Source organism: Ovis aries, chromosome 20, assembly GCF_016772045.2.
Source record: "Ovis aries strain OAR_USU_Benz2616 breed Rambouillet chromosome 20, ARS-UI_Ramb_v3.0, whole genome shotgun sequence".
Lineage (NCBI taxonomy): Eukaryota > Metazoa > Chordata > Mammalia > Artiodactyla > Bovidae > Ovis > Ovis aries.
The window spans coordinates 17,710,543-17,846,863 of NC_056073.1; the positions used below are offsets into that span (position 1 = coordinate 17,710,543).

The following is a 136,321-nucleotide window of genomic DNA, read 5'->3' on the forward strand; positions in this document are numbered from 1 at the left end:
GGTACAGGGTAGGTGGGGTGTAATCTGAGGAATTCACCTCTTCATTTCTCCTCTCCAGTGGGAGGCCCCTCGGGGATCTCAAACAAGAGTTGTCAGAGGCATTTTGCAAACCTGCCTCCAGATAATTTGCTTACTATTTTCCTGCAACACTCCCCCCTCCTACCCGCCTCCACCCAGCCCTGGGCTCCCAGTTCAAGGCGGTAAAGTGAGGACAAGCGCCTTTCAGGAACTTCACCCTGTCTGCACACCCCGTTAGAAGACTGGCCTAGGGGGAAGCCTCCAGATCAGAGCTGTGGGCCCCCAAGCCGGCCCCGCGGGGCTTTCTGCCAGACCCCGCCTCCGCACACCCGGACACCATCTGCTTCCTCCAGGGGTCATCAAAGCCAGTGCACGTGCTCGCAACCCTTCCCCTCCCCCCAGCCGCCCACTCAGAAAGGTGGCCTAGGGGAGGGCCGGGATGAAGGGGATTCGAACCCCTGGTCCCTTCCAAGGCCCCGGGCGCCTTATTTATTCAGCCCGCTCCAGGCTTCTCCTCCCGCTGGCCTCCCGGAGAGTTCCTCTCTTGGGAGTCTGCAACCATGCGCGGGGCGGACGCCTGGGTAGTACGCTGCAGCCCCTTCCCCGCCTGGTGGCACAGACGGGTCAGACCGGAGCGGTCTGCAGTTTTCGTCCACGGCGACACCAGTCCCGCAGGGAGGAGGCCAAACGGGAACCAGGGGCCAACTGGCCCCGGAACTTCCGTCCCCGCTCCCCAAAAGTGGAGGCCCCCTGGGAAGTCCCAGCAGGTGCGCGGGGCAGCAGAGGCTGGCAGCGGAGAGGGGGCGGGGCAGCGGTGAGGAGCGGGGCCTGCTGTTTCCCCGGCGGGCGGGGCGGGGCGGGGCGGAGAACAGAGTGGGCAGGGCTATCGTGGGGTGGTGGAAATCAACGGAGTTTGCATCTGCGGTTTCTGGCGGAGGTCAGTTCCCCGGACTTTGGAGGCCGTGGTGAGATGACTGCCCTCCCCTAATCACTTGCAGATGTATCCAGGGTCAGAGACCTCGGAGCAAAGGATGAGGCAGATGTCTGAGACATGAAGCTGGAAAACCAAGTCCAGTCTTCTTGAACCCTGACCCCCTTACACACCCAATAAGGAAGGTGAGGGACTTGAGGTTTCTGACTGAGAGGGCTGGATTCTGTCTTCATCTTAGCTGATATTTTGTTCGTCGTGGATTTTTGTTTCTTGCATTCACTTTGATTTTTTTAAAATATTGTATTAAAACATTATTTATCCGGATTCTGGAATATTTGGGCTCCCCCTTAAATACTGCACCTCAGGCAAGTTGCCTCTTTGGCCTCTGTCTGGCCCCAGCCCTGCCACGAGGCCATGGAGATAGAGTCACAAACACAACCGAGAACACACAGTCATGAGACACATTGGTGACAAACTGCAGAGCCAAGCAAACACACAGCAAACCCAGATGGAGGCAGGGCTAGGAAAAGATAGGACTGTGTGTGTGAGGTGATGAGGCACCCTTGGGGCCTGGAAGGGGGAGGAGGGAGTCACAGGTCACAGCCTCACGGAGGTGGTGGATCAGGTGGTGGTGGGTGTGCAGCTAGATCAGTGCTTCACACCCTACTCCTGTACCTGGGACCTGAGGGAGCCAAAAGATTGGGCAGCGAATGACAAGCACTGGCCTGGTGGGCACAGGCCACTGTGAGTTGGGCTCCGAGGCTGGCCAGCAGAGGGCCCTGGCCCTCAGCAACCATCCCTGCGTAGAGAGGCGGTGCTGGAGGGGTGTGGGTGCTGGCTGGGGGCCCAGGCAAGGAGAATGCCAGACAGGCTTCTGTCCAGCAATAACAGCCCTGCCTGTTGCCATCTACTAGCAGGCTAGACTTCAGCGGGGGTGGGGAGGGGAACCAGCCTTCCCCTGTCTGGTCTGGGACCCTCACCACTTCCTCCCAATCTCTTTCCATTTACAGCCCCCTTTGCACACAACTGCAGCCACTGGCCGCCAGCCTGGCCATGCATGCCGGATCCATTTGGCCACTAAAGCCTGCCACCCCCACAGGCTCAGAGACGGGAAATGAGGATGCGGAGAGAGACAGGGGCCAAGAAAAAGGGGAGAGAAGGGCCTGGAGAGGTAGAGAGAGGCTGGACAAACACAGGGTAGGAATGGGGTGGGGGTGACCCAGACATGAAGCTGCCCTCAAGCTGTGAGGCAGTGCCTAGAAAAACACTACTCATACCCCTCTTCCTGCCCTCTGCTGGTTAAGGCCAGGGGATGATCGTGTGTCATGTCTCTGTGGGTCCCTGAGCCAGCAGGCTGGCAACAGCTCTTCTGAGTATTTTGGGGTGAAGCCACTGATCAGTCCTAAGAAGAAAAATTACCCTTTGCCCAGTCTGTGCACTGGAGAGAGGGTGTGACTCTCCCTTATCCCTATGATGGTAGTGCTGCTAATTGTTAATTAGTGTCTATGACTTTCTCCAGGGTAAAGGCCTCTTGGGTGATTGGGTTAAGGGAGTGGGACTGGACTGAATTTTCTGTCCTCAGTGTGTCTCTGGCCTTTCGATTGTCCTTCTGTACTGAGGGCTGCTGCAGGGGCAGTGATTCCCCTGTTCCCCCAAATTTACTGACCAACCAAAAAGGAGGGAATCCTTCCTCCTTCCTTGCAGGTACAAGAAGGACCAATCATCCCTCAGCATGCCCATCCCCTTCTTCTCAGATTGGGAGGATGTGGGGCTCAGCAAGGCTTCCCTCCTGGAGTATCTGGATTACGGGATTCACTCAGGATGTAAGACTTTTCCTGTTGCCAGCAGTGCCTTAGCTTTTCCAAAGTTCTGGATTTAGAAAGGGTGAATCATGAGAGGGCTACAGTAGAGCTGCCACCCTCCACCCTCCCCCCCCCAACATTCTCCTCCACCCCCTACACACATTATCTCTCTAAATCACAGTTGTGGGTGAGCGGATCTGTAAGTGTTAGAGGTGGGAAAACCCTGGTCACACATCATACTGATTCGGTCAGAGGGATGCCCCGGCATGGGGACTGAGAGGATAATTCCAAACGAAGAAAGTGGCACTGAAAAGGGAAGGGGGCGCTGGGAAGGAAAAAGGTGCGGTGTGAGAGTGGTGTATGTAGGAGGCAGCCTCGCGAGCCATAACGGAACATCTGAGACTGTGTTTGGACCGGGCGGTGGTGGGGGTGGGGGGCTCCGGATCTGCCTCAGCAGGTTTGTCGCTGGGAGAGTCCCGAGACGGCTGAGTAGGAGTTTGTGTAACCCCAGCGAGGAGACCAGGGATACATTCAGCCCTACGTGCTCCGTGATGGGGCAGCGTTTGGCGGGGCAGGGGCCCCAGAGGTCCAGTCTACAGAAATAGTACAAAGTTTGGGCCAGGCAGGTACTGGGTCTCGGGTCCGGGGGTCCCTCGTAGCTCCGGGCGGGCGTGCGTGGGGCGGGCGGGGGCGGGGCCGCGGCGAGCGCCGGGGAGCGGACGTGGGCGGGGGCGCGCCGGGGCGGGGCGAGCGGAGGGCGGGTTTGAATGTGCTCGGGCGGGCGCGGGAAGCTGCCCGGGTGAGCGCGCGGACCTCCACGCGGGAGGACTCCTTCCCAGCAGGTGCTGCCCGGGAGGTGGGAGGGGATCGGGAAACGGGCGGGGGGCGGGGGTCGCCGGGGCGGAATGCGCGCCGCTTTTGCCTGCTGCCACGCGGGCAGGGGGGCTGGGCCTGGCAGCTGCGCCGCCGGGACTGGGGGATGCCGGGTGCGGCCCCCGTGCGGAGCCGCGCGGCACGTGGCGCGCCGGGGCCCGGGCGTAGGGTTACTGTGCGGGGACCTGGACCCCAGCAGGCGGGGACGACCTGGCTACCGGGCCTGAAACTGCCTGTCGCCGAGCTGACCTCCCCAAGGGGCGGGCGAGTTGAAGGTTAATCTCGATCAATCTCGTTGTTGGTACCGGGGAGGGGCCGCACCGTTAACTGCGCCGGGTGCGGGGAATGGCCAGGAGAGCACGCGGAATAGGGTGGAGGCGCTGCCTCTTTAACACCCGGCCTCCTATTGGCCGAGCCGGTGTACCTGGCCTCCCTCCCTTCCTGGGCGCGTCCTCGTTTATTCCCAGAGAGAACACCTTTGCTTCACTTAAAAGGACATCCCAGATTTGCTTCCCAGGGGGAGAGCTGTGGCGGATGAAGGCTGCTCCCACCCCCGCCCCTCACCCCTGTTGGGGCCACTCCTTTGCCCGTTCCTCTCGGTCATGGTCACCTCCAGATCCTCTTGCCTTGTCTTCCTGTCTGTGTGAGCTCTCTTTGCCAGGATGTGTGTGTAATAGGGTGGGGGAGCGCCTTACACCCGACACAAGTCAGACCGGAGATGACCTGACCCCCACCTTACTTTTTAACCCCTTAGTTGGAGTAGAGTTACTCCACCTCCCAGTATATGAGGCTGGCTGGGAAGCTGCCTTTAAACCTCTCTCCCCTCTCCGGAAGGAGCCTAGAGTAAACTTCACATGAGTTTTGAATTCCAGCTCACTCGTTCACTAGCTCTGTTGCCTTAGGCAAATGATTCAACCATTCTGAGCTTGAGCTGTCCTCCTCTGTTCAATGGAGACAATCTATATGAGTTTATGGTTGTCGTGAAGGCAGGCAAGGGCCAGAGAGGTATCTGCAGGTGGTGGCTGCCCCATATGGGATCCATGGAAGTGGTGAATTTGATGCTACCACAGAGATGTCTCTAGAAGCTGGCGCGGGTGAGAGGTGTTGGGGGCCAGGGGGCTGGGGAGGTGCCCAGTTTGGTGGCTGCTATCAGGGCCCCATCTGGGCAGGCCAGGGCATGGCTGGAGAGAAACCAGATGTTCTGAACTGGTATCAAATCCCTGATTGGACCGAGGCAAACAAAAGCCAAAGGGGTGACTGATCTTCAGGATGTGGGCAGGAGGAGTGGGCTGCCCCTGGAGTTGAGTTGTGCTCAGGGCTAGGGTTGGGGACAGCAGAGAGCAGGGGTGTAGCTGATGAGGGGTGAGGGTGGGGCTGGGGGCAGTGAAGAGGAGGGCCAGAGGGCAGAAAGGAGTACTCCTCAGCCTAAAAAAGATTTTCCTGAGAAAGAGGAAATACTCTGTCTGCCACCCCAGCCTTCACCTGTGTTGAAACTCAACCTGCTCTTTACTGCCTGGAATCTTGCCTGTGGGTAGGGAACAGGGTTGGCTGAAGTAAGAAGCTGGGGGTTTCCCTCCTTCTACCTAATAGAAAACATGAGTCTCTCACCTCCTCTGCCCACCTCCCAGAGTAGAGCCCTCTCACCGACACCCCCCCCCCTCCATCCTTCTAGAAAATGTGAAAACTGTTGTTCACCACTCTCCCAAGTGCCTAGAACATTGCCTGGCTGGCATGCAGGGGTCCTAGGGAAACATTTGTGGAAAGGAAGGGAGAGAGAAAGAAGCCCTCTGCCTCCTTCTGGGGTGTCTGGGTCTGCCTCTCCCTTCCCTGTGCCATCATCGGCCAGGTGTCGTGGGGGGAGGAGGGGAGGAAGGCCTTCGCAGAGGCTGGAGTTGACGCAGGGAGGGGTGGAGAGGAATTTTGGGAGGAGCAGAAAGGCCTGTCCAGGTCCTTTCTCAGAGTCCCGAGGGCTGTCCATCTCAGGCTGAGGCCTGGAGTGCTGGCTGCACCTGGGGGTTGACCCACCCCCTCAGCTCCCCTGCTGAGACTGCTGGTGGGAGATAAGGGCTGGGTTTTATCTCCCTGGCTGTATTAGTTCAGAAGGCTTCTCAGAATGGAGGTGTTTCGTCCCCCGGCAGGACCTGAGGGGTTCTCTCCCGATACGCCCGCTGCCGCAATTTTCACTCTGGACCCTTATTCAGGAGGAGCCCATGGACAAGACCTGCCGCCTGCCTCTGAGCTAGGACCACCTCCCACAGACCGCCTGGGCCCCCTCTGCCCTGACCCTTCTGCTGGCAAGTCTGGGCATCCGGTGAGTGCTGGCCCAGGTGGGTGAGGGTGCTGATCCAGTTGGGCGAGGAAGCTGGTCCTCACCCAGAACGGCAGAGCTGGCTCCAGAGTTCACACCAGAGCTGGCACGTGGGGGACAGGCCCGCCCACCCCTGCCTGGCTTTCCATGCCATCCAAGGGAAAGCTGGTTCTTCTCCTAGTGCCAGGGAGCCATACTCCCCCCGCCCCCCGCCCCCCACCCCTCCTGAGCAGGGAGCAGGGAAGGGGTACGAAGTGGGGAGGCTGGGGACTGGACAGGCCTGCGCTCCTATCCCTCCATCTTGCCTCCAACTTTGCTCTCAGAAAGGGGAAGAAGCCAGGGGCCTGGGAATGAGTCAGAGAGGAACCCAGCGGCAGGGAGGGAGGGGGGAGATGGGATGTCCCCAGGGGTCAAGGAAGCGGCTGTGTCCCCATGCACATCCTAAAGTGTTTTTCTGGAAAATGGGCCAGGAACCAGGAAACCTCTGGGCATTGGCTGGAAAGGATGGTTAAGGTGCCACCCACAGAGAGGCTGGCATCTGGGGTGCCTGCAGAGGGGGACAGGCTCTCCAGAGCCCGCCCTAGCCATGAGCCCAAGGGCTCCTCGGGAGAGCAGAGAGATCAGAGAGCCCCAGGGAGGGAGGCTGCCCTGGGTGGGAGGCAGGGCGGCCTCTCTGGCTGGCCTGGTCATCACGCCTGAGGCTGCTGCTGCTGCAGATCTGTTTGTTTTACGTCCTCCCGCCCTCCCTCTTCCCCCTTATCTCTTTTCTGTTTCCCTCCTCTTTCCCCACTTCTATCCTTGTCACTGTCCCTGACCCCTCTCATCCTCTCATGACCCCCCTCATGCCTTTGCCTGTTTTTTTCCCTCCCTTTCTGCCATACTTCCTCCTCCTCCTTGCCTGCTCTCCACCCGCCCCTGTTTCCCTGCTCACAGACAGCCTCGGCTGCTGGATAAAAATAGCGGAGGCAGTGGCCAGGCCAGGCCGGGAGCCAGGTAGCGTCTGAGCAGGCAGTGGGGCTCAGCAGGACCGGCCCAAGGGGGTCAAAAGGAGCAGCCTTGAGAGGCAGGGCCAGGAGCGGGGCCTTCGGGACCCTACAGCCTGCCTGCTGTGTCTGCCTGGCCCTCTTCACCCACCCACCAAGTGTCTGAAGAGGCCTGTAGGGAAGCAAGGCCACGACAGGACCTCACACTGCTTCTGCCCCCAGCAAGCACCGGAGGGAGGAAGCTGTCAGCCAGGCATAACCAAGAACGCCATCACCATGACAACCAGTCACCAGCCTCAGGACAGGTACCAGGGAGGGAGACCTGGGCTGCGGATCTAGGGGAGTGGGAGCGGGTCTCCAGGGGGGCTGGGTGCTGTATCCTTTGAAATTTGGGATTGCTACTGATGATGAGCCTTCCAACCAGGTAGCTACGAGTCACGTTTGCATCAGAGGGCCCTGCTTGTCGTGGCTGGGTGCTGAGAGCGGTGTCTCCCGGGAGGCTCAGTGAGATGGTGGCGGCCCCTCCCTGGCCTGTTGGAGTTCCCAGTGTTGCTCTTCGGCAGCTTCCGGCTCCTCGGGCCAGCACCGTGGGGAGACATTTGGCAGCACCCCTCATTCCCAGGCTGGCCAGCCGACAGAGTTGGCCTCAGCCTCAGATGACTTTGGCCTGCCCTGGTCCTCGCTCTGACCTCCCTCTCACTTCCCCACCTCCGGAGCCTAGGACTTCCCTCCAGTTAGACCCATAGCTATGGCAATGCGTGTGTGTTCTGGGTGAAGAGACCGTAGCTGGTTTCAAGTTCTTCCAGGAGTCTAGACCCCAAGAAAGTTGATGAAGCCGTGCCTGGTGCCCAAAATATCTTTCCATCGCAGTCCCACAGCCGCATCCCCTGCTCACCCCGGCCTTCTGTGCTGAAGGTCACTGCTGGCAGTGGGATCTTAGGCACTTAGCTTTATCTTTCTGGGACAGCCTCCCACTTGTGAAGCAGAGGTGAGGTTTACTTGGATGGGAGGGAATTTAAGGAGACAGTAAGTACAGGCCCTAGAGGTTGTTTGGTTGGATCCTTCCTGGTGTCCTTCGTTCCCAGGCTGCCTGCCCCCCAATCCTAGCACCCCCATTCTGGTGGCAGCCCTCTGTGAACTCCTCTGCCTTCTCCAGTGGCCCCACACTGGGTCTCTATTTTATGGGACCTTGGCTGGGAGTTGCTCCCTTCATTTGGGCCTCTGAATCCAGGCCTTACCTCTCTTCCTCAGGGTGGGGACTATAGGAGGGAGGTGGGAGGGGGCTGCAGTTGTCAGGACTCAGACCTGCCCACCTGGGATGCCCACCCAGGCCCCCGCCCTGTGGGGCCAGGCCCTGCTCAGTCTCCTCATTGCCCTGGGCTTGTCCCTGCCAGCTCTGTGAAGACCGCAGGTGTGGACAGTGGGGAAAGTATAGCAGACACATTTGGGGACCACAGGGCTGCCTGGGAGAAGCTGTCCCATCCCAGACAGGCCCCGAGGTGTAGGGCTTGGGGCAAGTGAGTGTCCTGACCCAGGCTGGGAGGCTGTTATTTACACTCTGGAGCCCAGATGACGTCTCGTGGCCCATCCTTCCCGGCCTCCTATGTGGTGTAGCCTACAAAGCTGGTTCTGTGTGAGCCAGGAAAAAACAGCTCCCTCGCTTCTCAGCTGTCCCAGGACACCCGCATCCCTGTCCTCCTAGATCCAGAATGGTCTGGGAGTTTCCTGACCTCAGATTCCTCTTTGGAAAGCCGCACGGCCCTGCCCAAACAGTGTAATCACTTCCAGCCTGCCCAGCGGGGGTAGAAGACTTGTGTTTTGTTTTCTCACTCACCCACCCACCCCCTCAGCCTTTAGCAAGATTTCCAAAACCACCTGCGGATGTGTGGATCACATCGGTTCCCAAGCCTGCAGGGTCCCCCGAGTCTTTGGGACTGAGAACCAAGGTCCTTCTGGCCATGCTCTTCGGTCCTATGTCCCTGGTCCCCCTCCCCCTCGGGACTCATCTGTGCCCTTTCCCGCATCCCAGGCCACCTCCTCTTCTGCATGTTCTGTGCCCTGGGACAGCTGGAGAGATGGAAGAGGGTGGGGCTGCCCCAGGTTTGATTTAGGAAGGAAAGTGGGATGGTGGGTCACCTGGCCTCACTTTCCTCTCCCATCCCCAGGTACAAAGCCGTCTGGCTTATCTTCTTCGTACTGGGTCTGGGGACGCTGCTGCCCTGGAATTTCTTCATGACGGCCACTAAGGTGAGATGTGGGAATGGGCTCCCAGGGGCTCATCCACTGGGCATTTAGGGCCTGGATACGTGCTTGCAGGCACAGCGCAAAAGGTGCCAACACTCCTCTCTGCAACCCTCACAGTATTTCACAAACCGCCTGGACATGTCCCAGAATATGTCCTTGGCCCCTGCTGAAGTAAGCAAGGACATCCAGGCCTCGGCCAGCCCCCTGGCACCCTCGCCAGAGCGGACCCATCTCAGCACCATCTTTAACAATGTCATGACCTTATGTGCCATGGTGCCCCTGCTGATCTTCACCTGCCTCAACTCCTTCCTGCATCAGAGGTGAGCCCCCAGACCCCCACCCTGACCCCCTCGCTGCCTCCTGCCCTCCCTGGGCTGGGCCCCTGGCTTCGCCACCCATCTCTGCCACCGCCTCCTCTTTGACAGGATCCCCCAGTCTGTGCGGATCCTGGGCAGCCTGGTGGCCATCCTGTTGGTGTTCCTGATCACTGCCATCCTGGTGAAGGTGCCCCTACATGAGCTGTCCTTCTTCGTCATCACCATGATCAAGATCATGCTCATTAACTGTAAGCGGGGCTGGGTGCGGACCTGGGCAGAAGTCCCATGGCTGGTCAGAGAGGAATCTTTTCCTCCTCCTGGGTGGTGAGGATTCCAGAGCCTAAGCAGGGCTAGGAGTGGGAAGGAAAGGGCTGCTCAGTGTCAGGACTTACTGGGAGTCAAGCAGGAATTGCCAAGGCCCCACGACCCACCCGGCTCCCCTCTCCCTTCTGCTGTCCACCCTGTTGCACAGCTTTCGGCGCCATCCTGCAGGGCAGCCTGTTTGGCCTGGCCGGCCTCCTGCCCGCCAGCTACACAGCCCCCATCATGAGTGGCCAGGGCCTGGCAGGCTTCTTCGCCTCCGTGGCCATGATCTGCGCCATTGCCAGTAAGTCCTGCCGTTTGTCTGCCTATCACCCTGGTGGTTGCGGGGAGGAGGGGACAGGGCTGGCCTCTGATTGCTGACACCCTCTGCCCCAGGTGGCTCCAAGCTGTCGGAAAGTGCCTTTGGCTATTTTATCACAGCCTGTGGAGTTATCATTTTGACCATCATCTGTTATCTGGGCCTGCCACGGCTGGTGAGCACTTGAACCCCAGGTTTGGAGTTCTTGGCCGGGGGGAGAAAGGGGTCCAGGGCTCCAGACCAAGGGGACGAAACCTGTGGGAGGGAGAAGCTCTGGAGATTCTGCTTCTGAATCCACCTTCCTTCCCTTGATAGGAATTCTACCGCTATTACCGGCAGCTCAAGCTCAAAGGGCCCGGGGAGCAGGAGACCAAGCTGGACCTCATTAGTAAAGGTCCGAAGAACCCGAGGAAGCTGGGGTGGAGGATGGCTGCTCAGCAGGGGGGCAGCATGAGCTGTGGGCAAGAATGAGCTTCCTGTAGTGAGGGATAACACCAGTAAACAGGGCTGGGCTAGAGAAGCTGGGTGGGGCTGTGCACTGGTTTAAGGGGGTATCCACCCCCAGCTGACCCCAGCCCTTTTGGGGATTGTGTCATTTCCCGTTGCTCTGTTCCTCCCACAACTTGAAGACCCTCTCACCACCTGTCACCCCCCAGGAGAGGAAGCAAAACCAGGCCAAGAGGAGACCCGATTCTCGGCCCCCAGCTCTCAGCCCACCAAGGAAAGCCACTCTGTCCGCACTATCCTCAAAAGTGTATGTAGGGCTGGGGCATCCTGCCTCCTACCCCTCCCATCCCTTTTTTTCTGATCCTTTCTCACCCCATGCCCATCCCCTCCCTTTCTGGCTGGAGACTGGCCCCTTTGCTGGATTTTCCTGCATGTATGCACGCCTGTGTGTGTATTGGGGAATCTTGGTTCTTTAATGATGCACAGCCACCACGAAGACACAGACCAGGGTCCCTTTCCTCCAGATCTTGGTCCCGGCTTTCTCCGTCTGCTTCGTCTTCACCATCACCATTGGGATATTTCCTGCCGTGACAGCTGAGGTCGAGTCCAGCATTGCGGGCACCAGCGCCTGGAGTGAGGAAACCACGGGTTCCCAGGATGGGGAAGGACAGGGGCTTGAGAGCAGGGCTAGGAGCCTGGGCGAGGGGAGCCTGGGCTGTTGCCTCCGCAGCCAGGCTCTGCTGGCCCACTCACCCTTCCCCGGCCTGGAAGCACCTTCTCCGTTTCACAGCTGGGAAACCCAAGTCCCAGGGAGAGTCAGGGTTGCTAGATCCTGCCTTTCTTGGACCCACTAACCCTCTCCTAATCTACTCTTTGTCCTCCAGAGGCCTACTTCATTCCTGTGTCCTGTTTCTTGACTTTCAATGTCTTTGACTGGCTGGGCCGGAGCCTCACAGCCATCACCATGTGGGTAAGTGAAGGAGGGTCACCAAGCCCCTGTGAGATGGGAGAGTCCAGACTGAGACACCCAGGGAGGGGACCAAGAAAGTATGGTGGAAAGCGGACCATGCTTTTTTTAAAAAACTGAGACATAATCTTTGTATAGTACGGTGTACAAGTTGTAGATGTACAGTTTAATGACTACACACACATAAACATACACACGCTCCTGGTGATCACCACCCAGGTCATGCTGCAGCACATGGCCAGAAGGTCTATCTACCATGGCCACTCCCGATCAGTACCCTACAAGGGTAACTAGGCTTGGAGGTTTCAATTCAGATCCTGAGGGCCTCCGAATGGAGCCCCGGGGCCTGGCCCAGCCTGACCGTGGCGTGGCCTGGTCCCCGCAGCCTGGGAAGGACAGCTACTGGCTCCCGAGCCTGGTGCTGGCCCGGCTGGCCTTCGTGCCCCTGCTGCTGCTGTGTAACGTCCAGCCCCGCCGCAACCTGCCTGTGATCTTTGAGCACGACGCCTGGTTCATCATCTTCATGGCTGCCTTCGCCTTCTCCAACGGCTACCTTGCCAGTCTCTGCATGTGCTTCGGGCCCAAGTGAGTGGGGAGTATGGTGGCCTCAGGCAGGGCCTAGTGCTCCAGCTGGGGACCCTCAGCAGAGGGAAAGTGGGAAGAGGGAGACTCCTGATCATGGAGCTCAGGGTTTCCAGGCTGAGAGAGGAGCCCACTGGCCCTCGGGGCCCAGGCAGTGGGAGGGGAGGAGGGGCTCCCAGGGAAAGGTAGAGACAGCCTCAGTACACACCCCCTCACCAAGATGGAGAGGAAGACAAGTGGGTCAGCAGAATGAGATGCTCTGGGTGGGGCAGGGGACTGGGGTCAGGGATGTCCTAAGGTCGGCTCGCCCTCCCTCCTTTAGGAAAGTGAAGCCGGCTGAGGCGGAGACAGCTGGAGCCATCATGGCCTTCTTTCTGTCTCTGGGCCTGGCCCTGGGGGCCGTCTTCTCCTTCCTGTTCCGGGCAATCGTGTGACCGCGGATGGACGGCAGGATGGCACCAGCTGCCTGCTCCTGCCTTCCCCTTTGGGGGTGGGCAGGGGTCCTCTGGAGGTTTTCCTGTCTAGCCATCTTCTGCTTGCTCATGGCCTGTGCTGGGCCCGGCATCCAGGCCCCGAGGAGAGAGCTCTGTGGATGAACATGGGGACACTGTGGGCTGGAGGGTCAGAGTCAAGGGAGGGGACACAGTCTCTGCTCACGCGGACCCCCCACTCTTGGCTCTGACCAATGCCTGCCCGGGCAGGGGTTCCTAGGCTCAGAGAGTTGTGTGTCTTGTCTGTCTGCCTGTACCAAGGGTGGCCGGGGGCCAGGACTGCTTGTTCTGAAGTCTGATCTGGGATTTCTGCAGTCCCCTTCTCCCCATGTGCCTCTTCCTCCCACCTCTCCATGTTCTACCCATCATGAACACTGTACATTTGCCATTATACTGCCTTTTTTTATACTCAAACCAGGGGCCTTCAAAGGCTGGTTAAATAAACTTTTTTTTTTTTCCTCCGTGGCTCCCTGTGTCCTCCAGCCATGGGTTCACACCCTGGAGAGGCTAGAGGGATGGCAGCCTGAGTCTGGGGGGATGAGCATGACCCAGATGGGCCTTGGCCAGCACTGGGCCTGGGTCCAAGGCATTAGGGATGGGGTGGGTCCTCTTTAGTCTCAGAGGCATTACAGTGCCTCCTGCTGGGGCCACAGAAGAGAGACAGGCCTGGATCCAGGACACCCAGACTGTTGGCTGAGATGGAGAAAGGCTATTTCCTTTTGCCATTTCATTCCTCCTTTTGGAGGCCTGGGGGTGGAGACAGTGCGCCATCTTTCTTTTGTTTTGAGTCGCCCCCTCCACTCTGTCCTCACCCCACAGCCTGGGGAGGGAGCTCTCTAAAAGCAGCCAGCTCCACCTCCCACCCCCACCCCACCAGCAGGAAGAGGCTGTAGCCGGAGGGTTCTGCCCTGCCTGGCACCAGGCCCTGACACTGAAGTCAAGGCAGACTTCTTGGCGAACAAGGGGCCTGTGTGTCCTCAATGAAGCTGGGCCCCTTTCTCCTCCCAGACTCTGGCCTAGAGAGGTGTGCAGTGGCTCAGGAACGTGAGAGGACTTGGTGGAGGGGCCCACACCACCGGAGTGCCCCTTCTCAGAAAGAGCTCTTCCTGATAGGAAGTGAAACCAGAGCTCTGGCCGCCGAGCTGACACTGACCACCCGCCCCCCACCACTGCTCCCCCGTGCCCATGGCACTTGCGTCAGGGCTTTATTTCTAACAGTTTAATTGAAGGCTTCAGGCTTAAAAATGTTGGCACATTTTTAAGGGTCTTTGATTAGCTCTGAAGTCCTAACAGGAGAGTTAAGTATTATCATATGGGGAACTGGAGTCCACAATATACCCCAGGGTACACGTCAAACCAGTACACATAATCTGAGGCTGATGGGAAATAAATTGTTCCTTTCATATCAGTTTCAAAAGCAAGGGGTGCCCTGAGTCTTCGCTCGTCCCTGCAGAGCCCTTTGGTCACAAGGCTGAGAGAAAACCGCACCCTTTCTCTGCTCCCTCTCGACAGACCCCTGGTACTCACACTGGACAGTCCTGCTGGGCTCCCTCCTCAGCACCACAGCCCTTCAGGGACCCTGTGCTTCTTCCCTGGGCCCCTTCCTGCCTCTTGCCTGGCCTTTCAGGACTCCAGCCAGGTCTACTGCAGCCCATCACACACGTGGCTGCAGCGTAATCTGAAAAGAACACTGAGTCACAGTCTGGTCTCTCCTGGAGCACGCCAGGCATTTCCTGATCCTCCACCACCAGCAGCCGCCACTTTGCACAGTTCCTTCCCCCTCTGTGCCTTTTGACACCGTGGCTTATGCTCTTATCTTACTCCAGCTACCAGTCATGCTTTTCAGGTTCAGGTTCACATCCTACGTTTTCCCTCTAAGCTCCCAGAGATACTCAGAAATGTTCGCTTCCTTGCCCCTGCTTGTTCCCCCTCAGTCTTTGCAGGCCAGACTCCAGCTGTGTGGTAGGACTCAGTTCAACTCCAGCAGTGACTTGAAGGACAAACGTTTTAGATTACAGTCACATCTTTCTTCACTTTGAAGGAAAATTTTATTTATTTATCTGGCTGTGCTTGATCATGTGGGATCTAGTTCCCTGACCAGGGATTGAACTCAGGCCCCCTGCATTGGGAATGTGGAGTCAGCCACTGGAAGTCCCCTGAGTGAAACTGATGTTTGAAGAAGATTACTAGAATATCTTTCCCAAAACTTTTTCTAATGCAATTATCAAAAAATGTGAATCTCACTCATTTTACTAAAGACCTCACTGTTCTCACCTGAGAGCAAGGTGGTTAGAAAGCTCTGGGGGCTAGAAAACAGCTCCTGCCGGCCCAACTGCAGTGGCGGTGTCTGACCACAAGAGGGCGCTCTGCAGGCAATGCTGCCTGCGAGAGGCAGGCCTCTGGGGCCTCACCTTTCCTCTCCGCACTTTGCTTCCTGTAAGGTGGCCAAAGGCTGGGCTTGTGCCGGTCATCTCCTTCCGTGTGACATTTCTGCCCCAAGCAGTGGTCTGTGCAGAGGCTGCTGTACTCCCTGAGGTGGCCGCCACAGCCCCACAGAAACTTCCCTCTTGTTTAATCTTATTTGGTGAATTGTTGGGGCTTCAAATCTTTGAAAAGTTAAAAAGCCCCAGCAAAATTAGCCATCATCCTTAAAAACAGAAGTGAACCATCAGGTATAACTGATGGATTGGAATATACCTGTTTGTAGTCTTTGGAGTGAAGAGGGCAAGAGTAGGGTGAGGGGTAGTATGATGGAGGCAGGTGCTTGACAGGCAACCCCCCATTACTGGGAAATTTATTCTCAGGATGTAAAACTCTTGATAGTGAATCAAAATGGATGTGAGCAGAGAAGTGCAGAGTCACCTTAAAGAGACAGCCGGGTTCTGGCCGGCAGGCCCTGCCTGAAACCCAAGTCTCGACACACACGGGAAGAGTGACACCAGGCTTGCAGGGAGGCCCGTCTGGTTTCTGGGGCAAGCCGGTAGAGAGGGTGAAGGCGAGCAGAATCCACGTTTCCCCACAACCCACCAGGAGCCTGTGTCCCACCTGGGTTCCTCTCGCTCAACTCCATCTGAACCGGCTTCCTGCGTGGGTGCCCTCGGAAGAGTCTGCTCATCAGAGCCCCACAGCCTTGGCGGTCCGGGTGGTCCCTGCCAGTGAGCCCGCCGGCGTTCTGGCTCCAGACAGCAGGGCAAATGCTAAATGAGTCAGCAGAACCACAAAAAAGCAGGGGCTTCTGCTCAGGACAGCTACCCCCTCCCTGGACCTTTGTACGGGTTGGGGACGTGGTTCAGATTCAGAGACGAGGACTCCATCTTGGGCCTGCCAAGTACTACCAGTCACCCATCCTCTGTGGCCCAGATTCTTGTTATTTAAACGGGGTGACGTGTACGAACTTGCTAAGGGAATTACGCGAGTCTGCGGGAGAGCCTGGGTGCGGGAGATGCGAGCACTAGAGACAGAGGTGCCAAGAGTCATTAGGACGACCTCTGCCTGGCGGGCTCCCTGCCCGCGTCTAAGCGACCCGCGCCTCATGCCACCACGCTGTTCGGGCACCTCCCCTGCATCTTCAGACCCGGAAAGCCTCGAGAACCAGACCTCATTTCCTTCCCCCCAGCCAAGTGCGAACGAGCACTCGAGTCCCTGCCTCGCGCGCAACCGCCGAGAACCGCCAGGGAGGGACGCGAACGAGGGCAGCCCGCGTCCTTCTCAGCCCCGCCCCGCGGCGGGGGCTGGGGGAGCGACGTCACCGTGCTGCGCGCGCCCCCTCGCGGGAGCGCGGCCTGCATCCGCGCAGCCCTTCTTCGCATCTGGCCCCTGCCAATTGTAGGGGGAGGCGGGGGCGGCAGACTTGACTACCCCTTAAGTCCAGGTGACCTTGAGCCAAGCGCTTTCCATCTCACAGTCGTTCATCTGTAAAGCAGGGGTAATAATATTTGCCTAGCCTACCTCTCCCGGTTGTGAAACTCCACGGAGTTAATGAATAACGCTCATCTGCGGCTGCTTTTACATATATTGACTCCTGTGAACGTCTAATAATCCTAAGGAGGGCTGACGATGGCCAATGCCTGTTTTCGTCCATAAAACCGAGGCTGGAAAGGTTAACGGATGGGAAAACATTTTGTAAACTTCAAAGCACCAGGTAAGTTTAAGTCTCTGTTTCTCTATCTCTGTGTCTGTCTCTCAGCCCTCATCACACACACACACACACACACACACACACACACACACACACACACACACACACACGTTTTTAGGTAGTGAAAGGCGTGGGAAAAGGTCCAGAGCCCAGAGCCTCACGTGACGGGGTGGTACCATCACCTGCCTCCCTGCCTCCAGAACATTGCAAAGAGGCATCTTCTGACATCCCAGGGATTCTAAGCCTCCTAGGACCCCGAATTCCCATGGCATCCTTCCTGCGAGAAACCAGCAAGGTCCTTCCTGATGTGTAGCCTCAGCCCCTCCTGTTGGTGAGTTCCTCACCCCCTACCACGGCCCTGCCCGTCTCTTGCCTGGTGCAGGTGGGCCAGGCAAGCCTTGAGTCCTGTGAATGACCCAGAAATCCAGGCAGTTGAGACCTGCGCATTAGGTGGTGCCTTGTGCCTGGGGCAGGACAAGTGTCAGGCAGCACGGTTAAGCAGGTCAGGGTTGTTTGCGGTGTCACCTGCCCCCTGCACCTTTCCCTGACTGTAACCTGCTCTGAGCTGAGCCGGTTTGGGGTTATGTTTTCCCTTCTTAGTCAGAGCGGACCCAGAACACTGACCAATGCCCAGGACAAAAAGGGCTGCCTGGTGGGTGTAATGGCAGGAGGAGGACAGACACTCTGGGGCCGAGCTGACCACAGCGGGTAGGCAGGACTCAGCCACACCCCCCAGGCCACACATAACTATGCCTTTACAGAGTCCAGACATTGATATTGAATATTAAAGAGAAAGTTACCAAAGATGTGCCCTATTTACAATTCCTGAATGGCTTAGACCACAGTTTCTGGCTTACGCACCCCACTCTCCTGAGATATTTCAGTCTTGCTCCTGACTTCAGCCATCGCCTCCTGAACGTCTCTCTTTGATGCCCCATAACCCTGAAATAGACTTCTAGACTCCTCCAGCCCAGAGTGGTTCTCCTCCCCTCAGCCCCCATTTCTTTTTCTTTTTAAAACTTATTTCAGTTGGAGGCTAATTACTTTACAATCTTGTGGCGGTTTTTGCCATACATTCACATGGATCAGCCGTGGGTGTACACGTGTTCCCCATCCTGACTCTCCCTCCCATCTCCCTCCCCATCCCCGTTTCTTTTTTTGACATGTTTTATTTTACGCATTCACTTAGCTGCGCCAGGTCTTCACTGCAGCATGTGGGGCTGTCTCGATGCAGCGAGCAGGATCTTTAGCTGCAGCGTGTAGGATCTTTCTAGTTGTGGCATGCAGGATCTAGTTCCCCAGCTAGGGATAGAACCTGGGCCCTGCACTGGAATCACAAAGTGCCTCAGCCCCCACGTCTCTCACCCTGTCTCAGAAAAGGCATGCACCCTGCCTCTGCCCCACCCCTGTGTGAGCTCCCCACCTTCAGCCTCTCCCTTCTCCAAGCTATGTCCCAAGGAGTCTCCAAGTGGGTGTTTTGTTTGTTTGGAACAACACAATTAACTGGCTTGATTTAGAAGGTTTAACGTATTTAGACTTATCCAACAGCTAGGTGATAGATACTTTTTCTTAAGCACACGTGGAGGGTTTATTAATATTAACCACATCCTAGATTACAAAGGAAGTCTCAAATACAAAAGTTCAGCACCATACACACCATTGTATATTGTTGACATAAATGAAAAGATAATATAAAACTGACCATTTTAAGCACTTTTAAATGGGTCAACAAAGGTACCATAAGGGTAATCAAAATCCTTTAAACTGAGTTAAAAATACTATATATTGAAATTTGTGGGATATAGCTAAAATAGTACTTGAGAAGAAACTTATAGTCTTAAATCCTTCTGTCTGAAAAGGGGAAAGGCTGAAATTTAATATGCTAAGTATTGAAATTAAGAAAATAGAAAAAGAACAACAGACTCATCCCCCCGAAAATAGAAGTCATGAGAAAAAGTTTAGCAGGAATTTAAAAAATAAAAGAATAAAGTAAAAAAAATTAAAGAATTAAACAGAAAAATTATGTAAATAAAATAGATAAGTCCCTGGTGAAACTATTACAAAAAGCAAAAAGACACAAAAAACAATTGTAGGTGTGAAAAAGGAGACATACTTGAGACAGACAGAGATTTAAAAATTAGTCAAGGAAATAGAATGCCATAATCTTTAAAGCTTTAAAGAAACATCCAGAAGAATTAAATAAAATTCACTCAAGGAGTAAGTAGTAGAAAACTTGAATGCATTTATACCAAGAAAAAAAAAAAAGAGTTTCTAATTAAAATGTTTTCTATAAAAAATTTTTAATCTTATTTTTTATTTCTTTATTTGGCTGCACCAGGTCTTAGTTGCGGCACAGCATGTGGGGATCTAGTTCCCTGAACAGTGATCCAACCCAGGGCCTCCTTCATTGGGAGCATAGAGTCTCAGCCACTGGACCATCAGGGAAGCCCCTAAAATGTTTTCATATACAAAACAACAGAAACAGCAGGCAGTTTTATAGATGGGTTCTACAAAACTTAAAATAGATAATCTCAGTGTAACATTAGTAAGTCTATTAATGAATTTAAAATATCGATAAAGGAAATTTTAAAAACAATATTTTCAATAGATGCCAAAAAAAATCTGATACTTATTCAGTTTAAGATGTATCACAAGTTCTGACACAGGATACAGCATGCTTGGGGCTGGTGCATGGGGATGACCCAGAGAGATGTTATGGGGAGGGAGGTGGGAGGGGGGTTCATGTTTGGGAACGCATGTAAGAATTAAAGATTTTAAAATTTAAAAAATAAAAAACTAAAAACAAACAAACAAACAAAAAAAGATGTATCACAAGTGGGGAGCAGAGACAGTAAATATGCTCAATGATGAAGGATTCCTTTTCTGATCAGAAAGGAGACAGGGATGCCCAGGACCACTCTTTTCACACATCATTTTTCTGCAGGTCCTAGCCGGTGCAGAGTAACAAGAAATAAGACACACAAGGGTTAGAAAGGCAAAAACCAAAATATCATTGTTTTCAGATAACAGCTAGGGTTGTACTAGAAAACAACAAAATACTGACGGACAAATTAAGAAATTAGTAACATAGCTTACCAAGTTGTGGGATCGATACGCAACAATCGCTTTTCAGACTCTCCAGGAACGGGAAATGAACACAAATTTCCGTTTGCCACTGCATCAAAAAATAACATAATAATCTATTGAGCAAATGCTGTGCAAGATATATCCCAGCAGAACATGGAAACTGAGGCAAAGAGATGGAACATTGGTTGGCCCTGCAGACCTGCTCAACTGTCCCAACATATCTTAATGTCAGATCCATTCAGATTCAAGGAGGATGTCAGCTCAGGAATTCAGAGATGTAAACTTGGTGAAACCAGGAAGACCAAAACTGATAGAGCATGCCTGGCAGGCTCTGAACTTGGGGGGCTGCCTGTTCTGGGGGTTAAGGATCCAGAGCTATGTGCATGCTGAGTCGCTTCAGTCGTGTGTGACTCCGTGTGACCCTATGGACTGCAGCCTGCCAGGCTCCTCCATCCATGGGATTCTCCAGGCAAGAATACTGGAGTGGGTTGTCTGTGTCCTTCTCCAGGGGATCTTCCTGACCCAGGGATCAAACTCACCTCTATTACATCTCCGTCCTTATACAGTCTCTGATGTCCTCAGTTGTTTGATTCATCCATTCCCCTGTATCTAAACTCCCCTCAGTGGTCCCCTGACCCCCATGAACGACCATTTGCATTTCCTAACTAGAAGTCCCAGAATGAGCAGCAGCAGGAAGCCTCTACCCAGGCTGAATCTGTGTGCCCTGCAAGACCCTACTTTGCTTTAGCTAGATAGGGGGTCTGCAGCACTTTTCTGCAAAAGGTGAGAGGGTAAATATTTAGACTCTGCAAGCTATATGGTTTCCGTCTCAACTATCAGCTCTCTCATTGCAGTGTGAAACAAACAGAAGCCAACATGTAAACAGAGAAGTAAAGCTGTGTTTCAGTAAAACTTTATGGACACAAATTCAAATTTCATCTACTTTAAAAAATATTTATTTTACTTGGTTGCACCAGGTCTTAGGTGCAGTATGCGGGATCTTTTAGCTGTGGCATGTGAGATCTAGTTCCCTGACCATCAGTGGAACCCAGGCCCCCTGCTTTGGGAGTGCAGAGTCTCAGCCACTGGACCACCAAGAAAGTCCTCACATACTTTTCACATGCCAAAATACTATCTTTCCTTTGATTTTTTTCAACCATTAAACAACATAAAAACCATTCTTATTCACAGGCCATACAAAAGCAAGTGATAAGACCACTGGCTGAGGGCCACAGTTTGTCAGTCCTTGCTTCATCTGGTGGCCCTCCAGGCAGCAGAAGGTGAGGCTGGGTCTTTGAGGCCTGGTTGGAAATAAAGGGTATCTTGGGAACATCAAGGATTGCAAATGCTGCTGAGAACAGACTTCTGGGGATCCGGGGTGGGGATGGGGTCAAGTCATCTTTAACAGCTTTCAGTGGCTTCCCAGACCCTAAGTTAAGGTCAGAACTACTTAGCATGGCATTGTGACCCTATGTGACCAGACTCCTGCCTGCCAGGCCACTTTCAGTGACCCCTGCCTCCCTGGGCTTCCTTGGTGGCTCAGATGGTAAAACGTCTGCCTGCAATGCTGGAGACCGGGTTCGATCCCTGGGTTGGGAAGATTTCCTGGAAAAGGAAATGGCAACCCACTCCAGTATTCTTGCCTAGAAAATTCCATGGACGGAGGAGCCTGGTGGGCTACAGTCCATGAAGTAGCAAAGAGTGGGACACGACTGAGCGACTTCACTTTCTTTCACTTTTACTTTGCCTCCCTTGAGGGTTCCTGGTCCCTCTGTCAGGCCTGTGCCTTCCCCATGCTTTCCCTTTGCTGGGGGTAGACCTGTGCCGGCCACCTTCCCCAGGATGAGCTGGGAGGTTTCTCCCCTGTTTCTAGCTGCTCTGATTCACAACTGGTCTGCTGCAGCGCCCCCCAGTGGGCTGAGGGCTTCTTGTCTTGTTTCCACATCGCGTGGTAAGGCAAGGCTTACAAGTGGGGCTTAGTGAGTGTCGGTGAGCTGGAGAGGTCATCCTGGGAGGCTTCCAGAAGAGAAATCAGAATTTCTGCGCTGGTGTTGAGACTTGAGATTTTCCCATTAGGAACACCCTAAGGAATTTTTGGCCCCGACACTGGTCCACAGGAGTGATTCTTGTTCTGCTTCCTCCTTGAGTCTGGAAAGGGAAACAGCATCCGCACTACTGGACTTCTGCAGCAGGGGGCACGGGAGTTAGTGGAGCAAAGGCTCTGAGCTGACCCACCCAGGGGTACTCACTAAAGCCTTCCTCTCCCACTTTCTAGGTGTGCAGACTCACTCCCACACCTTCACAGGACTGTGAAATACTGTGAATGCTCTTGTGAACCAGGGAGCAGATGTTTAATTAACCCCTTCTGTGCATAGGAAGGGCAGGTGCACTGGTGGGGGTGATGCTCCTGGTTTGAGGTTTCCATCACGAACAGAGCAGCCGGGAGCCCCTCCTAGCAGCAGCGCCCACGCCCCTTCCCACACTCACTGACTTCTCCCAGCCACAGGCTTCTCCCAGACCATAATGAAGAGAAGTAGAAGCCTATGGAGAGATGAAATTGAGGTAATGGGGGCGGAGCTGTTGAGGTCTGGAGTTCGGGCCAAGGAGAAGGGAAGGAAGGGTCCTTTGTTCCCTGGAACTCAACACATGAACAAAGAAAATGTGAAAGGAGGAGACTGGGCACCGAGGCTGCTGAGGGAGGTCCGCGGGTGGGTGGTGGGGGAACCTCTCCCCAGGATGCCAGGGACCGACAAAGCAGGCCACGAAGGGAGTTGCTGGACATCCACAAGGTCACAGCGTAGGGAGGGGCCATTCTCTCCTGGAGGGTATCTGCGTTAAAGGAGGCTTCAGAAATAAGGCCTTGGAAAAGTAAGGCCAGCTCACCAGCTGGAGAGCACGCAAACGTGGCAGAGACAGCAGAGAAGGGCGTCCCTCTGGCACTCCCTAGGCAGGTCCATGGCCTTGAGGCTCCTGGGCCACAGCCGAAGGGGAACGACTTGCTTCTGGCACCTGGATGGGGCCACACTCTGACCAGCGTCCTCATGCTGCCTCCAAGAACTCCTGCCACCCTGCAGGAGTCCTGGGAGACCGGACTCTTCCCAGATCTAGGCAGCTGCAGGAGGAGGGAAGAGGGTGGGGAAAAAAAAGAAAAAGGAAGCCAGACTGAGAAACAACTCGATATTCAAGTCTCTGCGCTCCCTCACCTGTGGGCGGCTGGGGGTTGGGGGTGGGAGCGGTCCGTCGGGTAAGCGACCGCATCCCCAGTGTCTGCTCTCGGAAGGCGGCACCCTCAGAGCCGCCCCACCGGCCGGTGTGCTGTGTGATCGATGGGGGGAGAAGTGGGGTCATCCCCGCTCCACCCCACCCGGACGCAGTGCCCGGCTAGCTGGGTCTGGCGGGTAGGGTAATGGATCCCCTCTGCAGTTTCCTGGAGGAAATGTAATGAAGGTATAGCCTACTTGGACACCAGGATCCCAGCAGTGCGGTTGAGGGGCGGAGCCACCGCGGAGGCACAGCCCAGGCCGCAGAGGGCGGGGCGGGGCCTCAAGGGAAGGGGCGGGGCAGGGCCGCCCCGGCCGGTCTGGAAGCTGCTGGAAGTGTCGCAGCGCCGCCGCCCTGGATCCTTCCGCCGCGTGTGCAGTCAAAGAGTCCCCTGGCCGGCTGGAGCCAGCGCCCGGCCCGCAGCCGGAGCCACGCCTCGCCGCGAAACGCCGGCCCGCCGCGGGAGGGCCTGTATTCCAGGCATGCCCACAAAGTGGGACCTTTAATTCCGCAACGCCCGCGGAAAAGAACCCTTTCCCGTATCAGGCAATTAGAGTATGTGTAGGGCAGCTTCTAATGAGGAGGTCGAGCCTCGGAGCGTAGGGGGGAGTGGGTGACCCCTGTTTAGGCTTGGACCTTAGTCCCGAGGCTGGGACTGTCAGGAGTGGAGATGCCTGCCCTGCAGGTTTTCACAGAGGTCAGTGGGGAATCCTCGCTTCTAGTTCCACCGTTTATGTTATATGATTACTCCCAACATATGTTTCTGATGGTGTCCTGTTTTAGGAACGCGGAGACGGGGCTGTGAACAGGAGTAAATAAGTGTACTTGATCTCAAGGCCGGCGGCTCCCGCCTTTCAAGGTCCCCTCCCCTATTTTGGACCGTGACGTCAAGGTGGGCGGGCGGGCGGCGGCAGGTGCGCGGCAGACAGGCATCCTCCTTTAAGGCGGAGGGATCCGGGGGCGGGCAGCTGGGCGGTGCTTCGCCTTATATAAAGTGATTGGGGGCACACAGCCGTTCTCTCGAGTCACCCCCGCGCAGCCTTCTTGTGGCGAGTGAGCCCGAGGAAGCCATTGCCTGCTCGGTGTTCTCTAATACCTGTGATTGTTATCCTTGAAGGTAAGGCTCCTGTCTCATCTGGGCTTTTCAGATTAGCTTGTTCTTTCGCGTTGCTTTCGGCCCACGCATCCTTTCCGAGACCTACATCTCGTGTTGGGACCGGTTCTGGCGTAACGCTCCCATTGCTTCTCTTGGGGGAGGGCTGGGAGCGAGCTTTTGAGTTTAGACTCTATGTGATTGGCGGCGGGGCTGCTTTCCCGCAGCTATAAAGCGTTGTTTCGTGGGGCCGCAGAATGGGGCGGGGGGGTAGGCACTGCACGTGGTGGCCGCGCCGGCCCGGGACGCTGCCATGTTTGCCTCTCCACTTCCGGACGCGGCTACGGGGCGCCGGAGGGTCCCCGAGCCGGGCGGGTGGGCGCGCCCTCTGTGACTCAGCAAGGCTGGTCATGACCAGGTTTTGCCACTTGTTCTATCGGACACAATTTTTTTAAAGTCCTTTCTTTCGGGGCTTTTCCGTGAGGCTCTGCGAAGAGCTCCGTTTTCGGTCGCCGGCGGCGTATGTCGTGCTTCCTCCATCCTTCCAGATCTTTCCTGCGTCTCGGTGGAGGAGGGGCTGGCGAGCGGAGGGGGCAGGCTTTGGGATTCGTGGGCACGTCCCTTCCCCCGCCCCTCTCCGAGAACTGAGATTGTTCTGGAAGCTTCTGGAGCCCGGCGCCCCGCCCTGGTGCCCGGATGTTGGGGCGAAGGGAGGCTGCGCGGTGGCGCCCCCTCCTCGCGTGGTCGACGCATGTCCAGCCGTGACGAGAGTCGGCCCCGCAGACTAAGGCCACCATCTTAGTGTTTGGTTTGGGCTTGAGCTTCAGTCACGTGTGCAGAGAGGTCACGATGGAGCCCTTTCTTTATCGGTTCTTTGTCTTGATAGCCCACCTGGATGGGCATTCCGCCAATCTCGAGTTAGCTGTCCCTACTACGGGAGGCAGCAGTACCACATTATCTCCTTGGAGTTACCTAATGGGAGGACAGTTTTAAATGATTGCCCTTTAATGTGAAACTAATTACTTTGAAGGTGGAACGATAGTAATTTGCGTATTTAAATATATGGGAATTTACCTCGCTTTCGAGATACCTGGGTTGGAGTGCCTAACTAGATTGTGCTGATCTATGATTCACTTAACAGGAGTTTGGGTTCACAATAACTTGCAAGAAACATTAGCGCAATTTGTTCAGTGTGTTAGGTGCGCCCCTCCCCCCGTTGTTTCTAAGGGTGCTGCCTGAAATTGATAGAGGGAAGGATTTTCCAGTCTTTGTACCCAGCTCAAAACAGTTTGAATAGAGTCTCCTTAAGTGTATTGTGGCTGAGGGTGAACTTGAGGAGTCTTAAATTCTTGCTTTTTATTTTAGATGCCTGAGGAAGTGCACCATGGAGAGGAGGAGGTGGAGACATTTGCCTTCCAGGCAGAAATTGCCCAACTCATGTCTCTTATTATCAACACCTTCTATTCCAACAAGGAAATTTTTCTTCGGGAGTTGATCAGTAATGCTTCTGATGTGAGTGCCCTGAATGTCTTCATTGACGTTGGTTTTTTGTTTCTCAAGTACTCCAAGAGAGGGAAAGTGGGGGTGGTTTGGCATTTTGTGGTGTTAACTGATAAAGGGGGGATATAAACTTAACTGCTGTTCCAAAAAGTATTGCCTTGCTCTCTGTGGATAGATGGGATACTGTAACCCACTGGATGTCGTTCTCAACCTACAAGCTAAAGGAGTAATCAGAATTAGCGTATTTGGGGAGTTTAAAAAACTTTTTGGGTGAGATGGGTTTTGAGGAAGCAGAATTGTAAAACTGCAATTTTGTACTTTCAGGCCTTGGACAAGATTCGCTATGAAAGCCTGACAGACCCTTCTAAATTGGACAGTGGTAAAGAGCTGAAAATTGACATCATCCCGAATCCCCAGGAGCGTACTCTGACTCTGGTAGACACGGGCATTGGCATGACCAAAGCTGATCTTGTAAATAATTTGGGAACCATTGCCAAGTCTGGCACTAAAGCATTTATGGAGGCTCTTCAGGTACGTGGTTGGTTAGGCACACTCCATTTATATTATTGGTGTTTGCTTTGCCATTTCTTTGAAACTTGAGTTTGACTTTTAAACTTTTTGGCAGGCTGGTGCAGACATCTCCATGATTGGGCAGTTTGGTGTGGGCTTCTACTCTGCCTACCTAGTGGCAGAGAAAGTGGTGGTGATCACAAAGCATAATGATGATGAACAGTATGCTTGGGAGTCTTCTGCCGGGGGTTCCTTCACTGTCCGGGCTGACCATGGTAAGTTGGCTTTCCTGTTAAGGTGTCTGGATTAGCATTCTGGGGAAACACTAATGAAGATCTTGAGTATTGTATGTGTAAAGCAGTTATAGTTCTGCGTTTGTTTATTTAGTTTCTTATATTCTGTTCTGATTAATTTTTTTCTAGGTGAGCCTATTGGCCGTGGTACCAAAGTGATTCTCCACCTGAAGGAAGACCAGACAGAATACTTGGAAGAGAGGCGGGTCAAAGAAGTGGTGAAGAAGCACTCTCAGTTCATAGGCTATCCCATCACACTTTATGTGAGTATGGACTGGTAACTCAAGTGCAGGTAACTGCTGCTTGAGAGAATTGCATGGACTTTGGGGTTTTTTTTTTGCTTTTTTGTACTCTGAAACTGTCATCTTTGATACTTCTAGCTGGAGAAAGAACGTGAGAAGGAAATCAGTGATGATGAGGCTGAAGAAGAGAAAGGTGAGAAAGAAGAGGAAGATAAAGATGATGAAGAGAAGCCTAAGATTGAAGATGTGGGCTCAGACGAGGAGGATGATAGTGGCAAGGATAAGAAAAAGAAGACAAAGAAGATAAAGGAGAAGTACATTGATCAGGAAGAACTGAACAAAACCAAGCCCATTTGGACCAGGAACCCTGATGACATCACCCAGGAGGAATATGGAGAGTTCTACAAGAGTCTTACCAATGACTGGGAAGATCACTTGGCAGTGAAGGTAAGAAGTCTTGCTTGTTGGCTCAGTAGGAGGAGCTGATATGGACAAATGGAACTTACCCAACTGGTTGGTAGCTGGGAACTGTGAATGCTATGAGTTGATTTGCTAATGGACCCTTCCAGGGTGGAGAAGTGACATCTTCCCCTGTGACCTGTCTCTGGTGGCTTTACCCACCTGGAGTCTTTGACCCAAAGATGATATAGTGCTTGCAGTTGGATTCATTTAGGGCATTAGGGCTTAAATTTTCTCTACAGGGATAGGAAGTTTTTGTTTCAAATAATTGGACATTTTGGTATTGGGACCAAAAGCCACTCTTGAGTACACAGTCAGCTTATCTTGGATTTCTTTCAGCACTTCTCTGTAGAAGGTCAGCTGGAATTCAGAGCACTGCTGTTCATCCCCCGTCGGGCTCCTTTTGACCTCTTCGAGAACAAAAAGAAAAAGAACAATATCAAACTGTATGTCCGCCGTGTGTTCATCATGGACAGCTGTGATGAGTTGATTCCGGAATATCTCAGTGAGTATCTTTTTGCCCTAATGTAGTTCGTTTCTGCGTTCTCGGGGGCTGGAGTCTTTATCTTAGATTAAGGATCCTCTGCAACCTAACAAGTGAAAGTTTGGTGAGAAAATCAGTCTTTCTGTTGAATCCAGATGACTTTATATACCTTTTATCTTTATCCCCGCCACTCCTGTATCTTTAAAACCCAGCTTCCATATTTTGATTTCAGACTTCATCCGTGGGGTGGTTGACTCTGAAGACCTTCCCCTGAACATCTCCCGAGAAATGCTCCAGCAGAGCAAAATCTTGAAGGTTATTCGTAAGAACATTGTTAAGAAGTGCCTTGAGCTCTTCTCTGAGCTAGCAGAAGACAAGGAGAACTATAAGAAATTCTATGAGGCATTCTCTAAAAACCTGAAGGTAAGCAGCAAGTACTTGCTTAATAATTAGAATGGATTTTTTTTCATTCACTGAGAGGATAAGTTATTTCCTAACAAAATTATTTTTTTCCCCTACCCATAAAGCTTGGAATCCATGAGGACTCCACTAACCGGCGACGCCTTTCTGAGCTGCTGCGCTATCACACGTCCCAGTCTGGAGATGAGATGACTTCTCTCTCAGAATATGTGTCTCGCATGAAGGAGACCCAGAAGTCCATCTATTACATCACTGGTACGTTGGAACCTAGGTCTGATAAAAGCCTTTTTTTAGAGGTGTGGGGCAGACACTCAAGGGTCCTGGGGAACTGGCAGGATGAGGCATTTTGGCCCTTGAGTCACACTGAGTAATCCTACAGGTGAGAGCAAAGAGCAGGTTGCCAACTCTGCATTTGTGGAGCGCGTGCGGAAGCGGGGCTTTGAGGTGGTGTACATGACGGAGCCCATCGACGAGTACTGTGTACAGCAGCTCAAGGAGTTTGATGGGAAGAGTCTGGTCTCTGTGACCAAGGAGGGCCTGGAGCTGCCTGAGGATGAGGAGGAGAAGAAGAAGATGGAGGAGAGCAAGGCAAAGTTTGAGAACCTCTGCAAACTCATGAAGGAGATCTTGGATAAGAAGGTGGAGAAGGTAAGCCGTTGTGAAGCAAAGTTATCTTGTTAGCGATGCCTTCAGAGTGGTTTCCTCCCATCTTTGGCTGCTACAGTTAGTGGTTTAGGCAGCTTAATTTGCTTAGTGCCACCCTACTTCTTGTTCTCTTAAGGTTGGTATTTCTATAGAACTTACCAAAGATGACACTTTTCCCCAAAGAGTAGAGATGAGCATCTTTGCCTTGAGGAGGTAATTCGATTCAGTACAATGAGCTTTTCTGCCTACCCTCAGGTGACGATCTCCAACAGGCTCGTGTCCTCACCCTGCTGCATTGTGACCAGCACCTACGGCTGGACCGCCAACATGGAGCGCATCATGAAAGCCCAGGCACTGCGGGACAACTCGACCATGGGCTACATGATGGCCAAAAAGCACCTGGAGATCAACCCTGACCACCCCATCGTGGAGACCCTGCGGCAGAAGGCAGAGGCGGACAAGAACGACAAGGCCGTCAAGGACCTGGTGGTGCTACTGTTCGAAACTGCACTGCTCTCCTCTGGCTTCTCGCTTGAGGATCCCCAGACCCACTCCAACCGTATCTACCGCATGATAAAGCTTGGCTTGGGTGAGTACCTTTGTCCTCTCAAGTAGCAAGGTGTGTCAGGCGCTTTTGAAGGCTTTTGGGGGCCTACCTGATGTGGTTTCTTTCCTCTTAGGCATTGATGAAGATGAGGTGACGGCAGAGGAGCCCAGTGCTGCTGTTCCTGATGAGATTCCCCCCCTTGAGGGTGACGAGGACGCCTCTCGCATGGAAGAAGTAGATTAGGAGTTTATACCTGCAGACTGCTCCCTCTGTATAGCGTCCCCATGGCTCCTGCAGCAGCAGCCGCCCTTGTGGCCCTGGCCCATGTGGTTCCCTCTGCTGACGTCTAGTGGTTTTATTTCTGTCCTTCTAAGGCAGGATACATGGGCCTCACGCCCGATTCCTCTCCACGTTTGACATGGGGTTTGAATGTTGTGTGTTGTGTTTTGTTTATTTTGTTCTGAAATTAAAGTATTGAAAATAAAGAAGATGCAGGTTTTTTACACAGTTCTGCTCTCGTAGATTTAAGTATATACAGTGCTGCCTTTGGAGTTATCCTGTATGTATCCCTTTACAAATCTTAGCCTGCCATCATTCTGAGTAGATAACATGGTACATAAAGTGAAAGTCAGTTCAGCCATGTCTGCTCAGTTTTGTCTTGAGTCTTAAGACACCTGTGGACTATACAGTCCATGGAATTCTCAAGGCCAGAATATTGGAGTGGGTAGCCATCCCCTTCTCCAGGGATCTTCCCAACCCAATCCAGGTCTCCTGCATTGCATGCAGATTCTTTTTATCAGCTGAGCCACCAGGGAAGCCCAATTGTGATACATAGGAAGATATTAAAACCATCACGGGTAAGTTTAGAAGCCATAGAAACAAAATGAGAGAGAGTCAAAGAGGGAGAAAATAATTGCACATGAGGCAACAGACGTAAGCTGAATTTCCAAAATAGCTCGTTCAACTCAATCCAATCAAAAAACAGGCAAAGAACTAAATAGACATTTCTCTTAAAACATAGGTGGCCAGTAGATAAAAGAGGTTCAAGATGCTAATTTGAGAAATGAAAAAATGACGTACTACCACACATGGGTCCAAATGGCCATCATTGTAAAGCTGCAGTACCATGCTGGAGAGGGTGCAGAGAAAAGGGAACCTTCCCATGCTGTGGGTGGGGCTGGAGTCTTGCTCCAAAGCTGGTGCAGCCACAGTAGAGAACGAGGTTCCTCAAAACTAAAAAAGGCAATCCCGCTCCTGGACATAACATCAGAGAAAACAAAACCTACACCCCTGTGTTCACAGCAGCACTACTGACAGTCGAGAGTGGACACGTGGTCACTGATAAGGAAGATGGACACATACACAGTGAGATGCTCAGCCATTAAAGAAGTGATGCCTTTTGCAGCCACATGGATGCCACTGGAGGTTATACTAACAGGGAAGACATACCACTTGATAACCACCTATGTGGGATGTCTGTGGAAAATATGAATCTGAATCAAATCATGGGACAACAGACTGGTGGTTGAGAGGGTGATGGAGTGGGGCATTAGGGTCAGCTGGCCCAAGTTTTCCTCTGTAGAAAAAAGCCCTACAGAGAACTATATTCAGTATCCCATTGTAAACCATAATGGAAAAAAATACCGTAAAACAACTGCTGCTGCACAGCAGAAATTAACATTGTGAATTAGCTACAATTTCTCAAAAATAACACTGAAGGTAAGTGGTATTGTGATAAAGAACCCACCTGCCAATGTAGCAGATGGTAAGAAACGTGAATCCAATCCCCGGGTCGGGAAGATCCCCTGTAGAAGGGAATGGCCACCCACTCCAGTATTGTTGCTTGGAGAATTACATGGACAGAGGAACCTGGCAGGCTAACGGTCCATAGGGTCACAAAGAACACAACTGAAGCAACTTAGCACATAACACTTTCAGAATTCCCTTTCCTAAGCTTAGCATATACAGACGATTTTCCACTCAAAATTTGAGTTTACTATGGTAGAACAAAAGCATACATTGAGTACTTTTCGAGTTTTGACCTTTTCCTGGGCTGACAGTAGGAGGTACCTTCACTGGTGTTGCTGGGCACTGAGCTGCAGTTTCCAGTCAGCCACCAGGCCACAAACAAGGACCAAGAAATGGCACATGTTAGAAACCACTTTTTTTTTCCACTTTCAGTATTTAAACAAGTTAAACATTTGACACTTGTAAAACAAATTGTAGGCAGTTCTGAGCTAATGGAAGTTTTAGGTATCTGAAGTTGAATGTTTGTACTTAGTCAACCAGAACACAGGACCAAACCCACTGCAGCAATTTAATTTAATAAAATAAAATCATAAGAGCAAAAGTTGTATTTCCAAAGTACCAAAACCTGCAACTGGTTCATAGGGCAGAGCCTAGGGATCCAGGAGCAGGGGGGCTGGTGGTGCTGGGCAGGATTCCCAAGCCCTCGCCCAGCACAGCACCATCGTTCACTTTCTCTCCTGGGAAAGCAGCATCGGGAGCCTACAACACGTGTGCTTCTCTCACCAGAGTAAGAAATGCATGTCTCGGAGTCTGAAAGGGTAGTAGTCAAGGTAGGGGACAAGCACAGGTGAGGCACTAGCAGAGCCTCCAGGGCAAGACTTCGGAGAACCGGAGAAGCAGGGGCTTCGGAAGGCGCCCCCACCTTCTCAGTCCCCCACTGTTCTCTCCACCCTGGGGAGAATCCTGCCCACTGGAGGCTGGGTGACTTAAGGCAACGGGGAAGGCCGCCTCCTGGGCTCCCTGCCCCCTGCCGCAGCGCTGGTCAAGAAACCTGCATTTTGCCCTGGAGCCAGCTGCCTCTGAGGAGTGACAGGAGAGAAACTGGTACAGCAAGCGGGTCCTAGTCATTCCTCGGGCCCTCAAACTTTCTGCACAGATGACTCGACTGGCACAGCCTTCTTTCCCCGCTGCTTTAGACGGCCCCGGGCGTAGACCCGGAGCAGGAGGGCAGCAAAGACCACAGCCACTCCCAGGCCCCCCACCACAGTGACAGTGTGGCCGTAGAGGAGGCAGGAAAGGAGGATGGCGAAGGCCTGGCGGAGGGTCATGATGATGGTGAAGATGGCAGCCCCAAACTGCCCGATGGTGTAGAAGATGAAGAGCTGGCCACACGCAGAGCAGATGGACAGCAGCAGGGTGTGTGCCGCAAACTCGCTGTGTCGTCCCATGAAGCGGATGCCCTCCAGGAGGGCCCCCTGCTCCAGCAGGGAGCCCACCGTGAAGAGGCAGGAGAAGAGGTTGACCCCAAACATCATCTGCACTGACGACATCTTATAGGCGAACAGGGCGTCCTGCCAGTTGGAGGTGAAGCTGTCGAAGGCAATGTAGCCTGCCAACAGGATGAGGCCTGAGAGCGTGGTGGCCGGGGAGCTGTGGGGCTCCGGTCCGCTGGACAGCAGGAACATGCTGACCCCGATGGAGATGAGGCCAGCTGTCAGATATTCCCAGTGCTCATAGCTGCGCCGAGACACCAATTTTCCCATCAGCATAACGGGGATGACCTTGGAGGCCTTGGCCAGCACCTGGGTGGGGAAGCTGACGAACTTGAGAGCTTCGTATTGGCACCAGCTGCTGAGCACATTGGACAGGCTGGCAAAGGAGTACCGGTACATGGGTGCCCCATGTCGGGGCTGCTTGCATAAGATGCAGTAGACGCCAGCCACCATCAGGGCCAGGATGCGGTTCATGAGCACCAGGAACTGAGAGTCCGAGAAGCGCTCGCCTGGCGATGTGGCTGTGGCCCCGTAGCTGCGGGTCATCACTCTTTCCTGCAGCACTCCCCACGTCAGATAAGACACCTTGATGCGGCAGGGCAGAGACAGGGGAGAAGATACGCAAGAGAAGGAAACAGCAGGCAGGCCCCAAAGCATCCTGACAACCTCCTCTCAGGATGATGTTGAAAATGATTAAGATGGACAGCATGACTCTCCATAGTAACTACAAGTTACTTGCCTCTTCTCTCCCCAACCTGGACTCACCTTGTCGAGAATCAAGCGTGTGTGAAACACAATGACTAATGCTTTAAGACTGACCAGACCCTGTTTGTCCCCACAGTAGCCTATGTCAGAGCTGACTCCAAGTATTTTCTATTTTCAACCAATTTTGGGGGTCGCAAAGAGTCGGATACGACTGAGCGACTGAACTGAACTGAGACTTCTTAACGAAGATTGGACACCCGTGAGTCCAACTTAGCATACAAGGTGGAAACAGAAGTGCCCACTCCAACATGCCGTGGGGTCAGCGTCCCTCTCACATGCAGTAGTGGGGGAAGGCTGAAAATTTTATCAGTCCATTTACGGTATATTTACAAGAGGAAGGGAGAAATCACGGAGGGTAGAGAGAGGAGGAAAGAAAAGACAGTGCTTCCTCCAACCACTCCTAAGATGATGGTATGCCTCTGGGAGAACACACAACACAGCCACCAGCAAACTGTTGGGACTGGTAGGGTGTGAGCGCTGGCTCCTCCAGGACCCTACCCAGGGAAAGCGGTAGAGCCCACCTACCTACCTGGAGCCCGGAGGCACAGAACAGCAGCTTCAGGGCCTGCCAAGTGGGACTGGTCTCTGCTGGCTCTGTCCGGGCAGCCAGCGGAACCTCATCCGGGGCCTTGGGCTCATTGCCAAACACACAAGTTTTCACCAGGGGGAAGCAGAGACCCCTACCTGGAGAAAGTTCACAAGCTGAAACCGAAGCTATTCCCTAGCACTTCACCTTCTGCCAGCCCGCCCTGACTCGCTTGCCAAAGCACATCCCCTTTGCACCGCCGGCCAACTCTCCTAATTTTTAATCTAGAGCAAGCACACTTCCCCCACCCTTTCCCCACACACCTGTTTCCAGGTAGTTCTTCCGCCTGAAGTACTGCACCAGCAGGTAGCCAGGCACCATAAAGCTTGCATAGCCAGCCGCATTCACCAAAAAGCGGAAGAACCAGAGCTGAGTCCAGGACTCCGGAGGGGCTTCGAGGTTCTTCTCCCCACCTGCCCCCAGGGAGGGGAGCGCAGCCAGCACCACCACTGCCCACCACCTGCGGGTACCGCGGGCAGAAAGATCAGAGTACAGCTCCTCACCCTCTGGGCCCTCCAGAGGGGATGACACTGGAGAAGGGCCCGGAGCCTCCTCCCCGCCCCCCTCAGCTGCAGCCCAGCACAGACAAAGAGCCTCTCTCTCTCCTGGGGGCGGGGGCTGTGCGGGCCAGGCTGGGCTCCCTCCGTCCCCAAGAGCGGACCCGCCCCTCCGGCCACACAGGTTCCCTCTGTTCCCTCCAGCGCCCGTCGGCCGCTCCGGTTAGAGGCGCGGCGCCCCCCGACCCCGCCCTCGGGGCTCCCGAAGCTCCAGGTCCCTCTCGCGACTTCTCTCCCGACCCTCCTGGAGCCCCTGGCGAGCACAAGGCCACGGCGCGTCCCCACCCGCTCCGGCTCCGGGCGGCTCTAGGCCGGCCACCCGCCCGGGAGCCGGGACCCCGCCCGGCCCCCCGCGCGCTCGGAGGAGCGGCGGTCACGTGTCGCGGGGCTCGGTCACGTGGGCTCGCCGCTCCCCCCACCCCTTAGTCCCCACCTGGGGTCCATGGTCCTGGCTGCGTGGGGCGGAGGGGGGGCCGGGGACTGCGGGGCCCCGGGCCGCGCGCTCCCTCCGCTCCCACTGTGGCCTTCAGGAGCCTCCGGCCAGCGGAAGTGCAACGCTCTTCCCGCCTCTCTCCCGCGGCACCCCCTCCGCCCCCGGCCGTGACCACGCAGCGCCCCGGGCCGCCGCTGGGCCACAGCGCCCCCTCGCGGTCCGGCGGGAGACGCGGCTCGGCGCGCGGGAGCCCGCCTGCTGTGTCGCTGGGGAAGCGGGAGCTCCAGCCCGGTGCCGCCTCCGCTTCGTCATCGCCCGAAGCCCTGTCCACCGGTCTGGAGGTGGCGGTGACCACTGCCGTCCCAGGGACGCGGATATGGACGTTCTGGATTCCAAGTATATCCCCGTTATGTTACCGCTTTAACATCCCCCTTATGTTACCGCTTCCCCGTTTTCTGGCAGGAACATGTTTACTTGGTTCCGGGCTTGGGCTGGCAGTCCTGTCCCCCCTATCCCCATGACCTTTGAGGATGTGTATGACCTGTCCCCCGTGTACCTCGCCCACTCATCCGTTCCCTGCAGATTCCTACTGGCCTGCTCCTGGTTCTACTAATTCACCAAAAAACCTTTCCCCAGGGAAGTTCTCTCCTGTCCCCTCCTGAAGCTTCCCAGGTGGCTCAGTGGTAAAGAACCCACCTGCCAATGCAAGTGGAGACACAGGAGATGCAGGTTCGGTCCCTGGCTCAGGAAGATCCCCTGGAGGAGGAAATGACCACCCACTCCAGCATTCTTGCCTGGAGAATCCCATGGAAAGGAGCCTGGTGGACTACAGTACATGGGGTCGCAAAGAGTTGGACATGACTGAGCAACAGAGGGCGTGTCCCCTACCCAGGCCTCCCGGGACCATCAAGTATGGCCCTCCTCCCAGTCCATCGTTCTCCCTCCCACGAGCTTTTCTTCCCATTGCAACTTGCAATTACATATTTATTTAGATGTTTATGATTTTAATATGTCTCACTCACTAGACTATAATCTCTAAATGGTCAGAAACTGTACTGCTTTATTCCCCAAATTCTATCACAACACAGACCTGACCTAATAGATGCCACAAACATATGTGGAATGAGAGAAAAAAACATACAAAGCCACGCTCCCTTGTGTACTCTTCACAGGCTAGCCCTTCTCCCCAGGCTCTTCCAGGGCCGTGATGAGGCCTCCCACTTGTGTCTTCTCACTCCTCTTTCTCTTCCTCCATCCTCTGCATTTCCACAGAGAGGGCAAGAGTCTGGTCTGGACAGAGAGGCCTGAGGACGATCAGTCTTCCTACCCTCCCTGGCAAGGCCCTACACTGCTCAAGTACCAATTCCCTTCTCTCTGCCTTCACCACAAAGTCACAGGACAGGTCTGTCTAGAAATCCCTAGTGCACACAGGCACACACGCACGCATGCACACTCAAAACAACTGGGGGTTAAAAGTCTACTGTTTTAGTGTCATGCTATTGAAACTTCCTCTTCCCCAGAAGTTTAGGGCCTTCTGTGTGAAGTCTTTAAGCAACAGTGTTTCAGAGTCCTCCTTGGCAGAGAGCTGGAACCCTTCCAGAGCCCTGCTCACTCACAGTTCAGTATCTCTCCTCATTTGGGAGAGTCCATGTTGTCTTAACTGGTTGGCAGCTTTAGGCTGACCCCATGTGGGAAGAGATGAGAGTCCCATCATCTTCAACAGAGGCCAACAGGCTTCGCCCACACTGCCTGGGGCTTTGAGGAATCTTATATCCACTCCGAAGCTCTTCCTTCCAGACTGGCTCTCTTACTTGGGATGGTTCCTCTCAGCTCAGGACTGTGCTGGCCCCAGGCTCTGGCCTTAGCAGTTCCCAGGACACACGGCCTGGGCCCAGACTGCAGCAGCTGTGGCTCCAGCTTCCAGATGGGAAGAGGGGAAGTATCTGGGGTCCAAGAGCTTGTCCCGGCTTCAGTCAGCACACAGCAGTGGCTTCCCAGAGATCTTCAGGTCGTCGAAGGGCAACAGGGCAAAGGGCTGAGGAAAGGAATGGAGAGAAGCAAGATTAGGGCCCATGGACAGAGGTGGCAGTGGGGGAAGGGAGCTGAGAGACCCATTAGGCCCTTTCCTCCCCACCAAGCGATCCCTGAAAGAAATCAGGGAGCAAATCTTCCTACTAATCCCCAAAACAGTGGTTCCTCAGGGCAACTGGGTCCTGTTTTTGCTTTCGTTTTGGGAGTGGAGGGTGGGAAAGGGCACTCACAAAATATGTTGATTTTCTTTTTACATCATATATTTAAAAATGGGAAAGACTCTACAGAAAATCTAGGTTTCATCTCTCTTAAAAAAAAAAAAATCCAAGATCTAGAAATACTGGGCCTGTCTTCCTCCTCTGCAAGAATCTGCTAAAGCTGAGTAGAGCGAGTGACCCTCAGACAAAAGACTATCTGGTTTCCGGCAGGCCCCAGCACCTGGCTGTCCATACCCAGCCCGCGTTAGCTGCATGGCTCCTGCAGGAGTCCCAGGTTCGGGCCCCGGGTCCTTAGGACACAGGCTGAGAGAGTGGCAGAGTCGTGGATCGCAACCCCAGGCTCCTAACTCCTTGGCCCCTTCAGCTGTGATAGCTCCTGTCTCCACTAGGGATGTGGGAGGCCCTGGACAGCAGAGCTGAGTGTCCGCCTCTTACATCCTCAGCCAGGTCCTGGGGAGTCTCATCCTCCACGTTTCGCAGCAGGGAGTCGGCACCTGCCTCGCACAGGGTGGACGAGATGCTGCTGAGGCCCCGGCCCGCAGCCAGGTGCAGAGGCGTGCATCCATTGAGCATGCGGGCATCCACCCGGGCCCCCGCCTGGAGGAGGAATTGCACCAGACCCCGCTCCTGGGTCTCCACAGCCAGGTGCAGCGCTGTCTTCCCACTCGTGCCCTCCTGGGGGGAAGAAAGATATCAGCCAAGGCCCTCAGAGGAGGCATGCCTCTAAGAAGAGGGGCCCCATGCCTAGGCCCTGGGCCCGGCAGCTCTCTGATGGGCTACCTCACCTGCACATCAATGTCAGCTCCGTTCTGAAGCAGCAGTTCCATGAGTGGCCGGTTCCTCTGCAGGGTGGCGATGTGGAGACAGGCCAGACCTGAGATGGGGTGAGGATGAGGGTTGCATCTACCAGCTCGCTCTCCCTTTCTTCAGGGACCTCCCTTACCCCTCAGCCCCAAGGGACTCCCCCGCCCCATCCCTGCCTACTCAGTGCCCCTGATCACAAGACTGTTAAAACACAAACCCAAAAAACCCCTCAAAAGTCTGGGGGGAAAGGAACTCAAAGTTTCCACCTTTTCAGTCATGTTATTGAAACTTTCACGCTTCGGGAGTCAGGTTGCTGAGTGACACCCCCCCATACACCACGCTTCGGGAGTCAGGTTGCTGAGTGACACCCCCCCATACACACACCCTCCCCCACCACATGCTGCCTCCCCTGTCCGCACACACACACAGTCTTTTTGTAAAACTCTACCTGCCTTCAGGCCCCTTCTAAAAGTTACCTTCCTCAGAGCTCTAGGGATCCTCAGGCCCCCAGCCCTTGAATTAATGAATGAACGAATTAATTCATTAGTTCATTTTTAAACAGAGTGGTCAGGGAGACCCTCATGGAGCAGGGACGTTTGAGCAGAAACTTGAAAGAGATGAAGGATGTGAATTTGCATTGAGTTGTTTAAGAAGAGGGGCACCCAGGCCAGCAAGGAGCTAGCACAAAGACTACAAATCCCATCAAGCCCCACGCCCCCACTTCAGTCCCCTCACCTAGCTCTCCCATCCCCACAGCAGTGACTGCCTGTTAACCTGCCAGAGAACTCACTTCTTATGGCTATTGTTTGCCTCAGACATTATCTTGTTTTGGTCACAGATGCAAGTCTGGCTCCTACAATAATGTCTGGTACAGAGAAAGTTCTCAGTACATTTTTGATGAATGAATTAACGAGTTCATCTAATCTCTGCCGAACTGAATGTCTTTGTTCTTTTTTTTAATCATTTTATGTATTGATTTGTTTTTGGCTGTGCTGGGGTCTTCGCTGCACGGGCTTTTCTCCAGCTGCGGTGAACGGGGTCACTTTGCTAGTTACAGTGCTACGGCTCCTTATGGCGGTGGCTGCTCTTGCTGTGGAGCACAGGCTCTAGGGCACACGGACTTCAGTAGTCGTGGCTCCCAGGCTCTAAAGCACAGTCTCAGCAGTTGTTGCGCTTGGGCTTAGTTGCTCCACGACATATGGGATCTTCCTGGATAAGGGATTGAACCCATGTCTCCTGCACTGGCAGGTGGATTCTTTACCACTGAGCCACTAGGGAAGCCCCCCAAACCGTACATCTTGAGGGCAAAGTTGAGCTCTCTGCTTAGCATATAATAGGTTCTCCATAAATTCTAACCAGAATCCATTCATTAATTCACTCCTTCATTCAACAAAGGTATTCTGAGTACCTATGTGCTTAGAACTGGAGATGCATCAATAGACAAGCTGTGGCCCTCCCTTCCCTGAGAGTGGGGTCCCTGTCTCCTATCCCCTCCTCCTCCCACAGGCCCTGCGGCCACCTGTACCTTGCCAGTTTTGCAGCTGGAGGTCCAAGGAGTGAGGTGTTCCTCTGCCCGGCTCTGGCTGCCCCTCGAGTAGGCAGCGGGCACAGGCCAGGTGTTGGCGCTGGCAGGCCACATGCAGGGCTGTGTCACCATGTCGGTCCTGCAGCACCCGGCTGGCCCCCTTCAGCACCAGGGCCCTCACTGCACCTGGCTGGTCCAGATGTACAGCCAGATGAAGTGCTGTCTGCAGGCACAGAGAGAGGGTCACAGGGTGGCTGCAACATGCTGCAACCTCTGGGAACCTGCTGGGGTGGGCACGGCAATTGCCAGCAGCATGGGAATTGTGGGCCCTGGTCTTCCTTCTGTTGTGCCCTATCAAACTCTTGGGGCCCCAATTCTGGAGGCAGGGTAAGGCAGGCGGCCCTCTGCTATTCTTAAGTCCCCTTAGTGCCGGCCCTGCCCCCCCACCCTGGAGAAAGGACAGAGCCGGGGCAGGGAGGGATAGGGTGTGATGGTGGGAGCAGAATCCAGCTTCTCATCCTCTGGGGAGCCCTGTTATCCTGGGTGAGGGGCTGAGGTCTCAGGGGGAGGCGACAGGGGCATCGAGCAGGCTCTGCTCGGCACACTCCTCCTTGAATGCTCCCTGCAGACATCATGTCCTGTACTAACACCTTCCCTGGCTGCTTCCCACAGACAGTGGTTCCCACAGCAGCTGGCATGTGTCTCTATCACGACTCTCGTCACCACGCTGTGCCATTAGGTGTTGACACGAGTCCTCCAGCCCTGGCTGGAGCACCTGGTGAGCAGAGTCTGATTCCTACTGTCTCTCTGTCCTCAGCTTCTTGCCCAGTGTCTGGTATATGGTTCCCTGAGGGAGCAGCCAAAGGATGCTGTCTGGTGGCTGGGGATGGCTGCTGGGGCAGACATAGGTATCTGGGCTCAGCCCATCATCTCCACCCACCTGGTAAAGGTTGTTCTGAATGTCCAAGACTTCCTGGGGCAGCAGAGCCAGGCAATACAGCAGCACGGCAGGGGCCTCGTGAATCACTGCCAGGTGGATCAGCCTGGGAGGCACAGGCAAGGTTTGGGGTCAGGGCTCAGGCCAGACAGAGTGGGCTGGGGTTCTGGGGTTAGAAGAACACATCAGTGTCTAAGTTGCCACCCAGAGGGTAGGTGCAGGAAGTGAGAGTTTGGGCCAGGAAGTGAGGGTTGCTGCGGGAAGCCAGGATCCTGAGGGTGGAAGCTCCAAGTTCCCATCTCTGGCCTTTGGGAGGGCCTTGGCTGAGTGAGAATGTGGGCAGGGTGCTGACGGGACAAGGTCCTTCCTGTCCACCCTGCCCACACCCCGCTCCCCTCTGGCCCCCTGGGGCCCCCACCAGGCAGCTGCAGCTCAAAGCCAAACTGAAAGCCGCTGGGGTAGCACAGAGGTGGTTTCCAGGGCTGGGCTCCCCACCTCTGCCCCCTTCATGGGGAGGGCAGAGAGGGCAGGGGTGGGGTCACCCTCTGTCCCCTCATGAACACCTCCCAAAAGAGAGGAGACAGAAGCTCTTGGAAAAGGAGCAAGGAGACAGGGCAGCGCTCTGTCCTGCTGCTCTCCACGGGACAGCCAGAGGCCATTCTGCAGGGCTGGGACGGAGCCTGAGCTGGGCCCCCGCTCCTGTGTGTGCCTCTGCGGGGAGGACTGTGCAGTGCAGAAAATGTGTGCCTGGGGTGGGGGATAAAGAGCCTTAACCTGGGGCGGACAGGAGGGGAAGTTCCAGCCCTGGGGTTTCCCCACGTCAGGTGGGGAAAATGAAAGCCAGAGCCAGAGGGTCTAGGCCGGGGCAGGCAGCTGCTGGGGCATTCGTCAGGGGGAAGCCTGGCTGAAAGGCCCGTCTGGGTTGGGGAGGGGGCTGCTTGGGGCAGGGGGGGCAGGCTTTGGTGGCTGGCGAGGCCCAGGAGAGAGTGACGGAGGGAGGGAGGGAGGAACCGCGCTGGAAATCCCCTCGGCCAGGGCCTGCTCTCTGGTCACATTCCTGCAGCCACCTCCCTCTCTCCCTCAGTCTCCCTCCTCCCACTTCCTCTTCCCATTTCCACATGTCCACAGCCCAGACACCTCCGGAGGGAAGAAAGCGCCCTCTCCTCTCAGGGAACCCTCTGGGGGGTCTTGACACCTCCCTCCCGCCCCCACCGGGTCTAGATTCCACACCTGTCTCTAACTAGAGGCGATTAAAGCTGGGGCTGAGAGGCTAAGCAAGGGGGGCAGGGCAGAAGCCTCCACTCCCTGGGTCAAAGGTCAACCACAGGTACTCTGCACAGGGCCTGCACAATCTTGGTTGTAGGCCTGAGGGCTGGTGATCTCTAGGTACAGAGGACAAAAAGGCCTAGGGTCACCCAGTGGGTCCAGAGTCTGTCTCTGTCAGAGGCCACCCAGGACCTTTGCATCTCCAAAAAAGCAGATCAAGACAGACAGCTCCTGCTTCCTCCTCCCCATTCATTCCAGCAGCCCAGATCCAGGACCCCAGCCCCCCTCCACTCTGTTTCCCATCCCCAAATCCCAGCCACCCCCTCTCTCATCCATCTTTTCTTCCTGAGGGGTGAATCCTCACCTGGCCAGCCCCTACCACACAACTGCCTCTCTGACCACCCCTCCCCCCGGCCCCGCCCCAGCCCAGTCTCCACCAAGCTCCACCTGGGCCTGGGGAGGAAGGATGAAGTGAAGGGGTCACATATGACAGTGAGGGGGATTTGCAGGGCTCAGGAGGTGGAGAGTGTCGGTAAGGCTGACTCTAGCCCTCACTTCCCCTTTCTCAACAGAGGAGGAAGTTAGCTGGGGTAGCCAGCCGCCTATCTGTCTGCTGGGGCAAGAGTGCCCCAGCCTGGCTCACTGACTCCACAGGCCAGCCTCAGCCATGCACCCCTGGCAGCACCTCAGACCCCAGCTTCCTGGGCCCACCGGCAGCCTGTCACTGGCCCCTCTTGTTCTTTGAGACAGGGCATTCTGAGGTCAGAGGCCGGGAATCCCAGATATTAAGCAAACAAGGATGCTCTGTCCTCCAGCGAGAAAAACAAAACAAAACAAAACTGGGCTGGTCAGGGGAATTTTCTCTTCCCCAGGATGGGTTACTGGTAGATTTCCAAGATGCTAGCTGGGGTTCCAGGTGCTGGTGAGGGCCCTGCCAAAAGGTGGGGCAGACAGACGATGCCAGGTCCTCTGGACTGGGTCTGGATACAGCTCAAAAGTGGGTTGAGAGTTCAGTTTGAAAGAGAGAGTGGGGACCGCCCCTTCCAGAGCTGGTGCCTTTAGGGATCCCCACATAGGGAATGCCCGGCCTGTTACGGCTCTTGGAGAAGGCCCCGAGTTAGCATCGGGGCGGAGGAAGGGGTCCTCTCTTAGCCTAGCCCCCATACTCACGTGTCTCCGTCCTCGGAAATGTACGTGAGTGCTTCCAGCTGCTGAGGGCTCAGCGCCCCGGCGGCGCGGAGCGGGGAGTCTGGAACTGCGCCCTCGGTCCTGGGGTCCCCCGACAAGGACAGGGGCTCGGTGAGCGATGAGGAGCCGTAGGTGGAGTCAGCCCGCTCCCCGTCCGTGTCTTCCTTGTCCTCTGGCTCCTTGGCGGTTCCCGGAGGATGAGTCCAGGGCTGGGGGCCCCCGCCCTCTGAGGGCCCCGAGGCTGGGCGCGGGGTGGACTCGGGCAGGGAGCGCAGGGAGCGCAGAGACTCGATGCCCGAGTCATACTGGCTCTCATCGGTGTCGTCCTGCCCCTTCCGCGCCTCCGACATCCCCGCGGCGCCGGCCCGCCGGGCCCGGTCCCAGGAGGATCCGACTCCTCGCCGCCTTTCCGGGTTGCAGGTCCGCCTCACAGAGCGGGTGCTGGACCCGAAATGGCCTCCTTTCCGGGCTGCGGGTTGGGCTGAGCGGCTCGGCGAGAAGCGTGGACGAGGTTCCGAGCGCCGGCGGGGTCCGCGGCAGCCGCTACTCGGGGCAACTGGGCAGCGCAGTCAGACGCGCTCGCTCGCCCCGCCCTCAGGCCCCGCCCCCGGCAGGCGCCGCGCTTCCGGACGGACGCCCCGCCCTTCGGAATCCCCCTTACCCCGCCCTCTGCTTTGGCTCGGAGTCAGGGGTTCCCCGGTCCTGACTCACTCTTGCGTTAACTCACCCGTTCATTCATTCATCCAACCGTCCATTCATTCACTCTTTCCCCCTCCCTTCATTCCATGTATGAATTCCCTGCATTCTTTCTTTCCTTCCTTCACTTCCTCTGTTTTCTTCATTCATTTTCCCATTCATTTATTCTTTCGTTTAAGAGGAATATATGTTAATCGTCTGCACAAGCTGGGCGTCTTCTGGGGAGGGCACGTGGGAGGTGGGACGGGGAAGCGTTGCTACCTGTCCCCGGCCCACTACTCTCAATTTCTGTTGCTTTTCCCGGAGCCAAAGGGGACACCCATGTCTTTAAAGGAGTTCTCCCTTTGGGTTCTGGAGACAGAGTCTCCTGTGCCAGTTTTTCAGATCACATAGAATTGGACATGAGGATGTGCTCTTCGCAAGTGGTTTTTCTGTTGAAAAGCCTGTGGTCTAAAAAAGCAGAGTGGTCATTCCTCACAGGGATAAAATACTGGTCTCAGACAGTAACAGCATCTGGTTGGGGAAGTGTAGTTCCTCATGGTGGGGCCAGGATGGGGAGGCCCCAGACATTCTGGGCAGCACTCTGCTGAGGTCCCCTTGGCAGCCTCAGCCCTAATACCAGCACATCTTTCCCCTTTCCCCATCCCTATTTTCCCTGGGCCTAGCCTCAGGAGGCTGTAGGCAAATCCCACCCACGTGGTGAGCCCCAAATCAGCTGCCCAAGATTTATCCCCTACCCCAAGTTCCAGAAATGCTCTTAGAAAAATCCCCCCCAAGAAAACATCTCCCTTTCCCAACTCTGGCTTTGAAGGAAGGAAGCTAGGGTGTGAACACGCAGCTACTAACCAGTTTCCCTCCCACCCTCCCCATGAAACCTCATTTTATTCATCCATTTGATAGACATGTAAGGAGCTTCTTCTATATGCCTGACATTGTTCTCTCTGTTGGAAGCAAAACGGAGGCTCACAGTAACAGTAATAACCAACAACTACCATCCCCCCCCAAACAAACAAACATAAAAAAAACTGTCCCATGGTTCCAGCCTTCAAAACCCCCTAGCAGTTACAACTCAGAGTGATTGGGCTAAGATAGGCGTGAGAACAGGACGCTGGAGGGGCACAACATGGGGCCAACTACCCAATGGGGTGAGCGGTAGAGGAGGTTCCATTTGAACTGGAAATGAGAAGGGAAGAGGGCTGGGAAGAAGTACCTAGTTTCTGGGAAGGGGGTGAGTGGAGGGAGAAAGGAGAGGGGAGGACAGTTGGGAGGAGGTGACCCACTGGTCTCCATCCCCCCCTGAAGGCTGGAGTGGGGAGGATATCTTGAGCCTGAGAGGGTGAGGAGCCATGAGGGGAAAGCCCAAGGAAAATGAGGCATCTCCTTCCCTTGGGGTCATTGTGACTTAAGACATCCTCAACTTCCTCCCCCAACCTGTTCCTCTCCCAATCTCAAAGGCTGGAGCAAAAATACAGACCTTAACCACTTCAAAATAATCTCCATTTTAAAGCTGGGAAGCTGAGGCCCAGAAAGGTGAGTTGACTTGCCCAAGGTCAAACAATCTGAAAGTGTAGAGCTGTGTTTTCCTGTTCCCGGTACAAAACTTTAAAAATGTTTTCAGTGAGGGACTTCCCTGGTAGTCCAAGGGTTAAGACTTTGAGCTGCCAGTTCAGGAGGCTCAAGTTCGATTCCTTGTCAAGGAACTAGATCCTGCATGCCACAATTAAGCCCCGGTGCAGGTGCAGCCAAATAAAAACAAACAAACAATGTTTTCAATGACTTTCTTTCCTTCATGAAGGTCTAAGAAGTTGGGGGCATCTGAGCCGTTTGCAAGAACACAAGAACTCAAGGGTGTGCAGTGAGCACCTGTGTTATACCCACAGCCTGATTTTAAGGAAAAACCTACCCCATTAACCTAGTCAGAAACCTACCCGTGTCTGGCTCTAAACCCTAACAGGTATGTGGCAGCCCCTTTTCTGGCCACATGAGGTCAGCATTGAGTCACTGACTGCTTCCAGCACCTAGTCTGCACTCCAATAGGAAGCCCTTCTCGGTACAATTTAGGAATGGGGACAAGGACCATGGCAGTGTCATCTGGAAAGATGACTTGGGGACTTTGACTCAAGTCACAGCATGATCCAGGTCCTGACTTCATTCCCTCAGTCCCACCCAGTCTTCTACAAGGTCCTCTTCTCTCTCTTGTTTTCTGGTTCCCTTTGTCACGCTCCCACTCCCCATCTCTGCCCACTCCAGCCAGACTCATCTTCAGGAAACAGGCCCAGTTGCCATGGTGACCAGCTGGTCAGCTGGCTCCTTCCACAGCCCCCTTTCTTCTCTGGGCTTCCAAGGATGGGTAATGCCTGTGTATGGAGAAAGAGGAGGTGGTCTTTTATCTCTTGAAAGCTCTGGGGTTGGCCAGAAGAAGTTGAGCTCTCTTCCAAAGCCCCCTGAAGTGGAGCCAGGAAGGCAGTGGGGCTGGAGGACAGGAGGAAGATTAGAACAACTAAATGGGGAGTGTGAAGATCCTATCTGGGTTAGGAAAGGCCAGGATTAGGACCTCTGCTTTCTATCTGCAGTAAGTACTGAATTAGGTGAAATGAACTGAAACCAGAAGAGGAGTTAGAATTAACTGTGGGCAGGACTTCTCAAAAATTATGGGTAGGAGAGAGACGTTGGAATGAGCCAGCAAGTGAGATTCCTCCTCTGCCATGGGGATGAAGGAGAACCATGCCTTTTGGGACCATACTCTCCCTTGGTTTGGGCAGGGAGGATGGACTCACTGACCTGGGGAGGATCACACAGGCTGGGTAGTCCTGAAGTGACAGGCAGACTGAGAGTCCCCTTCACCTTCCCTGGAAAGAGAAGAGTAGCAACATGGAGACAGGACCAAGAGTAGGGGGGTGGGCGTGTGGGTGAAGGCAGAGGCTCTTCTGCCCCAGATGAGGGGCATGACTGTCAGCAGAGCAGTGGGCTTGTCCTCTATTCCCAAAGATCAGATATCCAGGTTTTGCCTCAAGCTGACCTCCGACCCCTGAAGATCCCCATGGACTTTTGAATGGGAAAGGTCTGGATTCTAGGACCATTCTGTGAGTACCAGCAGGTGACCTTGAGTAAGCCCCTCACCTCCTCTCTGCCTTGGTTCCTTGTGGGTAAATGGGGAAAGTCACTGCTTGTCAAAGACTAATGTAGCATATGACACACAACAGCCTTCCTTGGTGGCTGTGCACACACAGACGGATCAAGCATAGCCTTCATCTTATTCTTTCACAATGACAGGCTTCCATGTCCTTCTTCCCCGTTCGACTTTGTGCTCCTTGAAGATGGGAAATTGCATTTTGCCTTTCTATATGGGGCACAGTATGTTCTTAATACTTTTTTATTGAGTGGATGCATTCAGAAATGAATGACTGGCAGCTTTCTTTCTGCCCCTAACTGGGATGGGAAAGACCGCTGTGGGTGGATGACAGGAAGGGACAGGCGACCTGCAGTCACTCAGCCTGGCCTCTGACCTATGACTTGGCCTCCTACACCCAAAGCCAGAGCTTTAGAGATTGCTCAGTCAACTTTCTCACTGCACAAATGGGGAAACTAAGGCTCAGAGAGGGGAAGGCATTTGCCCAAGGTCACACAGCTAATGACAGAGCCAGGATTAAGAATCTCTTCTCAGGTTTCCTGATCTCCAGTCTAGGGCAATGGACACACTTCATTGCTTCTCTGGGGCTTGTCTTCTAGGATAGAGAGCTAGTTCAGTGAAGGCTGGTTTCAATATCTTCTTTTCTGCCCTCTGCTAGTCCTTCCTCACATCCAGCTCCGATCTGTTCCTTTTCAGCCTTTCCCAACCTTGTTCAGCTGGGTCTGGCCTCTGAAGTCTGGCTCCTGCCTTAACCCTTTACCATCCAACTGGGAATGAGGATCTTGCCTAGGGTTCCCAAACTCAATTTCTTCTCCCCACCCTCAGCCCTGGGAACTTGCGAGAACCAACGGTGGGGAGGGATGTTAGTTGGCTGCTGGCGCCCCCTCCGCGAATAGACCCAGAGGAGTTTGGGCTTAGTTTCTCCTCCTCGGAAGAAGGATGGCGGGGGTGCGGGTAGTGAGCGGGGCTGGGAGAGAGGAAGGGGTGCCGGGAGCCCCTGTTGCTTGTCCCCTTTGGGGTGGCTGTTAGATAGGCTTGGGGAAGGCGGAGTTTGGGGGGCCGGGGGCGGGGCTCCTGTGCTGGGAGGAAGAGGGGGGGCGCGCTGGCTCCAGCTCCGCTCAGACAAAAGGCGGCGGCGGGAGCGGGCGGGAGGCGGAGCGGCGCCGCGAGGGCCTCAAGGTGACACCCGCCCCCGGCCCCGGCCCCCCCAGCCCGGCCCCCCCAGCCCGCCTCCCCATCCCCATCCCCAAGCCCCTTACCCGTGGTGCCCTTTCCAGGCCCCCTCCCCCCGGCGGGGGGTGGGGAGCAGCGAGGGCCCCGCCCCCTCCGCCCCCCTCCCCAGGGCCGGCGCAGGATGCCCCCGGCCCCCGGCAGCCCCCCGGGAGGCCCTGAGCTCGACGCGCCCCCTCTACGCCATGTCCCCCCCTGGCTCGGCCGCGGGAGAGAGCGGCGGCGGCGGCGGCGGCGGCGGTGGCGGCCCCGGGGTCCCGGAGGAGCCCACGGCGGCGGCGACTACGGACGAGGGCCCCGCCCGAGAGGAGGTGAGAGCCGGTGGCGCCCCTTCCCCGGGCGCGGTCGTCCCTTCCCCGGGCGTGGCGCCCCTTCCCCCGCCGGTTCCGCCGCAGCGCGCCCGGCGCCCCGCACCCCGAGCCGGCCGCCGCAGCCGCAGTCCCGCGCCGCTGCCCCCGCCCGGCGGCCGGAGCTGTCCGCGGTGTCGGGGAAGGGGCCGCGCCGGGGGCGGGGCTCGGGGGTCCCGGGCAGGGGGAGGGGCCTAGGGGCGGAGCCTCGTGGACCCCGGGTGAGTGGGGGTGGGGACGGTAGCCGGGTTCCTATCTCGCAGAGGGAGATACTCTCTAGAAGGCCAGGAAGGGTGACTTGGAGGGGCTGCGGGAGGCAGGGGAGTACCTGCCAGGTCCACGGAGGAAACGGTGGTGTTACCTGAGCTGGGGTCCTAAGAAGGTCAAATGTGTGCAGGAGCCGGCCCCCCTGAGGTCACTGGGACTGTTTGTGTGGGGGATGTGCCTCTCTCATCCAAGGTCCGTGTAGCACCCCCCTCCAGGGGACTCCCAGGAATCCTTCAAGGTGTTGGTACCAAGCATACCTACCCCTCGCTGGGGGCATACTAAACCTGGAGACAAAGCGATGAAGGAAAGTACCAGGGGCTCCCAATCTCCCAAGCACGCTCGTGCACACGCTGCACACTGCACTAGGGCAGAAGCACACAGGCAGGACCTGCAGGGAGGGCCCCTTTCCCACACACTCTCACTGGGACAGGCACACACTCAAGTGGGCATGCAAAGGGGCACATATGTACTCCCCAAGGGTGAGGCTCCCACAAAGGCACATGCACCCTAATCTTGTCTGCATGTGCTGAGTACTATTTCCTAACCCAGCCACCTATCTGTACTTCCAGATCCTTCCTTGGATTTCATACCAGTCCAGGGCCCACTGCCTGTTATTGTGCCTTTCCTCTCTCTATCTTCTCTCCCTTCCCCTGGGGAGCCTCCAGGTCCAGGCAGGGGAATGGAAAGAATAAGTCAGGATCTCAGCAGGAGGGTGTGTGGAGGGTTCCTAAAGCTAGACGGTGCGGGGAGCAGAGGGAAAGCCCAGGCCGCCACCAGACATCTGACTCAGTATACTTGTCCTTGAGTGGCTGTGGGTGCCAGCACCCAGAATGCAAAGAGAATGAGGCCCTGCTTTCAGGAGCACCCAGTCTAGTGGAGGAGCCAGACACATAAACAACTCACCAGGAGCACCGCAGGGCAGAACATGATTTAGTACTTTAACAAGCCTGGGTACTGAGAACTCTTTTCTCTTGACAAAGGGCTGGGACGCAAACATCTTCCTCCTTGCCTCCCACTCCCACCCCTGTCTCCCATCCCCTCTCCCCAGCCATATGCCTCTGCCCATCTGGATATTTCCTCCTGGACCACCTGCTGCTCAGGGACACAAACCCACTGTTTTCCATCTTAGAACAGGGGTAGGATGTTAGGGAGACTTGCTAGGGACCTGGGGTCCAGAGTGTGGGGAAGGAGACAGCGCTTGGGGTTTCCTGGGAGGTATGAGGGAGGTGGATGGGTCCGAGGAAGTGGCTCCTCCTAGGTTCTGGAAGAAGGGAGGGCCCCACCTGTGAAGTGGGAAGGGGACGTCAGTGGGCCCCTCCCTCCTTTCCTAGAATACCTGGAAGGGGTCCGGGCTGGGGACCTGCCTTCGCTGATGCCTGTCTGTCCTCCCTGTCTTCCCTACCCACACTTTCTCCTGTTTCACTGTCATCTTTTTATCTGTCTTTGGACTACTCCTCTGGGTGCCGTCCTATCCATCTGTGTCTTCTTTGCTACCTGGGCCTTCTCCCTCCACCCCTGGCTTTGATCCCTTTGCCTCTTGGGGTGTCTCTCTCTGCACTTCCCCAAACTGCACTCCGCTCCTTTTTCCTGTCCTTATATCTCACTCGGGTCACTTCTGTGTTTATCTCTGGTCCTGGCCTCCCATCTTGGCCTGACTCCTCTCCTCATCCCTGTCTGTCTCTGCCTGTCATCTCGGGTGCTGGCCTCTGGCCCTCCCTTCCCGCATTCATCTCTGTACTGGGTCCTTGCCACTCTGTCTCACTCCCCAATCATCTCGGCCCTTTGCCTGCCCATCTGAGCAGCAGCGCCCCATCCAGCCCTCTTTCACCAAGTCCCTCTGCCGTGAGTCCCACTGGAAGTGCCTGCTGCTCTCGCTGCTCATGTACGGCTGCCTGGGGGCGGTGGCCTGGTGCCATGTCACCACGGTGACCCGCCTCACCTTCAGCAGCGCCTACCAGGGCAACAGCCTCATGTACCACGACAGCCCCTGCTCCAACGGCTATGTCTACATCCCCCTGGCCTTCCTGCTCATGCTGTATGCCGTCTACCTGGTGGAGTGCTGGCATTGCCAAGCCCGCCACGAGCTGCAGCACCGGGTGGACGTGAGCAGCGTGCGAGAGCGCGTGGGCCGCATGCAGCAGGCCACGCCCTGTATCTGGTGGAAGGCCATCAGCTACCACTACGTCCGCCGCACGCGCCAAGTCACCCGATATCGCAATGGAGACGCCTACACCACCACCCAGGTGAGGAGCTGAAGGGGAGCACAGGCTGGTCCAGATGGTGGCGGGGGCGGGAGGGATGTTGCTGGGACCCTGCCCGACTGTCCCCAGGCGGAGCACAGCCAGCCCTGAGCTTTTGTGGGCACCGCCACAGGAGAGCAGTAACCACCACCATAATAATAACAGCAAACACTAGCAGACAGGTTCCGCTCTAAGTACTTTACCAATATCAAAGTCAAACAGCTCGTATATGGTGGAGCTGGGATTCGAAGCCCGGCAGTCTTGACTCCAGGGTCTGTGTCTCTGGAGGTGATAAGATCCTAACCTGGCTCCAACCGGGAGCTAAGCCAGGACAGGCTGAGGGTTCGATCAGGCGCCGAGAGCCGCCATGGGGAGGACGAGGGTGAGCGGATTGAAGCGACCCCCGCCGCCTTCCCCGGCGCCGCAGGTCTACCATGAGCGCGTGAACACGCACGTGGCCGAGGCTGAGTTCGACTACGCGCGCTGTGGCGTCCGCGACGTGTCCAAGGCGCTGGTGGGGCTGGAGGGCGCGCCGGCCACACGGCTGCGCTTCACCAAGTGCTTCAGTTTCGCCAGCGTGGAGGCCGAGAACGCGTACCTGTGCCAGCGCGCGCGCTTCTTCGCCGAGAACGAGGGCCTGGACGACTACATGGAGGCGCGCGAGGGCATGCACCTCAAGAACGTGGACTTCCGCGAGTTCATGGTGGCCTTCCCCGACCCGGCCAGGCCGCCCTGGTACGCCTGCTCGTCCGCCTTCTGGGCCGCGGCGCTGCTCACGCTGTCGTGGCCGCTGCGCGTGCTGGCCGAGTACCGCACAGCCTACGCGCACTACCACGTAGAGAAGCTCTTTGGCCTGGAGGGCCCGGGCTCGGCAGGCGGCAGCGCTGGCGGCGGCCTCAGTCCCAGCGACGAGCTGCTGCCGCCGCTCACGCACCGCCTGCCGCGGGTCAACACGGTGGACAGCACGGAGCTCGAGTGGCACATCCGCTCCAACCAGCAGCTGGTGCCCAGCTACTCGGAGGCGGTGCTCATGGACCTGGCGGGGCTGGGCGCGCGATGCCCTGGGGGCGCGGCCGGGGGCTACGCGCCCACCTGCCGCTACGGCGGGGTGGGTGGACCGGGAGCGGCGGGCCTGGCCCCATACCGGCGCAGCTGCGAGCACTGCCAGCGCGCGGTGAGTAGCTCGTCCATCTTCTCGCGCAGCGCCCTGAGCATCTGCGCCAGCCCGCGGGCCGCCCCCGGGCCCGGAGGAGTCGGGGCGGGCTGCGGAGGCAGCCGCTTCTCTCTCGGCCGCCTCTACGGCTCCCGGCGCAGCTGCCTGTGGCGCAGCCGGAGCGGGAGCGTCAACGAGGCGAGCTGCCCTACCGAGCAGACGCGACTGTCCAGCCAGGCCAGCATGGGGGACGACGAGGAGGACGACGACGAGGAGGAGGCCGGGCCGCCGCCGCCCTACCACGACGCCCTCTACTTTCCCGTGCTCATTGTGCACCGTCAGGAGGGGTGTCTGGGCCACAGCCACCGGCCGCTGCACCGCCACGGCTCCTGCGTAGAGACCTCACTGTGACCCCGGGTCCCGGGACAGGCCCGACGGTCTCCTTCCCTGCTCCTTGCCGGACGGCGCGTCCTGCGGGTGCAGCAGGGGGAGTCACGAATGTGGCCGAGGCCGTGCTGGGAACGGTGGGGGTGGGGAGGTGGGAGGCGAGGGGGCGTGGGCCAGACTCAGATGGGGCCGATCCGACACCACCCCCTACCTTCCTGTACAAAAAGAGACAGCTGGGGGGAGGGGAGACAATCCCACCCCGGCAGAGCCTTCTCTTCCAGGCCTGCCCGCCCCTGAGTTCCTAGCGGGTCACCTCCCTTTCCGACACACGCATTCGCACGTTGGAGATCCCCTGTCCCGCCTTTCAATGGATCCAATGACTGTTACGTGGTGACTGCGCCCTGGGACCCGTCTTGGGCTCCGTCTCCAGGGAGAGGCCCTCGCTGTGCAGCTGGGGAGGTTTGGAGGCCGGGGGGAAGGGCCGCCCGGCTTTCTTTCCTCGCTGCAACCTGATCCTGCCGGGGCCTCTCTCTACCAAGGGGGCAGTGGTTCGGAGAATAGCAGGGCTGGCTTCCAGCCAAGCTAATGAATTCAGTGGGTCTGAGGCCAGGCCCGGGTGTCAGCCGTGGTACTCCATCTCAAAGCCCTGGAGATGTTGCTCTCCTCTTCTTGGCCCTGGCCCTGACAAGATCCGAAGATCGGGGTTTCCTTTCCGCCACTCCCACCGCTGTTGTTTATCTCCTGGGGTCCCCAGGAGGTTGGGTCCTGGGGGTGCCGTACTCACCAGAGCTCTCCTTCCCCAGCCTGCTCCCTGGCTCTGAAGAGCTGTTGCCAGGGTGAGGAGGAAGGCAAACTGTGGAGGTCAGTGCACCTCAGTCGTTTAAACTTTAGCCTCCTTGCCTAGGTTCTGGGAGGGCACCTCCTTTGGGCGGCATTCCTTCAAGCTGACCAAGGCATACGACTCAGCGGGGAGACTAGGAGGCAGGCCTGGGTGACAACAGAGAACTCAGGAAGCAAGTGGGGGTCGAAGAGGAGAGGGTCACGAAAAGACCCTCAAAGGTGGGGGTGTCCGTGGGGGCCACCCCTTGGTTCCCCTGTGTTGGTGGGGAGGAGTGGATAGTGGTCGTCCGCCAGCTGAGCTTCTGAGGGGCTGAGGACCTTGTCTCGAGCCTAGCTGGAAGCTCCATTCCAGTGGCGGGGTCAGAGGCAGGAATTCTCTAAATCTTGCCCTATCCCTCTGTCCTCCCCTAGCCCGTGAGCTGAAGCCCTGCTGTGTGTCCCAGGGTCTTCAAAGGGGCATGCCATCACCACACCAGGGTGCTGGCCCCATGTGCTGTCCCCCATCACTCCTACCCTGATGTACTTCCGTGTGCATGTCTCTGTACAAAACCCCTGCCCGCCCAGCTCCCCTGGCTAACGTTTTCCCAGCTGACTTAGCCCCCAGGGAGTGAGCTCACATTTGCAGAGGGTAACCCTAGGCCTTGAGGCTCGCCCCTGATGCTTCTCACTTCATCTGAGCCATCAGAGCTGCTCTTCTCCCCTCCTCCTCCAGCCTGGCCAGGCCCGCACCGCCTGGGGTGTGGCCTCCACCTATGCAACATCTCCTCTGGCTCCCCTGCTCCCCTTCCCTGGGGAGTTGGGGGGAGGGCACAGATTGTGGGGACACCGTGGCCTGTGGCACATTGGGGTTGAGCTTAACTTTCAGGTGGAGATGGCTGAGTGGGAAGAAGAGGAGGCCGGAGAAGGGGAGGCTTGGGCAGGAGGGGACAGCTGCCCACTAGGTTTCCCTGGGCAGCAGTGCCCACCTAGCTGCCAGCACTGTGCTCTTCAGGGGCCTGGGGGTTGGAGCGCCCCTCTTTCCTTTGAATGGACGTCTGTGAGGTACAGGTGGTGAGCTGTGGCCTTGGTACCCAGTTCTTGGCCAGCTGGCACCCAGATGTCACACCCTTGTCTGGGGCACCTGGCCACCTCATGGCTCTGGGGAAGGGAAGAACTCAGCTCCCCGCCTCAGGCATATGCCTGAGACAGAGCCTGAGCTGGGAGGAGGAGAGAGGGGAGGGGCTGTGATTATTTTTGCCTGTATTGACCATTTCTGCCTAGGTCTTCTCACACTGACAGCCTCACACCTCCCACATATGCACAGACTTAGAGAGAAACCAAGTCTTTGGTCTATTTTCTTGGTAGCTTTATTGATTGCCAGGGAAAACGAATACCAGAAAAATTAATCTCTAAAATTAAACTTTACACTGAATGTTCTTGTTTCTCTAATTAGAACCTCTGCTAGCAGCTGTGGCTATGTACACTCACACACTCACACACACCCTCACACCTATAAGTTTGCACTCCGGAACTGTCAGAGGGTGTCAGGCACAGACAGACTCGAAGTTGCCCAGACAGGCACACACGTGCGGTCACTCCCAAGCCCCCTTTGGTGCTCTGCTCCGTGCCTGCTTGTTGGAAGGAGTCCCTGGAAAGCGCTCCTAGGCTGTGATTGCAGCCTGTGACCCACCCTTTGGAAACGGGGCTGGGGGTTCAGTCTGCGGAGCATGGGCCCTGGGGCTCAGCCTGAATCCATCAGGAGATCCTCTCATGGCCTCATGGGGAGATGTGATTCCTGTGGGTGTGGCCCCAGGGCGGGTGGTCATAGAGTGATGGGGACTCATGGAGGGTGCCTAGAAAGCTTCATGTGTCCTGGGACAAGGGCTTGTGGGGTGGGCTGGGCCTGGCTGGGGAGAAGACAGGTCTCTGTCAACTGGGTGCATCACACTGTGGCCTTTCTGTCGTGGATTTCCAAGCGCAAAGATTGTATGAACCAAACTGGCGGGTAATAAAGCTGCGGATGACTCACTGACTTGCCTCCCAGGGTCACACCTCTCTCACCATCTCCCAGTTCTGTGAGCAGCTCTTTGGGGAGGCCGAAGGGTCTGAGCCCCTCCCGTCACCTCTGTTTCCTCCTTCTCAGGTTGGGGGTGGGGTGGACTAGGGGTGGCATGACCTGCAGAACTGGAAGACTTAAGCAGAGCCAAGTAAGAGGGAGGTGGCATCTGCAGAGGTGAGGGTGGAAGAGCCAGGCAGAGCTCTGCTGAAGCCTGGGGTAGAGGAGAGAGTGTGTGTTTGAAGGTCAAAAGGTCAAGGATCTGTTTGGTAGAGAGAACAATGGTGGGGAGGAGGGTGGTTGGGGAGATGGGCGGCTCCTGGGGGCTAGGCTGGGCCTGACAGTCTCGAAGGGTCGGCTTTCCATATTCTTGGAAGAAGTCAGTCATTTCAGTGAGTCCGTTCATATCCTCTCCCTAGGCACCAGGGGTAAGTCCCACTTCCCACCTCTATCCCAGGCTCCTTCCTCTCCTCATAGACCCCTGCAGAACCTCAATCGCTCACCCCAAGGATAGTCTTGGTCTCCCCTCCCCCTCCCTCGGGACCAGGGTGACCCTCAAGAGCAGGCATGGCAGGGGCATGAAATGAGGGTTGGGGCTGGGGCAGTGACCCAGGTCTGGCCACTGCCCCAGCCCTGTTCCCATCTTATCCCACAGGGTTCTCAGGGCCCTTGGCAGTGACTGGGGACATGAGGTGGCTGGGATTCAGGGCCCGCTGGCGGGCTGCTTCACGGTTGGCACAGAGGGCCTGGCCGATGAGGTACTCGCTCTCCTGGGCGATGTCTGACAGGCGCAAATCAAACTCCAGCAGGGTCTTGTTGTCTGACATGCCTTCCAGGAGCTGCTTCCCACCATCCTGGGTCAGGAATACAAGGGAAAGGGTCACTTTCCACCAAAACTCAGGACCACACAAACAGGGGCGGATGCGTGCACACGTACACATACTGATATACAGACGTGACGGGAACAACAACTTCACAACACAATTCCTACTTTGTGTAGCGTTTTCTATCCTGTTCCACCTTATTCTCTGAGAAAAATGGTGCTTGAGATTCACTGCATTGACTTTTCAAGCCCAGTGGTTTGAAAAACGTGGTGCTGTGCAGGGACAATGACTCCCTCTTCTGGTTCAGCCACGAGCACGTGAGACAAATCTGGCTTGTGAGATATAAGGAAGAAGTTTGGAGGGAGTGGCATCTGGGAAGCTTTTTCTCGCAAAAGGGAAGAAAAGAGAGGAGTGGTCTCCTTTCTTTCTGCCTCTGAGCATAGCCCTGTGGAAAGTACAGCTGCCATCTTGGGCCCATGAGAGTGGGCCCACGGCCGTGGGGCTGGGTAGCCAGAGCAGAAGTGGCTCAGAAGCACTGAGCCAAGAAACTCAGCAACCTCAGAACCCCCTTCTCCGGGGCTTCTGATCATGGGACACAGTGAACATTCCTCTTGTTTAAGCCATTTCCCATTTAAGCTTTCTGTTACTTGTAGCCAGGAGCACTCTCTCTGGAGTCAGTGTCTGTGAGCCAGACTGTCCTCTGGGGAGGCTTGGTAGAGGGTGCAGGGCTCTAACTGGAGTGCATAGAGGGCCCTCTTCTCTAGGTCTCATAGTTCCAGCCCCTTCTGGGTTAGGTAGCCCTCTTCCAGTTAGAAAATTTCCTGTTGGGAGGAAGAATGCTGGTGTCCTATGGTTGTGACCCAATAGTATGTTGCAAAGTCAATTCAATGGGTCACTGAAACATGAAAACATCAGCATATATCACAAGCAGTGCAAGTTAAATTTTAATTATATCATATCGATGTATGTGTTCACTAGGTGCTCATGCAAATTGCTTTTCTTACTCTGAGACTTGGTCAAGATTTGAAAGACACTGTCTGTTGGGAAGGACCCAGGCTTTCAACCTGACTGGATGCTCTTGGGCAACTCACTAACCTCTCTGAGACTATTTTCCGTCTATAAAGTGGGGGCTATTTTACTAGATAAGTTGAGGGCTAAAGAAAAACTAACAGATACTGGGTGCCTAGCATAGAATAGAATCCCGAGTAGTAGCAACAACGAGTAAATACTGAGGACCTAGCTAGTATCTGCAATGGTTAACTGCTTTATAGTTATAACTTGTTTAATCCTCCCATTAACAATACTTAGAGGTAGATGCTATTTCTATTCACATTTTACAGATGGGGAAATGGCGGTCCCAAAGGTTAAGTAACTGTAACCAAGTGCTAAATGGCAGAGCTGGGGTGAGAACTGGGTAAAGCCTGTGGTCCTAGCAATTTCCCGGTAAGTACCATTGGCAGTCAGATTCCAAGCCCTCCGCCCAAAGCCCCAGGGCTTTCCCTTGGCGGTGAGTGCCCTAGAAGCCCTGGCTTACCAGCCCGATGTGGTTGCAGGACAGGTTGATGCTGGTGAGTGTGGTGTTGATGGTGAGCACTTGGGACAGGAGGGTCGCGGTGGGCTCAGACAGCTCGTTGCCCCCGAGGTGCAGTGTGGTGAGGCACTTGTTGGTATGCAGGGCGTGGGCGAGCGCCTGGCCGCCCTCATCCTCAATGCAGTTGAGGCGCAGGTTGAGGGAGATGAGGTTACTGTTGTGCCCCAGGGCGTGAGCCAGCGAATGGGCGCCGGGCGCACGCACCTGGTTGTTGGCGAGGTTGAGCACACGCAGGCGGCTGTGGCTCAGCAGCTTGGCGGCGGCGCGGGCGCCCCGGTCCCCAATGAGGTTGTGCGACAGGTCCAGCTCCTCCAGGGCTGGGTGGTCCAGGAGGCTGCGGATTAGGATGCGCGCCTTGTCATCATCCACCTTGCTTCGGGTCAGCCTGAAGATCTGTGGGCAGCAGGAAGAATGTGCCTGCCTACATACCTCCCCCAGGTAGAGGAGGGAGCCCCAGAAATGCCAGAGGTTCTGCTCTTTCAAGAACCTGGCTAGGGGCAAGTCTTCCTGGCTGTTCGGTGGCTGGGGTTCCGAGCTCCCAGTGCAGGGGGCTCAGATTAGATCCCTGGTATGAGAGGTGGAACCCACATGCTGCAATAAAGATAGAAGATCCCGCATGCTGCAGCTGTGTGTGTGCTCAGTCCCTTCAGTCGTGGCCAACTCTTTGCGACCCTATGACTTGTACTCCACCGGGCTTCTCGGTCCGCGGGATTCTCCAGGCAAGAATACTGCAGTGGGTTGCCATGCCCTCCTCCAGGGTATTCTCCCGACCCAGGGATCGAACCCACATCCCCTGTGTCTCCTGCACTGCAGGATTCCTTACTCCTTGAGTCATCAAGGAAGGCCATGCTGCATATAGGACCCACCCAAATAAATAAATAGTAAAAAGAGAGAGAAGAACTTGGCTGGGAAGGGGGAGAGAGGTGGAGCAGTAAGGGATAAAAGATCGACCACCTAGCTGGCTTTTGGGCAGGGCAGGTCTACCCAGTATGACAGTGGTGCAGAATTGGTGGCAACTGGTAGGGAAAAAACTACCCCTTATTGAGTAATGACTATGTGCTGGGCATGCTGCTACAACATTCCATAGCCATGATCTCTAACCCTTGGCATCCTAGTGAGATCGAACGAGTCCTCTGCATTTTACAGGAGAAAATGGAGGCTTTGAGTGGAAACCTCATTTGCCCAGAGTCACACGGTGATTAAGCCGTGGAGGCAGGTTTTGAGTCCAGGTCTGTTGGATGAGTCAGCCCTTCGCTGCACCCTCCTAGACTTTTGTGAGGTGATACCCCACTCTAGTTTTGATTTGCATTTCTCTAACAATTAGCTAAGTTGAGCATCTTTTCAAGTGCCTGTTGGCCATCTTTGGAGGAATGTGTCGGTCTTCTGGACATTTTTGGATTGGGTTGTTTTGTTGTTGTTATTGAGTTGTGTGAGCGGCTTGTATGTTATGGAAATTAAGCCCTTGTCTGTTGCATTGTTTGCAAATATGTTTCCCAGTCTGAAGGTTGTTTCTTTGTTTTATGGTTTCTTTTGCTGTGCAAAAGCGTATGCATTTGATTAGGATCCATTTGTTTTTGTTTTTATACATTGGTTTGAAACACAGGCAAGTTTCTTCTTAAGGAAACCCAAACCCCTCATCCATTACTGCTCTACCTTTCTCTCCTTTCACAGCCAAGTTCTTGAAAAAGCTGATTTGTCTCCTCACCTCTCACTCTTTCCACAAATGCCTCTGATCTGGACTCTGCTCCTGGCACTCCACTGACATAGCTTCCCCTCAGTGACCTCCAAGTTTGCTACATCTGGTCCTCAGCTCCATCCCACCTCACTGCTGCTCACCCCTCTTCTTGAAACGCCTCCCTCCCTGGACTCTATGATACAATGCCATGTCCTCCTTTTCCTCCTCCTCTGATTCTTGGCATGCTCTCCTTCTTCCAACCAGAATATTTGGGACATACTTAACCTAAAAAAAAAAAAATGTGTGTATCTGAAATTCAGATTTAACTGGACATCCCGTATTTTTATTGGTAAATCTGGCAACCCTATTTGAGTTGCAATTTCGCATTTATATGATTGCTGATTAGTGCCTTTTATCCCCAACCAGACTGTCAGTTGGAGGGCACATATGGTCTAATTGTGCTCACTGTGGAATCTTCAGCACCTAGGACAGGGCCTGGGGTGCAGTTGAGTGTTGGATTAATAGCTGGTGAATGGGCCCGGCAGAACCTTGTGCCTTTCCGCATTCCCAGAACCCACCTTGGTCCAGGGTCACCAAGGACACTTGGTCAACGGGCGAGAAGGAAATAGGAGCAAGAAGGCGGTGATGGAGGAGGAGGGGAAGGGGAGAGGGACTCAGAGAGATGCTGAGAATGGGAGGTAGGGGGAGGCTGGGGTAGGTGGTACCTTGAGGGTGTGGCAGGCCTTGACGGTGGCTGCCAGGGAGTGGCAGTCGCGGTAAGTGAAGAGGAAGAGGTTCCACTCGAAGTTCATGCCACAGTCCTTCACACCGTATACCAGGTCCAGCTCCTCCAGATGGCTCAGGCCAGCCACCAGGTTGTCCAGCTGGTAGTGGTCCATGGCCGGTTCCTCCATCTCCCCTTCGCTGCCAGAATCGGATTGATCCCCGCTTCGGGGCGGGGCCGGGAGCTGCACGGGGGGAAGGAACTGATCCACCCGGAGGACGCGCACGTAGTTCCTGCAGAGCGGCAGCAGGTTGAGGATCACCGCAGGGTCAGTGGTGTTCGGGATGAAGTGTTTCAGCAGGTTCGCCAGGTGCAGCTCAAAGAACATGCGCTTCCAGCTGCCGCCGTGATTGTCCACATGGCACACGGGCCACCGCTGCATGCAGCAGCGGCGCCAGTAGCTCTCATCATCGATCAGGTTGGCGGTCACAGCCAGTGGCAGGTCAGGAGACAGGTGGTTCAGGACCTTCTTCTGATGCTCTGGGAGCAGCTGCTTCAGAATGGGGTTGTCTTTGGGAGCAAAAATAGGCAAATAGGAGGCACAGTGTTGGGGACACTGCACTGTGGTACCCTGGGCTCAGCCTGTCTGTCTAGGGGCACCCAGGAAAGGGGAAGACCCTCTTCTGCCTTCAGGGAGCCCTTCTGTGAGAAGAGATAGGCTTCATTCCCAGGGAGGCTCGATCTGAGAAGGGACACACCATCCCTGACTCTGGGGTGGTCCTGGTTGAAGGTGGACATCTTAGCATCTGGTCTCAGGGAGCTCTCTGTCTGAGACAGAATCCCAGGTCCAGCCCTCAGTTTTTCCTTAATCTAGCAGAGGAGGTAACTCCTGACTTCAGAGGCTCCCAATGTGATTTGATTCATTCATTCAAAAACAAAAACTTTTTTTTTTATTGAGCACCTATTATGTATCACAGGCTTCCTAGTTGGTGCTAGTGATAAAGAACCTGCCTGGCAATGCAGGCAGTATAAAAGAGGCAGAGACGTGGGTTTGATTCCCAGGTCAGGAAGATTCCTTGGAGGAGGGCGTGGCAACCCACTCCAGCATTCTTGCCTGGAGAATCCCACAGACAGAGGAGCCTGGAGTGCTACAGTCCATAGGGTCACAAGGGGTCAGACACGACTGAAGTGACTGAGCATACACGTACACACTATGTACCACGTACTATCCTTGCATCCTAAGTGCTGAGGATACAAGCGTGAACTAAACAGAGGGAAGCGCTCTATCTTACTAGCGGAGGCAGACTGTGAACAAGTCAAATGAGTATATTGTAGGCCTGGTGGTGACAGGTGCCGTAGACAACATGATGGCCCTGTCCTTAGAGAGGCCCCTTCTGGTAGGAGAGGTTGGTGACTCATCTTTGAAAAGGATGAACATTAACAGAGAGTAACGTACAGGACAAACCAAGGATCTATGCATGCCCATCGAAGACTGCAAGAGAGTGGAGGATGGTCAAACAGGGAGGGCTTTCTAGCAGAGGAGGTAGATGTGGTTTGGGCCAGGCTTTGCTGGACAGAGTGGGAAAAGTAAGGAGAGCGCCTAGATGTAGAGGTCACAGGGCAGGATGGGGGAGGTGTCTGGTGGGGCCTGGGAGTGGGGATAGCTGGAGAAACTGACTTGGCCTCAGGGTAGGCGGAAGGGAGGAGGTGAATGGGGATGAGGACATTTTCCTAAAGGAAATCAGACCTGAATATTCATTGGAAGGACTGATGCTGAAGCTGAAGCTCCAATACTTTGGTCACCTGATGCAAAGAGCTGACTCATTAGAAAAGACCCTGATGCTGGCAAAGATTGAAGGCAGGAGAAGGGGAGGACAGAGGGCGAGATGGTTGGACGGCATCACCAACTCGATGGACATGAGTTTGAGCAAGCTCTGGGAGATGGTGAAGGACACGGAAACCTGGTGTGCTGCAGTCCACGGGTTTGCAAAGATTTGGACATGACTGAGGGACTGAGCAAGACAAGAGGACATTGTAGGAGAGGGCAGGGGCTGCCCCCAGACCCGGCCCTGAGGCCTGGCCTCCAGGCAGTCCCTCCCATCCTGCCTCACTCCTGGCCTTCTCTCTCCCAAGCGAGGAGGGGACAGACTCACTCTGGAAGTTCTTGACAATGTGCTGAATGCAGAGCTCTGTGAGGAGGGGCACGATGGCCAGCGACCACTCAGCATCCTCAGCAATGATCCTGCGCATCCGCCGGACCACAGACCCAGAGCCTGGGCCCGTGGACTTGGCCAGGGGTGGGATAATCGGGGTAGGCTTTGAGGGCTGTGGGGCTGTGCTCGAGGTTTGGCCCACAGTGGAAGACCGGTCCTGGGTGGAGGTTGAGGACCGGCTGGGGATCGACGGTGACTCTATTGTCTGGGTCTCCTGCATGCTGGGGGCTGGCAACACAGGGACAGCTGGCCCCTTCTTGATGGCCTCGTGACAGGGAGCTTCTCAGACAGGCAGATCCTGGGCGCTGGTGGGAACCTGGAGAAAGAGGAGGAGGGAGAGTTGTTATTTTGGGAGGTTTCAGTGGGCATTTACCAACAGACATAGCACAGGGTGGTTCTGAAGGGGCAGTCTCTGGACTAGAGCAGGTCCAGGTGCAAACCCCACCAGCTGGGTGGCCTTGGGCTGGTTATTGAAGCTTTTTGAGTTTCAGATGCTTCCCCTGTGAAATGAGGATAGCAGTTACCAATAAGATGATTGGGAAGAGTGACTAAAATAATGCATCCAAAGAGGCATAGCTTTCTGCGACACACGAAGCTGTAGCAAGCAGCAGAACCACATTTCAGACAATAATAGCTACGCAGTAATTACAAGCAATTGCTGTATGCTGTCCCTTTTTTAGTTTTTTATGTATATCAGCTCATTTGATTCTCACAGAAGCCTTTTTGAGATAGGCGCTGATGGACTAATTTTTTTTCTGATGTGAAACTGAAGCTCAGAGAGGTTAACTGAGTTGCCTAAAGTTACACAGCTTATATATAACAAAGGTGGATTAAAACTCAGGCTATTGGGACTTCCTTGGTGGTCCCGTGGTTAAGAATCTGGCTGCCAATGCAAGGGATATGGGTTCTATCCTTGGTTGGGGAAGATCCCACATTCCACAGGGCAGCTAAGCCCGTGTGCCCACTTTCCACAGCTAGAGAAAGCCCCAAAGACCCCATACAGAAACAAAGACCCCATACAACCAAAAATTGGTACATAAATAACAACAACAACAACAACTGAGTCTATCAAGTTCAGCCAAAAGGCTGAAGTATGATAAACATTTAGTTCAAAACAGCTCCCTGCCACTAAGCATTTTACAGAAAAACAACTGCCTAACCAGGAGGAGGGGATGAAGAACAGTACTGGCCAATTGAAGTACAGAAATAGAAATAGAATGGCTGCCAAAATGCAAGCCACATAGGCTATTTAAAAATTTCTCCTATAGACACTAAGAAAGGAAAGAGAAAACAAGTGAAATTAATTTTGTGTTTAACCCAGTATGTCCAAAATATTTAAACATGTACTCAATATAAAAATTATTACATATATAATTATTAGGTATATGTATTTAAACCTTCAAAATCTGATGGCTAATGACTACTGTTTTGGGCAGTGCAGGCCAGAAGGGAAGGCTAGGGAAACCAGGCCCATACCCTGCCCAGGGCATCAGCACCTTCTCCTCTTCTCTCAGTGGGCTTTAGCTTGCCGCTCCCTCAATCTCCCCATCCCAGTCTTCCTATTTCTCCCAGGCTCCAGGCATTCCAGACAGCAGCAGCGGGAAAGTGTGGGAGGCTACAAGGCAGCTAAATCTGGGGCTGAAGACAGAGGATATATCCGGGTGTGCCGTCACCCTGTTTGTCCATTCCTGCGCCCGTGCTGCAGTGTCCCCTCCCCAGGACCTCGGGAAGAATAGGGTCTGCTCAGCCCAGCACGGAGCTCCCTGACTCCAAGCACTGGGTAGTGGCTGGTGGGCAGGAAGGAACACTGTGAACCAGCAAAGGTGTCCTTGGCAGATGGAGGGGACCAGATGGTGCTCCCCAGTCCTCCAGGCATCTCAAGGAGGAAGAGCCTGGCTGTGTGAACGTGTGTGTGTGTGTGTGTGAGAGAGAGAGAGAGAGAGAGAGAGGAAGGGATGGGGAGAGAGAGAGAGAAAGGCAGGAGGGGGCAGTGTAAGAAAGATATCTATGTATTTTGGTGACACACTTATGCAAATCAAATGCAAATTGACAAGCAGATTGGGTCCATGCATTGTGGGACAAGCAGCTGGCGCTTTTTGACTCATGGTCCCTCCGAGGGTGTGGCTGGGAGGGGATGCTGCTTGGAAGCCCCGGATGACTTTGCATTTCTGGCTCTGCCAGGCACTTGCTGTGTGACCTTGGCCAAGTTACTCGGTCTGAGTGCCAGTTTCCTTATCCATCAAAGGGCACAGTAATATCTTCCTCTGCAGGCTTTGCGGAGATTCCCCTGAGATAATACTTGAATCATATTCATAATATTTGACAAGAGTGGGACTTCCCTGGTGTTCCAGTGGTTAAGAATCTGCCTTGCAACGCAGAGGACATGGGTTCGATCCCTGGTCGGGGAACTAAGATCCCATGTGCTCTGGAGCAACTAAGCCTGTGAAACCACAAAAAAACAGAGTCTGTGTGCCGCAACGCAAGATCCTGCAGGAGGCAACGAAGGTACCGTGTTCTGGATAAATAAATAAACATTTTTAAAAGTATTTGGCAGGAGTACTGGAGTGGGTGTGTGGACGCAGGGCATTCTGAGGGACAGCGGTTTGGGCTGGGGAGGTAGAGCCTTAGAGACTTGCTTCTGAGTACTAACCTGAGATGGTGTCTTTGAGTGAGGTGCTTCCCTTCATCCAGGGGACACGTGAGGGCAAGGTGGTGGTGGTGTTCAGGTGTGGACAGGACGGGGTGGGGGTGGAGGGCTGGCAGTCTGGGCCAGACGAGGAGGGTAGGGACAACACACCAGCCCTGCTCCAGCCAGCTCCGCGTCTGGAGGCCTGGGGCTCCCTCCACAGTTCTGGTCTAACACACTCTGGGATTCCCCTTAGTCCCAGATGCAACCCTGGACAGCCTTGGGGCCATGCCTGTGGGAGCAGAACCTAGTGTGGCTCTCCAGGCCTTTCTCACAGAACTGCCTGGCTTCACCATCCTGCTCAGTGGTCCCTTCTTCTTCTTCCCGGGAAGCCACATGTTGGGAGACCCCAACATGTGGCTTTTTGACGCATGGTCCCTCCGAGGGTGTGGCTGGGAGGGTACCTAGCAGGGTACTCCCTGGAACAGGGTCGCCCTGTTCTCACCGTCTAATGCCTCACTGTCTTAGGACCTGGCTCTGCAGGTCTGGTCCTAACTGCCTGGCCGCTGTTTGGAGCCCGAAGCCTTCTCTGGTAGGACGCTGCACGACCTGCCTGGGGCTTGGTCCAGGGCCCTGAGCCATCGCCTCAGAAGGAGGGGACAGGGTGGCCCTGCACGTGCTCCACGTGCTTGGCTGGTGTAAACAAGAGCCCCTACTGTCCCGCAACATTCACAGAGACCTCCATACCCTGAGGTCTGATGTCATTTTAAAGGCAAATGTTGATAATGGTAACCTCATAATAAGGTCAGATTGGTAGTTTTCACTTATCATGTCTTGATTTTTAAAAAAAACTCAACATCACAGAAATATTTTTGGCAAGCAAATTGTTACCAGACAGAGGATTCTTCTAAGAAGGCTTTTAGTTCCAATTTTTTTTTTATATATATACCTAAAAGAATCAATCAAATATAAAACGGAGTATGTTTCGAAGGATAATGAGCATGATGAACTCTTTTCCTGCCAGTTACTAATGTTACAAAGATGGCATCAAGTCACATGCCCAAACCTGTTCTCCTCAACCACTGCTGGGCTGCCGCTCTCTCAACTCTTCCCCCAGCCTCTCGGACATTCTCCAGAGGCTTCCAACACAGGCTCCTCTGACTCTGCCCACCCCTCAGGGTTGAGCCTTGCCTGCCCTGTTTCTCCTCTTGCTGGGCTGCAGCTCCCCCGTCCCCTCTGAGCTCGACTCATGGCCACTGGCCACCTCGAGGCGCCTGTAGACTCAGGCTGCCCCCCAAGAGCACTCAGTGCCTCCATCAAGGCTCTCCTCCTCCTGGCTGCTTGTCTTGGCCAGAGGCACCAGGAGCCACCCAGGTGTGTGAACCCGGAAGCTGGCGACTCAGCTTTCTCCTTCAGTACCCCCCCTACCTGGTCACTGCAGTTTCCCCTCAGTCCTGACTCCCTCCCCCGTGGTCCCTCCTCTCCCTTCCTGCTGTGGCCTCAGCTCAGGGCCTCATTGTCCATTGTCCTTGTAGCTGCAGCTGCCCTGCGCCTGGGTGTGTCATCCAGCACCCAGCCTTCTCACAGCTGTCCTGGCAGGCCTCTGGGTAAGCCCCTGGCTCCTCAACTCAGTGCAGAAGGCCCTCCATAGCTGGATGCTGTGTTTGAAATAAACCCCTCTCTGCATTGAATATGGCAGGCTAATCTGTGCCACCTAGCCTTTCCTCAAGCCACTCTTTTTGCCTGGAAGGCCTTTCCTGCAGTCTCTGCCTGGGGAAGCAGACCAGCGCTGGTGTCCTGAGCCTGAACTCAAGCACCGTTCCCCCCTGGAGCCTTCGGCTTTCCTTGTCTCCCCTTTTCGCTTTGTCAGATCCCTAGTACCTGTGTCGCTTCAGAGGACTAACAACCCTCTCCTCACGCCCACACTGGACTGTGGGCTCCTCCAGGTGTGGGGACTATTTCTATTTTTTTTTGGACTGCGCCGTGTGGCATGTGGGGTCTTAGTTCCCCAGGTAGGGATGGACCCCAGGCCCCCTGCGGTGGGAGCGTGGAGTCTTAGCCACTGGACCGCCAGGGAAGTTCTCTTTCTTACTAGTTTTTTTCTCTCTAATCCTTAACCTGGTGTCAGGTCTGCCAGGGAGACAGCTGGCCTCCTGGGCTGCCCCACCTCCCTCTGATCACAGATTCTGGCCAATAGGAGTGCCCTATATTGGTTCAGGGGTGCACCTGATATCAGCCAATCAGAGTCCTCCCTGGGATTTGTCCAAGTGGAGGTAGACAGAAGGACACATGTCCTTGAAGGATACAGATCCCCTGCTGCTGGAAGCTGTTTCCCGTCACAGGGAAAAGGCTGGTCTGCGGCAGCAGGAGGAAGTGCCGCCTGGCCGAGACCAGCAGAAGAGGGAGGGGGACAGAGGGCACCGGGCACCTCCTGTCCCCAGCCCTCATCGCTGAAGGCCCTCTGATCGCCTCCTTCAGTTCTGAGACTGACTTGATGGCCTTCTAGCAAGTCTCTCTTGCTGAAGCAAAAAATTGGGTTTCTGCCCCTTTGTGACCAAAAGGTCCGCACTATGTGGGTAAGCTTACTGTTTTGTGAATGAAATTATGGGAGCAACCCCAAATCCGTAGATGAACTAGTTCAACAGGATGGCCAGAAGCTGCCTGGCTGTTCCTAATGTCTACCTCTGGTGGCCTGTTCCTCTCCTGACCACCTGAGCCTCCAAACCCACCTCCCATCTCTTTGCTGACAGCGTCATCAACGTACAACGGCTCAGCACTTAAAAGTTACAAGCTTATGGGACTTTCCTGTTGAGCCAGTGGTTAGGAATGTGTCCTGCCATGCGGGGGACATGGGTTCGACCCCTGGTCAGGGGACTAGGATCCCACATGCTGTGGAGCAGCTAAGCCCATGAGCTGGATGCAGCCAGACAAATAAATATTAAAAAAAAAAAAAAGTTACAAGCGCCTTTCAGAACGTTTCTCTTGTTAGAGTCTTATTCTACACTGGAGTCAGGGTGGGCTTCTCAACCCCATTTTATGGATGAAGAAGCTGAAGACCAGACCGGGAAATAACTGGCCCCTGGATATATAGGAGGGCTGGGGCCGGATCAGGAGCTTGGCTGCCCTAACCACAGTGCCCTGCTCTCCCAGCCACTTTTCCACCTTCCACTAGAAAAGAAAAAAGCCTGTTCTTGTTCCCAGGGAAGCAGGCATCCTGTCTTCACTGCAGAGAGGATGTGTCAGGAGGGTGTCCCCAGGCTGGAAGAGTGACTAGGTCCGTGGCACCCCCACGATGGGAATTTCAGGCCCCTGACAAAAGACATGCCTGTTATAGTAAAATGCATTTCCGCCCTAACGAAATGAAATCTTAACAGTCCGTACATGTGTGTACACATCCCTATGTGAACCCTGCACTGCTATTTACTTATTTTGTGATTGCACAGCATGGCTTACGGGATCTTAGCTTCCTGACTGAGGGAACCAAGGGGCTGAAGCCAGCCCACAGCTGTGAAAGGGTTGAGTTCTAACCAGTGGACTGCCAGGGAATTCCCAAGTGAGTGCCTCCTGTGCCATCATCAGGTATGCCCCTCAAAGGGCACACCCTGCCCTCAGATGGGGCAAGTGGCGGCAACCAGTGACCCTTCATCTCCTGACACCGGTAGGTCATGGACCTATGGGGCCTCGCATGCTATGTCGCCAACATCAACCCAGCCACAACCCCTGAGGAAAGGTGACTCCTCCTCCCCCTCGCCCAGTCCCAGCTGTGTCCTCAGGACCAGCATCCAGGTCCTAAAATAACATTCAGTTCTTAACTCACAGGGTTAAGTGTTAGGGTCTGCTCTCTGCATGCTCAAACACAGGCAATAGAGAGGGATGAGATGTCCTAGTTTGGGCAGAGTTGTCCTCATTTTTGATGGTGGACAAGTGTTCTGTGAACCACCTCCTTGTCTATACATAGCTCTGAGTTATTGTATTCTAGGCCAAGTGGCTAAGTGGTAAAGAACCTACATGCCAATGGAGAAGACACAGGTTAGATCCCTGGGTCAGGAAGATCCCCTGGAGAAGGGCATGGCAACCCACTCCAGTATTCTTGCCTGGAGAATTCCAGGGACAGAGGAGCCTGGTGGGCTACAGTGCATGGGGTCGCAAGGAGCTGGACGTGACTGAGCATGCACACACGCAGCAGCAGGGCAGGCCCTCAGTAGTGTGTGCACAGGAGGAGGCGGCATAACAGCTAGCTCAGGATTCAGGAGTTACGCCGCCTGAGGTCCAATCTCCACTCTGTCCCCAGCATCTGGGAGAACCTGGCAAATCATGCAACCCCATTAAGCCTCCATCTCTTTATTGTAATATGGGATAGTAACTGGGGTTCCTACTTCATAAGATTATCCAGAGGATTAAAGGAGCTAATGTGTATGCATGCTTGCATGCTAAGTCGCTTCAGTCGTGCCTGACTCTTTGCAATCCCATGCACTGTAGCCTGCCAAGCTCTTCGGTCCTTGGAATTCTCCAGGCAAGAATACTGGAGTGGGTTGCCATTTCCTCTTCCAGGGATCTTCCCAACCCAAGGACTGAACCTGCATCTCTTGTGTCTTCTGCACTGGCTGCTGCTGCTGCTGCTAAATCACTTCAGTCGTGTCCGACTCTGTGTGACCCCAGAGATGGCAGCCCACCAGGCTCCCCCGTCCCTGGGATTCTCCAGGCAAGAACACTGGAGTGGGTTGCCATTTCCTCTTCCAGGGATCTTCCCAACCCAGGGACTGAACCTGCATCTCTTGTGTCTTCTGCGCTGGCAGTCAGGTTCTTTACCGTTCCTGCCACCTGGGAAGCCCTAAAGTGAAAGTGTCAGTCGCTCAGTCATGACTGATTCTTGGTGAGCCCATGGGTGATAGCTCACCAGGCTCCTCTGTCCATGGAATTCCCCTGGCAAGAATACTGGAGTGGGTTGCCATGCCCTTCTCCAGTGGATATTCCCGACCTAAGGACTGAGCCTATGTCTCCTGCATCTCCTGCATTGCAGGCAGCTTCTTTGCTGTCTGAGCCACCAGGAAACATGTGTGAGACATTCTGTATAGTGTTGGGCCCAGAGCCAACACTCAAGGTAAGTGTTAGATATCATGACAAAGATGTTAGATGCTGTACCTATATAAGCCTATGAAATCTTCAGACTTATTATTGACAAATATTGTTATTATGACACCATTATCCTCATTTCACAAACAGGAAAACAGAGGCTTAGAGAACTTAAGTAACTAGCTAAGCATCACATAGTAAATGGAGAAGCTGAGCTCTGAACCAATGTCTGTCCAAAGCTGTCCCTCACTTCCCTGCACAAAAGCAGAGACAAATCACGGGATGTTGGGATTGCTTCCTAAATTGCCCAGACTCGGTTGTCATAGCACTTTTCCAGTGGGCCTCACACTCTCTCCAGTCGGAGCCTGGGGTCACCCTCATTGGTGCTGACCTGAAAAGCCCAGGCTCCCTCACTCCCTGTCCCTTCCAGTCACAGGGCCCTTCTGCAGAACTGATGATCACTTCAGCTTTTGAGGCCCCACGAGGATCCAAGAGATACCGCAGAGCTGTGCTTTCCTGCCCCGTGGCCCACTTTGGGCCCTCCATGTTCCTTCCAGACCTAGGGTTCAGTGCTCGAGTCTCCCGCACCTTCCCTCCTCTCAGAAACGTCTCAGACCTCCTCCATCTTTCTCAAGTGCCTAGTTAAATCCAAACACTTTGGGCAGAGGCTCCACCTGCCTGCCTAAATGGGAAAGTTGAAGATGCTAGAGGAGGAGGATCCTCTCTCCTTTCTGCTCACCACACCCCTGGTCCTCACCTCTCTTTCTCTGAACTGAGAAGCAGAAGTGCCAGGCCTTCCTTAGGTTCTCTGAGGACCTCTGTGGCCTTGGACATCCCTTCTTGGGGGCTGGGCTTTGACGTCCCATATCCCCCAGCTTCTCTGGTGGTGCTTCCTGCCTTCTCAGTCAGCTGTTCCTCAGGGCCCTGGCTTTGGTCTACATTTCCCCAATCCCTATCTTGCCTACTGTGTCAGACTCCACCTCAGGCCAAGTCATTCCCATTTGGGAATTCAGAGTTTGCGGAATCACAAAAGAGGGGCAAAAAAGTTTCCCTGATAGAGTTCTGGCCTAGCACCCCTGGTCTTTTGCTGGTGAGACAGTCTGCACACTTATCACACCCCTGGGCCAGGCTTTCCTCCCAACTGCGCACTTAGGTCTGTGGTCTTAAAAAAGAACTCCACCCTCATCCCTACCTTTGATTCAGACACCCCACCAGGGAACCTCAGCTCCAAATGCTAGCAAGTCCCTCCCCCAACCCGCCTGGGGTGAAGGGGCCCTCCTTCTTGGTGACCAGGGATAACCAGCTTTGTCATGGGAGGGAGGGAGGTGTAGAAGTGTCTAGACCTGCGGGAAGGACTGCAGCCCCAGGAGCTGGGAATAGAGCTCTGTCTTTCCAGGAAGGCTGGGGCCCCGGAACTAGGGACTGCTCTCACTCATGACCGACTCTCATTCCACTTTCCCCTTCTCCATCTCCGGTGACCCTCCCCTGACTCGCAGAGCCAGTTTGCAGTGGCCGTAGGGAGGAAGGAGGCATGGTCAACTTCATATGGGGGTGGGGGCTTCCCATAGGTACAGGCCGGCCCTTCCTTCTCACGGGAGCCAAGGTCACCTGCAGACTTCGGCCAGGTGGGCTGACTCTGTGGGGTGCTCCCATGCCCTGTGGGGAGAGTGGGGGCAGAGAGCTCAGCCCGCTAGGGGAGACCGGGGCCGGGTGTTCTCTCTCCAGAGGTTACCTCACCGCTCCCGAGACCTGGCCTCTCACCTTCCCGCAGGTCCCCACGAACGCAGGTTGTTAGGGACGCCGTGCGTCGCTAGGGGGCGGGCCCTCAAGGGCGGGTGCGCATGCGTTCTCCCGCAAGCTGGTTGACTGCTATGCGCTGTGCGAAGGCAGGGCTGCCGGACTTCGATGGTTGTAGCAGCACGCCTTGGCCCAGGATCGATGCAAATACGTGTCCCCCTCTAAGGCACTATGTGGAGCCCAGAGCGGACAGTGAGAACTCTGGCATCCGGACATGCTTTGTGCGTCGAGTGGACATATTTAGGAGCAGTGGGTTTCTGCAGGGAAAGGCAGGGAGCTGCGGATGCGGCAGGGCTCCTGGTCTACTACGGGGCTCTTCCTTCTCCGGCCTTTTGTGTGGAAATGGAGATGGGGATGACGAGTGGGAAGACGGTCCAGGAAAAGCACCAGTGGCCATTCCCTTCCGGAAGAGGATGATGGAAGGGCACGTGCAGTTCTTGGAACTCCCCTGAGGCCCTCAGCTGACCACTGGCTGCAGCATACCTTTGGAGCCACCCTCGGCCTTTCTCCAGGTTGTCAGCAAGGCTGAGTTGGCACCAGGCAGGAAGACCCCAGGCCTCCACAGCGCTCCCTCCACAGCCCTAAGCCCGACACCAGGAATGACCAGCTTCTGTGAAATGACTAGCTTTCATAGAAAAGGAAATTGTCCTTCAAGAGGGGAAGAGCAACCAAGGGTGATTGGTTCACTAGAAGCAGAACTTAAATTTCAGTTCTGATGATTACTAGCTGGGTTACCCTGGATAAGTTACAACCTTAGAAGCTCAGTTAACTCATCAACATCCCCCCCCCCCCCCCCGCCACCGCCCTGCCCTAGTATCCTCACTGTGGTGACTATATGTTAAGATCCAGGCTTTCAGTCAGTGTACTGAACAGTGGCCCCTGCCACAGTAGCTAAGATCCACAGTTGCGACCTCTCGGGACTGCAAGCAGCCAGAGGCCAGGGGCTCCAGGCCCCTTTCAAGCCCTCATCAGTGATTTACCAACTAATCACCACTGCCTCAATTAGAATGAGCAATCACGCAAGAAATGCTGTCAGGAAGGCCTGCTCTGCTCTAAAATTTTGACTAAATGCCCCCAGAACTTCGCAGCTAGGGAGGCTCTGACTTGGGGATGGGTTCCCCGAGTTCCCCTTCCTTCATCCAGCAACAGAGATCTTCAAACAGAGGTGGAGCTCAGGTGTCTGGCTCGGTCCTGGGTGGATTCACTTTGGGAGGGAAAGACAACTGCCCTTCATTCCACACCTTCCTCCTGCTCTGAGCTGCCAATTTCAGCTTCAGCTCAGGTTTGGGGCAGGTGCTTTGCAAGTTGTTTTACAAGAGAAGGCTTGGGACTGCTCTGGTGGTACAGTGGGTGAGAATCCACCTGCCAATGTATGGATTGAATCCCTGGTTTGGGAAGGGTCTACACAACACAGAACTAAGCCCGTGTGCCACGAGTGAGCCCACATGCTACAACAATGAAGCCCTTGTGCCCCAGAGCCCGTGGTCCACAAGAGAAGCCACCGCAATGAGAAGCCTGTGCACTGCAACAGAGAGCAGCCCCGACTCGCCCCAACTAGAAAGCCTGCAGGCAGCAATGGCAACCCAGCACAACCAACAATAAATGAAACTTTTTAAAAAATGTGTTTAAAAAAAGAGTAGGCTTGCTTTGGCTCTGTTCCCTTCTGACCCCAAGACCTGCACCTGCCCCTCAGGCCTCTGCACTGACTCTGCCCTCAGATGTCCATGGAGCTTACACCCTCCCAACCCCAGTCTGCTCTCTCCATAGACCTAATCCCCATCTGATCCCTTCTTCTTTCTCTTCATTGCTGTTTCCCCACGGGAAGAAAGCACCACAAGAGCAGGAAGTTCTGTTTGTTTCTTGCCGTAGTCTCAGCAACTGATCAGTACCTGTTGGGTTGTTTGGCTCTGCTGGGTCTTCGTTGCAGCGTGCAGGTCCTTCAATTTATAGTGTGGCATGTGGGATCGTAGTTCCCTGATCAGGGATCAAACTCAAGCCCTTTGCATTGGGAGCTTGGAGTCTCAGCCCCATCAGGGAAGTCCCTGTTGGCTCATTTTATCAACAAATCATCGGAGCCTTCATTACAATGAGAAGCTGTTAATGAAATAAGTGACACCACAGAGGGTCTGCCCAGCTCTCATGACTCTCCCAGGGCAGTTTTCAATCTTGGCTAGGGAGGCCTTCGTGGGTGCTCAGAACAGCTGGTACAGCGGGCTTGGCCAAGTGCTTGTGGTGGTGATGAGGGGAGTTCAGATCTGGATGCCAGATGGCCTTTCAGTCCAGTGTGAAGGGTCAAATTGGGGATGGGGCACCCATGTCAGGTTGCTGAGATGGGAAAGGTTGCTTTTTTTTAGGTGAAAGAATGTTCTGGAGCTTCCTGTGTGTGTGTGCTAAGTTGCTTCAGTCATGTCTGGCTCTTTGCAACCCTATGGACCAGAGCCCGCCAGGCTCCTCTGCCCATGTGACTCTCCAGGCAAGAATACTGGAGTGGGGAGCCATTCCCTTCTCTAGAGGATCTTCCCGACCCAGGGATCAAACCTCGGTCTCTTACGTCTCCTGCGTTGGCAGGTGAGTTCTTTACCATCAGCCCTACCTGGGAAGCCCTCTGAAGCTTCCTATCTTGTGAAATACTTTTTAATGAACAATCGCAGCCAGAACAGCCATGTACATCTTCACCTTCACCTTGCCGGGTCTATGTTCAGGCTCACTTCTGCCTTCCCCAGCCCCCACCTTCTCGTGTCTCTGCAGGTCCCAGCCCAGGGCACCCTCTTGGCTCAGCTGCTTGGCCTCCAGACTTGAGTCCTCTGCTGAGCCTCCGGGGAGGTTCTGCTGGCTCCTTCAGGGCTGCAGGCACTGCCCTGGCCGCAGTCTCTTCAGTGTGTGTGAGTGCCTGCGTGAGCCTGCTCAGAGTTGGTTGAGGGCATAGGCTCGGGCTGCGCTGAGGGCAGCTTCCAGGTCAGCAGTGCTTCCAGTGCCCTGGGCCACCACTCGAGAGCCCCAGGCTTTGCCCCCCATGTGGCTGCACACGGCCAGCGCCCAGGCCTCTGCTGTGAAGGCTGGCGTGGCACTCTGGGGACAGAAACAGAAGGGGCAGTGAGGCAGAGCAGCCCTCCCTGCCCCTCCCACTCAGTGAACCCTGGAGAGTGGAGTCACGGTGAGCAGAGCCCTCTTGCAAGCTGGCACATGGTGGGGGTGGGTAAGTGGGTGTGGAGACAGGAGACGGATGGGCTGGGAATGCATGTATAGAGGCCGATGAATGGCTGCTACCTATTTGCAAGAAATATGTAGCCTGGAGGGTGGGGTGGTGGGAATTGAGGGAATCCTTTGAGGGTGGGGTGGGAGGGCGTGGGTTAGGGACAAGGAGGTGGCCCTGTCCCCATCCTGGGGTATCCTCAGAGATCACCTCTACCCAGCAGTGGCTCTCTTGTGTGGGAGGAATAAAAGACAAGGGATCAGCAAGCTGGACTAGGAGATGAGTGGGGTGGGGGCTGCCCTCCCCGCACTCACCTGGGCCACCTGACAGGCACACAGCACCTGTCCCAGAGGCTGGGGGCTGAGGAGCAGCACGGATGTACTGGGCGCCTGCTTGCACAGCTGCCGGACCACCTTCACCAGCATCTGCATGGGGGAGGGCAAATGGCAGCCTCGCAGCTCCCAGCTTCCTCCCCGCTGGGACTTTCCCCTCTCCACACCCCGGGCCCACCCCACGCCCAACGCTTACAGAGAGGGACTCTGTGGAAACTGTGTCCACAATCAGGGGCCCCTCCGTGTGCCGCTGGAGCAGCTCCTGGGTTTTCTGTGCAGCCTAGGAGGCAGGAAGAACAGTGCAGGGGTCGGACTGGGAAGCAATCAGCGCCCACTTCTGAACTGAGCCCCAGTCCAGAAATCCCCTCCCACGCCCTCCGTCCTCCAGCAAAGGTGCCAGGGGTTCTGCCGAGAATGGCTGCCTTGTTTTGGGTCCCCTCTGTGTCCTTCCTCTCCTCCCTCCCTCCTCCCTTTGGTTATAGCTCCAGGCCCCTATACATGGGCCGCTGAAGGTGAAGGGACTAAGCCTGCAGCACAGATGGGCGAGGGGGGCGGAGGGAGGAGGAGCCACAGCCAAGGAGCAATTAGGGCTGAATGGCGTAATCAAGTCAGCTTCCTGGAGGGACAGTCTGAGCCAGGCTTGGGAGTTGGAGGAGAGACCCAATTTGGCAGAGAGAAGCGTGGGAATGACCTGGTGATGGCACCCAGGTGGCAGGAGAGGCAGCAGCTGCCACCCACCCCCACTCCCTGCCAGGCCTGGGGTGTCTCAGCGTGCGTGCTAGAGCATCTCTGATGCTCGCCAGGTACCTGCTATCTGCCCCGTGGGGTGCAGCCACACCCCCTCTCACCTGCCCCATTTCCAGTTTCCGGACGGCAGTGTTGGCACGCCGCTGCAGTGCCTTCAGTGCGGCCTGAAGCTCCCACCGCTGCCACTGGGGCATCGTGGCGGTGTCCACGGCCTGTGGTCAGAAGCAGCATCTCACTCCCTGGCCCCACTGAGTCATGGTCCCTGAGGCAGGGACCAGCAGGGCCAGGGAAGAGGTCACACCCCCCCACATGCCCGCCTGCAGACAAACAACAAATATCTGGGCTGGGGATGCTTGGGGGAGACGGGCAGGGTCGGGGAGGGGAACAGGGCCAGGCGGAGGGGGCAGCTCCACGGGGAGGGGTGGCCCTCACGTCAGTGAGTCGCCCTATGTCCTTGGACAGCCGATGCGCCTCCGCCACATGCCGGCTGCCCTGACTCAGCCGAGCTGCGGCTGCTTCCACCTCCCGGGCCAGGCTCTGGCCCACCTCCCGGGCCTGTAGGGAGGGCACAGGGTGGTCAGGGCAGTGTGGCATACCTGCCCTCCCCAAGGCAGGGGTTCTTGACCTATTGCTGGGCAGGGACAAGTTAGAAACATTTAACAATCAAGACTCATCAAGGTATCGAATGATGACAACAGATGCCAGCTGCCAGCAGCCTGTATATGGCTTAGTGCACAGGTATGAATCCCGGTTCTGCTGCTGGGCATTCCCCAGCCCGAGAGCATCAGCTGGGTGCTCCCTGACCCATCCACACCCAGGGAAGCCTCCCGGCCCTGCTGGTGTGCTGACCTGCTGGGCCTGCTCCCCAGTGACTGCCAGCAGGCGGGTGATGCCCTTGACGAGCTGGAACTCTCCGATGATGACCAGGTCTCCTATAGCCCCTGTGCGAAGCAGGTGTCTGGGGGCAGAGGGAGGGAGGAGAAAGTCTGAGTGATGATGGGAGAGAGAAGAGCAGCTGGAGCTCCAAACCAGGGGCTGGTGGCTCCAGGGACGAGGGAAGGGAGGAGGTCCAGGGCCCCAGGCCGGGGTGGGCAGAGAGGAGTGACTCACGTCCCACAGCATAGCTCCACAGAGGTGTGCAGTGCGGCCCGGGAGGCGGGGTCCAGTGCATGGGCTACGGGCACACCCACGGATACCACCCGCACAGGGTCTGGGTAGACCTGATGGTGAGAGGCACAGGTCTGTTAACAGGCCTGCGAGTAGAGGGGGGGTGGTCACTCACACGATCTCCACCAATGGGGCTCCCCCAACTCACCTCATCCAGGGAGCGCAGCCCAGGGACGTGGGCAGTGCGTGCCAGGGCCACCTCCTCCATGTACACGGCCTCATCCCGCCCCACGGCCTTCTGCACAGTGACCTCCACTGCCCGGAGCTGCTCTGGGGTCAATGGGGCCTGGGGGGTTGTGGGGGAAATAGACCGACAGGCAGTCAGCCCTGTGCCTGGGAGCGATGCATGAAGAAGCAGTCAGTGTTCACTGAACTAGCCCCAAACTGGTACACAACAGTCAACAGTGCCTAGTACATAACACGTACTCAATACGTTTGTGGAGCTGACAGTTCTTTTCCTTAGAAAGCTACCCAGGAACTGGCCTATTGGAAACAGCAGGCCTTTCGCCAGACACTGAAAGTTGATAAAGAAGCAGAAGACAGAGGCTCTGTACTTCAGCTTACAACAGAGGGCAGCCAGGGGAAGAGAAATACAGCATGGTGGAGACGCAGGAGCAAGGAGGGAGTCACCAGGCAGAATGGGATTCAGTCAGTGTGCACTTCCTGCAGGATTTGACCCAGATGGACATGGGGACAGGATGACAGATAAGGAAGAGGGCAGCTCGGCTTCTGCAAGAGCAGCCTAGGCGACAGCAGGGACAAGGAAGCCGGGCAGCTGGAGGCCAAGAGAGGACTCTGGACACCGGCTCGCCTGACCCTCGTTGGCGCAGGAGCGGCCTGATGGCAAGGCCCTCTTACTGGTCAGACTCCCACACCACCAGACACTCTTCACACATCGCCTCGTGTGAAGGCTGCCTCTCCGTGCCCAGCTCACCTGCGTGGCCACATCGAAGCGCAGCCGTTCAGGATTGAGGTGGGAACCTCGCTGCTCTGTGCCGGGGCCCAGGGCCTCCCGCAGTGCCCAGTTGAGCAGGTGGATGGCCGTGTGCTTCTCCATGCAGCTTAGACGCCAGGCCTGAAACGCTTCTGTCACCCAGGGCCCTGGGTGCGGGTGGGGTGGGGTGAGAGAAGGGGCTGCAGGACGCAGATGACAAACAGCAGGGGTGGGGTCCTCACCTCATCCACGTGCAGCTGCACCTGGTCCCCCACCCTGAGGCGCTCTGGGGCTGCCACCTCATGCAGGATGAAGCCTCCACAGACCTGGGCCCGGGCCACTGGGAAGAGCATGTCCTGGGGAAGGGCAGGGCCGAGGCACTGAGTGCCTGCCGCCTCTCCCTCCCCTGGCTCCTTCTGGCTCAGGAGAACTGGGGAAACTGTGTGTGTGTGTGTGTGTCTGTGTCTGTGTGTCTGTGGCAGGTTTTGGGTGGGGGTGGTGGTCGGCGGGGGCTCACCTGCTGGCCCACCAGCACCAGGTAGCCTCGGTCGGAAGCCTGGCCTCCCTGTTCAGCGTAGAAGTTGGTTTTGTCCAAGAGGAGGCCACAGCGCTGGCCATCCCCCACGGAGGCCACAGCTGTCCCATCTTCTGTATACAGCTGGAGCACCTGGGCCTCACAGGTGCCGAACTCTGCCAGGCCGAGACTGCTTATCAGTGCCAGGCAGGGGCTTGGGCCCGCGCCTCCCTTGAAGCCAGTCTGCAGGGGCAGGGGGGCACTTCCAGCCGGGACCCACAGCGACCCCTGGCGGCTCCCCCGGGGAAGGCACAGGCCTGGTGGCTGGTCTGTCCTCCCAATCGTGGTCAGGCAAGTCTGTGGCCACCCGCCTCAGCCCAGGCTCTCACCATAACCGCCGCCAGGTCGCAGGGAGTAGCTGTACTTGGGGCTGTCATCGGTTGGGGGCACCCCTCGGCGCTGCAGCTCCCCCAGGGCGTGGACGTTTAGTCGCAGTCCCTGTTCCTGAACCGGCTCGGCCTGCAGTGCCCGGTGCTGTGGGACAGGCATGTGTGCAGGAGGGGTTGTGTGGAGACCTGCCTCCGCCACACAGCTTGTGCACCCCGCACCCCCTCTGGAATAAGCCCTCGGGCTGGGCTGGCTGGTGAACCTTCCCTCATGCAGGGGTCTCAGGACCAGGAGCCACTGCGGCCCCCGATGGGCCCTCTGAGGACTCGCGCCAGCCTCTCCCCTTCTGCTCCTCTGTGTGCCCCACTGCACTGGCCTTCCTCTCTGCGGGCTGCGGGTGGGGGCTGAGCAAGGGGACAGACCCTACCTCAGTCTCCTGTTTCCCTCTTCCCACAAGATCCCAGGACTGGGGGAGGGGCTGTGACCCAACAGAACCGGTGGGGCGGCCTAGCCGGTACCTGGGCCTCCTCCTGGGCTAGCCGCTCCAGTCCAGCAGTGTCCAGCTGCACCCCCTTCTCCTCCAGCATCAGCTCCACCAGGTCCAGGGGAAGCCCCAGGTTCCCAGACAGTGACAAGGACCAGGCCACTTCAGCTTTGAGGGAGGAAGACGACGGTCATCAGGGATGGTGAGGGAGGGAGTGGGGAGAAGTACGGGCCAGGGCTTTTCTGCCCACAGAAGCCACCAGATGCCAAGCACACGGGCCCTCTCCCCGCGCTGGGCAGGCCCCAGAAGAGGGTCACCTTTAGGCTCCAAAGCAAGAGCTGGGGGTAGCCCAGGGTCCTCCCTTGGCAAATGTCATTTCGGAGGAGGGCAGTGCATCCACAGCCTGCAGCCAGCCTTGGAAAGCAGAGACCAGAGGCGGGGCCAGCCTGGGCGTAGGGAAGTGAAGAGAAGCAGGGCGGTGGTGGAGAGGGCAGGTGAGAGAGATGTCGGGCCGGGGACATGAGGCCTGGGCTTGGCTCACCTAAGTGGGGCCCTCAAACGGCGGCCAGGCATCCTGCTCACCTGGGAATACATCAGAAGGCCCCAGGCGCTTCAGGGTCCTCTCGATGACCCGCCGACCACGCTGCAGGGAGGCCAGGAAGGCCGCCTCATCTTCCGACACCAGGCTGGCTATCTGAACAGGGGCAGGGCAGGGCTGGAGCTGGGCCTCCTGAGAGGAAGAGCCTCTCCCCACCACTCTCGTCAGCCCTTCCCTCTCCCACCTGAGTCCAGTACCTGGGCTGAGCTCCTCCGCAATTCCGGGTAAGCATCTCCCTGGGGACAGTGCAGAGGCCCGAGGCAGGGTCAGAGGCAACAGGGCCCACTCTGTACCTCCACCCTGGCCCTCTCTGGGGACACCTGCCTTCGGGGCTCAGAGAGGCTGATGGATGGCGGAAGGTCCAAATGGGTAATCAGCTTTTTTAGGGAGGGGTGGGTGTGATACAGGCAGAAGGGGATCCCGAGGTCAAAGGCTCAGCAGCCTAGGCAAGGAGGCTCCCTGCTTTCTGTAAGCCCGCTGAGAAGATGCTGGGTTAGACACTTAGGGTGGGGAACCAGGGTAGGGTCACCATTTGGGTTCAGTGACAGGCTCTCCGAGTCCCCTAGGAGGCCCAGGGAAGCGACGAAGCTCTGCCCTTACCAGTGTCTCCACCACTACAGGCACCAGGCTGCCCAGGAAGCCAGATGGTGCCTGCAACACCTCAGTAGAGAACCGCACAGCTCGACGGAGGATCCGACGAAGTACTAGCCTAGAAGGGGTCAGAGCCCAGATATGAGCCCCCAGAAGCCCTGGGTCAGCAGGGAGGGGAGAAGGGAGGGCAAGACGCAGAGTGTATGCTCCCTTCCTCCTCCGCCTGCCATCTCAACCCCACTCACCTCTCCATCCCCTCCCTCCTCTCCCCTGCAGCCGCAGCTACCCCTGCCGTTCACTGTAGCCCTTCTAGACTCACGGGGCGCCTGACATCCCAGGGGAGACACCGTCGGCGATGCAGACACTGAGTGTGCGGATGTGATCAGCCACCACGCGATATGCTGTGTCTATGCGCCCCTCATCTGCTGCCCCAACGCGGCCCGAGTAAGGGGGTGCCCCGCAACCCTGGAAGCAGGAGAAGAGACACAGCTGCTGGCCCTGCCATTCACATTAGTCAAGCCAAGAACCTGGGGCCCAGCCTTGACTTGGCTCTGCTCTCTGCATCTAATCCATCAGTAGAGGCTTTTGCATCTACTTTTCTCCACTTCCTCTGCTGCCAGCCTAAGCCACACCTTGTCTTATCTGAACTAGGGAACAGCCTCCCAATTTCTCAGCTTCTACTCCAGCTGTCCTCCAGCGCATCCTCCGCACAGCAACAGGAATGTCTTTTAAAAGTGACGATCAGGGACTTCCCTGGTCAATACAAGGGCCTGGGTTCGATCCCTGGTTGAGGAACTAAGATCCCACATGCCACACTAAGTACATGCGCCGCAACTACTGAGCATAGAGTGAGAAGCAGTATCAGGCTGTAAACGAGAACTGGAGCCTCACATTCTCGGCTGCTCACTGTCCCCGCGGGCGGGAATACTCTTGAGTTCTTAACAAAGGGAGAAAGCACTGGTGGTGGGCCCTGAGGACCACAGGTCAGAGTGGCTTCTGGAAGGGAAGAGGCGGGTTTACCTGGTGTATGGCGTCGAGCAGCGGTGAAAAGAGGTCGGTGTCGTAGGTGGAGAGCCTGCCTTGCAGCACGGCCACCAGCCTTTCCAGGCCCATTCCCGTGTCCACGTGCCGCTGGGGCAGGGGCTGCAGGCTTCCATCTGCCTCTCTGGCCAGGTGTACGGGAAAGGTGTGCAAGGTAAGGCGCCCCCCCAGGATTGCAGGCATGATGCTCAAGTGGCATAAAGGGATGAGGAGGGGATTCGGGGGGCTGACAGTGAGAGGAACCAGTGGGCAGTATCATCTCACCCCCCTCATCCCCCAAAGCGGACAATGACAGCCTTGGGTCCTCTCCTTTCTCATAAAGGGTGACTGGGCCGTCGCCTGGACCCAGACCTCCACTTTCTGGGACACAATTCTTTGCTTTATAAAGAGGCATGTCAAAGCTGGTAAAAAAGTCTTAAGAGATTATCAAATTCAACTCCATCTTATGATAAGAGAGCAGAGTCCAAAGACCCACAGTGTCTAGTTGCAATGTCATGGGCAAAGAAGAGGACTAAACTTGTTACTATCTGAAAAGAGTTTAGAAATATGCCTGAAAGTGAAAGTGTTAGTCGCTCAGTCATGTCCGACTCTTTGTCACCCCATGGACTGTAGCTCACCAGGCTCCTCTGTCCATGGAATTCTTCAGGCAAGAATACTAGAGTGGGTAGCCATTCCCTTCTCCAGGAGATCTTCCTGACTCAGGGAATGAACCCAGGTCTCCTGCATTATGGGCAGATTCTTTACAATCTGAGCCACCAGGAAAGCCCCCAGGAATATGCCTGGCACATTGCAAATGCTGTTTAAGTATCTGTTTTCATAACAAATGGATCAAAGTCTCCTGACTGCCAACTTTTTCACTTTCAGTCAGGGATTTCCCTCCTCCTCTAGCAACCCATTACCTGTTGTGTTGCATGAAGACCAGATTCCAAAGCTCCACCAGCTGGGGGGCTCCAGCCCCACCAGCCAGGTCATAGTGTATCTCAGTGCAGGGCCCACAAGGCCCAGTATCCCCCATCTCCCAGAAGTTCTCCTCGGGCCCAAAGGAGAGCACGCGACTGGCAGGCACCCTGAGAAGAAAGCCAGATGGATAGTGGGAGACAAAGGCAGAAGCCGGGGACTCCCCCACACCACCCCCGCTATCTGCCAGGAGAGCCCTTCCATTAAGCTCAGCAGAAGGAGGAACATGGCTGACCCTACAGTGTCACAGGATACGCTAAGACTCTGAGGTCCAGTGTTGGTTATTTTCCAGTTTTCTTGTGCTCCAGGAGTGGGACATAAGTGGGGGTGGACTCACCCTAAGTTGAGCCAGACGTCCCTGCTCTCCAAGTCTGGGCCCAGCCCAGCCTTGGGGTCACCACCAAAGTAGGAGACCCAGAGCCTGTCCTCAGGGATCCCATAGACCTGAGTCAGCAGCTCCCAGGCCATGCTGCAAGCCTCCTCCTGCAGTGGAAATCCAGTGGGAAGAGGAAGACGGGTGAGAAGGCCCCACTGACGTGCCCATCAAGCCACAAGAGTTCCACCCTCAGCTTAAGACAAGACCATTTCCACTGCCCACCTGGTTTCCAGAACAAGCCATGACTCTTTCTGCTTCTGAGATTTTCCTGCATAGACAGTGTCCTTGCTTCTAAATCCCATTTTCTTTCAGGCACCACCTTCTCCATGAAATCCCCTACCCACCTCAGCCTGAGAGGACTTTTAACTCCTGCATTTGGACAATTTATTTACAATAATTATTATTCAGCCATTAGGCAGGGGGCATAGTCCTGGTCCTCAAGGAGTTTACAGCCCAACCAACGAAGCGAGACACATTTCTATTATATGTGTCCACTGAGTACTGTGTCTGGTATAAGGCCCTGCTTAAGCTGACTCTAACAGTAGAGACAGGATTAACCTTGACTCCTTTCTTGGCTGACCACTGACGCTTTCCTAGCTCCAGGGCTTCCTGGGGACTCACCTTAAAATATTCACCCCCAAAGGCCCAATTGCCCAGCATCTCAAAGAAAGTATGATGGGAAAGGTCTCGGCCCACATCCTCCAGGTCGCTGTGGCGTCCTCCAGCCCTCACACATTTCTGGCTGTTGGCTACCCGCCGGAAGCCTGCCATCTCACTTCGTGGATCCACAGTGCCCAGGAAGATTGGCTTGAACTAGAAACACAGGAAGGGGGAGAAAGACATCCTAATAGAAGGGAAACGTAGGGAGTGGGCATAGAAATGGTGATTCGGATTGAGGGCTGTCCATGGCCCCTGAGAGTACAGTGAAGTCTTGGCCCGGGGGTGGGGGGATGGGGCGCAACTTGGGAGCACCCATCTCTGGTGGTGTCTGAGCAGACAAATAAGTCATGAAAAGACTCTGCTAGTAAAATGAGAACGAATGTGTTGGTGGCTAGAAACAGGGCAAGTCTACAGAGGGTAACTGGTGCTCAAAGTCAAAAGCTCAGAGCACATAGGCTAGCACAGTAGCATGTACTCAACAAACATTTATTTTAATGAATGATATCTTTATTAAAAAAAACTAATAAATGAAGCCAGACTTCCCCCACCAGTCTGCCCCCATGGGACTCCACACTCGCCATTCCTGGAACTAAAACTCAACCTTCACCCGCCATTCCTGGAACTAAAACTCAACCTTAACTCAGAAGTTTCCGATCGAGTTCTCCCCAAGCCCTAATTTGCACCCCAAACTCTGCCCAATCACGCACAAGCTCTCTTTCCCAGAAAGGTAGGAGCTCCGCCCTTTGCGTCTCTTGCCCAATCCCGCAACGCCTTTCTCTAAGGAAAAAAACTGCAAACTCCGCCCAGACCTGCGTGGTTCAGCCTCTACCTGGTTCATGCCTGCATTGACGAAAAGCAAACTGGGGTCGCCGCGGGGCCTCACGGAAGCGGAGGGCACCAAGCGGTGGCCATGGCGGTCCCGAAAGAAGTTCAGGAAGGCGTCCCGCACGGCCGCGGCCTGGGTTGGAGGGGCCTCCGATGAGAGAGCCCGAAGGCCCCGCCATGAGGGCGACCTTCGAATGGCCCGCCGAAGTCGCCCAGCTGCGGCTGCCACCGACGCCGCCATCTTAACTGGGGGCAATACTTCACGAGGTCAAAGGGTATCGCAGGGATAGAAGTAACGAGAGGAGGCCCGGCGTTTCCTACAGCGACCCCTGGCGGCAGGAGGACTCAAGACCGCTTCTGGCTCACTGTAGAAGTGATTGGCAAGAAGGCGCCTACAGGAGTCCACCTATTAATAACACAAGCGGCCTGGCGCATTCAGTTCAGTCGCTCAGTCATGTCCGACTCTTTGCGACCCCATGAATTGCAGCACGCCAGGCCCCCCTGTCCATCACCAACACAAACTCATGTCCATCGAGTCGGTGATGCCATCCAGCCATCTCATCCTCTGTCGTCCCCTTCTCCTCCTGCCCCCAATCCCTCCCAGCATCAGAGTCTTTTCCAGTGAGTCAACTCTTTGCATCAAGTGGCCAAAGTATTGGAGTTTCAGCTTTAGCATCATTCCTTCCAAAGAACACCCAGGGCTGATCTCCTTTAGAATGGACTGGTTGGTCTCCTTGCAGTGCAAGGGACTCTCAAGAGTCTTCTCCAACACTACAGTTCAAAAGCATCAATTCTTCCGCGCTCAGCTTTCTTCACAGTCCAACTCTCACATCCATACATGACCACAGGAAAAACTAGCCTTGACTAGACGGACCTTTGTTGGCAAAGTAATGTCTCTGCTTTTGAATATACTATCTAGGTTGGTCATAACTTTCCTTCCAAAGAGTAAGCATCTTGTAATTTCATGGCTGCAGTCACCATTTGCAGTGATTTTGGAGCCCCCCAAAATAAAGTCTGACACTGTTTCCACTGTTAACCCATCTATTTCCCATGAAGTGATGGGACCAGATGCCATGATCTTCGTTTTCTGAATGTTGAGCTTTAAGCCAACTTTTTCACTCTCCTCTTTCACTTTCATCAAGAGGCTCTTTAGTTCTTCTTCACTTTCTGCCATAAGGGTGGTGTCATCTGCATATCTGAGGTTATTGAGATTTCTCCTGGCAATCTTGATTCCAGCTTGTGTTTCTTCCAGTCCAGCGTTTCTCATGATGTACTCTGCATAGAAGTTAAATAAGCAGGGTGACAATCTACAGCCTTGGCGTACTCCTTTTCCTATTTGGAACCAGTCTGTTGTTCCATGTCCAGTTCTAACTGTTGCTTCCTGACCTGCAAATAGGTTTCTCAAGAGGCAGGTCAGGTGGTCTGGTATTCCCATCTCTTGAAGAATCTTCCACAGTTTATTGTGATCCACACAGTTAAAGGCTTTGGCATTGTCAATAAAGCAGAAATAGATGTTTTCTGGAACTCTCTTGCTTTTTCCATGATCCAGCGGATGTTGGCAATTTGATCTCTGGTTCCTCTGCCTTTTCTAAAACCAGCTTGTACATCTGGAAGTTCACGGTTCACTTATTGCTGAAGCCTGGCTTGGAGAATTTTGAGCATTACTTTACTAGTGTGTGAGATGAGTGCAATTGTGTGGTAGTTTGAGCATTCTTTGGCATTGCCTTTCTTTGGGATTGGAATGAAAACTGACCTAGTAGGCCCTTAATTCTGGGATTCAACAAATATTCATCGAGAGCCTGTTGTGTGCCAGGCATTTTTTAGGCGCTTAAGGTACATCAGTAATGAAACTGACAAAAATCCCTGCCCTCTGGGGACTTTCCTGGTGGTCCAGTGGTTAAGACTTTGTGCTTCCAATGTACGGGGCTTGGGTTCTATCCCTGGTGAGAGAACTGAACTCCTACCTGCTATGCCCTGAAGCCAAGAAAAAAAAATTTTAATTGTCCCTACCCTCTAGAAATCTGTATCAAGTAATTCTCATGTTCATTGATTTTGCAGGGTCACAAATGGAGTTGCAGTGGACGGGTGTGGATTCCGTGTGGTGTAGGCATGTGCGCGTTCAGTCCACTGGATTGTGTCCAAACCTTTGTTGCCTCATGCAGTGTAGCTGGTCACCCTCCTCTGTCCATAGAATGTTCCAGGCAGGAATACTGGAGTGGGTTGCCATTTCCTCCTCCAGGGCATCTTCCTGACCCAGGGATCAACCCCCATCTCCTATGCCTCCTATATTGGCAAGTGGATTCTTTATCACTGAGCCACGTGGGAAGCCCTGATGCCTACCTGTGTGTATTTCCAGGCTGAGAGAAAAAGGCAGAGATGGCTAAGGGAGGTGAAAGCAACATTCATTCAATAGTCATTCAACAGATACTTGAAAGTGAAGTCGCTCAGTTGTGTCCGACTCTTCACGACCCCATGGACTGTAGCCTACTGGGCTCCTCAGTCCATGGGATTTTCCAGGGAAAAAATACTGGAGTGGGTTGCCATTTCCTTCTCCAGGGGATCTTCCCAATCCAGGGATTGAACCCGGGTCTCCCGCATTATAGGCAGACACTTTACCGTCTGAGCTACCAGGGAAGTCCTAAAAAATATTTGTTGATACCTAAATAGTATGTGTCAGGCACTGTGCTGGGAACTTCTCATTATCCTTTGCCCTTGGCATTGGAAATGGCTATTTTGTTTTTAGGGGTTGAAGCAGAAGTTTAGTGGAGTCACAGAAGCCGAGCAGCAGCTGTTCCATTATTAATTGCTTAATAACATTTGGTCTTTTAATTTGCCTGGGGATTAGAGGGAATCCGGGTTGTCAGGGCAGGATGAAGCTGTTGGCTGATAGCTGCTGAGATTTCTCTTTTTCTCCGCCTCCCAGTGCCCTAGGCTTTTGTGTGTTTTTGCTTCAGGAAAAGAGAGATACCCTCTCCACTTCCCTTTCTGTCTTTCTCTCCATGGTAACAACTTGGACTATGAGGCCAACACGGGCACTTGTAGGTGGAGCGAGGGTCTTCACCAGGCTTCTCTTGATACCCTCTGCTCTTGGTTTGGGAAATTAACCAGGTCAAGAGGAGAATTTGCCTCAGTTAAAGACTAAGCAGCTCTGAGGTTAATGTGATCATCTCCAAGGCTTCAGCTAACCAGTGGGTTCTTCTGGCCTCCATTCTTTGTGAGTTATGTTATTTAGGGACTTTGAAGAGAGTTAGCCTTGGGAAATGTGTGGTCTTTTTTTGGACTTGAGTTTCTATAGTGACAGTGAGTTCTCAGCTTTGTATTTTGACGGAACCCAAGACATCTATCCTGTTTCTTCCCTTGCCCCCTGTCTCCTTGCCCACGCAGATGAAAGGTGTTGTTTTGAAAGTGTGTTTTGCCTATGTTGTTTTTCCACTGTTTTTGGAACAGGAACCTAAAGCCAGATGGGGATTTCTGTGAGATTCATGGTCTTGAGACAAACCTGTGAAATTCTTCCTCAAATTGAAATGGGAGTATTTTGCTAGAGAAATCTAGCTAGGGCTTCTCCTCAGGACTGACATCAACTTTTTTTTTTTTTTTCCCCTTCAGAAAGTCTGCTTTGTAGTAGGAACTCCTTATTTTTAGACTATTGTGGATCTAGAGTGGAGCCACGGACTTTTTTTTTTTTTCCCCAAATAGGTTTAATGAGATATAGTTCACATACCATACAATTCACCTACTTAAAGTGTACAATTCAAATAGCTTTTAGTACATTCACAGAGTTGTTAGCTGTTTATATTTTAGAATATCTAGATCATTTTCATCACTTCCGAAAGAAACCCCATACCTTTTACCTGTTAACCCCCAGTTACCCCATCCCTCCCAGCCCTAGGCAATCACTAATTACTTTCTGTCTCTAACGATTTGCCTATTCTGAACATTTCCTAGAAATTGAATCATACAAAATATATGGTCTTTGTGACTGACTTCTTTCACTTAGCATGTTTTCAAGGCTTATCCATGTTGTAGTATGTATCATGGATTTTATTTTGGGTTGTTTTCCGTTTGAAAAACAGTTTCCTCCCCATCTTGTTGTTTTGTCCTTGCCATTGAAAATGCCTTTTTTGAGTACCATATCCTCTGGTAAATCAGTCTCTTTTTAACGTTTCCCAGTCGAGCCACGTGGTTCTTGTAGGACTGGGCTGTGCTTACTCTGGTTTGCCACTGTCATCAGGTGAGGAGGTTAAATTTATGGTCTGCAGTTTCTCAGGATAGATGAATACAGGAGAGAAGGTGCCAGACTGGGAAGTTACTGGCCCGGGAACTTCTCTCAGGAGTTCTCATCCACTGCCTTAATACTCAGAGGAATTTCACTTCAGGTTTAGAATACAAACGATGTCTGTTTCCTGGGAGCTCTTTAGCTGGGTTTGGGTAAGGTCTTCCCTGGGGAAGGGATTGCCCTATGTTGCTGTCTGACTGACCTCGGCAAGGCCAAGGGCGCCTATGTTTGAACCTTCTCTTTCCGCCTTATTCATGAGAAGCAATGCCCTTATTCTGGGAATGGAAACTGTCCTTCCCGATTTCCCCATTGACTCCGAGAGCAGGAACCTGAGGTCAGTGATGCATTCCATCCTCGACCGATGGTCAGAGGAGGCAGGAGGGGATTTTCATCCTTACTAAGCATAAGGAACTCGGCTCTGGGAACTTCCACTTGTAAATCGTAAAGGCTGTGTTTTAGTGTCTAGGTTAAAAGTTCAATTTATAAGAGGTGTTCCTATGTTGATTTTTTTTTTTTTATGGCTTTGCCTTATCTGGATTGTGAAAGCTACACTGTCAAATGTTAATATGCGTAGGGATCTCCTGGAATCTTGTTCAACCTGTAGACAATGATTAGGTAGTTCTACGATGACGCTGAAATTGTGTATTTCTGCAGGTTCCTAAGTAGTGCTGTTGCTACCCATGGTCTCCTGGACCACAGGTCGGGTAACAGGGGTGTGGTAGAGGACTTGTGGGAATAACAAGGACAAAGACTTGCTTGGGACTGGGCGTTCTGGGGATCTCCCCTTTCTTCCAAAGTGGGGTGTGTGAGGCTGGCAGCTCTGTGCGCGCATACATGCTCGCTCCCCGCTGCCCTCCGGGAGTCCTAGCGGGGATGAAGTTGCGTCTGCCTGTTGCTAGGAGACGCGGAGGCGGCGCGGACCAGAGGCTGCGGATCCTAGCGGCCACTCAGAGCTCTGGGGAGCTGGCTAGGGCTGGGGTCGCTGATGGCGGGGCTGGAAGGGTCGGAGATAAAATGTTCCGTGAGACAGTTTCTAAGCAGAGGAGCAACATCTAATTCACACTTAAAAAAAATTATCTGGATGTGTAGGGTCTTAGTTGGGGCACGAGGCATCTTCATTGAGTCATGTGGGAACTTCGTGGTTTTGCTCAGACTCTGGTTGTGGCTCGGCTGGCTTAGTTGCCCTGCAGCATGTGGTATCTTAGTTTCCGCACCAGGAATCGAACCTGGGTCCCCTCTGCTGCAAGGTGGACTCTCAACAACTGGACCAGCAGGGAAGTCTCTGGTTTACACTTTTGAAAGATCATTGTAATGGGAGAGAATGAACTGTGGGGGCAAGAGGGGAAGCAGGAATACCTGTTAGAACCTTGTTGTTCAGGAAAGAAGTGATGGACAGGAGCTCAGCAGTGGTTGGATTCAGGCTAAATGTGGAGATTTTACATATATACATGTATGTTGCTGTTTAGTCACTAAGTCACTGCCAGGCTCCTCCATCCATGAGATTTCCCAGGCAAGAATACTGGAGTGGGTTGCCATTTTCTTCTCCAGGGGATCTTCCCCATTGAGCCACCAGGGAAAGAAAAGACTAACTTCTAAGTTTCTGACCTGCCGCTAAGTAGCTAGTGTTGCCAATTCACTGACCTCCGAAAGCCTGAGGAAAAAGCAGGTCTGTGGAAGGGAAGTCAAGAGTTTGCTTTGGACATAATAAGTTTAAGTTTAGACATCCAAGTAGAGACGTCACTCAGTGGATATAAAAGTCAGAAGCGCAGAAGAAGATCAGGGCTGTGGCTATAGATTTGGGAGTCACTAGGAGAAGGAAATGGCAACCCACTCCAGTGTTCTTGTCTGGAGAATCCCAGGGATGGTGGAGCATGGTGGGCTGCCGTCTATGGGGTTGCACAGAGTTGGACAAGACTGAAGTGACTTAGCTAGTACACTGGTGCTCCTGGATAAGTGAAGATCACCTTTTGGAAGCGCAGGATGGAAGAGAAGAGGGGAGAGTTATGTCCTGGCCTGGTATTCTGAGGTGCTGGAGGGAAGCTTGAGAAAGTGATGAGAGTCAGGAGGAAAACTGGAAGAAGTGAGGTCATACCAAAGCCTGGAGAAGAGAAGATGATATTCCAGTAGGAGGGAGTGGCGGGTTGCATCAGGTGCTGCTGATGGCTGAGCAAGATGAGAGCAGGGACCTAATGAATGGATTGGGCAAAGTGGGAGAACTTTCAGTGGGATGGAGGGATGGAAAGGCCAATTGGAGTGAGTGAGAAGGGGAGATGAGAAGGCAGAGAAAGGAAATAGAGCCAACTTGGGAGTAAGTTTGCAGAAAAAGAGAAGCAGGAAAAAAAAGAGTCTGGAAGGGGCTATGGGCTCTAGGAAATGTATTTATTTTTAAGAACAGCAACATTGAGTCTTTGTATGCGTATGGGTGTGATCCAGTACAGAGAAGAAACTGACAAAGCAAGAGAATGAGAGCATTATTGTAGTAGCCACGTTTTTAAGCACTTGAGGGGATTGAAAAGTTCAGTACAAAGTGTAGCCACAAGCAAGGACACTCCTTCCATTACAGTAAGAGGAGGAATGTGGATACAAATGCAGTAGGTCAGCGGATCTAGGGCTGGAAAATCTAGAGAGGACTCATCCTCAGACGACTGTTTCCTCATCAGTATGCAGTGAAGTGAAGAGGTGAAATTGCCACCTGGAAAGAGAGAAGATTTACTAAGGAAGTGAGGTAGGATTAGATGGCAGTGTTGGCGGCTCATTTAAGATTTGAGGTCTGTGATTTAAACTGAGACTGATCAGCACAATGGGATTTTCTCCATCCATGCTTAGCTGCTCAGGTGCATGCACAGAGCACTTAGATTGCTGGGTGTAGTTAGGGCTGGGATTCTGCCGTCTGAGTGTGATGGAGGGAGGGCGCTGGCATGAGTAAGGTCATTTGCAGGGAAATGGTTGCCTGAAACTTGGGCTGTATTTGAGCTCTAACGGCAATCCGTCTAGGCCCTTATCTCATCTAATAGTCTTAGTTAGTCTCATGTCTCAAATCTTAAAACACAAACCTTAAACAAAAACATGATGATGTATATATGTGGCCCCCCCACCCTCCCTCCTTTGGAAGCTCAATATTTTAAGGTGAAGAAAAGAGACAAGAGACGGTTAGCTAGCTGTTTTTCAGTCACTAAGTCATGTCCGACTCTTTGTGACCCCATGGTCTGCAACATGCCAGGCTCCTCTGTTCTCCACTATTTCCTGGAGTTTGCTCAAATTCATATCCATTGAGTCGGTGTCTATAATATTTTAAAATCATGTTAGATAGCCACAATAGAAGCCAGAAGACAGTGGAAAGGCATTTTTAAAGTACTTAAAAAACAAAACACCTTGTCAACCCGGAATTCCATATCCAACCAGTAAAAACCTTTTTTCTTTTTTTGACGGAACAGTACTTCAAATAAATATCTTCTAAGGATAAAGACAAAAAGAGTGTGTGGGAATTCCCTGGTGGTCCAGTAGTTAGGACTTGACACTTTAACTGTCAGACTTGATCCCTGGTCAAACTGAGATCCCCAAAGCCATGTGGTTTGGCCAAAAATAATACATAAATAAATAACTTGGTGGTCCAGTGGTTAAGAATCTGCCTGCCAATGCAGGGGACATGGGTTGCATTCCTGGTCCGGGAATATCCCAACTACTGAAGCCCACACTCCCTCGAGCCCGTGCTGCACAACAAGAGATGCCACTGCAACGAGAGTAGCAGAGAGTAGCCCCCAATCGCTGCATCTAGAGAAAGCCTGTGCACGATAATGAGGAGCCAGTGCAGCCATAAATCAATAAACATCATAAAAATAAGTAAATATGAGTGGCCCACTGTGCCCAGATCATGCTAGCCCTCTTCACAGGTGATTAGTACACACACCAGAATGAGGAGACTTGAAAGTGCCAGATGGATCAGACACTCAGCCATTGCATCCTGTCTTCCAGGATCATGAGAAACAAATGTCTTTGAAGCATCTTTAATGAGCAGAAGAAGGTACCAAGGGCAGTGCGTGGCTGACATCACTGACTTCGGGTGGCAGATGCATGCCCGCAAATCCAACTGGAATGTTCACCTTGGCCAGACTTAGCATATACTCTCCCCTGGAAAGGGCTGAAGACACTCGCGTTCTTGGTCCTTGGTCTTCTCCTTTGCAGACCCCATGCTTCTAGACTCCATGCGTCTTCTGCTGACAGATCTTTTCTTCATATGACACAATGAATTAGGTTGCGACATCTTGAGTCAGTTTTCCCATGGCTGTTTTCCATGACTTCCTATTTTGTTAAAAAAATTATGTATTTTTGGCTGTGCTGGGTTTTTGTTGCTGCACAGGCTTTTCTCCAGTTGCAGCGAGCCCGGGTTACTCTCTAGTTTGGAGCTGAGGCTTCTCATTGAAGTGGCTTCTCTTGTTGCAGCGTGTCGGATCTAGGGCACATGGGGTTCAGTAGTTGTGGCTCCCAGGCCCTGGAGCACAGACTCAGAAGTTGTGGCACAGGGGCTTAGCTGCTCTGCAGCATGTGGGATCTTCCCTGACCAGGGATCAAACCCGTGTCTCCTGCACTGGCAGACAGATTCTTCACCACTGAGCTACCAGGGAAGCCCTTCCGTGACTTCTTAGCCACACCTTTGCATGCCACCTGTAGCAAGAGTCAGAGGTACATAAAATGACCTGTGATTGGGGGCAGGAAATGCTAAGAAAGCAGAAAAGGTGATAATGGAGGTAAACAGCCAGTTAAGCACTCAGACTTTAATTCAGACCCTTTTCAGGGTTTCTGGTCTCTGTGGGTCTGTTTGGGTTTTAATCCTGTGAGTTTTTCATGTCTCCCATTTACCCTTCCCAGCTGGACTTTGATAGCTCGGGGCATGGCATTTTTCTGTGCACCCTGTCCTACAGTGCATCCTTAAGCGGAAGCAGGACCTCTCATGTTGAGTCTTATGGGCTCTTCACTCATCGTCTCAGCTGCCGCCCCTAGCAGAGCAGTCTTTACCTGATTGGCAGGTAGGAAAGAGCACAACATCACTATCTTGGCGTACTGAGGTATTGTAAGTGTTTGTCGAGACTCATGTCAAAACATTTCATGGTGAACAGAAACAGACTCACAGATACAGAGAACAGACTTGTGGTTGCAAAGAGGGAGCAGGTTAGGGGAGGGGTGGGTTGGGGAGGTTGGAATTGGCAGAGGCCAACTACTGTATAGAGAATGGATAAACTACATGGTCCTACTGTATAGCACAGGGAACTATATTCAGCATCCTGTGATAAACTGTCATGGAAAAGAATACGAAAAAGAATATATATACATACAACTGAATCACTTTGCTGTAGAGCAGGAATTAGCACAACATTGTATATCGATTTAACTATGCTTCAGTTAACAGTTGTATGGTTTATAATAAAAAAAAACTAAAGCAATTTGAATCTAGTTGATATGAATACTGAACTGTTGGGGTAAAGTGTTCTGATATCTGCAACTGACTGTGAAATGCATCAGAAATAGGATGAGGGAATTCCCTGGTGGTCCAGTGGTTAGGACTCCATGCTTTCACTGCTGAGGACATGGGTTCAATTGCTGGTCGGGGAAATAAGATCCAGTAAACTGTGAAGCCTGACAAAAAATAAAAAAAAGAATAAATTTAAAGGCATTTATTTTAGACAGTGGGGAAAAGGACTCAAAAGTTGCAGGTCATGTGTAACAGAGCACCATCAATAAGATACTGATTTTTTTAAAAAGCAGTATTTGTTACAGGCTTCTCAGGTGATGGCTAGTGGTAAAGAATCTGCCTGCCAATGCAGGAGACATAGAGATGCAGGTTCGATCCCTGGGTTGAGAAGATCCCCTGGAGGAGGACACGACAACCTACTCCAGTATTCTTGCCTGGAGAATCCCATGGACGGAGGAGCCTGGCGGGCTGCAGTTCATGGGGTTGCAAAGAGTTGGACACAACTGAAGTGACTTAGCAGCAGAAGTATTTAATAACACATTTCTCTAATTTTAGAAGAAGAGCATGTATATCGCAAAGCCTCTGAAGATTAAGCAGTTTCATTTCAGCGTGGTTATGAATGATGGGGCAGTGTCATGGGCCCAAGATGCCTTGGTGCTCTGTGCAGAGGGAAGAGCAGGTAAGTCGTACAGGGAGTGTAGCAAGGAGCCCAGCCCTGTGGCTCGGCAGTGTGCCTGACTAGCCAACAGTGGTCACTGAGGGAAGTGTCTGGGCAGTTTTCCTAAGGGCTGCTCAATTAAGAGTCCATTCTCAAGCCAGTCATCTGATGATGGGCACTTGGATTGCTTCCACGTCTTGGCTATTCTAAATATTGCTGCTATGAACATTGGGATGCATGTCTTTTTTTGAGTTAGAGTTTTGATCTTTTAGAAGATGTGGTACAGGGACTTCCCTGGTGGTCCAGCAGTTAAGATTCCTCGCTCCTAATGCAGGGGACCTGGGTTCAATCCTTGGTCAAGGAACTAGATCCCACATGTTGCAACTAAGAGTTCTCAGGCTGCAACTAAAAAAATCGCACATGCTTCAAGGAAGATTGAAGACCCCATGTGACACAGCTAAGACCCAGCACAAACAAGTAAATAAATAAGGTGTGGTATGTGTACATGAAGAAAAGTTATGACCAACCTAGATAGCATATTCAAAAGCAGAGACATTGCTTTGCCGACTAAGGTCCGTCTAGTCAAGGCTATGTTTTTTCCAGTGGTCATGTATGGATGTGAGAGTTGAACTGTGAAGAAGGCTGAGCGCGGAAGAATTGATGCTTTTGAACTGTGGTGTTGGAGAAGACTCTTGAGAGTCCCTTGGGCTGCAAGGAGATCCAACCAGTCCATTCTGAAGGAGATCAACCCTGGGATTTCTTTGGAAGGACTGATGCTAAAGCTGAAGCTCCAATACTTTGGCCACCTCATGCGAAGAGTTGACTCACTGGAAAAGACTCTGATGCTGGGAGGGATTGGGGGCAAGAGGAGAAGGGGACGACAGAGGATGAGATGGCTGGATGGCATCACCAACTCGATGGACATGAGTCTGGGTGAACTCCGGGAGTTGGTGATGGACAGGGAGGCCTGGCATGCTGCGATTCATGGGGTCGCAAAGAGCAACTGAGTGACTGAACTGAACTGAATGTGTATATGAAATATTATCCATACAAATAATGAAAAATTGCCATTTGCAGTAACATAGGTAGTCCTTGAGAATATTATACTTAGTGAAGTTAAGTCAGACAAAGAAGGACAAATAATATGTGCTATCACTTATGTGGAACTAAAATATAATACAAATTACTCTATGTACAAAACAGACACAGACTTACAGAGAAAGCAAACTTAAATAATTACCTTTATAGTTACCAAATGAGAAAGCGAGGGAGGGATTAATAGGAGTATGGGCTTAAAAAAGCTATTATACATAAAATAGACAAACAATAAGGATTTACTGTATAGCACGGGAACTGTATTCAATGTCTTATAATAACCTATAGTGGAAAATAATCTAAAAAATACATGTATAACTGAATCACTTTGCTGTACGCCTGAAACTAGCACAATATTGTAAATCAGCTGTACTTCAATTTTTTTAGAAAAAGAATCCATTCTCCCATCAGAGTTGACCAAGGCCAGGGGTTCGTGTGTAGTGTTTTTTCCTTCCTTGAGAGAACGTGGAATAAAGAAATTCTGTATGAAATGCTATGAGAAGATCTCCAAAATTGAAAAGAATAGTGTGAGGGTATGCTATTGCTGTGCACCACAGATGGGAAAGAAACACACATCTGTATTTGCTTGTAGTGCTCCGAAAGGGATACGAAAGGAAGAACAGCGGTTTTGTGGGAGCAGGTGAGGTGGGGCCCGTTTCAGTCATGGATACAGTGAGAAGGAGGCTTTCCTTGTCTTCTTTTAAAATTTATTTGTTTTTTCACTTTTGCATGTGCTGAGTCTTCATCTCTGCACTCAGCCTTCCTCTAGTTGCAACAAGCGGGGGCTACGCTCTAGTTGAGGTACAAAGGCTTCTCATTGCAGTGGATTCTCTTATTGAGGAGCACGGGCTCTGGAGTGTGGGCTTGGTAGTCGTGGTCCACAGGCTTAGTTGCCCCGTGACATGCGGAATCTTTTTGGACCAGGAATCGAACCCATGTCCCCTGCATTAGCAGGCAGATTCTTAACCGCTGGACAACCAGGAAAGCCCTTCTTTGTACACTTTTTCAAAGTTCTGGTTTTGCAAGCCATGTGTGGTTAGTTGCACAGTCGTGTCCGACTCTTTGCGACCCCATGGACTGCAGCCCGCCAGGCTCCTCTGTCCATGGGGATTCTCCAGACAAGAATACTGCAGTGGATTGCCATACCGTCCTCTGGGGTATCTTCCCAACCTATGGATTGAACCCGGGTCCCCCGCATTGCAGGCAGATTCCTTCCCCATCTGAGCCACCAGGGAAGCCCAAGAATACTGGAGTGGGTAGCCTATCCTGACCCAGGAATTGAACTGGGGTCTCCCACTTTGCAGGTGCATTCTTTACCAGCTGAGCTATCTTTTTATGGTGTTTGCAAGTGGTGTAAGTGCATTTCCTACTGAAAAATTAATAACTAAAATGCAAAATAAGAAGCTATAAGATAATATGAGACAATTCAGTCCAGTTCCTTGGACTGAATTTTGAACACATCAAAACAGGAAATTTTAAGGCGTTGACATTCCCTGATTAATCGGAATTTCAAAGACCAGCACTATGTTGTGAGAGTCGGGACTCTGTGTCTTAATAATACACATGTATCTTATCAGGCACATGACTGCCATCAAGGTGCTTTATTTCAATACTACTTTTACTTCTCTTTGCTTTTTTATTTTTATTTAAAATTTTTATTTTGGCTGCCAACTCACAGCTTGCAGGATCTCATTGCCCTGATCGGGGATTGAACCCTGGGCCACAGCAGTGAAAGCACTGAGTCCTACGCACTAGCCTGCCAGAAAACACCTCTGTTTGCTTTGTTTTGTGCTTTGTGTGTATTCTAAGGGCTTCCCAGGTGGCGGTAGTGGTAAAGAACCTGCCTGCCAGTGCAGGAGATGTAAGAGACACAGGTTCAATCCCTGGGTTGGGAAGATCCCCTGGGGGAGGGCATGGCAACCCACTGCAGTATTCTTGCCTGGAGAATCCCATGGAGAGAGGAGCCTGGCAGGCTACAGTCCATGGGGTCTCAAAGAGTCAGACACAACTGAAGTGACTTAGCGTGCACAGACTCGTTCGACAGTTAAGTTTGTCATCTTCTCTTTCCCCTTTCACAAACATATTTGGGTACCTCCTACCTATATGTGGGATTTGGGGATGCAGAAGTATGTTGTCTTCAAGAACACATCCCAAAAGACTGGCATCCTGTCATGGCTGCGACCCCACTCACTCACCAGAGCGTCTCAGTGCCCTGTGGCTTCCTTGCTTCTTATCGTTCAGGCTTTTAGGGACAGAGTTGGTCACTCTGGCTTTGGTCTAGAGGCATATGATGAGAAGCCCTTTCTGCAATAAGTGTTTAATAAATTAGAACACAGGTTTCCATTATCCCTTCCCGAAATGGAGCCAGCCACTGTCTGTCTGTAAGGATGTCTGCAGAGTGAAAAAGTAAACACAGAATCAGGAATCTTATCGTTAATGCAATTTGCCTTTGCTCTCTGCTTCCTGTGCTCGTCTTTGAGACGCCATTAAAAATGCATGCAGGATGTGAGTGAGATAAAACATATCAAAATTCAAGCTGATTCCAGTTCACTGTGACACTCCATTTCTCTGGCCCTCTGGCTTCCAGCGGGCTTTAGCCCAGATCCTGGGGATGAGGGATGAGAGCCTCTGAGCAGTGAAAGGTACTGGCCTAAAGCTCATAAAGCTTAGTTCAAAGGAGAGTTGGGAATTCCCTGGTGGTTTGGGGATTCCCTGGTGGTCTTGTGGTTATTAGGACTTGATGCATTCACTTCAGGGGCCTGCAAGCCAAGCAGCATGACCAAAAAAGAAATAAAACAAAAGCAAAAACACCACCACCAACAACAAAGAAACCAAATGAGTGTCTTTGCCACTCGACCTGTGGAATCAATAACTTACTTCATATTAACAATGATAGCTGTCCCTTCTTGGGCATATGCTGTATACCAGGTAAGCTACTTTATGTGTAAAAACTTATTTAGTCCTCATAACAGCCCAATGAAGTAAGTCACTATTGTTTTCCCATTTTACAGATGAAAAAACTGAGAGAGGTTATGTGACTTGCTTAAGATCACACATAGGGAATGGTAGATCAGGAATTTGAATCCACGCAATTGGGCTCCAAGGCCCATCTTATTAACCACGTCTGCTCACCTCCCATCTGATGTGTGTGTGTGTGTGTGTGTGTGTGTGTGTGTGTGTGTGTGTGTGTAGCACATATAATTCTAAACAGTTGCGGTGGTTGGTTTTCTAACTCTTGGCAGATCAAGAATTAGGGCCACCAGAAGCATGTGTATAACATCGGGAGACAGACTGGGGACCTAGTAGGGTCTGAGGAACCAGTCGCCTCCAGCAGTCTGATCTCCACTAACGAGTCTTTCTCGCACATTTCAGCTGTCCTTTCAGGAACCACAAAGCACAATAGAGGAGCATGATTCCATTTACCAAGACGGTTGTGGCAGACGCCATCCCTAGCATTCAATTTTCCTTTCTCTTAGAAATGGAATCCCCAGGTTTTCGATGGACCACGCCACTGGGTCTCGTACTGCAAGGCTTGGCCATGTAGCCCTTGGACTAGGAGCAGAAGTGGGATGTACCAGATCAGCAAGCTCTGCCCTTTTGCTGCTCCTCCCATGGGCTGGGATACAGTCTCAGGGGACAGGGAATCACCCAGCGGTTGCAGGAAAGGATGTAAAGAACTCGGGTCCCCGCCCCTGTGGAGTCACCAAGGGCATCCTGGAGGAATAAATAAAATACCAAAACAAAAATCTCTTAAATTTTGCTAAAATTTTGAATTTCAATTATAAATGAGAAGGCTTTGATTTATCCTGGATAAGTTAACACTGTCCTCTTTCAAATAATAGATAAATGTTGAGTAGTAGCTATTTGTCATGCTGTACTAAGTACCTGAATTTTAATCTAATCTCTCCCTAAAATAAAGGTATAACATTGCTTCCTGATGTTAATAGAGAGAGAATGAAATCCATAGCATAGCCTAGCAAGCGCCATGTCCTGAGCTCTGGACATGGGAGCTTGTCGCATGGGAGAGAAACCAGCTTTCTCGCTGAAGCTCTTAGTGCAGCAAACACACAAGCTGATGAATACACCCAGGACATCAAGGAGAGGTTACATTATGTTTGCTGTATTTTGTTAGTAAGGCAAGGAAATATTCAGAGCATTTTAGAAATAATTCGATAACAAGTTTTGAGGTCTAATGGGAGCAACTTTAATTATTTGGAAACATCCCCAGAAATTTTCGAAATGCTGGCAGAAAAAAGAACACACTCCGCTTGGTTGATGTGATAAAGAGAGGATGTAAATTCAGTTCAGTTCCACAAATATTTATGGAAAAGCTACTTCATGCCAGGCAAGGCTGAGGGCGCCCTTGTCCTCAGGGAGCTGACACTTGGGCTTGGGGATCAGGGGCTCGGGAACAGGGACTGATGAGCAAGTGGATATAAAGTGATCAAGCTGATGGGCACACACCCTGCCCTGACTTGAGCATCAGGGAAGGCTCTTAGGAGGAGCAATCAGAAGGTTTGCTGGCTGCTGTTCCAGCTCTTGGCAGGGTTAAGTTTTCCTTAAAGAAACAAGTACTTGTGTCTTATGGAGGTTGGACCTGAAAAGCTTGTTCAGAAACTTCTCTGCCTTGAGAGATGTAAGCCAAGAAACTGACACCTTGAGTTTCCCCCTTTCATCTTTTCTTCTTGTTCCAAGCTCCTTGTATCTTCGGGAGAGACTCCAGATAACCTTGGGTGGTCATGGTGCCCTATTGGGATGTGGCTTAGAAAATACTCCCTAGAATATACTTTCCAGGAATCAGAGGGTTTCAGCTGAATGCCTTTTCTTTCATCTTTATTTTTTCAAATTTTATTTCTAAAAGAGCAAAGACATCCCTTTGCTGGCAAAGGTCCATAGAGTCAAAGCTGTGGTCTTTCCAGGAGACAAGTAGAGATGTGAGAGTTGGACCATAAAGAAGGCTGAGTGCTGATAAAATTGATGCTTTAGAACTGTGGTGCTGGAGAAGACTCTTGAGAATCCCTTGGACTGCAAGGAGATCAAACCAGTCAATCCTAAAGGAAACCAACCCTAAATATTCATTGGAAGAACTGATGCTATTGCTGAAGCTCTAATACTTTGGCCACCTGATGGAAACAGCCAACTCATTGGAAAAGACGTTAATGCTGGGAAAGATTGAAGGCAAAAGAGAAGAGGGTGGCAGAGGATGAGATGGTTGGAATGGCATCACCGATTCAATGGACATGAACTTGGGCAAACTCTGGGAGACAGTGAGGGACAGGGAGGCCTGATGTGCTGCATTCCATGGGATCGCAGAGTCAGAGATGACTTAGCTACTGAACAGCAACGTCTGTTTATTTTTGGCTGTGCTGGGTCTTCATTGCTGCGAGGGCTTTTCTCTAGTTTCAGTGAATGGGGGCCACACTCGCGTTGCGATCCATGGGCTTCTTAATGCAATGGCCTCTCTTGTTGTAGAGCACGGGCTCTAATGCATGTGGGCTTTAGTAGTTGCAGCAGCTGGGCTCAGTAGTTGCAGCTCCCAGGCTCTAGGGCACAGGCTCAATAGTTGCAGCACCCAGACTTAGTCATTCTGCAGAACGTGGGATCTTCCCAGACCAGGGATCGAACCTGTGTCTCCTGCATTGGCAGGCAGATTTTTCACCACTGAGCCACCAGGGACGTCCTACTTTTTATTTTTTACTAAAAATTTTATATGGGAGTATAGTTGATTAACATCATTGTGTTACTTTCAGGCGTACAGGACAGTGATTCAGTTATACCTATACAAGTATCTGCTCTTTCTCAAATTCTTTTCTTTCATCTTTAAATAGTGGTAAAAGCAGAAATAGCCAGGAGCCTGAGAAATTGAAACAGAGCCCACAGGGAGCAGGGTCAGTGCTCCCTCCTCCCGCCCCGTCCCGCCCCTCTCTTTCTCTCACTGTCTCTTCCTCGTCCTCAGTGACAGGCTGATGGATGATGGGCTAATTATCGAAGTCTGGCTGTCAGTTCTGTGGATGGTGATGTTACCCTTACCCTAGCAGGGGACTGTGAGGATGATAAATTGGAGGTATTAGATGGCACTTGGCAGACAGAGAGAGTCAGTAATTAAAGACTTTGGAGCAGGCTTGCAGAAATATTGATGCTTGACAGACAGTTGATGCTTTCTTTTCCCCAGGGAGTAGAACTCCGGGAAAGAGTCCAGATTATGGTAGTTGGGGTGACTAGTAGAACACAGAGGAGAAGCAAGGAAAGGTGAAGCAGGGAGGTCACGAGAACTCTTTCCCCGAATGGTGATTTGAGGCTGGCTTCCTTGGAGTCTCACTCCAAACATTTTCCTTACCTCTTCAGTCCCCAGAGTTAAGACCTGGCTTTAATTTTAGCTGATTTTAGTCAAAGCCAAAATCCAGCAGTTTATGCTTATAGAGTTAAAAACATTGCCCTTAATTTTGTTAAGGAAAATTGTTTTCTTTCACACACGTGCATACACATACATAGACATGTATAAATGTATATATACATATGTATACACACACACATATATATACATGTGCTGTGCTATGCTTAGTCTCTCAGTCCTGTCCGACTCTTTGTGACCCCATGTACTATAGCCCACCAAGCTCCTCTGTTCATGGGATTCTCCAGGCAAGAATACTGAAGTGGGTTGCCATGCCCTCCTCCAGGGGATTTTCCGAACCCAGGGATTGAACCCAGGTCTCCCGCATTGCAGCCAGATTCTTTACTGTCTGAGCCACCAGGGAAGCCCAATATATATACATATCAGTATTTTATTTGATTTTTAACAAAGACTGATTGTATTTGTTTTTTATGCAAAACTTTGTGATCAGATTAAAAAAAAACACTAATTATGGAATAAATAGAATACCGAAACAAAAATTTCTTGAATTCTGCTAAAATTTTGAATTTCAATTATAAATGAGAAGGCTATGATTTATCCTGGATGAGTTAACAGTGTCCTCTTTCAAATAATACATAAATATGCTGAGTAGTAACTATTTGTCATGCTGTACTAAGTACCTGAATTTTAACCTAATCTCTCCCTAAATTAAAGGTATAAAATGCTTCCCGATGTTAACAGAGAATGAAATCCATAGCATAGCCTAGCAAGCACCGTGTCTTCTGCCTCTCCCTCCTTCGTGCTCTGTTGTTTTACTTGATTTGATTGTCTTCGCAGCACTTCTTTTTTTTTAAAAAAAAAAAAAAAAACTTCTTATTTTGTATGGGGCGTCTCTGGTGGCTCAGGTGGTAAAAAATCTGCTTGCATTGGAGGAGACCCTAGTTTGATCCCTGGGACAGGAAGATCCCCTGGAGAAGGGAATGGCTACCCACTCAGTATTCTTGCCTGGAAAATACCATGGACAGAGGAGCCTGGTAGGCTGCACTCCATGGGGTCGCACAGACATGACTGAGAGACTAACAATACTATAGCCAGTTACCAATGTTGCCATGGTTTCAGGTGGACATCGAAGGGACTCAGCCCTACATATACATGGATCTGTTCTCCCCCGAATCACCCTCCCATCCAGGCTGCCACTGAGAAGAGTTCCCTGTGCTATACAGTAGGTCCTTGTTGGTTATCTGTTTTAAATATAGCAGCGCATACAGGCAACTGTAAGTTCACACAGCACTTATTTCTGTCTCTCATTTTTGTACTTATTTCTTTGTTGTTTAAAGAGGTCATTGAAGGGAATTCCTTTGCAGTCCAGTGGTTAGGAGTTGACACTTCCATTGCTGTGGCCTGGGTTCAGTTCCTGGTTGGGGAATCAAGATCCCACAAGCTGTGTAGTGCAGCCTTTGAAGATATAGACTCTAAACTGGTGGTTACCAGTAAGGAGGTAGAAGAGGGGCAATACAGGGGTGGGGAGTGGAAGGTACAAAGGGGTATAAGATAGGCTCAAGGATGCATTGTGCAACATGGAGAATATAGCCAGTATTTTGTAGTAACTGTAAGTTAACCTTTACAAATTGTGTTGACAATTAGAAAAAAAAATTAAGTCATTGAAATACAACATAGGGATAGATAAGTCCACTTAAGTGAACTGCTAGGTAGATTTTTCTGGTGGTCACCGACTTTAAAAACATGTTTATTGTAAAATATACATAACATTTATTATTTTAGCCATTCTTAAGTGTAGTATATGATTCATTGGCATTAAGTTCAGTTACACTGTTGTGCAACCATCACCCCTGTGTGTCTCCAGAACTTTTCCATCATCCCAAACTGAAACTCTGTACCCGCCCTGTCCCTGCCTCCAGCCCCTCGTGACCACCGTTCTTCCTTCTGTCTCTATACACTTGGCCACTCCAGGGACCTCCTGTATGGCTGTGGACGTTCAATATGAAGTGGACTGGCTGTGGCCCCGAGACCAGACACCACGTGTCACCCATCCCTTTTTATTCCGTGTAAGTTTATTAATGTCCACCTGTGTGATGGCAGTCCCCAGCTAGCCATGGTGCCTTGAAGACTGTTCTCATGGATTTTTCTCTTATTTTCTGTCATCCCCATGAGAAACTGCTAGGCAACTAATGTCTCAGCATCAGACCACAACCTCCAGCGTGAGTAATAGAAGCTGCCAAGTTCACAGTTAACTTCCCGTGCCCGTCACAGTAATAAGTGGGTTCCTTCCCCTGAAGTGCATTCGGTTAAGTGCTCAGCGGTGGTGCAAACACCATCTTTTAGAATAAATCTAAGCCTTGTTTGAAGGATGCTGCTTCCAATCATGATGATTTCTGAACGTTTCTTCCTCTGCTCTGAAAGACTCTTCTGAATCTGAGGGCTTTGTATCCAAGAGTGTCTGTTTAAAATCAAAATGTGTTAAGTATGCAGTCCTGTCTCTTTCTGACCTGACCCCTTCCCTGAATCTGAATCCTGTCTAGATGAGGAAGGAACATCTGGAAGTCATCAAGGCCTGTTTCATCCAGGAGAAAGGCACATCTAATTTAGAATATTTCTGGAAAATGAAAAAGCAGAATAGGAATTTGAAAAGATTGGAGTGTGTTGGAAGGACATGTCCATGCCTTACTCTAAAGCATAAACATCACAAGGCTGTTTGGTGTGAAGGAGCAGGAAGTCCTGCAGCCAAGGCCTTACTCTTGCCAAAGCCCCGCTTCATGAACCAGTGAGGAGTGCAGGCATCAGAAAAAATGGACTACAGTTTGTTATAGGAGCTGGAGATGACTGAAGAGGAAGATATTTTGTACGGTAACAAGGACAAATAGCCTCCTAACCCCATGGATGTTTTGGAGGAACGGCTGAGGATGCACATGAAACTCACTGGATGAAATGATTGTTCTCGGTTCATCAGGCCCTCCCTGTACTTGGATTATACATCCACACTGCACCACAGGACTCTCTATTGTCCCCCACTGGGTGTGGATGGAGTACACGTCCTCACTTTAGCGATTTTGAGTTTCCCCACATAATTTGCTTTGGCCAAGAGAATATGCGCGGAAGGGGCAGTGCGCTAGTTTATACCCCCCTCTCGTGCTTAGGCCATTTGATATGAGAAGAACATGTCTCGTGTGGACTTCCCTGTGGTCCAGTGGCCAGGACTCCAAGCTCCCAATGCAGGGGACCTGGGTTCAATCCCTAATCAGGGAACTAGATCCCACAAGCCACCACTAAGAGTTTGAGTGCTGCAGCTGAAGATTCTGCATGCCACAACGAAGATCTCGCACGCTGCAACCATGACCCAGTACAGCCAAATAAATAAATCAAAAATAAGTATGAAAAAAGAAGAACATTCCTTGGGGAGCTATGAGCCCCAGGAGAATGAGACAAAACCTGAGGAATGAAGCTGAATCTCACGGACACCCTGGAGCCAATCTGATCTGGAGCCTGAAGTATACTGATGTTAGCTTACCTCTAGACTCACGAGTGATAAGAATATATGCCTGTCGTAGGTCACTGAGTTTGGGGGAAGTTTGTTACAGAGCAGTACTATGGCAATAGCTGACTCATACAAAGACCAAAATGTGGAAGCAGAGAGAAAAAGGGCAAGTGAAGTAGGTGGCTGACATATGAGTAAGGAAGGAAGTGGTGGTGGGGTCTGAGGAGAGAGCAGGTAGGGAAAGCCCTCTGAGGAGAAGAATGAGGTGGACAGGAAGTAAAGGCGCACTGCAGCTGCAGTTCCCTCAGGTGCTGGGATACAGGCAGTGCGATAGGAGTGCGTGCACGCACGTGTGACACACACACACACACACACACACACACACACACACACACACACCCCTTGCCTCTGATGAGCACTGCACCTTTTTGCTGTCTTTGTTCATTGTCGCCAATGTCTGAGAGGTTTCCAGGGAGTACAGGTTCGATTCCTAACCTGTCTAGACTTCCAGTTTTGGGCTCTACCTAGGCTTATGGTTACATTGTATCAATGGAGCAACAAAAGAATCTAAAAAATACCAGCTAGTGAATTAACAAAAAAGAAGCAGACTGGCAGATAGAGACAACAAACTAGTGGTTACCAGTGGTGAGAGAGAGGGAGGTACAAACTGTTGGGTGTAAGATAAGCTACAAGGGTGTATTGTCTACACGGTGGAGTATAGCCAGTATTAATGTAAGAACTCCAAATGGAGTGTAGCCTTTAAAAACTGTATAAAAAATGAAACCAACAACAAAAAAGAAGAATAAAAATATAAGGACAGAACTTTCCTGAGTACGTTTTTTTAAAAAAATTATTTATATATTTGGCTGTGACAAGTCCTAGTTGAGACACTCAGGATCTTCGATCTTCACTGTGGAATGATGTTTTAGTTTCGGCATACAAACTCTTAGCTGTGGCACGTGAAGTCTTTAGTTTTGATATGTGAGATCGTTTCCTGACCAGGGATCAAACCCCGCACCCCTTGCATTGGGAGCTCAGAGTCTTAGCCGCTGGAACACCAGGGAAGCTCTTCAACAACTTGCAAAAGTGAAACTCGCATCTACTCTTTTCTCTCTTCGCCATTCTCTAACAGAACAGGCCAGATGCTGTTCAGCTTCTCTTGCTTCAGATTTGAGTTGGCGCTTCATAGTTAGAGAAAGTAGTCACAGAAGGAAGTGCTCTTAACAAAAGTGCACACTTATTGGCTTCTTACCATGTGCAGGGTGTGCTAAGTGCTCTACACGTGTTTATTCATTAATCCTCTCAATCACCTTGTGAGAGCACACACCAAGAAGGCTCCTGGGGGCTTCCTGGTGGTCCCGTGGCTAAGACTTCACGATCCCAGTGTAGGGGACGTGGCTTCGATCCCAGGTCAGGGAACTAGATCCCACATACTGCAACAAAGATCCTAGATCCCACATGAGGCAACTAAGAACTGGAGCAGCCAAATAAATACATAAATACATTTTTTTAAAAAAGAAGGTTCACAGTAGTGAGGGCCCCAGCTCTGAATCTAGACAGACCCGGCTTAAACTCCAATTAGGAAATGGTACCCCACTCCAGTACTCTTGCCTGGAGAATCCCATGGAGGGAGGAGCCTGGTAGGCTAGAGTCCATGGGGTTGCAAAGAGTCAGACACGACTGAGCGTCTTCACTTTCACTTTAGTGGGCTTCCCAGCTGGCGCTAGTGATAAGGAACCTGTCTGCCAATGTAGGAGACTTGAGACATGGATTCGATCCCTGGATCAGGAAGATCCCCTGGAGGAGGTCATGGCAACCCACGTTAATATTCTTGCCTGGAAAGTCCCATGGACAGAGGAGCCTGACAGGCCACAGTCCATAGGGTTGCAGAGTCTGACACAATTGCAGTGACTTAGCATGCGCGCAGTGGGACTAGTATTTTACCCCCCTGAGTCTGTTTTTCATCATCTGTAAAATGGGGATAATTCTTAAGCACTTTGCCATTGTGAGCATTAAATGGGATAATGACCGTAAAGAGATGGGCACATCATAGGTGCTCAGTTGGAGAAGGGACTGGGTTTTACTCACTTTCAAATCCCTGCCCCTAGCACAGTGCCTTGCACATGGGAGGTGCTTGGAAGGTATTTCCTGACCTGACCTGATGGGAAGTCCTTGAGGGTTTGGGAGCTGCTGGTGGTAGCAGGTTCTGAGGTACAAACGCTCCCTTCCAGCCACCTTTGCCAGGCCCCCTCTGTCTACCACTGAAAGTTTTCAAAGACAACGGTGCATCAGTAATCCACCCCACACCCATTTCCCCAGCGCCCTTTTTGTAGGAGGCTCTGTGATGTTTTTTCATGTCCTGGTTTACACTGCCCTCTGGTGTGTGTTTATGGGACATGCATGTCAAGTGGTTTGTGGTGACTTTTTCCTATGGTCATATATGGATGTGAGAGTTGGACTGTGATGAAGGCTGAGCACCAAAGAATTGATGCGTTTGAACTGTGGTGTTGAAGAAGACTCTTGAAGGTCCCTTGGACTGCAAGGAGATCCAACAAGTCCATTCTGAAGGAGATCAACCCTGGGATTTCTTTGGAAGGAATGATGCTAAATCTGAAGCTCCAGTACTTTGGCCACCCGATGCAAAGAGTTGACTCATTGGAAAAGACTCTGATGCTGGGAGAGATTGGGGGCGGGAAGAGAAGGGGACGACCCAGGATGAGATGGCTGGATGGCATCACGGACTTGATGGACGTGAGTCTGGGTGAACTCCGGGAGATGGTGATGGACAGGGAGGCCTGGTGTGCTGCGATTCATGGGGTCGCAGAGAGTCGGACACAACTGAGCAACTGAACGAATGAACTGAACTTTCTTGACATTGGAGAAAAGAGGTTCCCATATATGCACTGTTTGCCATGCAGCTGAGGGGAGAGTTAATGTTTAAGGACCACCCCACCACGCCCCGATTTAGATGGAAACTCTTGAGGTTTACCAGACACAAGAAGCATTTTACCATGTCCCTGACCACTTGACTATCACACAATGTCCTCCTTCTAGAGTCAGGCTTCTTCCCTGTGTTCTGCTAAAGGCCCCAGAGGAACAGGGGTAGAGTTTATTTGATTCCCTCTCTGCTGTCTGTCTTCCTGTAATTCCCTAGGCACCTAGTTCTTGGGCTGCCCAGGTGGCACTAGTGGTAAAGAACCCGCCTGCCAATGCAGGAGATGTAAGAGATGAGGCTTCAAGCCTGGGTCAGAAGATGCCCTGGAAGAGGGCATGGCAACCCACTCCAGTATTCTTGCCTGGAAAATCCCATGGACAGAGGAGTTGCGGTGGGCCACAGTCCATAGGGTTGCAAAGAGTCAGACATGACTGAAGCGACTTAGCTTGCACCCACCTAGTTCTTATCATTGCCTCACTATTTGTTCTAAAGGGTCTGGATTCAGAGCAGGCCACGCAAAAACCAGAACTGGCCCTCCCTAACCAGTGTCTGCAACACCTGCCTGGTTTACCTCTTCCTACCAACTGCCTCGCTCTGCTGTCCCTTCTCAGAGCCGAGCCCCCAGTGAGTGACTGTAAAGTGAGGTTCCATGGGGCAGAGGGGCTGGTGGGACTAAGGTCTAGCTCACCTTCCTTCCACCTCGCCATGTAACCTCCCAGAAGCATTTGCCTTTTATGGTTAGGTCGGATCATGAAAATGTTGATATACAACAACTTATGACCCACAAAAACATTAATTAAAAAAAACCTTATTTAGGCACTAGACCCTATATGTGCTAGTGATGGCCCTGCGATCCCACTCATTTGGGACCCCTCCTCCCTCCCCCAGCTCATTCAGATCCAGCTCATGGCATGGCAGGATCCCAGACTGCAGAGCTGCAAGGAGGGCCCTACAGCCCTCGAGAAGGTTGATTTCAGGGCCCAAGATCTGCCCGCTTTCTACATCAACCCTCCGTTTCAATGTGGATTCTGCGGTGACCTCTGGGCCAGGCTTGGTCTGGGGGGAGGTAGCCAAGAGAGAGGATGCTGATGAGAGCCCCCAGATAAGCCCATTTTGCTGGATGGCCCTCGCCCTCTGGGCTATACATACAGACTTTTCTGGGAGCTTCAGGGGGCCTTGGGCTTCTTGATACACCGAGCGTCCAAACCCTCACCTCTACTGCTGAATCTTGGCAGCCAGGCAGCTTCTGGAGCTCTGCTGCCCCCCAAAACTCCTTAGGATGACTCCCAAGCCCTGCCAGACCTCAGCCCAGGGTGGGAGGCATCTAAAACTTGCCCAGGGATGAACGCAAAGTGGCCCAGGAGGCTTTAAAGCTGCAGAGAAAGGGAAGGTTTAGGAGTCGAAGTACACAGGGCTCATCTAGGATGAGTTTTGGCTCTGCTGTCTGTCCTGATGTCTTGAAACTTGATGGTGCAGGTTAGAGACCTGGTCTCTTTCCAGAAGGATGGAAACAGAAGAGGGAGTAGCTCAGCTCGGGCCATTGACATCCATAATCCACCCACCCATTTATTTGTTAAACTGATTATTGAGTGCCTGTATGTGCTAGGCACTGTGCTAAGTGCTTGGTGTATAGCAGTGAACAAAACACGAAAATCTCTGCCTTCCTGGCATCGCAGCATCTTAATGTTAGCTGGGCAACAATACTTTTAAATTTTTTTTCAAGGTTTCTAGAATGACCACTTTTTTCTTTTATAATCAGTAAAAATTTTATTAAAATAAAAACACAGTCTAATTTTTTTACACTTCACCAAGGCAAAAATTGCATCAGAATTTGAACTGAGGGACATAAACCAGAGTCGGAGAGAAGGTTTGCCTGCAAGATTGATTAGTTGCTAATAAGAATTAAGTAAGATAATTGAAGTTGGTATGATGGACAGAGTGGTAGATTTGGAGTGAGAAAACTTGGAAATGAATCTCAGTTTTCTGGGTGACCTTGAGCAAGCCCTTGCTCAAACTCAGCTTTCTATTTTGAAAAATGCAGCTGGCTGCTTAAGGAAGATAACATCCACCAGGGCGCCTGGCCCAGAAAAGAGGCTCTGAAGTGTTAGGTGATCTTGTCCAATCAATGCCAGTTATAAGACCGCATCTGCAAGCTTTTTTGGAGGGCTCATCATTCACTGCCACCAGAGGCTACAGTCCTGATAATGAAAATTGCCCGGAGAAGAACCACAATTTAAAAAAAAGTATTTGTTTACTTGGCTGCACCGGGTTTTAGTTGCCTCTCACAGGATAGTTCCCTGATCAGGGATGGAACCCAGGCTCCCTGCATTGGGAGCGCAAGAGTGAGTCAGCCATTCGACCACCAGGGAAGTACCCACAGTTCTCAAAGAGAAAGAAAAAAAAAATTCAGAAACACAAAGCCACTTTTCCATTGGTCCTTGCCCACCACGCCCCGCCAGGGCTAGGGACTCTGGTTTTGCTCCTTTAAAAGACTCCATCACGTGCCAGAGAGCCGGGGAAGCCAAGAAGACCGGGAAGCACCGCCTGGCGGGAGGCGGCGGCGCGCGTTGCTGGGCTGGTGTCCTGGCAACCCCGGAACGCGCCTCCGCGGGTGAAGCAGGTGGCCGCGGCGTCCCTCTTGCCCTTGGCTGTCGGATCCGCGGCCTGCAGTTCGGCAGTTCGGCTGCCGGTTGGGGTTGGTGCGTTGATGTCGGCCGTATCATCCTTGGAGGCCTCGGAGCGTTAGAGCCAGGCCTCCTCTGGGGGAAGGGGTGGACCACCCAGCGGAGGGAGGGAAGGAGCATCTCGGTGGGCGGGCGAGGGCCCAGGGAGCTCGGCGGGCATCCGAACCTGGAAACGCCCGATCAGAGAAAGCGAGGGAAGCTTTGATCAAGAGGCCAGCCCTGCCCTGTAGACTTTCGGTGGCCCCTGAAGTTTTGTTTCCTTTGATTGATGCTTTTTTTTTTTTTTTTTAAACAAAGGTCTTTTCTTTGTCTCCGGCTCGCTTTTTAATATTTAAATCAACATCTGCACAGCTGAGTCCATGGACGCTGGAAGCTGTCCTCGGGGCTCTCGTCTCCGCCTCCTCTACAGCAGAGACCTGAATAAGGTTCAAGAGAAAGGAGACTCTGACATCACCACTGGAGAGAAGAGATACAGTTGAGTTTAAAAAATCAGGAGGGCTGACTGGGATTTGGTTGCCCCAGCCAAGTACACTGAGCCAGAAGGCATCTTTTGACGTTTAAAAGAAGGCTAGTTTGGGACCCTGTAATAGGGACTATTTGTACTGATACTGTCTGTATTAACCCAAGGTCTGCTAAGGCAGAGAGCAGCATCCAAGCAGGCGTTCTCATAAATAACCTCCCTGGATCTCCTAATATATCTCACGGAGAAGTATATTACAAAGAATGAAGGAGGACATAGGTTTGACCTGCCCAGTGCCTCAGTCAATAAATGATAAAGCTGGGATTTGACATGAGTCTTCCGGTCTCCAAACCCAGGCCCCCACTTCTTTTTTCTCTTTGCTCATATATCAGATTTGTGGCACTGTTCATTGGATGGGACAGCTCAGGTAGAAATTAGGAACACTTTGATGAAAGGTTTAGCTTAAACAGTGGATGGGAGCTCTGTGATTGATTTTTATGGCTGAAGAGAATGTTTAGGGGTATATTTGTCTTTAGAGAACAGTGCTTGTGGAGTAGAACAACCAGAGTCTCTCAGAAAACCCCCAAGTGAGTACATGTAAGTGGGTAGCCTTCAAAAAGAGATTGTAGTACATTCCATCTCTGCCCGTTAGAGCTGGGTCTTTGGTCTTCTGTATTCCGGGTCTGTGATCTCTCCATTTACAAGTGCAGGGAGAGGGTGGCAGTATGATTTACTACCTGCCTACAACTGGGGCTCCCCTGGTGGCTTTGACAGTAAAGAATTTACCCTCAATGACTGGGATTCAATCCCTAGGTCGGGAAGATCTCCTGGAGAGGAGCATGACAACACACACCAGTATTCTTGCCTGGAGAATCCCATGGACAGAGGAGCTTGGCGTGCTACAATCCATGGGGTCGCAAAGAGTCAGACACCACTGAGTGACTCAGACTTTCACCTTTTCTTACAAGCAGGGGCCAGTGGAGCAATAGAAATTAGAGCCACTAATTGCCCAATGTGGCTAGTTCAGCAAGGAGAAAAAGGTTCTGGGATTCTAGCTTTAAGCTCCAGAATGTTCCACAGTTTTCAGATTGACCAGGCCTAAAGAAGGATGCTGCTATTTTAAGGGTGGGTAAAAGGGTTTCAGGTTTCTAGGTTAGGGCTCCTGGAAGAACAGTAGCCCCTGAGATTGCCACACCACATGGCTTCCTTTTCTGCTGGAGAGTGGTATCCACTCAGGAGACCACATCTGAGCTCAGCTTCACATGGAGTCCACAGGTTTCAGTAAGGAAAGGAGCATGGATCCATGAACCAGCATAGGTCAAGTGCACAACTCTGGATGTGTATGCATTTTTCCAGCAGAGAGAACCCAGGACTTTCTTTATTTCTTGGGGGGAGTCTGTGATTCAAAAAAGGGTTAAAAACCACTGTCCTAGATCTTTCATTTGTTTGTTGAGCAGATAAACAGGGACTGGAAACCAAGTGTTTGGTTAAAGAGTATCCACAAGAAGCTAACTTGGCTTGCTGTGTTATTTTCTCCCCGCCAGACAGTGCTATTGTGTAACTCAGCTGGGATGACAAGCGTGTGAAAGTGCCTTGGTTATGTAAGGTGTTATTCCTGCCTAACGGAAATGGAAATAATTATTGTGAATTTCACAGATGGTACCAAAGAAACAGACTTTCTTCTGAAACAGACTTTTTTCCCCCTCGATTCCTTTCTAGTCATCAGAACTTTCTCTTAGGTTGGACCATCTTTTTTTTTTTTTTTTTGTCTTGAAGTGTTTGACTTAGGATTTTCAAGTTCATGACTCACTGGGTATCTTTTGCATTTGGTAACAAGGAGCATGATAAATGGTGACCCTTTCAAGAAGAATGTTCCTTAACTTACCGTGTCTCGCCTCAGGCTACAGTGCTAGATAGAGAGGTGGGGCAGGCATTGTGAGCTGGGCACAACAGGTCACTGACTTGCTGAAAGTAACTTGATGTTACTCTACACAGCGGAGGCATCAATATCAGGATGGGAGGGTTCGGACTTGAGGGTTCGGTCTTGCATTTCCAGCGCTCTTCTCCCCCCTGGTGGCTTAGATGGTAAAGCGTCTGCCTGCAATCAGGGAGACCCGATTCCTGGGTCAGGAAGATCCCCTGGAGAAGGCAATGGCAATCCACTCCAGCACTCTTGCCTGGAAAATCCCATAGACGGAGGAGCCTGATAGGCTACAGTCCATGGGATCGCAAAGAGTCGGACACGACTGAGTGACTTCACTTCACTTCTCCCACCTGAGGAGATGTGGAGAGGCAGCCTGGGGTCAGGCTTAAGTGTCTCCAGATGATGTTTGAAGCTGAGTTTCTTCTAGGAATTTCCGGAAGTCAGCCAGGTTTGGAGAAAGTGCCAGTTGAGCAGGCAGACCCCTCTTCCAGCCCTTGCTGGTCCGTCTGCAGAGTCTGCTGTTAGGGCAGCTGCACGCCGCTTTCTAGAATGTTGCCATCACAAAACTTCTTAAGTAAACAGGGAAATAGGCTAAATTTGTAGATGTGATTTCACTGGCTCGCTGCTTAGGGTTGCATAATATATTTACATTTTACCTCTCAAAAAAAAGAAACCCCAAAACTTGTGAGGGGGCCCTCTCTAATACCATCCTTAGCAAACAACCCTTGCTTTGGTGAATTCGCCAGTCCCCCTAGTGGCCGAATACAATATAGAATGTGAATTATTTAGAAAAGGCAGTCTCTGTTAAAACCTATGGGCAAGTATTCTCATAAGTAAATGCTATGATAAGTAACTCAGAACTGACAAGAGTCTCAACCCAGAAGACATCTCTGCTCTTAATCTTATTTTTTCCTTTACATATGTGGGTCCTTTCTGCATCTTTATATATACATTTCATACCTTTTTCGTATATTACTGAAAGTAGAACCTTGGAATGAAAGAGCAATTCTCATAAGTTTTGGAGGACATCAACGGCCAAATTACTCTTCAGTAAGATGGAAGTTTTTTCAGCAACAGTGTACAAGAATGTCATTCCTCCAAGCTGTGCCAGCCTTAGGTATTTGTAAACGGATAGAAATAATAATATCTTATTTTAAGTTCAGCTCTTTTACTAATATAAGGATGAATTTTTTTCCCCAAACATATATTGTCTATATATGCGTGTTTAGTGAATTACCTAATTATGTCTTTTGCTCATTTTTTTTTTCTTTGGGTATAAGATTTTCATCTTATAAATTTTTAAAAACTCATGTTTTATCATGATTATTAGCTCTTTTTTTATCCTGTATGTTATGAATCTATTTATAGTTTGCTATGAAAGTTTCAAATGTGTATGTTTTCAAATCTACGCATCTTTTCTTTTGCTTGTATTTTATACCTTTCTTAGAAATAACTTCCCCACTCTAACATTATTTAAACATTTACTTGTTATTTTTTCAGATACATCTTTAAATTTTTGCATTCAAATTTGTAATTCACTTGAAATTTATTTGGGGATAAGGGAGGTTTAATTTTATTTTCATTCCAAATGGTTAATTAGCTGTTCCAGAAATTTTTTTTGAATGATCCATTCTTTCTTCACTGAGATAAAATGCCACTATTATCACAGAAAATTTTATTCTAGCTACATTTGCTGTTTTGTTCTGTTGATTTATCTGTCCAGGTTTGTTTCAGTTCCATCATGATTATTGTAACATTAAATTACATTTTTTTTTTTTTTTGGCTGCACTGTGTAGTATGTGGGGATCTTGGTTCCCCAGCCAAGGATCAAACCCATGCCCCTTGCAATGGAAGCTCAGAGTCTTAACTACTGGACTGCCAGGGAAGACTCTAAACTACATTTTAAGAGTTATACTCCATTGCTCTGTAACCTTGTACAAGTTATTTGATATTTCTGGTACTCAATTTCTTTATGGATAAGATTATTTCTGTTTTATTTGTAATTGTGGTTTCTTTTTCATTTCTTATACTGTTTACTTATATTAAAATTTTTTCTTGAACTTTAGCTACATTTTAAATTTTTTCCATGAACCGCTAATTCTGATAATCATCTTTATTTCATTCGTTTCTGCTTTTATTTTATGATTTCTTTCCTTATCATTTTGAGGCATTTGTCTTTTTCCCCTTGTATCTTGAATTGAAAGTTTAGGTCATTCGTTTTAGAATCTTTGTTTTCTGACACTATAGCCTGTCACTTGTAAGATGGACATTTTTCACAGTTTGTGTCTCTGAAGTTGGATGGGTCTTACCAGTGCCATGGGCCCAGTAGCCCCTGTGAAGTAGTTGATATAAACTTTGCTGGATGAGCACTGAATAATGCAGAGGTGTGTCTGTGGTTTGGAAGAAAATTCCAGAGGCACTTAAGAAATGCTCCATCACCTATATTCTTGTTGCATTGCGAAAAATTTTGGTGGAAAATATGGACATCAGGGATTGAGGTGAAAAGTGATTCAATAATCAGACTTTTGAATGTGCATAAGGTTTAAGAATGCCTTGTGCTCAGTCGCTCAGTCTTGTCCGACTCCTTTCCTCTGTCCATGGATTTTTCCAGGTAAGGATATGGAGTGGGTTGCCACTTCCTACTCCAGGGGATCTTCCTGACCTAGGGATCAAACCCAAGTCTCTTGCATATCCTGCATTGACAGGCAATTCTTTACCACTAGCACCACCTGGAAAGCCCCACAAGTGCCTTTAGCCATTTAATTTTGCTTTTATTTTCCTTCTTTAAATATGCGCAGGATTAAAATCTATATCTAAGTAAGTCTAAAAGGATTCTTCAATAAATATAAAAGTCCAAAATGATAAAGCATGTGTCATAATTTAATTGGCAGCCTCTGTTCTTTGTGGTCCATAAAATAATGTTTTTACAACTGACGGTGTCTTGCATTCAGTAAAATACAGTGTATGCATTTAAGGCTCTAGGTTCTAATTACTGCTTTAGTTGAATCCACAAGTTTTGATATATTGTATTTACGTCATTGATCATTAAGTACCTCATGAGTCACATTATGCTTTCTTCTATTATGTGAAATGTTTGGAGATGTGGTTTGAGTTTCCAAGCTTATAGGTGTTTTTTGGCTGTCTTTTGCGTGTGGTCAGAGAGTGTGGTCTGTATTATGTTCTTGATACCACACTTAGGCGCCATATCTGGGGCTGCTGGAGACCTGTGCTCTTTCTTCACAGCTCTGCCCTTCACTGGGTTCCACTCCATCCCAATTACTCACTCCTCAAGCAACCAGTTGGCCCTCGTGCATGGAGGGCTGCCCTAGGCTGCATGCCATGCTGTGCTTAGTTGCTCACTCACGTCCGACTCCTTGCGACCCAGTGGACTGCAGCCCGCCAGGCTCCTCTGTTCGCTGGGATTCTCCAGGCAAGAATACTGGAATGGGCTGCCATGCCCTCCTCCAAGGCATGGCTCAGGGCCTTGTGCCAAACACAGCTCTTCCCACACTTGGCTGGCTCTGAGAATCACCCGAGGTGCTTCTTAAACATACAGACTTCTGGGTTGCCGCCTCGCCCCTGCCATAAGTTGGCTTGGAACCCTGGAATCTGCATGTTGAACAAGTGTCCCAAGGTGATTCTCATCACTGGACACATGTGGAGAATCAGGAAGAGGGGCAGGATAGAATGAGTGCATTGATGGACCTGGGCTTGAAGAGGAGGAATTTCACTGCCAAACATGAGCCTTAGAACTACTGAGGGAGTGAGGCTTCTTCAAAATGTGGATTCCCAGGCTTCACTGACCAAGATTCCAGTTTGATGGGTCTGTAATGAGATTTGGGAATCTGTATTTTTGAATTATTTCTTATTTTTTAATGTTTTATGTTGTTTTTTCTTCCACCACCCCCATTTAACTTTTTTAAAAAATTTTAAATTGGAGTGTAGTTGATGAACAATGTTGTATTAGTTTCAGATGTACAGCAAAGTGATTCAGTTGTACACAGACATGTATTAACTCTTTTTAAAATTCTTTTCCCATTTCGGTTATTACAGAGTATTGAGCAGAGTTCCCTGTACTTTACAGTAGGTCCTTGTTGGTTATCTGTTTTAGCACCCCCCTTTTCCCATTTATTCTGGTAAGCTGTATTTTTTTCTTTAAAAAAAAAACTTTAAATTTTATATTGCAGTATAGCCAATTAATAATGTGATAGTTCCAGGTGGACAGCAAAGGGACTAAGCCATGCAAATATATGTATCTATTCTAAACCCACCTCCCATCCCAGGCTGCCACATATCATTGAGCAGTGTTCCCTGTGCTATACAGTAGGTCCTTGTTGGTTATCCATTTTAAATATAGCAGTGTGTGCATCCCATACTCCCTAATGATCCCGTCCCCCATTTTGCCCCGCTGCTGCTGCTGCTGCGTCTCTTCAGTAGTGTCTGACTCTGTAAGACCTCATAGACAGCAGCCCACCAGGCTCCCCCGGTCCTGGGATTCTCCAGGCAGGAACACTAGAGTGGGTTGCCATTTCCTTCTCCAATGCATAAAAGTGAAAAGTGAAAGTGAAGTCGCTCAGTCATGTCTGACTCTTAGTGACCCCATGGACTGCAGCCTACCAGGCTCCTCCATCCATGGGATTTTCCAGCTAGCAACCATAAATTTGTTCTCTAAGTATGTAAGTCTGTTTCTGTTTTGTAAATAAGTTCATTTGTATCATTCTTTTTTTAGATTCCACATTTTTGTAAGGGATGTCTGACTTCACTCATATGACAATTCCAGGCCCATCCATGTTGCTGCAAATGATGTTATTTCATTTTTTCTAATGGCTTGAGTAATACTCCATTGTATATATGTATCACATCTTTATCCTGGGAATCTGTATTTTTAACAGGCCTCTCAGGTAACGCTGATGCAATAGTTCTTATCCTGAGAAACCCCAGGATGAGGGTATTGTGAGAGGACAGATTTTATAGAATTTAAACTTTAAACTTTGTAGAGTCACAGGCAAAGTCCTCCTAAGAGTAAAGTGCTTGGTAATAGAGTTGGGTCTTGACAAGTGTGGGAAGGATATGATTCACTTGCTAGATGAATTTGAGAGGGAGTTGACAGGAAATGAATAAAACCTGGCTAAGGCAGTCCCACTGATGGATGGTGGGAATTTGCAGAGGTGCCCAGTAGATACCGCACACATGTGAATCATGAAATGGTAGGTGGAACAGCAGTCATTCTAAAAATGAACTCCAGTGTCAGAGAAGTCTGACTCTTATTTCGGAGAATTTTCTTATAGCTTTTTAAAAAAGAAATTATTTACCATCTGGGGAACAAGATCAAGTGGGAGGTAGTTTCATGAATGTAATCCAGTGGTGATATCTATGTGTTACAGGTACCAAGCGCAATGATCTTGTGGAATCTAAGGGATGCTTTGCCAACGTAACATCACCTGGTAGAAGGGTCAGCCCCTCGTCTGCTGAAACAGGTCTACGTGTCAGTGGGCCTCTCAGCCCTGGCAGAGGCTTTGTGCACCTAGAGTAAGTAAGGGTCCAGGGAAGAGCCATAGACATTGGGGTCAGTTCTAACCCGGGGACCAACAGTCTGACAGGGAGTGTGACATGTTTACAAGAGCATGGGTTCTGGAGCCAGACTGAGTTCAGATCTCATTCTGTCACTTGGTATCTGTGTGAATTTGGGCAAATTACTTCACCTCCCTGGGCCTCAGCTTTCTTATCTGCAAAATGGGGAGAGGTGGTGGTAATACTTCAGGAGATTGTTGTGAGGATGAAATGCGGTAATTCATATAAAGTGATTAGAAGACTCCTTGGCATGAAACACAGGCTGTGCAAGGGCTCGCTATTATGAAGGTGAAATTAAACTATGTATTTTTGGGAGTGCAAATATACACACACAGGTGGCAAATCTTTTACAAAATATTTGTTTATGTCATTTTTGCTTTTGGCTGCATTGTGTCTTAGTTGTGGCACATGGATGTTCCTTGTGGCGTGTGTGCTTAGTTGCCCCAGGGCATGTGGGATCTTAGTTTCCTGACCAGGAATCAAACCTGTGTTCCCTGCATTGGAAGGCAGGTTCTTAATCCCTGGACCGCCAAGGAAGTCCTGGTGGTACACTCTTAAAGAACAGCAAAGAAATGGTTACCATAACAGTCAGAGTCAGGATTGTGGTTACCTCTCTGGGAAAGGGACACAGATGGTTTCCAGGGAGTGAGAGGAAAGGGCTGGCCGTGCATTATTTTTCTTGGATGTCGGCTTTAGAAGTATTTGTAAAACTGCACTGTTTTATATGCTTTGCTCTGTTTGATTTCTTATGATAAAAAGTCTTAAAAAGCTTTTTCCAACAGTTTCTGTTGTAATGAAAGTAATTTAGTGGTTTCCATGGTGGCTCAGTGGTGAAGAATCCTCCTATCAACGCAAGGGACATGAGTTCAATCCCTGGTCCAGGAAGATCCTCCATACCAGGAGCGACTAAACCCTTACATTACAACTACTGAGTCCACGTGCTCTAGAGCCTGGGAACTGCAAGTACTGAGCCCTTAAGCCTGTGCTGTGCAACAAGAGAAGTCACCTCAATGAAGAAGCCACAGCTAGAGAAAAGGCTGTGTAGCAGTGAATACCCAGCACAGCCATAAATACATAATTAAATTAAAAAATAAAGTTATTTAAGTTCATTATAGGAATTTTGAAAATATAAAAAACAGTATAAAAAACAACCACCATGGTAATCTCATCTCTTAGAGAATTGGTGTTAATTTTTTTATATGCATGAAAGAAAAATCTATTTCTTATGCATGGAAATATACAATTATTTTTCACAATTAAGATCATATTATACTACTTTTTTGCAAAACTTGCTTTTTCTAACTTTACCCACTCTTTCACAGTCACCTGTTTATCTGTCCGTGTCGTCTTCCCCTTGACCCTAAGCTCCTGAGAGGAGGGACTCTTTGGATCCCCAGTATCTAGACCAATACTTTCCATAAAATGTACTCAGATATGTGTTTGTTGAGTGAAAGTAGGTGGATAGTCCTCAAGTTCTTTTGGAACATTTCCTTTATCTTGGCAATGTTTTCTATGCAGTTAATTCAGCAAACACAAATATATAAAAGTATTTAGGAGAGACATATATCACCCAGTGTCAAAGTTATACATTTGGAACTAGGAGGGTGGACTCTGAGTTGTTGGCTTTTTTGCTTTATCTGCACACTATGGAAGTTCAAAGACATTAGTATGGGTATGTTTACTTAAAACTGAAGTTGGGCTATGCAAGACTGTGAGTTATGGACCCAGGGTTCTTTATGATTTTTAGGCATCATAGTCTAGAGTTAGCCTGCAGATCCAGCTCGGCCCCTCTCTAGGGTGTGGGTTGTTAGTTTCTTTGAGGGGTCATTTCCTTTGCAAATGGAAATGATTCTACTGGCCCCACCTATAATAACAGGATTTTTTGTTAGGAGCAAACAAAATGATCAACATGAAGTTGGTTTGAAATGATTCCAATATCAAGGTGGCATAATATTTTGAAAAAAGATCCTATGACTTGATAACAGATAACTCTACCTGAAAGTATTGTCCAAGGCCATCTATCAAATGCTAGGCCACTAAGACCAGAAGTGATGGCTTTTTCTGTTGATGCCCACAACAGCTCATTACAGGAATTTTTAACTGCCAGGAAGTTCTGTACTAAACATAGTGCTCTGTTATTATAGCCATTTCAGTCAAGTCTTATTTTTGATTATTTCTTTCTCTTTTCTTTATGCTGATTGATTTTTTATTTCCATTTAATGATTGTATTGGACATGCATTTTTTTGGTAGCAGTTTTAGCTGAAGCATAATTCGTATACCATGTAATTCAGTTTAATAATGCAACCATTATCACAATCAATTTTAGGACATTTTTATTGCCTCCTTAAAGAAACCTGTTGCCCTCATGTCCCTTATCCCTCCAGCCCTGGATAACCATTAATTTTATCTCTATGGATTTACCTGTTCTGGATATTTCATATAAATGGAATCACCAATATATGGTCTTTGGTGTCTGGCTTCTTTTATTCAGCCTAACGTTTAGGTGTATGCCAGGAGTGGAATTGCTGGGTTATATGATAATTCTATATTTAACTTTTGGACACCAAACTGCCTTTAGGCATACATATTTTGAATATATTTCAGTTCCCTCAAATTATGAATCAATAAATTATATGCTCATGGGCTTTTATTGAAGAGTAGTCCTAGTTTTCATATGTGAGGGCAATTCTAGTGTAAGAGATGTAAGATCAGGTTGTAACTTCCAATTTAAGCACATCAACATTTTCATTCTTCTGCTTCCTTTCCAGCCCTGCTGCGGAGTTGGATCTGAAATCCTCCTCCTCACATTCTGATCACTCCTCTGAAACTTCACTGCCTGGAGTCCAAGAGGATAAATATCCCCAGGAATTCAGCCTGCTCAAGCTGCAGACAAGTGAGTAGGTTATAGGTCCTCTCCATGTGCCTCCATGCCCAGGGTCTTTGCAGAAGGCTGCCATACTGTTGGGTGCCATTTGCTGAAGACCCACTAGGTGCCTGGCATTCAACATACTTCATCTCTAATTCTCACAGCTCTGTGGGGCAGCTACTGTTATATGTTTTGCAAAATTAAAATGCCTTATAAACATAAAAGTACTATAATAAAATATTAAAATAATAAAGAAGCATGTAGAATATGAAAACCCCTTCCCCAATATTTTCCAATCATCCCCTTATTCTGCTCCATAGCTGTGAATTTGATATCTGTTCTTCGAGAATTTTGAAATGTAAATGTATATGTATTTGAAATGTATATGTATAAATATATATATATTTATGGATTGTAATATACCACCATATTTTCACTGATAGAAAACAGTACAAAATTATTTTCAAAGTATTGTTTTCACTCAAAGTACAAATAGATCATGGATTCTTTCTGTGTCAATACATATAGACCTATGTGGCTAATACAGACCTCCCCGTTTTACACAGAAGGAAACTGAGGCTGGAGAGATTCAGTCACCCACAGAAGCACACATAGTTAGGAAGTGAAGGGATGGGGTTAGAACTCAAACACGCCTTCCTCCATAGCCTCTGGTCCTTCACGGCCACCAAGGAGAAAAGAGTTTCTTAAGCAACCCTGGAGCTGTCAGATCTTTCACCGTTCAAAATCACTTGAGCAGTTTTATAGGAAAAGGGTCGGACGAAGAAACAGACTAAGGTCTCAGAGCAGCCCTTCTCCTCGGTCCTAATCACGCTGCATCTCTCTGTGTTTCTGTAGCCTGGCATGTGCCAGTGTTGGCTGCCAACACCATATGCCATCTGGTTAAGATGCCATGGGTGTTCCAGCCCTTCCCCTGACGGGCTTTCTATTCCTACACATTTATTAGAGTGAAGATTGGCTCCCAGATGCTTGTAAAACTGTCTCTGAGCTTCCTCACCCATACATCACTTCCAACCATAAAACTGGCCTTATTTTTGAAAGGGAGAGTAAAAAAGGAAAAAGAGAAGAACCCTCTTAGATAGCTTTCTTTCTACTTCCCTTCTTTTGTGCCTAGTCCCATAGCGGTTAACACTGCCCTTGATGTAGAATTACGGAACTACACGCATGGATACAGGTCGTATAGCCAGATAGTGCTGGGGGTGGGGGTGGGGCTTCACACCATTTTGTTATCCAGCTACACTGTGAGGCCGGAGCAGTGCTGATCGAAGCATTTCTGATGTCTTGCAGAAGATGGGCAGCGTCCTGAGTGGACATTTTATCCAAGGTTTAGCAGCAACATCCACACCTACCATGTTGGAAAGCAGTGTTTCTTTAACGGGGTCTTCCTCGGCAATAGGAGGTCTCTATCAGAGAGGATAGTGGACAAGAGCCTTGGGAGAAAGAAATGTGGTAACGTTTTCCTCCTGAATCTTCATTGTGCAATGCCCCAGAATACTCGTGAGTTGTCATTCCAGCGGCCTAGCCTTGTGTGGCTGGGGCAGACCTAGGGGGTCACTGTGTCATTCAGGTGCAGCCAGGAAAATAGGAAAGACAAGGGGATGGTTGGCAGGCTGCGCTTTTTGGCAAAGAACTCACACCATATGCTGATCCACATTTTTGTTTCTCTCTGAGTTTCATAAAATGGTAATGTGATATTTGAGTCATCAGATAAGTTCTCTCGGATACTTATTAATAGAAATCTCCATTGAAGTCCGAGGAAAATAATTCATGTTTCAATTAGATGCTGCTTGTCATACGCATTTAAATCGTACTTTCGATTCTTTACAAGGAAAACATCCTGTAACCCTTAGCTTCAGTGTGTGTTGTTGTTTTGTAGCTGATTTAAAGAAAGGTAGATGTGATGAAGTGTGTATATATATCTCCTCAGCTTGTGACTTGGTGAGTTCTCTGTTCCAACTTAGCCATCATAAGTTTATTGAAAGACCCTAAAGAGTTTCTGAATAGCAAGGGACCGTTTATGGCACACGCTTCTATAGAAATACCTGTATAGGAGTCAGCAAGTGCTTCAGGGAAGAGTAAGATTGCTGTAATAGGAATACAGGGCTTCCCTGGTAGCTCAGCTGGTAAAGAATCTGTGTGCAATACAGGAGACCCCAGTTCAATTCCTGGGAAGATCCACTGGAGAAGGGCTAGGCTACCCACTCCAGTATTCTTGGCCTTCCCTGGTGGCTCAGCTGGTAAAGAACCTGCCTGCAGTCTGGGAGACCTGGGTTTGATCCCTGGGTTGGGAAGAGCCCCTGGAGAAGGGAAAGGCTACCCACTCCAGTATACAAAGAGAAATAAATAGAAACTTCTAGTTTTATTTATTTATTTATTTATTTATTTTTGAGTTTTAAAATAGACTTTTAAACTCACAGCAGAGACAAGTAGTTTTGAAAACCAAGGCTTTTCCTTGGGTAGTTGTTATTTAGTTGCTAAGTCATGTCAAACTCTTGTCCGACCCTATGGGCTGTAGCTCTCCAGGCTCCTCTGTTCATGGGATTTTTTAGGCACAAATACTGGAGTGGGTTGCCATTTCCTCCTCCAGGGGATCTTCCTGACCCAGAGATCGAACCCATGTCTCCTGCATTGACAGGTGGATTCTTTACCACTGAGCCACCAGGGCAGCCCTTGCATGGATAGAGAATACACCACAAGCCAGACTAGAGGAGGTGAGAAAGTAGTCATTGATACGGGGACTCTGAGGAGTCCTGTGTCCTACCCAACTCCTGAGATCAAAATCTAGTGGCTGAGGGGACATGAGTCTAGCTGGGGCTTCTGCCTCACAGGGTGGCTGGGGGAAGACCTTGAGCTTCCAGATGAAGTGGCATCTCACCTGACAGTGCGCAGAGAGCGATGATAACTCTGGGCAATGTTTGGGGAGAAAGCCTCCCGAGGGTCTCATCCACCCAGGAGATGTGGACGAATAGCAGTGTTTCTGTGCCTTGTAAAGACTGTGGAGCTTAGGACAGAGAGAAAGAGAGTGATAGCGAGCAAGCGAGCAAGCCAGGGGAGCTGGTTGTACGGCTGGAATGCTGACAGGTCACCATAGAGTATACTGTTGATCACCAAGCCGGGGGTCATATGGGAATAAATGTGTGTTTCACCTGATGCATGGCAGACAGGGATGGCTTCAGAGGATCAGACTGCTGCTGCTGCTGCTGCTGCTGCTGCTGCGTCGCTTCAGTCGTGTCCAACTCTGTGCGACCCCATAGACGGCAGCCCACCAGGCTCCCCCGTCCCTGGGATTCTCCAGACAAGAACACTGGAGTGGGTTGCCATTTCCTTCTCCAATGCATGAAAGTGAAAAGTGAAAGTGAAGTTGCTCAGTCGTGTCCCATGGACTGCAGCCTACCAGGCTCCTCCGTCCATGGGATTTTCCAGGCAAGAGTACTGGAGTGGGGTGTCATTGCCTTCTCCGGAGAATCAGACTAGATGGCCCATTTTAGTAGACAACAGAAATAGATACCAGCTCTCAGAGAGCAGCAGGTACCCATGTGGTTTGTAGATGGTGACCCAGGACCCAAAGCCTTCTCATAGATCCTGATGTCATGTAAGCCTGCTGTGCACACTCTGACTTCTCACTCCTGAGAGGCAGCCCTAGGGAGGAGAGCCAAGTATTTATTTAATTGGTTTAAATCTGGAACAGCTGAGAAAAACCAAGAAGGGACTAAGTTTAGCTGTCTATTACTTAGGCATGCTTTTGTCTACAAGTAAGAGAAAAATCAAATTATCAGAGACTTAAATTGTAAGATATTTATTAGGTAATTAATAAACGTGAAGCTTTGGTATCTAGTGACCTATATGGTCTGGTTGCCCAGTGATCTCATCAAAGACACAGGCTCATTTTGGGTTTTTTGATGTGTTACCATTCTTCGTAATGTTGGATTTTTGTGTCTAGATGCTGGTCCCCTTATGGTTATAAGATAACTGTTGTAGTTCTAAGCATCATATTTGTATTCAAGACATAAAAAAGGAAAATCTCCTGTTGCCTTCCGCTTTTAGAAGGAAGGAAAGTTTTCCCATATGGTCCTTGGGAGACTTCCTTGTCTCACTGGCCAGAATGGGGACAACTTCAAGTATATATTAAAAGTAAATGAGGAGGACTTCCTTGGTGGCTTAGTGGTAAAGAATCCGCCTACTAATGCAGAAGACATGGATTCCATCCCTGGCCTGGGAAGATCCCACATGCTGTGGAGCAACTAAGCAACTAAGCCCGTGTGCCACAGCTGTTGAGCTGTAGAGCCCAGGAGCTGAAACAACAGAAGCCCAAGCACGGCAACTAGAGAAAAGCCTGCGCAGCAACCAAGACCCAGCACAGCCAAAAAGCAAAGAAAACGAGGGAGTTTCCTCCTGTTCCCAAAGCGGGAGCCCGGGTTCAATCCCTGGTCAGGAAGCTAGATCACACATGCTGCAAAAACGAGTGAAGATTCCCAAGTGCCATGGCCAAGACCTGGCCCAGCCAAATAAATACAAAGATTAAAAAAAACTTAAAAAGAAAAATTTAAAAAGAGTCCTTTGTCTGTTGGGTGTGAGCAAAGAAGGAGGTTGTGTCCCCAGCTGCATGGCCCTGCTTCTAGTCCCGAGGCAGTCTTGCAGGCCAGGATTACTTTCTTGGGAGAGGCATCTGGCATTGGAGGTGCATGTTAAATGGCCATCCTGTGCCAGCCTGACTCCATGCGAACTCAAGTGGTTTGTTTCTTGTTCCTGGGGCATTGGAAGGGGCTGGGTCGGGTGTCAGAGCCTGGGCTGAATAAGCAGTGTTTACTCAGCATCAGTAGACTTTTTCCTGACTCCTCTTTACCATGAAGGCCACCTCCCACTGCTGCGCGGTCTCTTTCTTTTTTTCTTTTTTAATTAATTTATTTTTGGCTGTGCTGGGTCTTTATTGCTGCATGAGCTTATCCCTAGTTTCAGTGAGAAGGGGCTACTGTCTAGTTGCAGTGCACAGGCTTCTCATTCTGGTGGCTTCCCTTATGGAGTGTGGGCTCTAGGGCTTAAACAGTTGTAGTGCGTGGGCTCAGTAGTTGCAGCCCCCGGCTCTAGAGCACAGACTCAATAGTTGTGGCACACGGGCTTAGTTGCTCCACAGCATGTGGAATCTTCCTGGACCACAGATCGAACCCATGTCCCCGCATTGGTAGGCAGATTTTATCCACTGCGCCACCAGGGAAACCCCCTGTCCCAGTCTTAGAGACAGAAGGAGGAGCCAGGATCCTTATTAGCTGAGATCCAATCAGAGGGGCAGAGCCCCAATTCAAATGGCCTCTAATCCCTGAGGAATTCAGGGATTCAAAGTGCACTAATGCCTAGGAAAGAAAAGATTGAAGTCAGAGTTTATGCTCCTCATTGCAGATAACTTTTGATTCACCATTCATTTTAAACCAAACCATCCCATCCAAACCTAAGTTATTGTTCTTTCTCAGGGTAAAGTAATCATAACACGTTTAAAAAATATCTCAAACATAGGCTCACACTTGAAAAAAGTTTTTTAATTTGTTTCTTAAATTTATTTTTTACTTTTATTTCAAGCTCACACTTTTCATCTCCTCAAGGTGAAACAATCATAAACAGAACATTTAAGAAACCTATATGTACCTAATGATAAAACACTAAATTATCCTATTTCCACTGTCATGTCAATACTTAGAACAAATCTGGGGACCATCTTCAGCTCTTTTTATGATTTCATTTTTAAACACCATTCACAGTTCTTGACCCCAGGAATGGCATCCCAAAGTTAACTCCAGGAGATAATCCATATATGTATCCAGAACAGAGTAAAGGCTTTCATAAAGCAGGATCAACTCTCCCGCCAGTGAATTTTTCATTGTAAGTATATGTTAATAGTAGCATTATTTAGTGAACTTTAAAGGAATCATATTTCTCTCTGTTACATATAAATTATATTTTTCAAGGGGCAAATCTCAACGGGACATGGTGAAGATTTCTAAAAAATCCACGTCTATTTCCTTAGTGTATGTATATTGCGTGTGTGTAACTGAGATCATACACAGGATCTTGACTACAAAAAGGTGGTTGCTAATTTTGTTCCTATTATTACTACTACAAATATGAAGGCTTAAATTTTCATTCTGAATCACATTGTTGGTTAGGAGGGTTGACTTACACTCGAAACTAAGCATTGACGAGAAAGGGAGGGTCACTAAATCAAAAGAAAAATAGTTGGTGTGGTACATTAAAAATATTTTAGAAAATTAATCGCTTTCCAAAGAAAACAAAACCACTAATTTGAAAACATACATGCGCCCTAATGTTTATAGCAGCATTATTTACAATAGCCAAGATATGGAAACAACCTCAGCAGATGAATAGATAAACAAGATGTGTGTGTGTATGTGTGTGTGTGTGTGTATATATATCTTAAATATATATATCGTATATCACTTATGTATCCACTTTAAACATATTGTAAATCAACTATATACCTCAATAAAAATTAATCATGTTTGTTTTAATGACGTTTACAAAAAGCGATAAAAAAAAATACTAAGAACTATGGCCCTTAATGGTTTTGAAGCCCATACATGGCGATTAAAACAAGAAAATAAGACATTGTATTGAACACAATGAAGTATTGATATCTTTGCCATAGAAGCCATACCAATCTGATGGTTGTCTTTTCTGATTTTCAGAGTGCCTTATGAAAAGAAATTTGATACATTTATTCCACTTGAGCCTCTTCCACAAATCCCCAAGTGAGTTATCTCAACATATTTCATATTATCTTACCTTTATGAAACAATCAATTATTTCTTTTCTCCTATGGAGGAGCTCATAGACACCTGAGGCATAGGGACCTTTTGAATCCCGGCAGCTGGGTAAGGTGGTTTGCATGGAGGGTTTCTGGTTTCGAAGGTCAAGTGTCTATGGAGTCTAGCCGCAGGGCTGCTTACATCTTCAACAGATATGATTGACAGACCGCCAGATGCCACGTGTTATTGTAGGCATGCACCATGAGGGGTTTTATGTGGAGAAACAGTCAGGGTCCTTGCTTTCCAAAACACAAGAGTTTGTTGGGAAAGAAAGACATATACTTAAATAAGTGCAGCCAGGGAGGATGGTTAGAGTTTGAAGAGGCAGAGAGTAAACTAGTATTTCTGTATTTCAGGAAAGTATCAGTCCTCTGATCTTTTATTTTCTTTTTAAAGAATATTCATTTTTATTTATTTGGCTGTGCTGAATCTTTTAATTACAGCATGCGGGATCTTTAGTTACTACATGCTAACTCTTAGTTCCAGCTTGTGAAATCTAGTTCCCTGACCAGGGATTGAACCTGGGTGCCCCTGCATTGGGAATGTGAAGTCCCAGCTGCTGGACTACCAGGAAAGTTCTCATTCTTCTGATCTAATAGTTTAGCTCTGCTCCATTCTGAACCAAAATATTTTGATATGTAAGTTATCTTTATTTTTTTAAAAGAATTCTGTCATTCCCACTGATAGTTCCTTTTTGACTAAAGAATTCCTTAATAGGGAGATTTTCTAGATAGGGGAGCTTTTTGGCTCTTATTTTGTAATTCATTCTTGCTTGTATTACCTTGTGATCAGAAAGTATTTTTATTATTTTTATTTTATGGAACTTATCAAAGTTTTCTTGTGAGCTAATATACATTCAGTTTTGGGACTCTTTCCATATGCATTTGAAAGCACATTCTAGGGACTTTCCTGGTGGTCCACTGGTTAAGAATCCACCTTGCAGTGTAGGAAATGTATGTTTGATGTCTGGTTGGGGAGCTAAGATCCCATGTAATGTGGAGCAGCTAAGCCCAAGAGCTGCAACTAAGACTCAATTCAGCCAAATATATATATAAGAAAGTGCATTCTATTTTATCAGGATGCATATTAGATACATGCCCAAAAGATTTATCTTATTGTTTATTGTTTAGTCCCTATTTTTTCTCACCCAGTTTTGTCCACTTGACTGCTCATTTGGCCCACTTGTACTAAGAGTTGGTGTGTTAAAGTGTCCAAATATTAGTGTGTTTCTGTCTTTATTACTAGTAGCTTTTAGCGTTGCAAAAATATCTTTCTTTTTTCTCATTTAATGCATTTTGTCCTGTGTTATACCTAGCCAGATATTAAGATTACAACTCTTACTTTGTTTTGTTTGCATTTGACTAATATGCTTTTGCCCATGCTTAGACTTTCAAATTACTGTGTTTTACATCTTTCTCTCAGAAACAGAACTGGATTTTTCTCTGTGAGTCAATTTGAAAAGTAGTTTCTCTAAGAGGTGATTTAGGGTCACTTGCATTTATTGATTTGACAGATTTGATTTAAATTCTGTCAGAATAGTTTGTTACATGTGTTATGTATATTATATTTACCCTGAGTCTTTCACCATTTTATTTCAACAAAAGTTGAAAAATTATTTCTTTGGATGTTTAGGAATGCTGGTGTTTTTTATTCTATTGGTTCTTTATGCTGATATCTTCCTATATTGCTTTTTGCCCTTATTTTTTTAGCTGGGCTTCTAGTGGGTTGGCCGAAAAGTTTGTTTGGATTTTTACACAAGATGTTGTGAAAAACCTGAACAAACTTTTTGGCCAACCCAATATTATTGTGTTGTCAGCTTTAAATGATATCCCATCTATTCCTACACGTGGTAATCCTCTGTCTTCTTACAGGCACTTCCTTACCTTCAGTTTATCAGGGTATTTTCTCAATCCTAATGCATTTCTCCCCCTAAATATGAAAATTCTAGTGGCCAAAAGATGAAAGTATTCTTCATCTTCCTGCTCCGACTCATCCCAGGAGCCAGACTTCCCAAGACCTCTTGGATCACACACAGCACAGCCCAACATATGCCCTTTCAAATCTCAACAGACCTGGGAGGATGCCAGGTGTCTGTATTAGCTGAGGTCCCAGCAGAAAGCAGAAGGCATACTTTGCTGGGATTCTGAAGACAGTTTAATGAAAGGACTGTTTACCAATGAGTGAGCAGGTTGAGGGAACTCACATGGGAGGGTGAAGCACCCAGGGACTCCCACCAGTGGGAAGCTCTTAATAATGTCTAGGTCTGAACAGCAGGAGAAGAGCTCATGGTTCACAGGGTAGTGAGAGAATGGAGAAGGGCTGTTGTAAACGAGCTGTGGCCGTGGAGAATACAGCCACTCCAGAACTGGGGTACCTCAGGAGACAGGGGGGGAGTCAAGGAGCTCAATAAGACACATCTCAGTCTCTGTCTTTGCACCTTCTGATCTCCTGTGGGTGCTTCCCACTAGCCAAGCCCAACTCAAAGGTGGGGGCAGGGAGGAGTCAAGGTGATGCAGGGTACAGGGCTCAGATTCCTGGGCAGAGAGGGACACAAAAGAGACATGGGTTTGGGGCAGGGACAATGACGACAACTAATATGATGGGTTTTTAAAAAATATTTATTTATTTGGCTGCATCGGGTCTTAGTTGTGGCATGCAAGATCTTTTATTGCGGAGCTCAAGCTTCTCTCTAGTTATGGCACGCGGCTTCCAGAGCATGCAGGCTCAGTAGTTGCGGCTCACTAGCTTAGTTGCAAGGCATATGGGATCTTAGTTCTCTGACCTGGATTAGCCCGCATCCCATGTATTGGAAGACAGATTCTTAACTGCTGGACCACCAGGGAAGTCCCAATACGGTGCTTTATGTCGACACCTGGTCTCCAGAATTGGAGGCCTTCTTACTTTTGGAGAATGGAGTACCTTGTCTCCTGAAGGTGTTTGCAAATTTTGCATCAGGCGGACTGAAATGGTGTTGTTCTCTTCCCACAGCTTGCCTTTCTGGGTGAAGGAAAAGGCCAACATGCTGAAGAGCGAGATAAGAGAAGTCGAAGAGCTTGACGATTGGCAGCCAGCAGTCTCCTTGCTACACAGTTTTCTACCTGCTGGTGGGTCCAAGGACTTTCAAAGAATAGCATAACAACTGGAGGCAAGCCCGGAAGAGCAGGCTTTTGAGAGGCTTCACAATGGAGAGGAGAGAGGCAGAGCCTCTCCCAGAGTGGATGGTATCCTTTGCCCTGAGGTGGCCCCTGGGCGGATGTCACGGCTGTGGGTCGCTGTCAAGTGTATGTTCGAGAACTGTTAGTCTTGCGATGGAGCACAGCCTTTAACTCTGTGCCTCTATCCACAGGTTCTTTGGACTTTCCAAGACAGTCCTGAACAGGTCCAGGAAGCAGGCCCTGACTGGCCCCTAGAGAGCCTTTTCCTGTTGAGTGCTCCTGTTAGTGCAACTGTTCTAAATCAGATGTTTGACTTGGACGCAAAATCACTGTGTTTTGCCTTTTTAAACATTGTTATTATTTTTTGGCCATGCCATGCCATTCGTGGGATCTTAGTTCTTCGACCAAGGACTGAACTCCAGCCCTCAGCAGTGAAAGCTCAGAGTTCTAACCACTGCACCACCAGGGAATTCCCTTCACTTGTATTTTGAAAACTTTACTGATAGAAAAGTTTTCAGAATCGTGCAACAAACATCTACATATTCTTCACTTAGAATCTACAGTAGTTAAGGTTTGTCCAAAGGTATACACATTCTTTTTCTCATATTATTCCTATTGTTATTTTGCTCAGTTATCTGAGGGTGAGTAACAGGCGTCATAACTCTTTACTCCTACATACCTATTATACTTCAGTATGGTCAATGGTAATTGACTTCTTCATGCTTCTCCTAAGGTCAAGGGTAATCTGGTGGTTCACAAGAACCAGCTCACTGTGCAGGGGTGACGTCTGGGAGTAGCCTCCGAGTGCAGGGCACCCAAGTCCTGGGCCAAGCCCCTGAGAAGAGCAGGGCTGCCGCCTCCATGGAGTCTTTGGACTCATCCCTTCTCTCTCTGGTCCCCTGCCTTGGCCCCTCTCCCATCTTTTTGTCCTGGGACCTTTCTCCCCATCTGGGCCTGAAATGCACTAAAGGAACCCCCTGGCCCCGCATCCCTTGTAGTTAGAAGTTCAGATGCTGATTTAGTGCGTCTACTGGCCAAGTTCGAGCGGACTCGAACTTGGGAAAGACTGGGAGCCCACTTGAGATGTCTCGTGTTCTCCCAACACCAGGGAATTCCACAGGGGTTATGGCCTGAGCCTCCCCGGGGGGTGGGGTGGCCACTACTGACTTGAGGCTCCCAAATCTGGACTTTGTAAGAAATCCATGAAAACTAAACATTTTGTGGTGCACATGGAGAGACCCAGCCTCATATCAAATGAGAAGCCCCAAATCCCAATGGCTTGTTTCTGAAGAAATGTTTCTGAGTCCAGCAAATACAGAGAGGGTGTGGGGGCAGCTTCTAGTGGTGACGGTGTGAGCCTGGGTATGACCATCTGGCTAGAAATATGTTCTATTGGCTGAGCGGAGCGTGGGCCGGAGGAAAAAGCTAAGGTTCTCTTGGAAAGAGAGGACAGACGGAAGGCATGGGGCATAATTATGCTAAAAACCGCTTGCTGTCTATTTGAAATTCAAATTGAACTGGGAACTCTGTATTTTTATTTGCTCTATCTGGAAACAAAGAGCAGAGGTGGCACATAGGAGAGGAACTGGAGGGCTGCCTAGGAGATGAAAATGGCAAGACTCTGGGATGACTTGGATACGAGTGGGAGGAAAGTATGACGGAAGGGAAAGTGGCAACAGGTAGATGGTGGTGCTGTTGCCAGGGCAACATGTGGTGTTCTGACCATAGAGTGTCTTCACTCACCTAGAGAGAGATGCTCTCTTGACGGACATGGTCCCATGGATGCATTACTTGGTGAGCAGTGTGCAAATTAGATTTTAGCCTCTATTTGTCCCTTATGCAGTGAACCACTAACACAACCATACATGCCAGCCCTGTGCTATCCCCTGAAATAAGGAATACTGGGAAAGTATAGGTTTTCTAGAGGGAGCTCAATTTTTTTTTTGGCTCCACCATGCAGCTTGTGGGATCTCAGCTCCTGGATTGAACCCAGGCCCTCGGCAGTGAAAGTGCGGAGTCCTAACCACTGGACCACCAGGGCTTTCACAGGAGCTCAGTTTTTGGAAGTTGAATTTGAGAAACCTGTGACACGCTCAAGTGGAACTGTTCAGGATGTAATTGGGCATATGAGTTTGGGATCTGGTATATGAATGTGGAAAAAAAAAAAGTCTCCTGTGAGAAAGGTAAATCTGAAGCCTATGCCTTGTGGATGCAGGGTTAGATGTAAATTATCTGATTGGAATATTGATCCCAAACTGGGAAATGAGCTCGAAAAGACTCTTGAACCTCTGGGGACTGAGAATGAGAGTATTCTCTTTGGGAATACTTCCCCACCCCAGGGCACCCCATAAATAACAATCATGAGTGTCTGAGAAAAAAATTACAAGCTACAACTGATACACCACAAGGGAGTATTGGTAGGTGAAACTCAAGCCAATTTAGATGATTAACCATGGTTAACATTATGGTATGGATTACTAGCATTTAGGGTGCATGGAATTCCATTTTGTAGTAAGTGGACACCCAGGGAGGAGCTTATAGGTGGCAATCTGGTAGATGGAGGGCAGGGCTGGAGGACCTGTCTTGAAATTATATTTGCAAAGCATCAGAGTATTTCTACTTAAATTCCATATCCTTATTTGGGGAGATGATGAAGATGATGAGGATGGCTACCCCTAGCCTCTTGCCATGCCTTGGTGTTGTCACAGGCTTTTGACCCTAATTTTAGCCCTTTCTTGCACAGTTTCTTGATGGTAAAAAAAGGATATTAGAATTTCACTGGGACATACATGCATTCAAGGGTGTGCTGGGGAACTTTTTAATAGGGCTTCACTGTCCTGGTGGGCAGGTTGTACAACACATGTCCCTAAGGGGGTGCAATTTGTGTCACAGACATGGGCGATCTAATTTTCTTATAGTAAGTGTCCTGTTCTCCAGACATCAGTAGTTTTTTTTTTTTCCAGTAGTTTGTTGACAGTTTCCCACCAGGTGTCAATTAAAGTGTCTGCAGGAAGGGGCACCTTTTTCTAGTTGGTAAAAAGCTGACATAGAGGGTAAAGGTGGTCCTGAGTAGAAAGGAGAAGGCTCTTGGGATGTTAGATCTGAAACGGCTTTTGAGAGAGGATAGGTTCAACTCTGGATATGCTAGGAATCTGGCTTATAAATAACAGAAACCCAACTATAACTGGCTAAAGCCAAAAGGGTTAGGGTTAGGGTTAGAACTCAAGAATAGGGATGTACCTCGGACTAAGGAACAGGTTGCATCCAGGAACAGTGGCCCAGCCAAGACCGACCTCTGTCTTTCTAGACTCTCCTCTCTGCTTCTCTCAGTGCACCTGGGATCCACTTTCCCCCCTTCTCAGTCTACATTGTACAAAACATGGTGTCAGACAACTCCAGGGTGTCATGTTAGAGGTTCATCGGCCAGCAGCGACCTGGCTCTTTTAGGTTCCAGTGTCGAAATTCCTTGGGGAGGAGATTTAACTGGCTCAGCTTTGATCAAACCAATCGGCCAATGTGTCTGTGTGAGAGAGAGACAAACTGTAACCACTGCAACTGAGTGGATATTGGGGCTGGGGTGGGCAGGAAGTAATGGTCACGAATCCTACAGAAGAGCCCTGCAAACAGAGGTCCAGAGACAGAAAATGGTTTGTCACCAGTCACACAGCCAGCTGACAGCAGAGACAGGAGTGGACTGACATCTTACACCACAAACAGCAAAGTCTGTGTGTTCTTCATAATCTGACACTGTGTCCTCTTAACAAAGTAGTGATTTTATTAATACAATTTCCCATTTCATGGCAAAAAATATACATATAATCAGAAAGTTCTGTAGCTTTTTCAGAAGAGGCAAAGGGAAAAATGAAGAAATATAAAGAGAAACTCGTTAAATACTTATGGTGTATCCCAGTCCCCTGAATATTTTCGTCCCTTCCAGGACTAGCTCCAAAGAGATGTTTTTGAATGGAGAAGGAAACCAAGTGAGTTGGAATCTCAGTTTGGCAATCCCTATCTCAGTGGGTTTTTGGCCTCAACTAATTTGCCCTTCAGGGCCCTTCAGATTTATGAGGTATAAATTGTT

At 51.2% G+C, this 136,321-nt stretch overlaps 8 protein-coding genes and 2 long non-coding RNA genes across 26 annotated transcripts in view; 4 read left to right on the forward strand and 6 right to left on the reverse strand.

Moving 5' to 3' along the window:
- Positions 1-1,599: 1,599 nt before the first annotated feature.
- On the forward strand, positions 1,600-13,043 carry SLC29A1 (solute carrier family 29 member 1 (Augustine blood group)). 6 transcript variants are annotated; one of them, XM_060403656.1, is made up of 15 exons: positions 1,600-1,693; positions 5,826-5,935; positions 7,138-7,220; positions 7,344-7,903; positions 9,081-9,162; positions 9,277-9,479; positions 9,585-9,724; positions 9,949-10,083; positions 10,176-10,273; positions 10,414-10,492; positions 10,755-10,852; positions 11,070-11,178; positions 11,430-11,515; positions 11,898-12,097; positions 12,417-13,043. In XM_060403656.1, the coding sequence occupies exons 5-15, from the start codon at positions 9,148-9,150 to the stop codon at positions 12,526-12,528; spliced, it is 1,275 nt and encodes a 424-aa protein (XP_060259639.1). In that variant the 5' UTR covers positions 1,600-1,693; positions 5,826-5,935; positions 7,138-7,220; positions 7,344-7,903; positions 9,081-9,147; the 3' UTR covers positions 12,529-13,043. The 6 variants fall into 6 exon arrangements, with proteins under 6 accessions (XP_060259639.1, XP_042092911.1, XP_060259637.1 ...); XM_042236977.2 differs by lacking the exon at positions 7,344-7,903 and having other exon boundaries at positions 5,826-5,951; XM_060403654.1 differs by lacking the exon at positions 7,344-7,903.
- Positions 13,044-18,286: 5,243 nt separating this feature from the next.
- On the reverse strand, positions 18,287-23,333 carry LOC105603715 (uncharacterized). Of its 3 annotated transcripts, XR_006057246.2 has the most exons (4): positions 23,269-23,333; positions 21,778-22,922; positions 19,820-19,898; positions 18,287-19,670 (listed from the first exon to the last, which is right to left on the reverse strand). It is a non-coding gene; the product is annotated as an uncharacterized LOC105603715 (long non-coding RNA). The 3 variants fall into 3 exon arrangements; XR_009597730.1 differs by having other exon boundaries at positions 19,820-22,922; XR_009597729.1 differs by having other exon boundaries at positions 18,287-22,922.
- A 755-nt stretch (positions 23,334-24,088) lies between these two features.
- On the forward strand, positions 24,089-29,771 carry HSP90AB1 (heat shock protein 90 alpha family class B member 1). The gene is made up of 12 exons (XM_004018854.6): positions 24,089-24,188; positions 25,530-25,676; positions 25,989-26,195; positions 26,290-26,449; positions 26,597-26,730; positions 26,848-27,156; positions 27,508-27,673; positions 27,885-28,075; positions 28,180-28,327; positions 28,452-28,720; positions 28,973-29,306; positions 29,398-29,771. Exons 2-12 carry the CDS (start codon positions 25,530-25,532, stop codon positions 29,505-29,507), a joined length of 2,175 nt encoding a protein of 724 aa, XP_004018903.1. The 5' UTR covers positions 24,089-24,188; the 3' UTR covers positions 29,508-29,771.
- Positions 29,772-31,572: 1,801 nt separating this feature from the next.
- SLC35B2 (solute carrier family 35 member B2) lies at positions 31,573-34,967 on the reverse strand. Of its 3 annotated transcripts, none has more exons than XM_015102727.4 (4): positions 34,848-34,967; positions 34,121-34,317; positions 33,801-33,955; positions 31,573-33,091 (listed from the first exon to the last, which is right to left on the reverse strand). In XM_015102727.4, exons 1-4 carry the CDS (start codon positions 34,856-34,858, stop codon positions 32,153-32,155), a joined length of 1,302 nt encoding a protein of 433 aa, XP_014958213.2. In that variant the 5' UTR covers positions 34,859-34,967; the 3' UTR covers positions 31,573-32,152. The 3 variants fall into 3 exon arrangements, with proteins under 3 accessions (XP_014958213.2, XP_042092912.1, XP_004018904.2); XM_042236978.2 differs by lacking the exon at positions 34,848-34,967 and adding an exon at positions 34,700-34,796; XM_004018855.5 differs by lacking the exons at positions 33,801-33,955; positions 34,848-34,967 and having other exon boundaries at positions 34,121-34,201.
- A 916-nt stretch (positions 34,968-35,883) lies between these two features.
- Positions 35,884-43,374, reverse strand: NFKBIE (NFKB inhibitor epsilon). Of its 2 annotated transcripts, none has more exons than XM_042236979.2 (6): positions 42,799-43,374; positions 40,366-40,468; positions 39,426-39,648; positions 37,882-37,970; positions 37,595-37,771; positions 35,884-36,882 (listed from the first exon to the last, which is right to left on the reverse strand). In XM_042236979.2, exons 1-6 carry the CDS (start codon positions 43,164-43,166, stop codon positions 36,817-36,819), a joined length of 1,026 nt encoding a protein of 341 aa, XP_042092913.1. In that variant the 5' UTR covers positions 43,167-43,374; the 3' UTR covers positions 35,884-36,816. The 2 variants fall into 2 exon arrangements, with proteins under 2 accessions (XP_042092913.1, XP_004018905.1); XM_004018856.5 differs by having other exon boundaries at positions 37,532-37,771.
- A 1,621-nt stretch (positions 43,375-44,995) lies between these two features.
- LOC132658302 (uncharacterized) lies at positions 44,996-47,780 on the reverse strand. The gene is made up of 2 exons (XR_009597731.1): positions 46,294-47,780; positions 44,996-45,869 (listed from the first exon to the last, which is right to left on the reverse strand). It is a non-coding gene; the product is annotated as an uncharacterized LOC132658302 (long non-coding RNA).
- A 262-nt stretch (positions 47,781-48,042) lies between these two features.
- On the forward strand, positions 48,043-55,117 carry TMEM151B (transmembrane protein 151B). Its single transcript, XM_027958606.3, has 3 exons — positions 48,043-48,183; positions 50,289-50,729; positions 51,154-55,117. The coding sequence occupies exons 1-3, from the start codon at positions 48,058-48,060 to the stop codon at positions 52,288-52,290; spliced, it is 1,704 nt and encodes a 567-aa protein (XP_027814407.1). The 5' UTR covers positions 48,043-48,057; the 3' UTR covers positions 52,291-55,117.
- Positions 54,147-71,660, reverse strand: TCTE1 (t-complex-associated-testis-expressed 1). 3 transcript variants are annotated; one of them, XM_060403657.1, is made up of 5 exons: positions 71,629-71,660; positions 62,109-62,484; positions 59,957-60,525; positions 57,761-57,949; positions 54,147-55,995 (listed from the first exon to the last, which is right to left on the reverse strand). In XM_060403657.1, exons 2-5 carry the CDS (start codon positions 62,386-62,388, stop codon positions 55,786-55,788), a joined length of 1,248 nt encoding a protein of 415 aa, XP_060259640.1. In that variant the 5' UTR covers positions 62,389-62,484; positions 71,629-71,660; the 3' UTR covers positions 54,147-55,785. The 3 variants fall into 3 exon arrangements, with proteins under 3 accessions (XP_060259640.1, XP_004018906.1, XP_027814408.1); XM_004018857.6 differs by having other exon boundaries at positions 57,500-57,949; XM_027958607.3 differs by having other exon boundaries at positions 57,500-57,949; positions 64,819-71,660.
- Positions 71,661-74,282: 2,622 nt separating this feature from the next.
- On the reverse strand, positions 74,283-84,718 carry AARS2 (alanyl-tRNA synthetase 2, mitochondrial). Its single transcript, XM_027958448.3, has 22 exons — positions 84,475-84,718; positions 83,607-83,798; positions 82,947-83,092; positions 82,552-82,719; positions 81,632-81,776; positions 80,931-81,076; positions 80,621-80,729; positions 80,218-80,256; positions 80,005-80,116; positions 79,457-79,590; positions 78,941-79,085; positions 78,555-78,727; positions 78,280-78,393; positions 78,038-78,178; positions 77,252-77,389; positions 77,047-77,156; positions 76,786-76,894; positions 76,369-76,491; positions 76,038-76,148; positions 75,386-75,469; positions 75,172-75,282; positions 74,283-74,733 (listed from the first exon to the last, which is right to left on the reverse strand). The coding sequence occupies exons 1-22, from the start codon at positions 84,709-84,711 to the stop codon at positions 74,569-74,571; spliced, it is 2,952 nt and encodes a 983-aa protein (XP_027814249.2). The 5' UTR covers positions 84,712-84,718; the 3' UTR covers positions 74,283-74,568.
- Positions 84,719-111,252: 26,534 nt separating this feature from the next.
- Positions 111,253-136,321, forward strand: part of SPATS1 (spermatogenesis associated serine rich 1) — a 25,250-nt gene continuing 181 nt past the window's right edge. Inside the window, exons 1-9 of one of the 5 annotated variants that reach the window (XM_012100754.4) lie at positions 111,253-111,445; positions 111,728-111,904; positions 119,199-119,343; positions 122,155-122,279; positions 123,558-123,719; positions 128,021-128,141; positions 128,966-129,028; positions 132,074-132,189; positions 132,432-136,321. The exon at positions 132,432-136,321 is cut by the window's right edge and continues 181 nt beyond it. In XM_012100754.4, coding sequence (XP_011956144.1) covers positions 111,790-111,904; positions 119,199-119,343; positions 122,155-122,279; positions 123,558-123,719; positions 128,021-128,141; positions 128,966-129,028; positions 132,074-132,189; positions 132,432-132,460 — 876 coding nt within the window. In that variant the 5' untranslated portion in view covers positions 111,253-111,445; positions 111,728-111,789 and the 3' untranslated portion in view covers positions 132,461-136,321. Of the gene's footprint in view, positions 111,446-111,727; positions 111,905-119,198; positions 119,344-122,154; positions 122,280-123,557; positions 123,720-128,020; positions 128,142-128,965; positions 129,029-132,073 lie in introns of all 5 variants that reach the window. The other 4 variants (XM_012100753.4, XM_042236871.2, XM_060403211.1 and 1 more) reach the window with 4 other exon arrangements.

Excerpts from the sequence above, each read along its gene's own strand:
- SLC29A1 (XM_060403652.1), top strand. The coding sequence starts at position 4,697 with ATGTCTCTAGAAGCTGGCGCGG. Across the intron at positions 4,719-5,825 it reads GTCTCTAGAAGCTGGCGCGG|GAGGAGCCCATGGACAAGAC; the intron begins GTGAGAGGTGTT and ends ACCCTTATTCAG. Across the intron at positions 7,221-9,080 it reads AGTCACCAGCCTCAGGACAG|GTACAAAGCCGTCTGGCTTA; the intron begins GTACCAGGGAGG and ends TCCCATCCCCAG.
- HSP90AB1 (XM_004018854.6), top strand. The coding sequence starts at position 25,530 with ATGCCTGAGGAAGTGCACCATGGAGAGGAGGAGGTGGAGACATTTGCC. Across the intron at positions 26,196-26,289 it reads CATTTATGGAGGCTCTTCAG|GCTGGTGCAGACATCTCCAT; the intron begins GTACGTGGTTGG and ends ACTTTTTGGCAG. Across the intron at positions 29,307-29,397 it reads CATGATAAAGCTTGGCTTGG|GCATTGATGAAGATGAGGTG; the intron begins GTGAGTACCTTT and ends CTTTCCTCTTAG.
- SLC35B2 (XM_015102727.4), bottom strand. Across the intron at positions 33,956-34,120 it reads GAAGAACTACCTGGAAACAG|GTAGGGGTCTCTGCTTCCCC; the intron begins GTGTGTGGGGAA and ends AACTTTCTCCAG. Across the intron at positions 33,092-33,800 it reads TCTGTGCCTCCGGGCTCCAG|GTGTCTTATCTGACGTGGGG; the intron begins GTAGGTAGGTGG and ends TGCCGCATCAAG.
- NFKBIE (XM_004018856.5), bottom strand. The coding sequence starts at position 43,166 with ATGTCGGAGGCGCGGAAGGGGCAGGACGACACCGATGAGAGCCAGTAT. Across the intron at positions 37,971-39,425 it reads CCAGCTGCAAAACTGGCAAG|GTCTGGCCTGTCTCCACATC; the intron begins GTACAGGTGGCC and ends ACCCCATCTCAG. Across the intron at positions 36,883-37,531 it reads CCCAGGACCTGGCTGAGGAT|CCCTTTGCCCTGTTGCCCTT; the intron begins GTAAGAGGCGGA and ends TCCTTTCCTCAG.
- TMEM151B (XM_027958606.3), top strand. The coding sequence starts at position 48,058 with ATGTCCCCCCCTGGCTCGGCCGCGGGAGAGAGCGGCGGCGGCGGCGGC. Across the intron at positions 48,184-50,288 it reads AGGGCCCCGCCCGAGAGGAG|CAGCGCCCCATCCAGCCCTC; the intron begins GTGAGAGCCGGT and ends CCATCTGAGCAG. Across the intron at positions 50,730-51,153 it reads ACGCCTACACCACCACCCAG|GTCTACCATGAGCGCGTGAA; the intron begins GTGAGGAGCTGA and ends CCGGCGCCGCAG.
- TCTE1 (XM_004018857.6), bottom strand. The coding sequence starts at position 62,388 with ATGCAGGAGACCCAGACAATAGAGTCACCGTCGATCCCCAGCCGGTCC. Across the intron at positions 60,526-62,108 it reads CATTGTCAAGAACTTCCAGA|ACAACCCCATTCTGAAGCAG; the intron begins GTGAGTCTGTCC and ends TTGCTCCCAAAG. Across the intron at positions 55,996-57,499 it reads CCTGCAACCACATCGGGCTG|GATGGTGGGAAGCAGCTCCT; the intron begins GTAAGCCAGGGC and ends TTCCTGACCCAG.
- AARS2 (XM_027958448.3), bottom strand. The coding sequence starts at position 84,711 with ATGGCGGCGTCGGTGGCAGCCGCAGCTGGGCGACTTCGGCGGGCCATT. Across the intron at positions 82,720-82,946 it reads GACGTCTGGCTCAACTTAGG|GGTGCCTGCCAGTCGCGTGC; the intron begins GTGAGTCCACCC and ends CTTTCTTCTCAG. Across the intron at positions 75,470-76,037 it reads GGAAACTGGAAATGGGGCAG|GCTGCACAGAAAACCCAGGA; the intron begins GTGAGAGGGGGT and ends CCTGCCTCCTAG.